Source organism: Amblyomma mixtum, chromosome 4 (assembly GCF_055824585.1).
Source record: "Amblyomma mixtum isolate Tamu chromosome 4, ASM5582458v1, whole genome shotgun sequence".
Taxonomy (NCBI): Eukaryota; Metazoa; Arthropoda; class Arachnida; order Ixodida; family Ixodidae; genus Amblyomma; species Amblyomma mixtum.
The window spans coordinates 27,771,535-27,914,051 of NC_143015.1; the positions used below are offsets into that span (position 1 = coordinate 27,771,535).

Genomic DNA, 142,517 nt, shown 5'->3' on the forward strand with positions numbered 1-142,517 from the left:
AAACAGGTTGTCGATTGTTCCCCTGACACCCTAATACCCCTTTTCGATACATTTCCTAAGCGCGAAACACGCGCTCTGGACGTGTTTGGGTCGGCGTTGGTAAAGACTTTTTTCTCACAGTCCATCCTTTGACAAAAAAATTATTCAGGTTACATTCCAACAGAAAACGACCGAGGCAGTGTTGATTCCCGGCTCTACACCGACGTCAGTCAACGCCATCATGCCTCGTTCAGGTTGGCCTGGCCCACTTTACTCCATAGAGTCGACGCACAAGGTGCAAAGTTAGAGAGGCGAAATAAGACGCAGTAAGCCCACTGAGTGCACAAAGTTTTCCTGTTCAGTGCTGAACGTTAATAATTATCTTCTTTAATGTACGCCTCGATGTCCAGTACTAGGTAAGCACTGTACAACCGCTCTTGTGCGCTGCTATTTTGTAGTGCGCGAGAAAGATTGCGTGCAGTTTCCCCAGCAGATTGACACGCCCGTAAGGGGGCCAGTCTTTTTTTTTGTCGAGAAGTCTGCCATGAGGCATGAGCTGAGAAAGGTGGAGTGGAATGTGATTGTCAGCTCGGGTCGCGCTCTCGTGTACGTGTCGTAGTCGACGTTGTGCGCTGCCAGCCCGTGCTTGACCGCCGGGGCACTCTGCTTGGTCTCGCAGACCTGCAAAATATGGGATCTTAGGGTCAAAATATTCTTTACAAAGAGCATCTGACGAGAAGTGCGCACTAGGCTGTGCAAGACACAACGTCTAAGGAACAGCGATTCACGCTCAAGAGGTGGCCTCTTAAAAATCTAGACGTAAACTTCAGGTCAGCTCAACGTGCAAGGATGAAACACTGTGACAGCAGTTTAAATATCATTCCCTATCTTGATGTAGTCGGAGCATTTTATAAAAAGCCACGGATAAGAGAAAATAAGCAGTGTCCGAGAAAGCCTTATAGGCGTAAGTGGAAGTGCAGTGTAGTGGCATAATCTCAAGCAGCGAAACAGTGTCCACCCCCCCCCCCCCAAAAAAAAAAAAAAAATCGATCTTTCGATTCGCTTAATAAATATGAGGCTACACATTCTGTTTCAATGGTCCTCGCAGACAGTAACATCCAAATAGTCCAAATCAGAAGGCAAATTGAACGACTTAAGTTTTTATATCCCATTTACGCAAAGCACCGAAATCTTAACGCAAACACTTATGCCGTTTCCATCGAGTTCATCCAGGCATCGCCACGTCCGCAATTTTCTCCCATATGCCGCGTACACAAATTTCTTCAAGTCTTCAATTTTTCCGCGAACTATAACAGAGTGGAATGATATGCTTCTCGCAGGTTCTCTTCGGAAAGTTTTCTGCATGATGTAGCCATTGTGTTGCAATCTTGATGCACGCTTGAGGTTTCTTTGTGATATCATTGTGATTCTTTTTGCGCAGGCGCAGTGCCGTATTAAACTTTTTTTACTCTGCTTATCGTTTTTGCGGGTATGCCTTTCTGACTAACGTATAAATCTAATCACAATTTCGTTCTGGTCATGTGTGTCACTTCTTTTTTTTCGTGCTCTTGATAAGCCGTTGTGCATGCCATTTTTTTTAACCAAACACGTTTCAAGTATCCTTCTGAAAGCACCGCTGTGAAAAAATTTGTATCCATATGCTCCCGCCTGCTTGGTCTCCAGAGACTGCACTACCTCCCAAATGAATAAATAAAAAACGAAGTGGGATATATATATATATATATATATATATATATATATATATATATATATATATATATATATATATATATACATATATATATAGCAAACAAGGGAAGGGGAATGAGGGGCTCGTTATAAATATGACAGAAACAAACAGCCACAGAAACCAAGGGGCACAGGGGATTTTTTTAAAATTTATTTATTTAACTTGTGTTGATCAATTTAGAATATTACTGACTATGTTATCGCTCAATGCTAATTGATTAGAAAAGCAGAAGAAAAAACAACCACATGCCGCCGGTGGGATCCGAACCCACGACCTCCGAATTACGCGTCCGGTGCTCTACCTCTGAGCTACGGCGACGGCTGTCAAATCTTCTGCTTTCGGGGGTATTTATGTTTACAAGTAACCTAACCTTGAGAGTGTTCATCAGCGCCACCCACGTTCATAAGCGGCGGACGTGGAACGTCCTGAGTTACCGCAGGTGTGACGTAGAACGTCATCGAACGAAGAGGGTGGAAGCTGCGTGAGAACCCTCTTATGCTTCCTATGGCATCAAGGCTGCCAGAACCGAGGCCCTCGCTAAGCAATTAAGCAAACAAGGGAAGGGGAATGAGGGGCTCGTTATAAATAAATAAATAAATAAATATATATATATATATATATATATATATATATATATATATATATATATATATATACATATATATGAATATGTACAGCCTTTGTCAAAAGTTTGGAGCCCAGGGGGTTTGCTTCTGAGCCACACTGTGTGGTCCGTAATGCATCTCCAGCGCTCCAAATTTTCTGAAGGTAAGATGATTTCTGGTCCGGCCTCCTCCAATGGGTGGGGCTGCCACGAGTGCTTCAGGAGTCCTACTACAAGGCTTAGAAGCAAACCACCTGGGCTCTAAACTTCTGACAAAGACTGTACATGTATATATAGGTATGTATGTATATATGTATACATATATGTGTCGCTGTCGTTCCGAGGTGTTTTCAGATAACGAAGGGGATATCTCGCTCTTCACGTATAATATACATTTTTGTGCCAGTTTTGGTTCGTTTATATATAGATATATATATATATATATATATATATATATATATATATATATATACATATACACGAAGCAAAACTGGTACAAAAATGTATATTATACGTGAGGAGCGAGATATCCCCTTCCTTATCTAAAAAGACCTCGGAACGACAGCCAGGTGCTCACAAATGTTTTTGGAACACAAAAATTGCAACAGAATTTAATTTCTGAGCAGTTTTGCCGTGCATCCGCAAACTCACATATTATCCCCGTACTTTCCGCTGCGAACAATACGGTTTTTGCACTCCTTATTGCCTACCTGTGCTTCTACGTAGCGAGAAAATTGAGAATTTTTCAGATTTCGGCGTTCTGAAAACTTTTGTGGGCACCTGCACCAACCTATGTTTTGCTTCGAACAGAACGCGTGGGTACCTGTTAGCCGGTGTGCATTGACATTTTTTTTCTTCAAAATAATGTTCTGTGGGAAGGCGAAACACCTTTCTTTTTGCTCTTTCTTTCGTAGTCCTTTACGTGCAGATATTTCCATTTGGTGCAGTAAACAGCTCTATGCGAAAGAGAATAATTTTTTCTGGTGTTTTGATGCTGCAAATGCTGATGATGTAAAGACATCGCCCAATCTGGCCAAAATACACGGTGCCACAAGAAAACGGGATCTGATATACCCCGCCTACATAGCAAGGAATCGCTCAGGAAACATGTCGTACCTAGCACCCATTCTTCTTTCCTGCTTGGATCTGCGTAACTGGCGTACACATGCCGTACCTGCCTGCGACATGGTCATCTTTCAGCAAAATGATCATGTGTGCTGGTTCGTTGGGCGGAGACCCGTTAAACCCCTACTGAAGTTCTCTTCGGGCCATTGAACGGAATTCAAATTAAAAGCATACAGACGAAAACACCCTATCATCGGAAAGAAGAAAGACAATTAAAAATTATTCATCTGCAATAATGCTGTCGCGAAAAATCCAAGACGCCAGCAATAAAAGAAGCCTTTCATCACGCTACAGCGAGCGTGTTTCGATCTTGGATTCTGAGCCTTGTTTTTCATCGCCTACCCGGTACAAGGGGAGAAAAACACTCCGCCCACGGGCATATCACGTTGTGGTGCATTGATTCCGCGTACAGGCAGCCAATGCGCTGACGGCGTTTTATTTGCGCCATCCCTCGCTGTGCACTTAGCGGGTCCATTTGGAGGCGTAATTGTGTATGGGCCACAGCTACCCTAGTCCGGCGCCAATTTATTCATTCCGACGAAAAATGCAAATTAGAAATCCAGAAACGGTACTCCTACAGTGGAGGAATATTTCATGCCACCTAGGAAAGGACTGGTATTTCTTTTCCTTTCTTTAATGTCAACACCTGGGCATGCGGCAAAGTACTCGACGAAGCATGCTGTTTATTAAGTAGCATCAAATGATCGATATATTTTAGCAGTTTTCGACCGAAGTTGCAGAAAGTGCAGGTCAGAGAGATCCCACAAAATCTCACTCAGTTCGTTCGGCGGCGCTCAACACGGAACTTCGCTGTGAGTGACCGTCCAGCTTAACGCAAAACAAGGAGTTATCAAAGAAGGTTATTACTATCTCAATTAAGAACTGCGAGTCAAGAAAGGTAGGCTAAATATTTTTTTTTTCTCACCAGAACGTTTCCTTGCGCAGAACGCCACGATTTATGGTACTGCATAAGCGAGTTATTCGGCATATCATTTCCCTCCAGAATATATACGTTCCTCAAATTCGCTACCATCTGGAAGCTCACAGAAAATATATTCTCTTCCACTGAATGCTGTTGAGTCGGCCGGGAGTGTGCAAAGAAGGCACTTTTGAAATGATCGCTTGGAAGAGCACGTTTTGGCACCTTTGGTTGACTGCTAATATCCTTGTCATATCCTGTTTATTCTGCTCTACATTCGCTCAACAATATCCAATAATGGTGAATTCCATGGCGGCGTCAAACTTATCCTGGTCCCGGCCAATCTTGTTATACTCTGTCGAACACGTTGAATCGCTTCAGACGAAAATGAATGAGTTGCCAGTTCCCCTTAAGTTCCTAGCTTTGAAAAACCACCAAATAGAGTGTGAGCGTTACTTGTCCTACGGTGACACGTGCGAGGATTCAAAAATAAAGGAGCTTCCTTTATTAGCCCCGCAGGTACTTTTATTTGTACCGTACTTTGCCAAAATGCGCAAAGAGCACCAACAATGGATTATTAAATTATCTGAACGACCAGACATCAACTTGTTTATTTCTTCAGAGTCGCAGCATGAAGAAACTCTGCGTCTGTTTTCAACTCGTCTATGCCAGGTTTTCAGCGTTGGTCCGGAGAACATTAGCGCGCCCCAAGACCAGTTTCGGAGGTGCGCGTCCCGTGATGTAGTTCCTGCATTAACGCTTCTCCCCCGTGATCGGGCCTCAGAAAAGAAATTGCCGAAAGGGCACACATATCGAGCATGTATTTCTGTCGTTGAAACGCTGTCACTTGAACACAAAGAGCTAGCCAAAAACGTTGACGCGATGGCGCTGATAGATGCTTACAGAACTTTGAACAATACAATAGAGATCGTCAAACCGGAGCCCTTGGGAGCAGTGCACGCGAAGACTTTAGATTTTGTAGTTCTTCCTGTGAAAAGTATTTCCCTACGTTACGGCTTCACTTTTCAATACACGTACTATTCTCCCTCACATTTCTGTTTTTTCACCCGCCGCTACACCGCCGTAAAAATAACCTTTATTGACTCCTGGCAATCGCTGCTCTGGCTCCTGCTGTCTCTCGTGGCTTGCGCAACTGTGGTGGTTTTCTTTCTGCGCACTCGGTGGCACCTGATGCCAAACCGAGCGGTTTATCCACACCCACTAGAACTTATTTTTTTCTTTCTGTGCACGTTTCTGGGGAGGAGCCCGAGAATCGCTGTAACTAATGCTACTGCCTACCGCAGTGTCGCCGTAGCGTTCTGGACCCTCGGTATGATGTTTCTTTCCAATTACGTACAGACAAGCATCACCGCCATTCGCACTGTACCAGCCACATCCCACCCCATTAGGACTTTTCCGGCACTGGAGCCCTATATGAAGAGCTGTTCTCTGGAGCCTTGTGTGATCGATCCTTCGTCAGTTTCTATGCTATCCATAGAGGCAGATGGAGAGCTCCTAAGTTACCTCAGGTCAATTCTAGGCACTTTCAGACGTTGCAATGGAACAGTTGCTACTTCCGACGAGGCGCAGTACTGCTACGAACAAGCAAAACGAGGGACACATGTCGTATTTTCTACTGCGTGCACCGATGAAGAGGTCTCACTTGCCGCCGAATGGGACCTCGTTGCAAGCGACAACCTCTGCAGCATTGCTCAAGTGGCCCCCATTCATATTTTGCATCCGCTGAGGTACGTACTGGTTTTTTGCCTCATGTGGCAATGTGTGACTGTGCTCCTACCCCCTTCTCTTGTGGCTCTCCTGGCCAGTGCAGGGCAGCCACCCGGAACAGCCTTCAGGCTGACATTCCTGCTTTCCCTCTTCCTCTCTATCTCTGTGTGCGCTCAGTGAGGATGTCATCCATCTCACAGATTGGCCATGCATGCCCGAATGCTTACACACTCACAGTCGTGAACAAATCGAGCACTTGTTTTGGAAAAACAGGATGGGACATTTAAGGTGCACCCGAAGGGTATGTTGCAATAGCGTCAATGGGATGATGCAATTATGCGCGGAATTGCTCGTTATCTACTCTAAAATTATTGATCGCTGGAAACCCTCACGCCACTCCTGGCACAGTGGTGCAACGGGTAAGCGATGCACCACTGCCCCCGCAACTTGGGTGTTTCAAACAAAGCCACCCGTGAGGCTGGAGAAACCCCAGTTGCTCTTCGCGAGCAGCTTCTGGTGACCGCTCGTAATTTAACTGCCCCGTGCTATAGCGGTAAGTTTGCCTAAATTCCAGTAGGAAGCTTGGAAAAAAAAAACAGCGTAAAACTACCGGTAGTTTTGCTATGTAGACGCCAAAGTACCGGTAGGATGGCTACGGTCTCGTCGCAAGGTCACATGACCCAGGTGACCCACTTTCGTTGCTTATGTGGACATTTTACAATTACACTGCCCCGCCGCCACTGACTAAGACGATGCCGGGTTTTAGGCTCAGCGGGAGCCTTACCGCTGCTGGGTAAGAAAACTAGAGCTGTTGGGACTGTACAGATATATGGCCCACATTAACCTTGTCTTTCTTCACGCATTCCACATTTTGTAGTCGTAAGTGTCTGCGTGGCGAACCGGGGCTGTCAAGCGCAGTTCCAGGTGTATATAAAAATAATAGGCATTGAAACTTTTACGGAGTGTCTTTGTAGAATCTAGCAGTCATTATTCTATTTCAATTTTTTTATCCATTGCGTTTTTCTAAGTTGCGTTAACACGTTTTGGCGGGCTAGTTATTCAAGAGCGTTTTTCTATTTTCTTTCGTGTGTGTAAGTGCTCCCTTCTCTAATGCCGTTCGGCATTGAGGCATTCTAAATAAATAAACCAATGTATAGCACTTCTCTGCACACTTTTTAAAGTTGAATGTTTATTGCTTGCAATACATGAAACTTACATGTGTACAATGATTGATCATAAGAAAAGAGGTCCCAGAGAAATAAACTGTAATGGGACCTCCTTTAACAAACTGGGTAAACTAATGAATAGCTACATTGAGTTTAGGTATATTAGGTAAATATTATGACATATTGGACACATTACGCTTAAAGAGGGATAATAAACTTAACATACGGTGAGGAAGTACGTGTGACATGTTTCATCGCATGAACGGAGTCATTACTGCACTCAGTAGTGAATAAAATGTCCCCTGTATAAGAGAGCATTTTTAAATAACACAATAAAAAGCCATGGAAAGCTTGTGGCACTAGAAAGTTTTCAAGCTTAAAGCCTGACCAAACACCTTTGGACTGAGGGAATTTTCACAGAGAAGCGTGACGCCCTGCAGTCTTTTGCTGAACCCCAGTTACGTCAGATTCTCAGAACTTCGTACGAACACCGTTGTGTAACGATATTCATCAGCATTCCTTTTCTGTACATCAGAAATTGTGCGATGGCAGCCTTTTCCAAAAACATATACCGTAGTTTTCTGCTGGACACTTTGAGGCCACCTGTCTCTTTTTTTTAACTCCTCATCGTAATAACAAGGGTATTTTGTACCCTTGGTCCCGGAAACGAACGCGCTCGTAAAAGCTACTTCGGAATTCTTTAGTTCGTGTTCATTAAAGTTTCCAGCGTTCAATCCCGTGAGTACGAGGCGAAAATTTCCCAGAATAATGTTACAGCAGTCGACCTACTCATGGGTCTTGTTGCAGCCGGTGAATAACCTGCCTGTTGCGCATGTCACCCTTCATAGGTCTTAAATTATTTGAGCCCAAACTCACGGCCATATTTAAGACAGCGAAGAATCTTCACCTCAGACCCTCGGTGCACGCGTTTTCCTCCAGGCCAATTGCCTATTCTCTGTCGTTTTAAAGCGCAGCTCTTATGCGCTCGTTTCTGCGTTTCACGGCGTCGCCATCGTCCGTTGTATCCAGCAGACACCCTTTAAGCTGCGAAATCAATGGAGCGGGAGCTTGGAAAGGCGATTGGATTGTAAAACATTTACTGCGCACAGAGCAGGTTGCGGAGACACGTGCTAGATGGCCGCTAGCCCATGGCTAGCGGCGACCTCGTTGGTTCGCTCGATTGCCCGCACTTGGATCTTGGGGTCCGCGCTGACCAAAGGCCTCCCACCGCTCGGGAGAAGGGAGCTGTATCAACTCCGCCGGAGGTGGATCTTTTGCGCAATTCCACAGAATGTGGTCGTATGTGGCCCTTTCACCACATTTATGGCATATTGGGTCGTACTGGCCATTGTACATGAGGGCAAGCAGTGCCAGATTGAGAAGGGAGCGTGTTTGCAGACGGCGCCAGGTAACTTCCTGCGCTTTTGTTAACGATTTGTGGGGAGGAGGATATGCGCGCCTCTCCAGCCTAAAGGGATGGGTGATTCCATGAAATGAGATTAACCCGTCCCTCGTGAAATTCGGGTCAGAGGGCGCGCTCACTGTCCGGTCGACGAAACCTCGGGCTTGAGCGTCCGCCGCCTCCTTTCCCGGATTAGACGAGTGGGCCGGGACCTAGATCAATTCAACTTCTCTAATCGGAAGGGCGGTGTTTTGAAGGATGCGGAGTGAGGAAGATGTGATACGGCCCCTCACAAAATTGCGAATGGCTGTTTTGGAGTCGCTGAATATAATATCAGCAGGCGTGTTCGCTATAGCTAAGGCTATTGCCGCTCCCTCCGCCGTCTCGGAGGAAGTGGTTTCTATTGACGCGGCAGCCAACGGGGCGCCGTACCCGTTCACCGCGACCACTGCAAACGCTTTTCTCGCGGTTTGTTGGTATTCCGCTGCGTCTACGTACGCGCCCGGCAACCGGCGTAGCTGTGAGTAGCAACCGTGGCGTCACAAAGTCGCAGTAGAAAGAGCGTGCTTGCGTCGGCGGTGGCAGTTACACCACCGCTCCTTCGCCAGACGTCTCGTTGCAGTCGAGTGAGTGACACGCATGGCTCCGAAGCGGCCCAGTGGTTCCGCGCTAAGGTGTTCGGGGATTCAGCAGTGGGTGGACCACAAGTCTTTCGCCAAGCACACTTTATAATTTCCAAAGTATCATCGGTATTTTTATGAGGAAAGGAAATGCGCAGTATCTGCCTCCCAGAGCTGCGAAACCAATAGAGCGGAGCTTGGAAAGCAGAGGGTAAAATTTGTATATTAGTTTTTGAGGAAAGGAAATGCGCATGATTTGTCTCACACATCTTGGTGGACACTTGAACCAGAGGGTGGTGGTGGTGAAACTTTATTTCCTGCGGATGTAGAGGAGCGACTCGAAGTCGCCCCCCCCCCCCCCCCCCCCGCTTAAACGGCGGCCGCTATCCTTTGGGCAGCGGGAGCGTCTTCAGCCAGCTGGAGGAGCTGGATCTGTGTCTGCGGGTCGGGGCTGAGCAATAGAGCCTCCCAATGAGCAGAGTCGGTAATGAACTGACTCGCGAGTAGGGACTGAGGGTGGTTCCAGATCATATGATTTAGATTTAGTCCTTCCGAATAGAACCTACACAATTGGGGATTTGGATAGGTGTTAGATTGAAGTTTACGCCAGGCTTTGGCCTGTTGCTTGGAGATCGTTTTATCTGCTGGGGAGAATCTGAGTCTTGCAAGCTATAGTGCTGCATGATTTCTCTGTAAGAAAACAACCTGTCCTTGCCGGAGTATAGGGCGGGTGGGCTGCACGACCCAGCTCGGCGGGAAAGTTCTCGAGCTAGGTTATGAGCAGCCTCATTGCCAGCAAGGGAGGCATGAGCAGGCGTCCAGATTAGGCGAATGCGCCGCGTAGGCTGATAATTTAGATAATCCGTGCTGCTTGTGGGGAGATTCTTCCACGATACGTAACTACACGTTTTGGAAAAATGAACCAAAGGGAAGGCGCATAGCTGCCCTGTTGGAACAGTCGACACCTCAATCTTGCTTTAAGCTACGTGGCGGTACTGATAGATGTGCGCTGCATGCTGTGCGCTGTCACCTGCCAGGGTGGCAGAGTGGGTGGGAACTTTAATGTAGATATAGAGACAAGAGGGAATTTCTTACCACTTATGCGGGAGAACATCCCGTTCCTCTCGCTCGTAATGGCTCTCACAGCTGTGACAACCTCGCGAAATACTTGCGCAGACCTCGTCTTTGAGAACCAGGCATTGGTGCAGCAAGTCCAGCATATATCCATCTATTCCATCTATATATGCTATTCGATATAGCATATCCATCATATGTCCATCTATTCCATATATCCATCTATATCCATCTACGTCCACAAAGCTTCATTCATGAGAATCAAGAGTTGTTAGTGGAGTGTTTCTTGAAGAAAGAATATGTGGGAAAATAGAAAGTTGTCTGTAAGTGTAAAGACATGTCTTGGGCGAATTCTTTGCGATCGAAAAGCGGAAATAGCTGTTGAGCTGCGCACCAATTTCGCATTAGGAAGTAACCTAATCGTCGGCAATTTTTAATTCCGCTGACCCCTAAAGATTGGCTGGTGCTCTTTAATCTTCCAGAAATTTGTATTGTGGCATTAGGTCACTATATTCGCAGAGCACAGAACGTCAGGAACCATGTCGGAAGATTACACATGCCGACTAATACGCTCTAACATGAGGGTTATTATCAGCTTCCTCCGACCGAAAACATACTATGTATATGGACCTTTTTTCAGGGTAATATTCTGAGGCCGATGTTTCATCACGTGTTAGGTGTCTCAAGTTGAGCGATCCGTTCATGGAATCGCATCATGATTTCTCGTCCTAATTTATGATAAATGAAATTTTGATGGCATGTAGGTTGAGATTTTCAATCTTAGCCCAGAATTTTCGTGGTCTCATGTGTTTGTGTTCAATGGACGATGAAGAAAGTGCACAACATTCGATATTTCACTGCTTCAATTTTGCCGGCACGCTCTTTTCCCCACAGAACGTAGGCAATGGTATAGACGTCCTAACCTCTAATTTAATTTTCAAGCTTGGCTCTTTTCACTTCTTGTAGCGGTGACTGTTGCACAGGGAGAGAAGTTCGGAAAAGCTAGTTGTATCCTCAGTGAAATATTGAATATTGTGGACGCATTGCCACGGAGTGTGGCAAAGCGAACGGCTGAACGTCAGCTGCTCAACCCTTGACATCAGCGGCGTCGCCGCGAGGACACGCGCGCTCCATAACAACGGAAAGACGAAGAATGCATTGTGTCAACGGCCCCCGTCCAAAATAAGCATCGTCCCGATGCTTTTAAAGATGAGCCTTAAAACAAACTGGCAGGGAAGCGAGTAGTTCTGAGCACAAAAAAGAAAAGCCGAACTCTACCGGTCGTGTAAGGTTTGAGGCAGACCACGTGAAGCACCTCCGGGAGCGCGGATCGTCGGGACTTTTGAAAGCCATTAGGGACGACCTCATCGTTTGGGTGCCCATTGGTCTTATCACTCGGTAAAATCCAAAATATCGGCAGAATAGCTTTCCGTTGAGCCCTCCCCGGCGAATGAGAAACTGGACCAACACAGAGTCTCCAGCTGTGTACCGAGCATCACGACGTCGGACGTTATAGCGTAGAGCTCGCCGGCATTGTTTATGCTGAATCCGCACTCTGGCCAGCTGAGGGGCCTCTTCGGCGAGCTGAAGAGAGGTGGGAACATCAGCATGCGAGGCTGCCGATAGTGCTACGAGTAACCGGCCACTGTGCCCACAGGCTGGTCTGCAGCTTGGATCGCAGCATCACTTCTTGCTGCGGATGACTCTTCGGCAGGTTGCATAGTTTTGGTCAGCGGTTCCAGACTTGCAAGGCGACGGCTCCGGTGTGGCTCCAGTTACGGCTGCGCCGTTTTGTAGTTGGGATCGTTACCCGTCTCCTCCACCACGATGTCACGGCTATGATCTCACAGCCGAGGCGTTCTAGCCGGTTCAACAGGCCAGCGGCGAACGGTTGAAACGGCGAGCGGGAAGCAGCGTCCAACGGCGCACAACTCTCCAACTTCCTCTTTTTTTCTTTCTCTGCCTTGCCTTTTCTACCGCTTCTTCAAGCTCGTAACAATAATGTTAATTTCGTATAGAAATATTTTTCTTTCCAGAATTATTCCTGTACAGTTACCTGTTTTCAAGCTCTTGAGCAGACTCTCGTCAAAGAGGAGATTTTATTAGATATCCAAGGATTCTTAGACTTGCCTCCGCATAAACTTTCGCTGTGTATTGTCTTTGCGAAACGTGTTTTAATATCTGTGTTTCCTCGCAGATACCAACACCGTCGGCTTCTTCTGATCATCGCAGAACATGGTCTTGGTGGACGCTTCCGACATGGTGTCCTTCATCGGAGGTACAATCAAGAAGGGGGAGAGGAGCAGTTTCATCTCTACTACGCTGTGTACCTCGTTGGCTGCGCGGCATCATGTGCGGCACTGGTTGCAGAGCTCCTCATATACACGGACACTGCGTTGTTCGCGCTCCGTTTTCTCCGTGGTCTGGCACATCGCGGAGAGGTGCAGCCTTATACACAGTAGAATCGCTGCAGTAAGTCGACCTTCGAGGCGAGGTGCTCATTGCAAACTCCAGGATAATAACGTGGATTCAAAACGCTGATTCGCATAGGAAGAGCAGTTCACCGAAACCGAGATTGAGGCTTTCTTTGCAGCTGCGAATCGTTTGAGAGCTTTATTATCACAATTCACTGCGTGTCTTCTCACTTTCCAAAATAACCGTGCGAAGATCGAACTGGTAGTTGCTTAAATGATTGAAAAGCATTTGAAGAGAATTAGGTGTGGATGTGTCACCAGACCAGATCACACAGGCAATGACACTGCTTTGTGGAGAATGTAATTTTATATCGGCTTTATATCGTTTTATGATGATGCTTCATTACTTTTCATATCCTGCTTCAACTCTTTCAACGGGAAGATTGTTTCCAAAAGAGCTGCTGGCATCCCTATAGGCCAAACATGAATACCTTTTGCGCCTTCGAGCTGCTATTTCTGTAGTAGTAGTAGTAAAAGACTTTTATTCGACCACAATTTATAGGCCGACTGCTGAGCAGCCGGGCAATAGAAGAGGCAATGGGCCAGGTCCGCATAGATACAGGGGCAGTTGGGACAGGAAGGGTCCGATCGATAGCGATAGAGAAAGAGGCGGGACGGAGTGATAACTGCATTCATTTGGATGTGCCGAAGAAGGCGAGTCTCCGGCATCGTGAGTGATGGATGAGGGGGAGGGCAAAGGCGTTTGTCGAGGCGGAGCTCAAGGTAGACCTCTTTTATGGTGCGGCGAAGGGTGAGTCTCCCACCGTCCTCCGAGGGCTTGGGCCAGAGAACAACGGTGCAATCTGTTTACCCCTCCGTTCTCCGAGACCCTGCTGCTTGTGCTCTTCTCCTTCAAATGCTTCATCTCATAAGTAGTACAATTCCAAATTATTCACGCTAATTTCTCTCTTTCCTCTCATTTCTCTTCCCCATGCTTTGCGCAGAGGAGCGCCCCGTGCTCCTTTATGAGCATAGGCGGCATTGTCGTGGCGTGATTCTGACTGTGACTGCGTTCTTGACTGTGTGACTGTGCCTCTGTCTTGACTGTGTGACTGTGACTGTGTCCTTGACTGTGTGACTGTGACTTCAGTTTTTTTTTCTGTATTGGTTATGTTTTTATTTTCCTGATTTTTATTTTGTGGCCGACGCTCAGTGTTTTCTTAGACTGTTACGGTGACCATGACTTTGCAGTGACTTGGGTTTTCTCTTTTTTTATTACTATTATTTATTCCGCGGATTGCACGCTGTGCTTTGGCTATCTGACTGCGACTAACGTTTATTGGGACGAGCCTTTTGTTTTCTTTTCTTTTGAGTTTTTTTTTCGTATCTGTTTTTCGCTTAAAATTTTTTTTCTTCTTTGGAAGATTTAGTTATTTTTCATTTATTTTGAATTGGCGTTAACCCTGGCAAAGCATTGCTGGTCCAGGCATCCTCTGTCTCTTTTATGTTTTTTTACCTTTTTTTTAGAGGACCAATAAAAGGGTAAAAGGGCCAGCTCATTGCCGTCAATCCATGAATGCCCAGAGACCCAGCGGAGGAAAACGGTGGAAGGCTGCAGTGCGGAAACCGCTCGTTCTACCTCCTGTTGGATAGAACGGGTCAGGGTGCGTTTCTGTATGTGGTGTATAGCGGCTTGTGAGTCTGTATGCACTGTGCACTCTTGGAGAGAGGGAAGGTGGGCAAATAACTGGAGGGCATGCGCAATGGCGAGGACATCGAGGAACAATGCGTCTGTGGCGTGTAGATACGGCCCGCTGGTGTGGGTTTCGGAGGCAGGGAGGTGTGGATGGTACAGGGCGTAGCCGCAGGAACCTCGAGGAGCCACGAAGGAGGCATCCGTGTTGGCTACACCCTGGATATCAAAGAGAGGGGAATGGTGCTTCGCGGCCGCATGACGACGGCCGGCGTGCAGGACGGGGGACATGTTGGTCGGGAGGGGAAGGATACGAAGATTGGGAGCGGGGGTGGGAATAGGAGAAGTAAACGGGGAGATTGGAACGGCGAGATACCCGCTTGAGTCAATAACCACTCACCCTCACGGGTAAGGGAAAGCAGGGCAAGCTGCGTGTTGCATGCAAGTTCAGGCTTATAGTTAATTTGCGCTCAATGTCCTCTATTAATCATTCCGAGTAAGCGAACGCTGTGCTCGGCATAACTTTTAAGCCTTTTATTATTTCACATTATTCTCGCGGTTTATATCGCGCGGACGTGTCTGGCTGCAATCTTGGAGGAAGGTTCAAGGATAGAGCGTGCGCCGAGGTCCATAGCTATGATGTATTGCGGTTTATATTGTTACGCATCGTTTAAGATGTCACGAGTGCTACTGGACCCCTGAATAGGAAGAACATCAAGACGTTGGCGGTGACCGCGGGCAATCCAAAAAGCGACCGCATTTGCTAGATATTCAGCGTTTTCTTCTCGCGAACTCCGCGAATTCGATATCCCAGCATACTAACGACGACAACCAAACCGCGTAATTACCGCACGTGCAAAACTAAACATCGTACCAAAATTTAATCCCGAATGCATGACGGAGCGTAGTAGTTGGCTGCACCGAACTGAATTACTGAGCTGCCCTATCACTCGTAATAGGGCTTGAGGCGGGTCACGTGGAATACTCGTTGTTAAAGGTCTGATCACTCGGCATGGCTCGAAGTTGCGGTGGAGGGGTTTTTCGCTTAGCCCTCGTCGCTGTATCAGAAGCCACACACGCACACGGTTTCCAGGTGCACAATGAGTATCACGCTGTCCAAGGTTCGGCATCACGGCGTTGCTGCACCTGAATCTGCGCCTTGATCAGATGACGAGCTTCATCGGCGCGTGCCAGGAAGATGCGGCCCCGTGTGTGGGCTGGAGGCGGTCAGATATGGCAATATGGCGTCGAGGATCGTCGTCACTTCTCGGCTCTGAACGAAAAAGAGTGGGGACATGTATGGCCGCATTATGTGAAGGTCACGTAGAGGAGCACATCGTCCCACGCTTCGTGTTCTATATCGATCCACATGGAAGGCATGTCGGCAACGTTACTTTCACTCTTTCCGCCAAACCATTCGTGTGGGGATGGTACGATGTCGTTCTTCGGTGGTCTGCGTCGCTGTGACGAATGATCGGTTACACACCCTCAGCCATGTACAGGGTCTGTTCTGAAAGTAGTAGGACTGGTTTTTAACTGGGCGAACGGGCGGACGAGAGGTGGTCTGCGCGTGCAGGGTCGTTGAAGGGGGGTATTTTGGGAATGCTGGGGAGAATCGGCAGTAGGCTCTCGGCCACTGTAGAGAGGAGGTCGCTTGTACTGTGAACCCCTGTCGAAACATTTCGTCACGCAGAATCGTCGAGCGTTTACTGGATCAGCGATACGCGATCAAATTTTGAGTAAATCTTGGTAAAACGGGCAAAGGGATTCACAACATGATTAAGGAGGCCTACGGTGACGCTTCTATAGGTAGATCACGTGTTTTTTGAGCGGCACAAGCTTTTCCAAGAAGGTAAGGAAAGAGTGGAGGAAGACGACCGCTTCAGACGCCCTTCGACCAGCAAGACCAACGAAAATGTGTAGCGAGGGAAGCATTTACTTAACATTGATCGTAGAATGAATATCAGAATGATTGCTAATGACTTGAGCTTTCCTCAAACCAAAGTTTTTGAGATCGTGACAGAAAACTTATCCATGAGGAAAGCGTGCGCGAAGTTGGTGCCGGGAGTGTTGTCAGAGGAGGAAATGGCCAACCGGTAGGATCTTCTTCATCATGTCAAGTCAAGTCATCTTTATTTTCAACATCACAAGGATGCTAGGGGCGCAGCCAAAAAGCCTATTAAAGGCTTGACGAGGGGCTGCGCCCCGTACAAAAACTTGGTAACTTCGGCGTAAGAGTGGACTATGCAATGAAAAATATTTTTAACACAAACAACAGGGCGAAATGGCACTTTCACATAATGTTTAACTAAAGACTATAGAATGAGGACCGCGATTTTTTGCCCAGCAGAAGGCGGCAACACTGCCTCAGGCCCCCTACAGCCTCCACTTGGTCCCGCCAGACTTTTTTCTATTCCCGAGAATAAAATCGACGCTCGAGGGGAAACATCACAGATCGGTAGAGGTGGTTCAACCGGCCGTGACGAGGGAGCTAAACAGCATTCCGGTCCAGGCGTTCCAGGAGGCGTACGAAAACTGCAAAACTCATTGGTAGCAGCGTGTAGGTGCGCAAGGGTGCTGCTACCTTGAAAAATTGTAATCGTTTGTACTATTCTCTTGAATAAATTTTGTTTAAAAAAATGAGTCCTACTACTTTCAGAACAGACCATGCATGCAGTGCCACTGTCGGGGATTAGGATTTGAGGGTCGATGTGGCACAGCAGGTTTTCATGCACGAACTGTGTGAATTCTAGGTTTCAACCTCTTGGGAGAGCTTACCTTTTTAGCGTAGCGCGCCTTGTATTCCGTGGGGATAATGATGCATTAATTCGCAAAATTGGAATTCGCGTTCTAAATGCTTAGTGATGAGAGAGCAGGCTAGAAATGTCTCGGGAAAAGGAGGTGCCTGTCGTTGAAACATTTTATGACGTCTCGAAAATTTTTGTCGGCGCGCGTTGTTGTTTTCCAGGCAGATGGTTCTGAGAGCATTCAAGAGAGCGTCGTCATTATTAGAGTCGTCGCTTGGAAAATCTAGCGGCGCGAGGGGGAAAAAACGGCATCAGAGTGCTGGCATCTGTTCTTGTATGGTACGGTCATGCCGTATTCCTTTAGCCGTAGCCTAGCGGACAGGTTTTTGAGGTTGGCGAGCCAGCGAAAGGCGTGACAATCTGTGACGTCTCTCAAAGGATCCGTATGATGATACGGCTGTTATTTCGATGTTTCCTAGAGGATGCCAAGAGATTCGTCTTTTGATCCGGCTCTCGACATACTCCGGTTTACTTAATCGAGGATCCGTTCTTGACTTGCCTTGATTGCAGCCAGAATAGCCCTTTAGCCTACGTCGCTTCCGTTAGTATGGAGCTCCGTGACGGCATTTTGGTCGAAGTGAGCCAGAATTGGAGCTGCCTGTAGGAGGCGATGAAAATCTGAAAATGTGTTGCGCTGCGGTGCCTCTCAAGTGAAAGGCGTGTCTCTCTATGCCAGGCGTGCCAAAGACTCGTGATTATAGCGAAATCTTCCATAATGCAGGGGTAATAAGCGCCCATTGCAAGGAAACTGCGGACAGCTTTCTGGTCCTGCACCGGCTGGAAGGTGACGATATCTCTTGTTTTCTCGGTATCAGGCCGACATCTGGCGTGGTTCACAATGTGCTGCAAGAAGTTGCGTTCCGTGCAAGTGAAGCGGGATTTCTCATTTTTAGAACGATAGCAGAGGAATTTTTCTCCTTGCTGGACCGATTGGAGTCGTCGAAGGTGATCCTCGAAGTCGCGGCGAAGATGAAAACATCGGCAAAGTTGACGAAGAACGTCTGCCACTTTAGGTCGATAAGTACGGTGTCCACGAGTCGTTGTAAAGTCTCCTTTTCAGGGCACACTCCAAACGGAATGAGCTTGAATACATGAAGCCCATCCAGAGTAATAACCACTCTTTTTTCGCGCTCTCAATCGACTTGCCAATATCCCAAGTAGGTGAATCCAAAAAAACCTATTTGGGGTAGCAGAGGGGATTTAGAGCATCACCGATCAGCGGATCGGAAGAAAAGGTCATTTTTAGTGGTGATCGTTTTCTTCTGGTGACAGGTACGTGGCGTCAGGGTATCATGTTCATGAAGAGCGTTGGGTCGCGGCTATAGGCGGTCACCTCGCAACGGCGTCGGAGGGTCCTGTCCACTTTTACGATAAGCAACCTCCCCCTTAGAGTTAGCCGTTTTCAATATTCCTTACGGGGCTTGGCCAGCTTCTCAGCGGAGTATTGCCGTAAGATGACAGAGAAGAAAAACGACGTTCCTGCGTACGGCACCCCATGTTTCGGACATCTCCTGTAAGTCGAGAGTCAAGACTGTGCCGGTCCTTCTTGACTGAGGTTACACCTATACATCAAACCAGACGACGGCTACAAGGTCTTTCGTCAGAGTTCGGGGTTCTCCAGTTTAATCCGAGCGTGAGGACACAAGAATTTTCCCCTAACCTTGACCAGATGTCACGCGTGGTTCTTGTCATCTGAACAGGAAAAACCGCACGGCGTTGACAGCAGACACCGGTAAGCCCCAAATCCACCCCGGGTAAGTTCGTCAAGCCCCCTGAGGAATAGTTAAAACCGCAGCGTTTGAGTGGGACGTTGCTCGACGACACAGTGCACGAGACCTTTCTACGCCACTACGAGGCGACCACATAACGCCGCGATCAACCGCTGTTTATGAACATGGTGCTCCGACTCCCGTAAATGCGATCTGAAGAACACAATCACTTAAAAAAGACGTTTGCACAATCCCGCTTAGCGACGACGCTGTAAATCACATCTATTAGTCACCTACCTCCAATAAGGCATTCCGCCCCATCTCCCTCACGTCTTGCATTGGCAAAGTCTATGAACGGGTCGTTCACACCTGGCTCAAAAACTATATTGAGGCTAAGAACCTCTTTTTCCCATACATGCTTGGTTTCCAGCCAGGACTTTTCGCCCAAGACGCCTTTCGCCTGCTCCAAAACGGTGCACTCACGGGCATCCCATCTGGAGGCGAACACTTTATCCTCACCCTGTACATCAAGGCAGCATTAGACAGCATCGTCCATATAGACATACTGAAAAATCTCAGTCACATCAACTGTGGCACCCGCTTCTATCGGTATATCACTACCTTCCTCTCCAACCACACCGTCAGAATCGTCATGGGAACCACGAGATACCAGCCCTTCGACACCCCCTTTAAGGCTATCCCATTGTCCTCTTCCTCTCTTTTTTAATATCACTATGGCCCCTTTGAGTTGACCAACTATTTGCTCAAGAAGACGTGGCTACACCATGTATGCTGACAATATTACCTTATGGTTAATTCGGGGCTCCCTCGCTGCCAAGGAAGAGGATCTTCAAGAAGCCATCCTAACCATCGAGGATTTCATCACTAGCGGCGGCATGCATGTGCCCTGAAAAAACCTGCCGTCACTCGAATACAAGGACTTCGCTACAAGCATCCGAATCCATCACCGTCTCATTGCGGAACACCTGATTATTCGAGTCCACGTCCCCTAGGCTCAACACGACGACAAACCCAACTACACCCTTCATACCCTCCGCCCTTCGGTTCTCAACATTGCCCGCATGACGCGCCACATAGCGGGGCACAGAAAAGGCATGCGCGAAGAGGACACTCTCCGGCTCGTCAAGGCCGCAGCTATCAGCTACTTCCACCTCACCAAGACCAACCAATACAAGGCTGAAGTCCTAATTCGCACACTTTTCAAAACCGCTCTCGGACTCGCGGTGATTGTGGGCATCCGCAAAACCTTCGATAAAATCCAAGATGCGGTCTTCTTCTCCCAACGCACGCGCTCACTTCCTACCTCTGCGGGACGGGTCAACCTCCAAAACATCGGGGATCCCCAAGCAACCTAAACACTCGCCCTAACAGGAATATTAGCCCCCCCCCCCCCCCCCCCATCATCCGCACGCACGTTTTATCCCCAAACACAAGCACTCTGAACTCCAAAAGGCCAGGAGACAAGTCCGACTGCGGCATCTGCGAAGGCAATACGGCCATGATTCTAGCGTTGTCTACGTTGACATCGCTTTTTATGCCCACCCACAGATATACGCCTGTGTTGTCGTAGACAGTACCAACATTCCACTTCTGGTAGCCTCAGTCCGAGCCCCAGACGCAACCGCCGCTGAAGCGATTGCCATCGCCCTCGCCATAAAAATCTGTGACACCCACTTCAACAGCGCTCACATATTCACAGACTCGCCAGCCGCCAGTCGAGCGTATACAAGCGGCCGCGTCCCAAGAAGGGCGCTATACATCTGGGACACTCTCCATCAAGACCACGTCATCATCTGGGTGCCCGGCCACGAGGGCTTTCATGGCAACCTCAGGGCGGACATCTTAGCTCTAGAATATACTCACCAAATGAGGTCAGACCCTCCGGCCTTGTACCCCTCAACTCCCACTTCTCCAACAGGCTCGAAATGCAATGCCTCATAGACACCTGTACTTTCTGCCGAATCCCTCCCTCTCCTCTGTACACTTTTTCCTCCTACGGCGTCTTCAAACAAACACGTGTTTTGAGACTACAGTATTTACATCGCCTACGCCCAAAACTTTACGAAGACAAATGCTCTGGGTGCGGAGACAACCCAACACCAACACATATCGCATGGACGTGTCCCTGGAAACTCCACCATCTAATGCCGCGTAATGCGGCTCTGGAGCAGTTGAAGGTGGAGCTGACCAGCCCATGCCTCGACGACAAGGCAAAGCTCCTTCTCATCGCCAGGAGCTCGGCACAAGCCTCCAGATACTTGGACTCACGGCCCACCCACATGCGCTCCAGCCACCATCTTCAAAAAATGTTTGCGCACTCACTCATCTGCTAGACACTTCAGTTTTTAAATTCCCAAAAAAGTTGAGCATGAGTTCCTAACAAAGCCCGTACCCAATAAAAACAGGTGGACGTCAGTGGTAGAATCACACCACCACCCCTACACTTCGTGACTTATGACATGAATATGCCACCCTTGCAGCGCTTTAAAAATAGCGGAATAATCCGTGTTCCGCCTTAGTAAACATGCGGCAGCTATTCTTGTGCACTCGGGCCGTATTCCTTGCTCGCCATACAAGCGGAGCTTTGGGAGTGGCACGGCTTGACGCGTTCAAACAGATGCTTGGGCAAGTTGGTAACTCATTTTCATCGGAACAGCGCGCACTAAGACACGGACAAGAAGGGAGACACGACACACACGAGCGCTGACTTTCAACTGGTGTTTATTGTTCAATGAACGCCTGAAGGAGCACAACAATAACGTGCATAACACAGTAAAAGGGCATCTCGGGATTCATTGTAGAGACTGTGAAAACAAAACTTGCCACCCTGACTTCACTAGCACACGAATTTTAAGTAAACACAGTGACCAATTAACACGCGAAATAATCGAAGCAGCGCACATCGCCTGGTCTAAAGACGCATGCGTCAGTAGCCCCTCTTTATCGATCAGTTCAAAAGAATTGGCATTTTTAGTGAAGGGAAAATGATAATGTTGTTATCGTTCTTGTTCAGTGTGACATGCATGATTTGACTATGAATCTATGAATGGATGGTTGTTTTCCTTGTGTTGTTGGAACTGTGTATATATGCCTCGTTCCAAACAATAAACACCAGTTGAAAGTCAGCGCTCGTGTGTGTCGTGTCTCCCTTCTTGTCCGTGTCTTAGTGCGCGCTGTTCCGATGAAAATTGACGCGTTCGCATCGTTGCGCACTTAAACTTTAACTTGAAAACTTTATTTGCAACGGCTCGATGGGGTCATGAGGCGAAAAAGCTGCCATTGGCATCTTGAGATTGCCTGATGCCCGTACAAGGCAGCAGCATATAGGCAACAGAAAATTCTTAACACACGTGAACGGTTTCACATTCACACAAATTGACTGATCGAAAGATATTGTCAATACAATTCAGCAAGAAACCATACAGTATGAAAAACTGAAGTGCAATCAAACTACAGTGAATACCATTCGGTGCACAAAAACTGGGATGAGAAAAAAAGTTTCACGCGTCTGTTGTCTGTGACATGTGCTTAAGTCATAATTTTCAGACAGAAATTTGTTAAGCAAGCATGGCAAGTTGTGTGTGAGTGACTGCAGCATATAATTTGTATGTCTGCGTGGTATCAGCCATGTCTCAGATCCACGGGTGTAACAATTACTTTTAGAAGTACAGAAAGGTGGGCAAGTTGGTTATTACTATCCATGGTAAAACAGCGCGGAAAAAACACGAGGACGGAACAAACACGACAACACGAGCGCTGACTTTCAACTGACGATTTATTACGCACAAGTGTACATATATAGCATTCCCGCCAAACACTAAACAGAACAAAAAAACACTGCATCATCACTGAAAATATTAAATCTACATATCTACAAATGCATGCTCCAAAAAGGTGATTTCGCGGTTAGCCAGTGATAATGAGGGCTTACTAATGCATGCTGTACCCCCTTTGTCAATGTGATATGCCTCTACTATTTCCCTTACTATCTGATCCTTATGTTTGAAGATGACGGATGTCTGATGAAGCAATGGGGCACACGTGTGCTTCATCATTGCTTCATTGCTTCATCATTGCTTCATCAGACATCCGTCATCTTCAAACATAAGGATCAGATAGTAAGGGAAATAGTAGAGGCATATCACATTGACAAAGGGGGTACAGCATGCATTAGTAAGCCCTCATTATCACTGGCTAACCGCGAAATCACCTTTTTGGAGCAGGCATTTGTAGATATGTAGATTTAATATTTTCAGTGATGATGCAGTGTTTTTTTTTTCTGTTTAGTGTTTGGCGGGAATGCTATATATGTACACATGTGCGTAATAAATCGTCAGTTGAAAGTCAGCGCTCGTGTTGTCGTGGTTGTTCCGTCCTCGTGTTTTTTCCGCGCTGTTTTAGCATGGATAACAATTACTTTTCTGTTTCTGCAACTCCGCAAGGAATTTTATTAGGCTCTTCAACTTTTCTTTACAAAATAAGTATGCGTACAGTAGGCGAAACTCAAATTTTTTCAACGCTTGTCACGTTATATCGTGTAACTGGTGGTGTAGTTGAATGTAAATAGGAAACATTTGAAACGCAATGACATGCTTTCTTTTGAAGAAAGAGCAGTGTTTGAATATTTGTTTGCGTGGTTGTGGCCCAAACCAGTGCGCAGTAAATTATGTGAGAGGAAAACAATGCATGATAAATTTGAAGATTTGCTCAATGGGGAAGAAAATGGCCACCGTGCTACTGCGCCGACTGATGTAGAGAATCTCTCTGAAAATGACTGAATGTGATGAGTCCATGACATGTCAGCAGCGAAGGTCACGCCAAGAATTTTGTTCTTAACAATTTCTAAGGGTGTATCTCCGAGAACCAACCTTTCTTCTGTCTGTGGCTGCTTGCCTGTAGCCATGAACATCTTGGCCTTATATTTATTGCTATTTATTTTTAAACAACTCCCATTTGACCGACCCCCAATCATTTGCACGCTCTTTTTTGGCTTCTCCTGCTACTTCGTCTACATTTCTACCAGTGAAAAAGGTGCTCGTGTCGTCTGCGTAAAGCACGTATATTGCATTGTTTTCCCTTTGCACGATATGGCTGACAGAGATGTTGAAAAGAAAGGGCCCTAGAATACTCCTTTGTGGCACGCCGGAAGTCAGCAGTCTGTGGTACGAGTTACTTTCAGCGATAGAAACTCGCTGCTGACTATTCAAAAGAAAAGATTTAAGTAAGGCGGAACCAACTCCTCGGACAGCATAATTGAGCAGTTTGTTTAGTAATATTTCCTGGTTTAGGCGATCAAATGCTTTGCTGTAGCGAATGAGAATTGCGAGTGTAAGCTTGCCTTAATCAATATTCGAAATTATTAATTCCTTCATAGTTAATAATGCTGTTTGCTTTGACCTGCCATTGCAAAAGCCATGCTGAGCACCTGAGAGCACGTTATGTCTAAAGAAAAAAGCTGTTCATTCGCAAAAGAACACTCTTCTCTAAACCCTTATAAAATACAGGAGGCACTGAGACTGGTAAATAGTTATTAACATCATTTTTTTGCCGCGCTTAAAAAGAACTGCAACTTTTGCGATTTTCATCCCGTCCGGCAAGCAACCAGATTCAAGAGCCAGTTTGAATATGTATGGTAGATACGGCGCAATCATATCGATAGCCTATTTGACCGCCTTTGTTTTGAAAGCCGTCGATATCGCTGACATTGCTGTTTTTCAAACTTATAAACTTGCGATACATTCCTGTTTTGTCAGTTGGGTCAAGAAATAGCGTTTCGTTACACTGGTATTGAAGCGAAGCGCTAGTCGAGTTGTCGACTGCTGGCTTTGCTACATTGACGAAGTGTTCTCGGAAAGACTCGGCTAGGGCAATTCTGGATAGTTTTTACCCCCTATAGCCAATTCAGAAGGGATTCCTCGGGTCGTTTGTCTATTAAGGGCTTCGTTGAATATTTTCTAAACTTTGTCCGGACGCTGTTTTCTTGCAGCATTGAAAAGGTTGCTGCTCTTCGCAATGCCACATTTAGTTTGTTCCGATACTACTGAAATATTTCAAGTTTAGCTGGGTCATTTGTCTTGAGGAAGGCTAGAAAAAGAAGATTTTTTTCAAGCTATCATTTGATCCATGCCGCCCCTAGAAACGGGGCCAGAGAGAACTCCAAACGAAAGCGCGTCCAATAGAAACGATCCTCCACGGTCGAGTGTCCGAGGGTGTCGTAGAGGTTTGTCTGGATTGCAGGCCCCTGCGCCTCTCACACACAGCTTGCAAAGGCTGTCCTATTGCTGCTTCTCAGTTCACTATCCACGGTCGCGAGGTTCCTGTCTTCGTAGGCCCTTTATGTCTGTATACATTTATGCATTGGAGGCATGTATGGACCGTTCGCGGCCCAGCTTACGAAAATGACGGCCACTTTGAGCGGTACAAAAAAAAACGCAGCGCTGTAGTCCACCATGTTTTGTCGTCAGGATGATGCACCGCATGACGGAGGATTAGCGGATACTTGTCTTGCGACCTTCATATTTCTTCCGTAGTGTTCCAGAGGTGTGGCCTTGGGAAAGGATTTCTTCCTGAGCATCGAACTTTCAATGATACTCAGTCGAGTACCATAACCTTTTAGACGGACAAAAGACATTTCCCGAACCACGACTCCGGAATGTCACGCAGTCCGCAATGCACTTGAGCAAAAGTGACTGTCTGCCTTGTACTACCTTGTCTGTCGTTCCATCTTGTGGCAATATATGCAGAGACAAGATGCTTGTGTTCTGTATCAGCGACTGCTGGGAGAAAATGAAAACATAAGCATGCGAAAACCCGGCGTAAATAAAGTAATTGTCATGCAGTTATATTCCGCGACGCCTTTAGGTGAACATGCAGTCGAGACAGTACAGATAAGAAACCTGGTGATTTATTTATTTATTTATTTATTTATCATCATACCCACAGCCCATTGGCTGGCATTACAGTGGGGGGGGGGTAGAAGCAAAAGTACACAAATGCCACCGCGTGCAGGTGGTTACAAAAAAATATAACAATGAGATAGAAAGAACACGGAATTATTATACACAAAAAAATGTCACAGCATGGAAGAAAATGAATCATTTGATAATATGGACACTACTTCCTCAGGCAGCTTGTTCCATTCCGAAACCGTTCTGGGGAAAAAAGACATTTTAAAAAGGTCAGTCCGGCACCTGTATTCTTTAACTTTAAGTGAATGATCTCTACGTAAAGACACGTAATCAGGGTTGGCTATATATTTGGTTCTGTCTATTCCAGTTCTAGAATGAAATATATTATGAAATAATTTTAAACGCAATACTTTCCTACGTTTTTGAAGTGAGTCCCAACCCAAAGATTTTTTCGCGCTCGTTACACTAAAATATCGCCCATAGTTATTGAAAACAAAACGAACGGCCAAATTCTGAACTCTTTCTAGCTTTTGAACGTCAAGCAAGGTTTTCGGATCCCAGACTGTGCAAGCATACTCAAGTATGCTTCTAACGTTTGTATTATACAGCAGTTCTTTAGTCTTTAAAGGGAAAAGTTTAGCGTTACGTCGCAGGAAACCTAAAACACGACAGGCTTTGGCAGTAACGAAATGCACGTGACGATGCCAAGACATTGAACTTGTTAAATATACACCAAGATATTTAAATTCCAACACTGAAAGCAGTCTGCTATTATTTATGTTATAAGTGAAAATATGGGGAACCTTCTTTTTAGTGAAACACATATGTACAGATTTTTGTAAGTTAATATGCATTCCCCAGTTCTCACACCACTGGGCCACTTTACACAAATCCTGTTGTAATGCATCGCAGTCACTTTGATCGTTAATAATTCTATACAATACACAATCGTCCGCAAAAAGACGCATGTATGAAGAAATACCTGAAAAGATGACATTCATGTAAATTATGAACAGTAATGGGCCCAAGACGGATCCCTGAGGCACCCCTGATGTTACAGCCACCTCATGCGATTGTTTCCCGTTGACAACAACACATTGACGCCTAACGCTCAAATATTCCTTTATCCACCTAATAACATTCTCATTTATGTTGTACCAGTATAATTTTTGTATTAATAATGCATGTGATACAACGTCAAAGGCCTTCTTAAAATCTAGAAAAATACAGTCAACAGAATATCCCTTATCTAAAGCACTTGCCAGGTCATGTACAAATTCGGTAAGCTGGGTGACACACGAGTAACCACTGCGAAAGCCATGTTGATTAGTATTTAATAATGAATGTATACTAAGATGATTCATAATACTAGTATAAAACACATGCTCTAAAACTTTGCATAATACACTGGTCAAGGACACTGGTCGATAATTTGAAACAACATTCCTAGGTCCCGATTTATGTATAGGTACAACATTAGCAAGCCTCCATTCATCAGGCAAGGAGCCTTCCTGTAATGACTTTGTGAAAAGAATTTGAAGGTACCTTGACAACGCAAAAGCGCAAGAAGAGAGCAGGATCGTGGGTAAGCCGTCCGGACCGGTGGCACTGTTATCTTTTAAGCGTTCTAAGAGCGACACAATTCCTCGCTGATCAAATTCAATGTTCTCCATGAGTTCCGTACAGTTCAAGGCAAGGCGAAAATCGGCAGGGCTATTGCTGTCCTCAGCAGAAAAAACTGAGCTGAAAAACGTGTTAAATAAATAAATAAATAAATAAATAAATAAATAAATTGAGTTAATGTGCTTGGGCAGGGCTTGTAACGCGAAGGCAAGAAGGCCTTCTGAATTGATTCCAAGAGAAGGCAAGGGCATTAGGGCATGGCAGAACGTTATTTGTGCTGATGAGATTAAGACGTTTGCGAGGTTACGGTCGCCGCAGCTGGGAAAGGACAGGGTTAATTGGAGATACATGGGAGAGGCCTTAGCTCTGCAGTGGGCATGCTGAGGCTGATGATGATAATGAATCATGAAAGAGTTCTCACGTGTGCGAAGTGGTGAGTGCATGCGATAGCGGTAGCTGCCGAGGCACGCTTTCTCCCGTCCACAAAAGCGCCTACTTCAAGAACCACGTGAACATGCCAACTTTTGTCTCGTTTTGCAAATGGCACATTCTGAGCGGTCAGATACACAATTGCATAACAGCTATTTTGCTAAGTGGGTCTTGTGAGGACTTACACATACTGGCCTGCGTCCGGCCCTAAATGCCTCGTGGCGGGTCAACTCAAGTGAACGATATTGGAATCACAAATCTAGTCACACCAATGAAAATGGGCCATGGATTTGACAGAATGAAACATACCCAGACATTTTAATTTTGTCTTTATGGATGGTTTGCCTTTACTCGAATGGTTCTATTTGTCGAAAAATGAATGCCAGGATACACAGGTTCCGAACGTCGCACGCGTCATACACGTACATAGTGAAATCTAAACACAAGCTGAAAAGAAAGAAAAGTCCCCTGAACAAAACCACATCGTGAAAACAGAGAGTGACAAGACCAATCAAAAAGATCCTCGAGCGATGATCCTCGCACTACATATGTGCTCACAACAATCAGAACCGGAGAAAAAAATTAAACGTAAATTACACAACTACATCTGGCGCTAAACTTACCAGGCTCAAGCAGAACTGAACATAATTTTTTACATGTGCCAGTCGTGTCACGGCTGAGTCCAGCATTTCAAGCAAAGGGATCTTGCTGCTATGAATCCATCAAAAGCAGAGATAAGCACAGCTCAGCGCAAAGTCCTCTCTAACTGTGAACTCGCATGCTATATCAATGATGTCATGAGATAAAATCAGGCGTTCCTTCTTCAGGGAGCCAATGTACAATTATCGAGGTATCTACTGATACTTCTGCTACTACTATCTACTGATACGGATACAGCGCGTAGTAGCTCGTTCAGATGGACGCAGTTACAGCAGCCTCCACTTGGGACGCATGCCACTTAGAACTTCGCAAATTCAACGGCCACAGTTCATCGGTGATCGTAAAATGAAAATTGCAGTTTTGTCAGCAGGTTGGAGACCAGGCGGTAGGTGACTATGGCATGGGTTCCAGGAATAGCAGAGGAGAGCTATCAGCAGAGTTTTCAGATAGAAATAATTTACGGATCATGAATACCTTCTTCTGCTAACGAGAAAACAGGAAGTGGACGTGGAACTGCCTGAATGGTGAGACTAAAAATGAAATAGACTATACTGTGCGCTCACAATGGCATTGTAGAGGATGTGGGGGTCCTCGGAAAGGTCCGTTGTAGCGGCTACAAAATGGTAAGGTATCATATTAGCTTAGATTTGAAGAAGGAACGGAGGAAAGTATTAAATGTGCACTGAAGAGGAATCTGAACTCGCCTTTTTGCCGCGGGAACTCAATCTACACGATCCGAGTATTCTTAGAAACGTCGACTTATTGCCTTGTGTGGCCGATTTTTCTAATTAAATCGAATTAACGTTCGGCTACCGCCATTATTTTTGAATTCTCCCTCGTACGGTGGGCGGAGTCGACCAACGCGTGGAGTGCTTTTCAGTCAGCTCCGTGGAGGCTTTGCTTTCGATTTATGTTTTTTTTAGGTTTCCGTGAATAAATAGTTTCATTCGCAGATAATATAGCCGCAAAATAAGCCCGCAGAAATAAACATGCGCGCGGACTATTTGCTTCTGCGGATTACTCCGCCGATGGCAGAGCGGCAAGCCGCCACGGGACTGGGTGAAAGGCCCTCCGCGCGTTGGTCGACTCCGCCCACCGTACGAGGGAGAATTAAAAAAAAAAGGCGGGAGCCGGATATTAATTCGTATTAATTAGAGAAATCGGCCACACAGGTCAATAAATCGACGTTTCTAAGAATGCTCAGAACGTGTAGATTGATTTCCCGCGACAAAAAGACGAGTTCAGATCCCTCTTCAGTGAACCTTTAAAGTGGAAGGCTATTAACGAGTTAGCGTTAAGAGGGAAAGTAGAGGAATTCAGGATTTCGCTGCAGAATAGATTTTCCGCATTAACTGAAGAAGACGACTGCTATGTTGAAACAATTAACGATAATCTCACAGCTATCCTTACGGAGTGCGCCGCAGAAGTTGGTGGTATGATGGTTCGACAGGATACCGGTAAGCAATCTCAGAAGACTAAAGATCAGATTAATAAACGCCAAATCATGAGGGCGTTTAACTCCACAGGGAGAATAGAACAAGCGGAGGTGTCAAACATAATAAATAAGCTCAAGGTAGCCAACATAAGGAAGTTTACAATGGAGAAAATCGAGCATGCTCTCAAGAACAGAGGTAGCCGAAAAGCAGTGACGAGAAAGCTGGGCATAGGCAAAACCCTGATGTATGCGCTAAGAGACAAAGCGGGCAATGTCATTAGTAATACGGATAAGATATTTAAAGAAGCCGAAAATTTCTGCACAAATATATACAGCAGCGAATGTAATCAGAACGTTACTGAGAGATGCAGTCGAGCACGGCAATGGGACATCGAGCCAGTAACAAAGGAGGAAGTAAAGAAAGCCTTAGGAGGAATGCAAAGGGGCAGAGCACCTAGTGAGGATAAGGTAACAGCAGATTTGTTGAAGGAAGAAGGAGAGATTGTCCTAGAAAAACTAGCCACCCTGTATACACAATGCCTTGTGACCTCGAGTGTACCAGGAGCTTGGAAGAATGCTAAAATTATCTTAATTCATAAGAAACAAGACGTGAAGGAATTGAACAATTCCACGCCGATCATCTTATTGTCCGTTGCCTACAAGGTGTTTACTAAGGTAATCGCTAAAAGAGTAAAGTCAACCTTGGACTTCAATGAAACAAATGATCAGGCAGGCTTTCGTAAAGAATACTCGGCAATAGATCATTTTCACGCTGGCATTAAGGTTTTGCAGGAATGCGCAGAATATAAGCAACCCAAATATATAGCCTTCATTCATTACGAGAAAGCATTTGACTCGGTGGAAACTTCAGCTCTCATGCAGGCATTGCGCAATCAGGGTGTAGAAGGGTGTCATCTGAAAATTTTGGATGATACTTAAAACAATTGCACAGCTACCATAGTCCTCCATAAAGTCAGCAATATAATTGCAATAAAGAAAGATGGAAAGCAGCGAGACACAATCTCGCCAATGCAATTCATCGCCTGCTTACAGGAGGTATTCCGAGGCCAGAAATGGAAACAGTTGGGGATAAGAGTTAATGGAGAAGACCTAAGTAATTTGCGATTCGCTGATTCGCGGTAGTAAGCTTCGATATCAGGTTGGAAAACGCTTGTGCCTGGTCGGGTCCCCAGATGAAGGTGGTGCCTTTCTTCAGAAGGTTGGTTAGGGGGCGGGCGATGTCGGCGAAGCCTTGAACGAATCGACGAAAGTAGGAGCAGAGCCCCATGAAGCTTCGGACGTCGTTAGAAGAACGTGGCTGGGGAAAGTCTTTGACGGTTCGGATCTTCTCAGGGTCAGGGTGGACCCCCGTATTGTCGACGACATGACCCAAGATGGTGAGATGGCGGCGCGCGAAACGGCACTTAGACGAGTTGAGCTGCAGGCCGGCATGACGAAAGCGGGAAAGGATCTGGGAAAGGTCAGTGAGTGGAAAACGTGGGCGAAAAGACAATGACGTCATCGAGGTAGCACAGGCAGGTGGACCACTTAAAGCCGTGCAAAAGGGTATCCATCATGCGCTCGAATGTGGCTGGCGCATTACATAATCCGAAAGGCATAACTTTGAATTGGTAAAGCCCATCAGGTGTCACAAAAGCGGTCTTTTCACGGTCCTGGTCGTCTACAGCAATTTGCCAGTAGCCGGAGCGAAGATCTATGGATAAGAAAAATTTGGCACCATGAAGGCAGTCAAGGGCGTCATCGATACACTGCAGGGGGTACACGTCCTTTTTAGTGATCTTATTCAAGTGCTGATAATCAATGCCAAAACGCCAGGAGCCATCCTTTTTCTTCACAAGTACGACAGGTGAGGCCCAGGGACTGTGTGAGGGTTCGATAATGTTTTTCGCGAACATTTTAGTAACTTCCGCATTGATAACTTTCCGCTCGGGGCTAGCTGTGATCTGTGCTCTGTGCTCCGGTCGTCCTTGTGCCGACATAGACTTTGGGCCACGTAACATCTTTGGTGGACGTGCCAGGTAGACGATCTCCACGCCACGCAGCTCCGAAGCGGTCGTTAGGCCGGGGCTACTACCATCATGGCTCCACCCGGCGAGTCACGAACCACTCCCTTCGTGGTCATGGCTCCTCCCCGTGACCCCGGTACCTTTTTTGGGAACGACGGCACCGATGTCGACGACTGGCTCAGCCTATATGAACGAGTGAGCACCTATAACCGGTGGGATCCCACCGTGATGCTGGCGAATGCCATTTTCTATCTTAGTGGCACGGCCCGGGTCTGGTACGAAACCCACGAAAAAGAACTGACGAGCTGCGACACCTTTAAAGAAAAGCTCCGTACTTTGTTTGACAGACCCGATGACCGGAAGCTCTCCGCGAAGAAGCAGCTCGCGTCGCGCGCCCAGTCGTCAACCGAAAGCTATGTGGCATATATCCAAGATGTATTGGGGCTTTGCCACAAGGTCGACGCCGCCATGACCGAGTCCGACAAAGTGAGCCATATTCTGAAAGGGATTGCGGATGATGCTTTTAACTTACTGGTTTGCAAAGACTGCACAACCGTGGACGCAATCATAAAAGAATGCCGTCATTTCGAACAGGTTAAAAGCCGCCGAATTCCACAGCAGTTCTCTCGGCTCCCTAATACTGCCGCTACTTCTTCCTGCGAGGAACAACGATTACTACCCCGCACCTCCACCAAAGATGTCACGTGACCCAAAGTCTATGTCGGCACAAGGACGACCGGAGCACAGGGCACAGATCACAGCTAGCACCGAGCGGCAAGCGCGCACACACCGGGCACTTCCTCTACGTCGTCTTCACGGAGATTATCCGTTGCATGGCCCCCCGGTCGAAAAGTATGCATGGCGTAACCTCGGCTAGGAGATACAAAGCGCGGGGACGATGGCGACGGGGAACGTGATAGGCGGCTCGGCGATGAGTATTCTTCCCGACGCAAGAACTCCTCGATTTCGGCTGGTCGCTGGCCGGGTCGGGGTCGTGGGGCATCGTAAGAGAACCCTCGGATGCCCAGTCTTCTGTATGGGCAGTGCCGGAGGATATGACCGGCTTCGCCACAGTGGAAGCATAGTGGGCGGCGCTGGTCGGGAGTTCTCCACTCGTCGCATTTCCTCGGCTGTGTGCGACGCTCGTAGGACGGGCGGATTGGGGCGAGAGGGCGGCGGTCCAACGCAGCTGGTTGAGGGCGATAGGGGCTTGGGTCCCGTCGTCGAAGTGCAGGACGGCGCACAGCTGCGGCGTAAGTCATTGCTGGGGGCTGCAGAGGCTGCGTGGGTGTCGGCGTCACACCCAAGGCCTGTTGAACCTCGTCCCGGACGACGTCAGTGAGCGATGAAAGCTGCGGCTGCGTTCCTGTTGGCAGCAACCGTCGCAGCTCCTCTCGCACAACTTGACGGATAACCTCCCGCAGGTTATCGTTGTTAGCGGTGTCCAGGCAGTTTGCTGAAAAAACGCGCTGCTGGCGGTCGTACTGGCGGCCTCGGGCATCAAGTGTTTTTTCAATCGTGGATGCCTCTTCTACGAATTCCGCGACGGTTTTTGGGGGGTTACAGATGAGGCCGGCAAAGAGTTGTTCTTTAACTCCTCGCATAAGCAGCTTGACCTTTTCTTCCGCACTTCATTGTTTGTAGCGCAGGCAACGCCACTTTTACTTCAGTCGCCCAAGTGCCCTGCTTGCATGAAGGAAGAACGAGTGGTGTGGATGAACTTGGTGCCGTGAACAGTTCTGGCCTGCTAGCTCAGTCGGTTAGAGCGTCGTGCTAATAACGCGAAGGTCGTAGGTTCGATCCCTGCGCAGACCACTTTTTTGTTTTCGTGCTCTCAGCGCACTTCATTGTTTGTAGCGCAGGCAACGCCACTTTTACTTCAGTCGCCCAAGTGCCCTGCTTGCATGAAGGAAGAACGCGTGGTGTGGATGAACTTGGTGCCATGAACAGTTCTGGCCCGCTAGCTCAGTCGGTTAGAGCGTCGTGCTAATAACGCGAAGGGCGTAGGTTCGATCCCTGCGCAGGCCACTTTTTTTGTTTTCCTGCTCTAAGCGCACTTTATTGTTTGTAGCGCAGGCAACGCCACTTTTACTTCAGTCGCCCAAGTGCCCTGCTTGCATGAAGGAAGGACGAGTGGTGTGGATGAACTTGGTGCCGTGAACAGTTCTGGCCTGCTCTCAGGATTCGACTTCCGGCCACCGAGCATGACGGACGTGCGCATCATGGGCTCCCAAGGAGCTGTTTCAGCGGCTCAGCCGAGCCGTGGTATCAGGAGTACGGAAAAGCCGAATGAGGATTACCAGCTGGTTCTGCCGCATCTGCCCACAGGTTCGACTGTTTTGAACACTGTTCTTTTTTTGCATGGCGACATCGATTTATTTATTTATTTACTTATTTATTTACCACCACAGTATACATGGTGACAGGGTGCCCATAGTAAAAGCGGCCTCTTGGACCGCTTGACTTGGCCATGGACACCCAGCTGCGAACTTTGGCAGCAAAACCGTAGCACACTTTCAAAACTAAGTACAATATTGCAAACAAAAAATCGCGACAGGTACTTCCTGCAAGAAAAACAAAATGACAAACAAAGCAATGAAGAGTGCAATACAGTCAATTCGGTTCACAGATTCAATGCAGTATCTGTAAATGAAGAATATTCTAAAAGCTTTCTGTGTGAGGTGGTTTTAGGTCAATGTCATTGACACAAAGAGCATTTAGTAGACGCGGTAATATGTTTTCAAGTGTTTGACAGCCATATGTTGTTCTGTATGTTTTATGTGCCACTGATCGACTTTTCTTGTGTTGTGTACTTTATAGCTTACTTCAATGTTGGAGAGTTCATGAAGGAAGGACGTGTGATTAATAATTTCGCGCTTCAGTGCGTGGCTGAGGCGAAATGTGTACAATTTAGTTACCGGGAGTATTTTGTATTTATAAAAAGTTCTTGTTTATGGAATGTTCTAGGAACATTTTCAACTATTCTGATAAAATTTTTCTTTAATACGAGTAGCTTATTGATGTTTTCTTGCGAAGTTTTTCCCCACACTAAATTGCAGTAATTGAGGCGAGAACTAAAGAATGAATGATATATGGCCAGCAATGCTCTTGTTGGCAGTAGTTGGCGATATCTGCAAATTAAACCAATAATTTGCGACAGTTTGCTGGCAATAAAATAGGCATGGTCATCCCGAGTCATTTTTTCATTAAATACAACGCCCAGTGTTTTAAATGTAGGTACTATATCTACATGAGCATATTGAAGCAAATGTCTTTTACAAGTGTAACTTTCTTATTTTTTGCTCTAAAAATAACTGCTTTTGTTTTCGCGACATTTACCTGTAAACCATTTTTTTGTCCATTCATATAAATTTGAGAGGGTAGAATTCAATGTATCTATTAAAGTATCTACTTGAGTTCCTGAAAAAAATATACTGGTATCGTCAGCATATATTATGTATTTTGCAGGGGCGATTTGCACAATATCAATAATAAAAATATTAAAAGAAAAGGACCCAGTATGCTTCCCTGGGGAACACCGCGGTCAAGTGATTCTATTTCCGATATATGGCCATTATTATTGACAGCTTGTCTGCGATTACTCAAGTAAGACTGTACAAAAGATCCTGCGTGACCTCGGAAACCGTAGCGGTCAAGTTTGCGAATTAGTAATGCATGATTCAACAAATCAAACGCTTTTGTAAAGTCTATAAAAATGCCGATGACTATTTTATTTTGATCAAGGTGTTTTAATATGTACTCTTTTTGAGCTAGTAATGCGTACTCTGTAGAACGGTGCTTACGAAATCCATACTGTGAGTCAGTTATTATATTTGTTTCTCTTCGAACTTTGCGAAACGTTTGTGAATTAGCTTTTCAAGTGGTGTAGAAAATACTGGTAGCACAGAGATGGGTTTATAATTGCCGAAGTCATTTTTGTCGCCTTTTTTGTGTATGACAGACACACGTGCAATCTGCATTTTAGATGGAAAGATAGCATTAGAAATGCACAAATTAAAAAGATGTGTGAGGCATGGAAGCAGGACTTCAAGGGCAAACTTGATGGGTTTTAGTTACATCCCGTCACTGTCTATACTTGTGGTATTGTTCAGCTCCTGGAAAACATGCAGTACCTCACGTTCTTCAATAGCGTCGAGAAATGTTGTTTCACTGCTCAAAGGGATGTTGCGAAGGTCGTTATGCACGTATGGCAGGATTGAAAGATTAACGAAATGCTGGTTGAATTTGTTTACTAACTGTTCTCCCGATATCTCAACCCCATTTTGCTCGATAACATTAATATCATTGCGAGTATTACTAAAAGCGAAAAGATTGCTTAATTTTTTCCATATTATCTCCGTCTTACCTCCTGCAGAACCTGGTTAGCGTAGTAAGCGTTTTTTGCTCGCTCAAGTTTTTTTCAGGCGGTTTCGGTATATTTTGAAAGTCTGCAGTCCATTGATCTCTTTTGATTTGATGAATTTGTGATAGAGTTTGTGCTTCTTATTAATTTTATTTTTCAGGTCAGGTGTGATCCATGGTTTACGGGTGTGATGACTGCGCTTTGTTGTTCTTACAGGAAAGCTTTCTTGGTAAACTCTTGACGATGTCTAAAAAATGTTCGTACGCTTTGTTCGGGTCAGTCTCGTGAAGCACACTAGTCCAATCGACATTTGTCGACGTGCCTCTGAATTTAAGGAGGTTGTCGCTGTTTGTAACCTGAAAACACTGCTTTGAATTCTTGAACTTATTTTTTCTGTGTTTTATACAGAGGAATATGGGCAAGTGGTCACTGAGATCAGAAAAAATAATCCCAGCTTTGAGATTGTCTCAAAATTTGTGATGAACACATCTAGTAATGACGAGCAGGTAGGTGTAATTCGCGTTGGTGAATTAATTACATTGCAAAATCCGTTTACTTTTAATAAAAGGTCTAGATTTTTAGTGTGACTATCTGGCGCTAATAAGTTAATATTTATATCACCACCAAACAGCAGCCTTAAACAGTTATCATTAGCATAAGAAAGAAATGATTCAAGAAAACTAAAGAAATTCGAAGTACAACCTTCAGGGGGCCGATAACAAACAACAAAAATCACATTTTCGACACGAGTGGCCAAAATTTCATAATCACATGTAGAAATAGTGAACATGGGTAGTAACTCGGGTTGCCATGCATTCTCAAACAAAACACACACACCGCCACCGCGGTAAAAGACACGGTTTAAAAAGAAAGTCCGGTAGCTGTCTAACCGAGGGACGTCTATTTCACTCGTACACCAGGTTTCAGAAATCATATTGACATCAAAGGATCATTGCAACATTGAAGGAAAGCTGATAGCTGCGATTCCTTGTTTCTTATTGACCGAGCGTTAATATGGAGACATTTTAAGTGCTTTGAAAACGTTGAGCCGATATGGCCTCTAAACGCACCCGGAAGAATGTACGGGGTGGTAGAATGACGTACAGTACCAGCCATGCGATGCGAATACAACCTTAGGTTAGCCGATCGAGTTCAGACGCTTTAGTGATGTGAATGGCTGACATGCCATCAGACTTCCTTAGCAATAGCTTGCCATTTGTGTGCCACACATACTTGTGATCGTGTACTTTTGCCCAATCCTTGACAGTTTTCAAGAGTTCCCGATTTCTTCTAGTCAGGTTTTCGAGCACATGCACTCCGTCGCCAGCAGCGATCAGTTTCTTTCGATTCATCCACCACATGTCCCTGACGCCTTGCCTAGCGAACCGGCAGATAACGCCCGGAATTTTATCGCGCCTTGCTGGCAAGCGATGGAGTGCATCTACATCTTGGTTACTAAGCAGTGGCACTTCAAGTTTTTCGGCGATAGCGTTCAGTTTGCCCAAAAGATCTTCGCTGTCCATTTCCTGAATTCCATGAAATTCTAAGTTTGCTCGCCGATGTCGCCATTCCAGTTCATCAATCTGGCTTTCAAGTGATTCCACACTTTTCTCTTTCGCCTCAAGTCTGTCCACTCTAATCCTGATTTCTTTTATTTCTCGTTCATTTTGTTCAGTGCGCCGAAGCAAGTCAGACATCTGATCAGACATGAACTGCACGGCATCCTCAATGCCATCGACTGTTTCTTTTAATGGCATTAAGATATCAAATTTTTGATTGATTGCGTTGAGAATGAGCAATATACCCTGTTGTTCTTCTACGCTGTTGATTTCGGCTTTCTCAGTTCGTTGTGGGCGACCTTTCAATCCTCTGCATTGCTGACACCTCCAAGCTTTGCGATATACATCGCCTTTTGATTTCAGAGTAGCCTCAGACACTCCGGCGCATTTACCCATGTGACACACAGTGCTACAAACTGTGCAAAGCACGCCATCACCAGACTCTGACGCACTATCTTTACATTCAGGGCACAAAGAAGTTCCAGACATTGCGATAGTTTTGGCAGCAGCAGCAGCAGCAGCTGCAGCAATTAAACAAAATCAGATTTGGTTCACAAAGGCGACCAACCTGCAATAGTACAGACGACGGTTTAGCAGTGTGTTTCCGCGGCCACCGCTGCTACCAAAGTGCTGCTGTTGATCCCTTGAGGTGATCTTATATCCAGTGCTGGCGACGGCGTTGGCGCCACTCCGGCGGTGGGCGTGTTCCAGAGCAGATGACGGGGCGGCTTTCACAGTGTGAAGGGGGCGTGCGCAGAGACTTCTTCCCACGTGCGGCCGTTGCTTGCGTGCAGCAGGAGCTCTGCAATAGTACAGACGACGGTTTAGCAGTGTGTTTCCGCGGCCACCGCTGCTGCCAAACGCTGCTGTTGATCCCTTGAGGTGATCTTATATCCAGTGCTGGCGACGGCGTTGGCGCCACTGCTGCGGTTGGCGTATTCCACAGCAGATGACGGGGCGGCTTTCACAGTATGAAGGGGGCGTGCGCAGAGACTTCTTCCCACGTGCGGCCGTTGCTTCGTGCAGCAGGAGCTCTGCAATAGTACAGACGACGGTTTAGCAGTGTGTTTCCGCGGCCACCGCTGCTGCCAAAGTGCTGGGCAGTATGCCAGGCAGTACCGCGTAGAACATTTTCGTGACGCTCTTGCGCGATTGTCACTGCTGCCGGATGTGGTCGCCCTAGAGGCTTATCGCATGAATCACCTCTGGGCAGTAACATTCAAGGATGAAGAAGGCAAGCAGAAGATACTGCAGGCCGACGCGTTCAACGTCAAGGAGCACCGTTGTGTGGTAGTTGACCCCAGCAACCAGGGCGTCTGGCTGAAGCTGTTTTGGCTGCTGCACGGTGTGCACGACGATTACGTGCGGACCGCGTTGGCGCCATTTGGAAAAGTGACTAATGTAGCCAGAGACAAGTGGAAGGTGCAAGGCTGCGTCGACAAGTCTTCCACAACGCGGGCAGTCACGCTAAAACTCAAGGTGGGCGTCACTATGGAGGATTTGCCACATCAGCTGCGTATCGCTGAGAACGTCGCACTTGTGCAAGTCCCTGGCAGAGCGCCTTTGTGTCTTCGGTGCCATGGAACCGGTCACATACGCCGAGAGTGCCCTGTGCCGCGTTGCGGTCTGTGTCGTCGATACGGCCACTATGAGAGCCAGTGCGTGCGAACGTACGCGAGCGTTACAGGCCCGGCCCGGAAGGATGACGCGGCAGAACACCTGATGGATGCGTTAGACGCCGCAGAAGCCACCCTAGAAGGCAGTGAAGAAAACACTGAAAAAGATACGCCCCGTGAGAACGACAAGGCGGGGGAAAAGCTTAACGGAAAAACCTGCGGGCAGAGCACTGCGCCTGAAGCCTCTGAATCGACATCTGCGGAGGAGACTGAAATCGATTTGACGGCAAGCGAACCTTCCAACTCGAAGGAGGCCGCTGTACGCGAAAACGAAGACGCCGAGATGGCCCTTACTTCAAGCATGCCTGCTAAGCGGAAACATGAGGATACCGTCGAAAAGACCAACGAAGATGGGACGGGAAACGAAGAACCTCCCGCAAAGAGCCTTCCAGTTCGTCGGTTCTCCTTGAAATCGAAGCCTAATGTGCCTCGAGACCGCAGGACTAGGTCAGCAACGCCTCCGACTTAGCGGGGGCGCCGCTTCGAACGCAGCAGTGGCGTCCCGGTCAACGATCGGGACCAGTGAGTGTGCTTTTGCGACGGACTGACACCATGACTTATTGTAATAGACACGTGAGTACCATGTTGGGCGAGTTCTACATGCTTTAGATGGCGGTCAATCCCGAAAGTAGACTACGCGTGGCGACGCTGAATGTGCGAGGCCTTTCAGCGCGCAGAAGGCAACAACAGCTGAGTCGTCTTTTGTTAGAAAACGATGTCGATCTGTTGGCTGTCCAAGAAACAAAAATCGAAAGTGAAGAACAAGCTGAGCGCATGGTCGAACTTTTCCGCAATAGGTATAATGTGTGCGTTTGTCACGCTGTGCAGAGGTAGGGGGGTTGTATCATTTTAATCCGCAGTGCTGTTGCGGTTAAATACGCGATGACGTGTGAAACGGGACGACTTGTTGACTGGGATTTTGTTTTTTTCTGGAATGCCATGGAAAGCTGTATGTGTCCACGCACCGAACAGATGTAATGAACGCGAATCTTTCTTTAAATTCGTTGAATCGTGCGTGGCTTGCGAAAGGCGTGTTTTATTGCTTGGAGACTTTAATTGTGTCTGCAGAGCGGAGGACAGAACAGCGAATCGAGTCGTTAAAGACATAAGTGCTGAATTGCTCTTACAAATGGTTAATGAAAATGAGCTAGAAGAGATTGGCATTGTGCTGACACCTGGGGACGAAGCAAATTACACGCACTTTCAAGGTCGTTGTCACTCAAGACTTGATCGGATATACGTTCCGATTGTGTTGGCGCCAATTTGTTGTAGTTACCAGACGCAACACGTCAGCTTTACTGACCACTCTTTGGTTATAGTCACCATTGGCAGGAATGAAAAATCCGCAAAATTCAACTGGGGCTTATGGAAATTGAATGACAAATTGCTTCAAGATGTGTTGCTGAAACCAAGGAACACCTCACTAACGTGTTTCTGAACACATCTGAAAATTTTATACAGGAGTGGGAACAATTTAAGTGCGACCTTAAAGTTACTGCCATAGGTAGAGCGTCCGACTAAAGAAAGACAAGAAAAAGAGCTTCAGAGCGAGCTATATTGCATGCTTAGTGCAGAAAGCATTAAGCCGGGAATGTTTACAAACGAAATAAAAGAAACAAAAAGTAAACTGGAAGTGATAGATGAGGAAAGGTACCGCGGCGCGATAATAAGGGCGCGTGCCGAGACGCTATGGCAAGGGGAAACGCCCACGAAACGAGCGTTGAGCGATGAAAAGAGGTACGCGGTGAAAAAAGAGATAAACAAGATTTGTTATCGCAATGAAGTAACCACTGAAAGGGCATTAGTAGAGCTTGCATTCCTGGAGTATTACAGATCCTTGCTTAGACAGAAATTAAATGATATTGACAGTTTCACAACCGACTTTCTATCACTCATGCCTGTCGTGGATGACGACGCAAAACAGGTGCTTGAGAGACCCGTAACTTCGGCAGAAATTGAAATAGCCATAGCTGAATTAAGTCCCAGTAAGTCGCCTGGGCCGGATGGTCTTGGGGCCGCCATATACAAGTTCTTTAAGACCGAAATGGCTGTTTGTCTTGAGCGCGTGATAGCTGAATGCTATGAGCACAACGGCACCCCTACATCTTTCAGGCTGTCTCCTATAATACTAATTCCAAAAACAGAGGACCCGGTTAGGTTACTCTGCGTCGGAAACTATCGTCCTATAAGCTTAACCAATGTTGACTACAAAATTTACATGAAGCTCCTAGCAAGAAGACTACAAAACGTCATTACATCATTAGTAGGTCCACACCAGACGTGTGGCATAAAAGGCAGGACAATTTTTACGAATATTCACACAGCAAGGAGTGTCCTGGAATGTTGTGATGCAATGCAAGACCGCGTGGCTACGTTGCAATTAGGCTTTCGATAGGGTTGGGCATGACATCCTGTTTACACTTTTAGAGCACGTAAACGTCGGATCTGTCATCACTGACGGTGTGAAAATGGTTTATAAAGAGTGCGCTCCAAAATTTGTTATAAACAGGGGTTTGAGTGAAAGCATACCAGTGCTGTCTTCTGCCCTGCCCGACAGGGCTGTCCACTCTCGCCCCTCTTATTTGCACTTTATCTGGAGCCATTTTGCTTAAGGCTCCTTACGAGGCCAAATATCCGAGGGTACACGTTTTTGGATGCCGAAGTTAAGGCCTTAGTCTATGCAAACGACATCGCTGTGTTTTGTGCCCACGAAGCCAGTGTGCGTGCAGTTGCCGAAGAAGCTGTGTTGTTTTGCAGGGTAACTGGAGGCGCAATAAGTTAGTCAAAATGTTTAGGTTTATGGCATGGAGACTGGCAACACACGCCAGAACACTTCTGTAACATGCAATGCACGAAAACCCCGGGAAAGTACTTGGGTGTGCCGCTGAATCACTACCGGAATACTAAAGAGTATTGGGACGAGGAAACACAGCGTGCTAAGTCCCAGACCAGCAAATGGGGAGGACACAATTTTTCTGTTTTTTCGCGAGCCACAGTGTGTAATGTATTCCTGGTGGCTAAAATATTTTATGTTCTGCAAGCGCTGTCGATGCCAAGAGTGTCTGTGCAGAAAGTGCAGAGAGTATTTGCGACGTTCATATGGGCGTCTACATGGGAGCGTACAAGCCGATGCAACCTGTTTCGTGCCGTGAGGAACGGGGGTCTTGGGCTATTGCATTTATTTTTGAAGCAAATTGTCACCAGATTTTTCTTCGTGCAAAGTGACGTTTTTCTTAGAACTGTAATCCAAGTGCGATTATGTCATTCGCTGCCTGAGTATATAGTGTCTACAGTTTCAAGACCAAGCGCAGTAAAGGCGCATTTTTGCGTGAAGTTGTTGCGTCTTTTCGTATCCTCCAGGCGAGGTTTTCGAATGAGTATTTGGCTGCAGTTACACGGAAGAGGTTGTATAAGGATCTCGTCCAAATGTATTTGTCGGTACCTGTGTATCGTGCTGTGTATAATTTGGGTCCTGAGCGCGATGTTTTAAATAGAGTGAAAAGAATGCCTCTCCGAGCTGCGGCTAAGACGTTTTTTTTAAGCTTCATACCGGCACGCTACCAGTGAAGCCATGGCTGCAAAGCAAAAGGCTATTTGTGCCTTGGAATGTTAACTGCCTTATCTGTAAAAAACCGGAAACCGTAGAACACATATTCCTTGATTGCCATGACGCAGTGTTCTTGTGGGACATCCTTCAGCGAACTTTGAAAAAGGAACTACCGATAACAACATTCGGGATTCGCTTCTTGTCGTGCGCCGAACCTGGGGGCATGCCTTTGGACATGCTAATGCTGATATGTATGCACAGCATTTGGAAAACACGAATGGATGTAAGGCATGAACACATTGTAGGCCCTGCTCGCCTGTACTTTCTAGAAGCTGTGAAATATTTACGTGATGTCTTCCGAGCACAGAATGCTCCCCCTGAATATTTCCCTGTCTTGGAGCAGCTGGCGTCATTGAGACTCTTTTAACCATCGTGCACTAGACAAATTAACTAGTGCTTTTAGCAACGCGAAGTTCTTTTATTGTGTGCTGTTTGTTTTTGGCAAGCCGGTAATAAAGAAAAAAAAAGGCCTGCCAGCTCAGTCGGTTGGAGCGTCGTGCTAATAACGCGAAGGTCGTAGGTTCGATCCCTGCGCAGGCCACTTTTTTGTTTTCCTGCTCTCAGCGCACTTTATTGTTTGTAGCGCAGGCAACGCCACTTTTACTTCAGTCGCCCAAGTGCCCTGCTTGCATGAAGGAAGGACGAGTGGTGTGGATGAACTTGGTGCCGTGAACAGTTCTGGCCTGCTAGCTCGAATGCTGATTATAAGATTTTGATGAAAGTACTAGCTAAAAGACTACAAACCGTGATAAAGGATATTGTGGGAGACCACCAAACATGTGGAATTAAAACAGATCTATTTTTACCAACATTCACGTCGCCCGTAGTATTCTAGAATGTTGCGATGCTGCAGGAGATGGAGTAGCAATGCTCCAGATTGATTTTGAGAAGGCATTCGATAAAGTGCCCCATAATGTTCTCTGTATACTAGACCATGCTAATGTCGGGAATGTTATTAAAGAGGGTGTGGCCATGGCTTACGATGCCTGCACAACCAGGCTGATAGTAAACAAGTCCGTGGGGGAGAGAACTGAAGTACAGCGCTCAGTACGCCAGGGCTGCCCGCTCTCTCCCCTCCTATTTTGTTTGTTTTTAGAATCGTTTTGTTTCAGCATCATAAATCACGAGCAAATACGAGGTTTCAAACTACAGCAAGCAGTAGTGAAAGTGCTTGCTTATGCAGGTGATGTCGCGGTTTTTGTACTGATTACAACATCACACAAGTTGCAAAAACTGCAAGAGATTTTTGTGCTGCAAGCGGGAGCTCAGTTAACTGGGCAAAGTGCTTGGATTTCTGGCATGGCGACTGGTCTGTGACCCCCGGTACTTTCGCCAGTATTAGCTTTGTGACGACCCCCGTGAGTTACCTCGGAGCTCCACTTGGATTCTATCGAGACAGTGACCCATACTGGAGAAGTCAACCGACTGAACTTCAGGAGAAAGTTGGGAAATGGAAAGGGTGGAACTGGTCAATATTTTCTACAGCAACTACTTGCAACTTATTCTTAATCAGCAAAATTTGATACGTACCACAAGTACTACACTGCTAGAGAGTCAATGCTCAGAAGTTGCACCGTGTGTTCGCGGTTTATGTGTGGGGGTCCTGTTAGGAGAGGACAAGTAGGACAAACCTTTTTTGGCGAGTCAGTTCAGGAGGCCTTGGACTTGCTCACATTTTTCTGCGCCAAATCGTCCGTCGTTTTGTGTTTCTCAGAGAAACATAGGACCAGTTTCTCCGTACCGTCTGTCAGTTGCGCTTGGGACGAGCTCTACCGAATCTCGTTGTCTCGACTGACTACATACCAGGAGGCATTTATGGCTTCCTAAAGCAAGTGGTTTTGGCGTGCAGATTTTTGACTGTCCGCTTTTCGTTAGAATATTTGTGTGGTGTCAGTCGGAAAAAGCTGTACAAAGATTTGCGTGATGTTGTGCTTCCTGAGCCATTGTATAGGACGATTTTTTCTTTCCAAAAAGGGAAAAATGTTTTGAAAAGAGTGAAGAGGATGCCTGTGCCGGCTGGGGCTAAGATGTTCTTTTTTAAGCTCCACACCAGTACGCTAACGGTCAAGAAGTGGATGGACCAGAAAGGTCTTTTTGTGCCTTAGGGGGTGCACTGAATCATACGCCGGAAGGACGAAACCATCGAGCATGTGTTTCTGGAGTGCTGGGACGCCATTTTTCTTTGGGATGTTCTCCAGCGGACACTCAAAAAAGAACTCCCCCTGAACCCACACGGCATCCGGTTCCTCCCTGTAGAGAGTGATGATGGCACACCTTTCGATCTTATCATGTTATTTGCCTTGCATAGCATATGGAAGAGCAGAATGTCTGTTGAGAATGGTGACATTGATGCTCGTTCAGCACGACAGTTCTTTAGGGAAAGTATTCGAAGCAATGTCAATGAGCAAAAAGTGCAGAAATGTGTACCTGAATGGCTGGAACGCGTGGAAGTGCTGATAAATCTCAGAGGCTTTTAATCGCACAAATTCAGCCGAAGGAGGGCTGAAGAATATTATGATTGTGATATGAGAGCTTGTCCTTCCTTTCTGTGATATTGTTTGGTGTTTAGATTAGCAATTCAGGCAATAAAGAAAAAAAAAGGCCTGCTAGCTCAGTTGGTTAGAGCGTCGTGCTAATAACGCGAAGGTCGTAGGTTCAATCCCTGCGCAGAGCACGTTGTATTTTTTTTCTCCTGCTCTCAACGCAGTTTAACGTCCATGGTGCAGGCACTGGCACTTTTACCTGAGTGGTCCACGAAGCCGTAGTGTGTGCATAGCAGAAACACGAATGGCATGGGTTACCACGATTCTTGGAATAGTTCTGGCCTGCTAGCTCAGTTGGATTCCATTTCCGGACGCCGAGGCGAACGGACGTGTGTGTCATGGGCTCCGTAGGAGCGGCTGCAGCGGTCCAGCAGGGCCGCGGTAACAGGATTTCTGGCTCTGATGACCGGGATTATCAAGTGCTTTTGCCTCAACTGCCTACAGGCCGAGTTGTTTTAAACACTCTTTTTTTGCATGCCGATGTGCGTGAAAGGCCATATCGTGTGGAAGACTTCCGTGACACACTGCCTAGCCTAGGCCTGCTGTCTGACGTTATCGCCCTGGGGGCGTATCAGATGAGTCATGTATGGGCTGTAACCTTCAAAAACGGAGACGGCGTGCAAAAGCTTTTGGCTTTGAAGGAATCGCTTGTGAAGGAAAGGCGGTGCGCTGTGATAGATCCTAACAACCAAGCCTTGCGTATCAAGCTTCACTGGATGCTTCACAACGTACTGGACGATGACATACGTGCGGCGCTCTTGCCGTACGGAAGAGTGACGGACGTCTCCCGGGAACGGTGGCGTGCTCAAGGTGTGCAAGACAAGGCGTCCTCGACGCGCTTGGTGGCCTTAAATTTGAAGACGGGCGTGACGGTGGACGACTTGCCACATCAGATCCGTGTTGCAGGTGAACTGGCACTTGTGGTGGTGCCCGGCAGGGCCCCGATATGCTTGCGCTGTCGCAATACTGGCCACATTCGACGTGACTGCCAGATGCCACGCTGCGCACAATGACAACGATACGGCCACGGAGAAGAGCAGTGCGAGAAGACGTATGCCTCTGTCAGGCAGAAAGCTACGAGGGAATTAGACGTCAACGACCTGTTGATGGATGAAGCCGAAGTTGAGGAATCTTTGAAATGAGCAGAGGAGAAGAGTGGCGAGGATGCGAAGTCTCCAGAACAGAAGTCCGGAGATGACCACAAGGTCAAGGCTAGTGATTCTGCGTCTCCCACTACTTCTAAACCGGAGCACGCTACGTCGAACGCGTCTACGGGTGCAAGCTCTCTAAGCTCGCACGGCGGAACAATTCCAGCAGACGATGCTGAGGCAATGGACGCGAGCGAGAAAGGCACAAGTGTGGTGGTGAAGAGAACTCATGATCAGTTAGCTACCCAGGATGGACAACCAAACGAGCCGAATAACGATGAACCCCCGCCAAAGACGCCGGGGTTGCGACGGGCGACGCTACGCCCGAAACCGAACATCCCGCCGGATAGAAGTTCGGCGGTGACGCCCACTTAGCGGACAAGCTTGGTGCCGTCGAAGGTGCCGGACTTCTGATTCGAAATGGAAGAAACAACGGAAACTTCGAGCAACACATTTGAGGTACGGTTGAAGATTTCACTGGACTTGGTTATGCTGTGTCATTTTGTAATTTTCACCTTAGAATTGATAGAACAATGTCAATCATGTTTGTAATGACACCATTCGTAGCTTTCTGCTTGATTTACTTGATTCAAAATGACGAATAACTTAAATTCTTCCCTACGCATAGCGACAATGTCAGAGGCTTGGCTGCAAGACGACGGCAATACCAGCTTAGCCGCATTTGCATGGAAACCGGTCTAGATCTAATTGCAGTCCAAGAAGCAAAGGTGGAAGAACAAGAGCAGACTGATCGTATGGTGTCACCTTTCAAAACGTGTTATAATGTCTGTGTATGTCATGCCGTAGGAAGATCTGCCGGCTGTGCTGTATTGATACGCAAAAGTGTGGGGATTATTGAGGAAATGATTACTGTGTCTGAAAATGGTCGCCTCATCGTCTTGGACGTTTCGTTGACGGGGGAAATGTGGCGTCTGGTTTGTGTCTATGCCCCCAACAATGTCAATGAGAGGTGTATTTTCTTTGAACAACTTAGTCAGTATCTGCCTTGTGAAAGAAAGGTTATTCTGCTGGGAGACTTTAATTGTGTTTGCTTTTCGGAGGATAGATCGAAAGTGGTCATGGACGTACATGATCGAAGCGCCGACTTACTTAGGTCCTTGGTGGATGACTATAACTCGGAGGATGTAGGTCACACTATAACAAGCGGCGGGCGGCCACAATTCACTCACGCCCAGCAAGGTAATCAAGCAAGGCTTGACAGAGTTTACGTGTCCCTAGCTCTAATCCCCCACTGCAATAGCTACAATGTTATACCTGTTTCATTCTCTTATCACAGCCTCGTAAGTTTCATCAATGGCAATAAGCAAAAGCAGCCACGATTTTACTGGCACCTGTGGAAGTTGAACGCTAAATTGCTCAATGATAAACCCTTTGTTAAAGGAGTTGAAGGAAAACTAGAGCGGCTAGAGAATTATGAGCCCGAAAATTACTCGGCTGCCTAGGAACAATTTAAAAATGAAGTAAAAATGGCAGCGATTGAAAGAGCAAGCATCAAGCGTCGAAATGACATGAATAAAGAGAAAGCTCTGCAGCGTCAGCTAGAATACTTGTTTCAGCCACCGTTTTCAAAATGGAATAAATACTTCGAATGTCTCCGTAATTATACGAATATTTTGAGACGCTCCAAAAAGAAATTTTTTAATATTGATTTGCAAAACATAATTAAAAATAACCCCCAGAAATTCTGGAAGATTCTGTTGCCAAACCATAACTCGCCGCAGGGTATTATCTTGCGTGAGCAAGATGGCTCGCACGTCTCTGCAGATCGCTGTGCAGATGTTATGAACAATTACTTCTCTTCCGTTTTCACTCATGAACCCGTCCTCCATGTACCCAACCATTACAGCTCTCATTTCAGCCAGATGCCCCCAATCTCCATTTCTGCCGAAGGCATAGGTAAACTTATCGACAGTTTGAAGTCGTCTAGCGCCCCTGGACCTGACGAGATACCTACCAAAATACTAAAAGGCACTAGAGAAATTTCATGTCAGATATTACAAATAATCTTTAGCCAATCAATTTCAAGTAGTTCGATTCCAAATGACTGGAAGTTAAGGTTTTCAAGTCAGGTGATCGCTCTGATCAATCAAACTATCGCCCTATTTCATTAACATGTATTGCTTGCAAAATGCTAGAACATATCATATACTCACAGGTTGCTCTTCATCTAGACAAAAATTCCTTCTTCTTTGCCAACCAGCATGGATTCCGTTCTGGTTTCTCGTGTGATACCCAGCTTTACGAATTTACTACGGACCTTAACCTCAATTTTGATTCTTCATTTCAAACTGATATTATCTGTCTGGATTTCTCTAAGGTCTTTGACCGTGTCCCACATCAACGTCTGATGTTTAAACTCTCATCCCTCTCACTTGACCCCTTGGTACTATCATGGATTTCCTCCTTCCTTTCAGACCGCACTCAGTTCACTGTTATTGGCGACCATCGCTCAAAAAACTCCAATGTCATTTCAGGCGTACCCCAAGGCTCTGTCCTCGGTCCACTTTTGTTTTTAGTCTTTATAATCGACCTCCCTACAGGCATTTCATCCACAATCCGCCTTTTCGCTGACGATTGTGTACTTTATCGTCGCATCACTAATACATCTGACCAGTTGCTCCTGCAGAAATACCTCAACACAGTAGAAACCTGGTACGCCACCTGGCTGATGAAACTGAATGTGTCCAAGTGTAAGAGCATGCAAGTCTCCCGAAAACGCTCCAATCTTGATTATTCATACTCATTGAACTCCATGATCATTTCACGTGTAGAATCATACCGATATCTGGGAGTTATCACAGACAAACTGAACTGATCGGAGCATATCACGAAAATTGTGGCGGACACATCTAAAACTTTTGGCTTCATCAGGCGTTCTCTCTCTTTATCCCCCAGTAACATTCGTAAGCTCGCATATGAAGTATACATTAGACCTAAACTTGAATATGCCTGCGCAATATGGAGCCCTCATCAACAATACTTAATTGACTTACTAGAAAGCATCCAGAATCGTGCAGCTCGCTTCATCTGCTCAAAATATGATACACGGATCAGCGTTAGTGCCATCAAATCATCCATTGATCTCGACTCGTTAACTCATCGAAGGAAGACATTACGGCTGAGTTTATTTCATAATCTATATTACAACCGCTCTGACCTGCGAACCTCCCTTCTGGTACCACCTGTACGAACGTCCCGTCGGCTCTTCAATTCCCTGAGCGTGCAGCGTATTACTGGTTCCACAAATGCTTTTAATAAATCATTCTTGCCCTTGGCTATTGATGAATGGAATTCTCTTCCCGAAAATATTGTCCATGAGCGTGACAACTCAAAATTCAGGCAGTTAACATCCGCCCATTTTTCTAAATAAACTGATGTGCAGCAATAGGATTTCATTTTTCTTTTGCTTTACTTTTCTCTAATACACTGCATTTTTTTGTTCAGTACCCGATTGCTTTTCCTTTTTGTGTGTGAATATACTGTTTTGTTGTTTGTTAAATGTATGCGCACCATGACTGCCTGTGTAATTTCCTTTTCCTTTTTGTGTGTGAATATACTGTTTTGTTGTTTGTTAAAGTATGCGGACCATAACTGCCTGTGTAATTTTCGTCCGTTTGTTTTCCCTATATTTCAAAATGCACGGATCATAGAAATGCACGTACATCACCATGCCTCGTTGTGTTTTTTTGTCTGTATAAATATGACCATGGCCATACTTTCTTGTCCCCCCCCCCTTATGTAATGCCCAAACCAGGGCCCTTAAGGGATAATAAATGATGATGATGATGATGAAACGCTGTGAGTTTGGAGCCTGAAAAAGTGGCAGACGAAATAAGAATAACCAAAAGTGAACTTGAGGTGATAGACAATGAAAGATATAAGGCAGCTATGATTCGTGCACGAGGCGAACGATTATAGCTTGGGGAAGCACCGAATAAACGCACTCTTACTGACGAGAAGAGGTATGCATCAAAAAATGAAATCAAACAGATCCGCTATAAGAACGAGGTGACGAGTGAGCATAAAAAGATAGAGCAGGCATTCGTGGAATATTATCGCGAGTTGTTTAGCAACGTTAATCGTGTCAGCGACACTTTCATCACAGAATTCATGACTGGTATGCCAAAGATAGCAGATGACGTCAGAGACAGTCTTGAGGAAGAGAGAAGTGTCCGCGAAATCGAGGCCGCTATCGGCGAACTGCCGGCAGGAAAGTCCCCTGGACCAGATGGCTTAGGAGCCACATTTTACAAAGCGTTCGCCCATCAACTAGCATATATGTTGCATCGCGTTATCAATCAGGCGTATAAAACAAGGCGGGTGCACCGTCCTTCAGAGCTGCTCATATCGTCTTGATTCCTAAGACGGATGATCGTGACATGCTGCTGTCAGTAGGTTCATACAGGCCTATCAGCCTTACGAACACCGATTACAAAGTGTTTATGAAAGTGCTCGCGAAGCTGGTGCAAGGTGTGATCAAGCAATTAGTTACGCCACATCAAACATGCGGCATCAAAGGTCGAACAATCTGCACGAACACTCACGTAGCCACAAATGTGTTAGAATGCTGCGACGACATGGACGGCCAAGTTGCCATGTTGCAACTCGATTTGGCGAAAGCTTTCGACAGGGTGTCACACGAAGTCCTCTTCTGCATATTGAAGAATGCAAATGTAGGCAGCACAATTTTAGACGGTGTAATGATGGCCTATCGCGATAGTTGTACCAAGCGCATAATAAATAAGTCACTAACGGAAAGGGTTCCAGTGCAATCTTCAGTAAGACAAGGATGTCCACTGTCTCCTCTTCTGTTTGCTATATATGTCGAACCCTTTTGTTTAGCAGTGATTCATCAAACAGCAATACGAGGTTTCAGAATGCATTCTACTGAGGTAAAACTGTTGGCGCACGCTGACGACATAGCCGTATTTTGTCAAGATCGCGAGAGTGTGTTGGAAGTGGTCAACCTCGCTAAGGCTTTCTGTAAGCTGACGGGCTCAGAGATAAACTGTGAAAAAAGTGTTGGTATATGGCATGGTAACTGGGACATCAAGCCAGAAAGGTTTGCTTGTACGACATGGACAGGCACACCTACGACGTATCTTGGTGTGCCGTTCGAGCACTATCAGGAACCCGCAAGGTACTGGAGTGATGCAACGGAGAGAATGAAGGAGAGGACGGGAAACTGGCAGGGTCGCGGCCTTTCAATGTTTGCACGTGCCTCTGCTTGCAATTTGTTCTTGATAGCCAAAGTTTGGTATGAAGGTTTGAAGGTTTGAAGGTTTATTTCCGCAACTGGGTGTTGCGAGGACAGCCAGGGAAAAAGCTGTATAGACAGCTTGAGAGGTCCTGGCTTCCTCTTACAGTGCAGCATTGACGGTGGCGGAGTACGACATCAAACAAAATGTAAGTAAAGTATGTTCGGTACAGAGAATGAGACATGTACGTTCAATACGCAGTACATTGTGCTTATAAAAGAAAGAAGAAGTACATTAGATCAGAGAGACTACAAAAGCAAACACAGGGAGGAGAAAGTAAATGACAGCAAAATTGACAGGTGCACTCAAAGTGGTAATAGGAAGAAAAAAAAAACTACATGAACATTTGGGGCAATTCTTTCAGAGAAATATTGGATAGATCAACATTCTTGTGGCAGTACAACTGGTTCAGAAGTGTCGGTAAGGTATGCTGCAACATTTGTTTGCCATAGTTTGTGCGGCATTTCTTAACATTCCAAGTTTCTGCTGCGCGGGTATCATACACAGTTCTGCTTTGCTCTAGCCCAGCCAGTGTAAGTAAGGAGTCATCATTTTTCATTATGGCGAGTTTATATTTATAGCACAGCCTATAGTTATACATGGACTTCATTGGTATGACGTTGTGTCGATGGAAAAGGCTCGCAGTGTGGAAGAAATATGGCACTTTACATGCAATGCGTATAATTCGTTTTTGTAACACTGTGAGTTTGTTAATATTTTCAGCTGTTGTTGTTGCCCACACCATACATCCGTAGTTGGCTATAGAAGAGAACAAAGAGTGGTAAAGTAACATGTTGACTGAAATAGGAAAATTAAAGCAATTGCGGCGCATGATACCAACTGTTCCGGAAAGTTTCTGAACTACGTAATTAATATGGTCATTCCATGACGTATCTGCTGCAAAGTAAACGCCCAGAGTTTTAACAGACTGCACAAACTCTATTCTGGTATTGTTTAATTCAATTAGAGGTAGTTCAAAGTGTTTGTGACGTGGGTGAAACATGACTGCTGCCGTTTTACTAACGTTAATTCTTAAGTGATTATCAACCGTCCAAGTATTTATTGCTTTTAAGGTTTTATTAGCTCGATTTGCAAGATCAGCAGTTGAAGTACCCGAAAAAAACAGACTAGTGTCATCTGCGTAAATTATATACTTAGCAGTGCTATCAATGCGGACAATATCATTGACGTAAAGAACAAAAAGAAACGGACCCAAAATGCTTCCTTGCGGAACGCCAGAAGCTACCGCTTTCAAATGGGAGCATTCACCAGCAATACTGACAAACTAAGACCTATGTCGCAAGTATGAGGAAATCAGAATATGGGCTATGCCTCTAATATCGTAGTGATCTAATTTTTTAAGTAGCACAGAGTGATTAACAAGGTCAAACGCCTTTGAAAAATCTAAAAATAATCCAAGTACCATGTTTTTTGACTCAAAATGTTTTAGTATGAATTCTTTCTGATCAAGGAGAGCTAACTCAGTCGATCTGTTTTTACGAAAGCCATATTGAGCGTTAGTGATAATGTTATATCTTTCAGTGAAGCAGGATAGTCGTTTAAGAATAACTTTCTCGAGGCCTTTAGAAAATACAGGTAAGATTGATATCGGGCGATAGTTTGCCATTTCATTTTTGTTTCCTTTTTTATGCACTACTGTCACTTTTGCCCTTTGCATAAGACGCGGAAAAACTCCGGAAACCAAGGAGAGGTTAAAGATATGGGCGAGGCAAGGTGCAAGAATGTCGATGGTAAATTTTATGGGCTGTATCTGGAAACCTGACGCGTCTGTAGCTTTACTATTATTAAGCGATAAAAATTCTGTAGTTACTTCATTTACTGTAACAGGTGTTAGAAATATTGTTTTACCATTTCGGGCACTCATATAGGACAGATTTACGTCGCCGCTTGATGTGTCAGCAAAGGAAAGAAAGTAGTCATTAAAGGCATCTGCTAGATCAGCACCTTTTAGTTGAATCCCTTCATGAATAATTTTTGTGGTCGGTTCAGAAGAATTAGCGAGGATAGATTTTAAAACCTTCCAAACTTTTTCAGATTGTCCAGCAGTTGAATTAAAGCGGTTATAAAGATATTGCTTTTTAGCGACGCGAAGTTGCTTTGTGACGAAGTTCCTAAACTTTTTGAACGTTTTCAGCTCTTCAGGGCACCTACTTTGCAAAAACAGTCTATAAAGTTTATCTCGTTTTTTTATCAACTGCAACATGTCCTTGTCGACCCATGGTTTCTTACTTTTCTTTGATTGGGAGAAATTCTTCAGTGGAAAGGAAGCATTATAAATGTCAGTAAATGTCTCTAAAAATTTTTCGTAAGCATCATCAGGGTCGCTTTCCTCAAGAACATGTTCCCAGTTAGCAATAGATAAGCGTTCCTTAAACTGGCATAACGTGTGATCATTTATAACTCGATAAAAGGATGTTTGGTCTGGTTGTCGTTGAGAATTCAGAGTGAGATTGACAGATATGAATATTGGCATGTGATCACTTAGAGCATAAGCGATGGTGCCAGATTTCAAGCTTTCTGTTTTGAAGTTTGTTATGAACAGATCTAAAAGTGTTTCTGATTCTGTCGTAATCCGTGTAGGTGACATGATGACGTTTTCACAGGAGTGAACGTTAAGTAAAGTATTGAACTCGGTTGTTGTGTTATTGTTGGCCAGCATGTCAATGTTAAAATCGCCACCTAAAATTAACTGATATTGGTTGATGTTAACAAATTCTAGGAATGAATCAAGAAATAAAAAGAGCTCAGCAGAACTGCTACCCGGTGGACGATAGCAGACACAAAATATCCTTGTGCCAGACTTGACTGCCAGGACTTCGTAATGGGGTGTAATACAACAAAATTCAGGCAGCATTTCTGATTCCATAAGATTTGAAACTAACATTGAAACACCACCTCCCCTTCTTATGGATCGGTTCAAATAGAAACACTTGTACGTCGGAATAACTAGACGTCACCTTCACAAGTAAACCACGTTTCTGAAAACATAACAACATTGAAACGAGCTTCCACTTCGCTGAAAAAACAGTCAAGTTCTTCTTGCTTATTTCGACCAGATCTGAGATTAACATGAATACAAGAGCAACAATGAGGATTATCAGGCTTAATGGAACTACTGAGGTCAGAAAGATCAACAAGATTAGTATAAAGAGACATTGAAAAAAGAGTGCCGCGTGTTACCGCAAATTACTGGCTTTATAGCTGGTCCAAATCTGCTGCACAATTGATGATAATCGCGGGATCATGTTGTTTCCTTCTAACGAACACTTTCCCATTCCGGTGCCAAGCGTACTGGTAATCATTTTCACCTGCCCAAGCCTTTGCATAGCGCAAGAGCTCACGGCTTTGACGCGTCATGTTTTCGCTGACTGAAACATCTGACTGAACATCTCTTAAAACTGACCGCTTCTGAAACCACATGTCACGAGTTGAGAGCTTTGAGAACCGTACAATGATCCCGGGCACCTTTCCTGGCTTTGAAGGAAGTCTGTGCACAACATCGACATCATTCAAAGTGAGCTCTGGCAAATTCACAGATTTTGCTACGTCATTTACCTTTTCCATCAAATTCTCATAATTTGTCACCGGTATGCCGTGCACCTCTAGGTTCAGCTTTCTGTTTCGCCACTCATGGTCGTTTACAGTCATTTTCAACGACTCAACATCATCAGCGTCGACTCTGGTTTCAAGTGCACTAACACGTTTCTTTAAGGTACTGATCTCTTTCTCGTGTTTTACCTGTTGCCCAAGTATATCATCGTATTTTTTTGACATTAGTTCAATAGACTTCTTTACTTCATCGACTTGGTCAGGGAGGCCAGCAAGAGCATCAAGTTTTTGACATATGCCGGCTAAACAGCTAGCAAGGTCAGGTTGCGTGCTGGGTGTGTCAGAGCTTCCTGCGTTTGTTTTACGACAGTCTGGACATCTCCACGCTTTGCGACCTTTCTCGCCTTTTCCCTTATATGTTGACGCAGAAACACCAGAGCAATTGCCGAAATGGTAGGTGTACTCACATTCGGCGCACTTGATGGAGAGTCCGTCACTTGGCAGACATTTGTCGCAGGAAGGACATGTCTCCGGCATGTTAGCCTTGGTATAGCTTGTGCAACATACAGGTTTAAAATCGAGAAATCTTTCTCCTAACACTAAAACCGAGAGCACGGTAGGAAACAAGGCGGCAGCGAGCAACACGGCAGCAGCAGCGTGTTGCAAGTGCTGTGTATGTCCCGTGCAAATGTGCAGAAAATGCATCGGGTTTTTGCTGTGTTCATATGGGGCTCAACTTCGGAGAGGGTGTGTCGTACCAACCTTTTCCGCTCAGTCCGCGGTGGAGGCCTGGGTCTTTCTCATTTGTTTATTAGGCAGATTGTGCCACGTTTCTTTTTTCTGCGCGATCAAAGCCACAGTTCTTTGCGCACAGTCATACAAGTTCGACTTGCGAAAGCGCTTCCTGAATTTATTGTGACTACAAGTGATATAAGATGTCGCCGTGTGACTGGTTACTTCCATGAAATTGTTGTTTCCCTCTGCATGTTGCATTCAAGGTTTTCAATGGACTATCTCTGCTCTGTTACAAAAAACCAACTGTATGCAGACTTAATTGAAAATCTACTGCCGACACCGATGTACAGGTCTGTTTACTGTGCGGGCCCAGGAAAGGACGTTTTAAAACGGGTAAAAAAAATGCCGGTAAGACCTTCAGTCAAATCATTTTTCTTTAAGCTGCACACGAACACACTACCCGTAAAAGCATGGCTAGATCAGAAAGGGGTACTTGTACCCTGGATAATTAACTACTTACTCTGCAAAAAGCCAGAAACTATTGAACACGTATTTATTGACTGCTGGGACCCTATATTCCATTGGGACATACTGTAGCGAACTTTAAGGAAACAGCTGCCTATAACGCCATACGGGATCCAGTTTCTCCCAGTCAAGTGTAATGAAGGCATTCCCTTTGATATGTTTATGCATTGGGCCCTCACAGTCTCTGGCAAATCAGAATGGCAGTCCGCCATGCAGATGTTAATGTTCGGTCTGTACGCGAAAATTTTATTCAGCATATGGTATACATGAGAGAAGTCTATCAGTGTTATCCGAGCCCCCTGAGTGGATCAATGTATTTGATGGAATGGTGTGTCTGAAGAAATTTTGACTGTATTCCGCCAACCGAAGTCACACTGGTGTGTTTTGTCTGTATATTGAGTGTCATGATACCGGTAATAAAGAAAAAAAAAGCCTGCTAGCTCAGTTGGTTAGAGCGTCGTGCTAATAACGCGAACGTCGTAGGTTCAATCGCTGCGCAGGCCACGTTGTATTTTTTTTCTCCTGCTTTTAACACAGTTTAACGTCGATGGTGCAGGCACTGCCCCTTTTACCTGAGTGGTCCACGCAGCCGTACTGTGTGCATAGCAGAAACACGAATGGCATGAGTTACCTTGATTCCTGGAATAGTTCTGGCCTGCTAGCTCAGTTGGTTAGAGCGTCGTGCTAATAACGCGAAGGTCGTAGGTTCAATCCCTGCGCAGGCCACGATGCATTTTTTTTCTCCTGCTCTCAATGCAGTTTAACGTCGATGGTGCAGGCACTGCTCCTTTTACCTGAGTGGTCCACGCAGCCGTAGTGTGTCCATAGCAGAAACTCGAATGGCATGGGTTACCTTGATCCCTGGAATAGTTCTGGCCTGCTAGCTATGTTTGTTAAAGCGTCGTGCTAATAACGCGAAGGTCCTAGGTTCAATCCCTGCGCAGGCCACGTTGCATTTTTTTCTCCTGCTTTTAACACAGTTTAACGTCGATGGTGCAGGCACTGCCCCTTTTACCTGAGTGGTCCACGCAGCCGTACTGTGTGCATAGCAGAAACACGAATGGCATGAGTTACCTTGATTCCTGGAATAGTTCTGGCCTGCTAGCTCAGTTGGTTAGAGCGTCGTGATAATAACGCGAAGCTCGTAGGTTCAATCCCTGCGCAGGCCACGATGCATTTTTTTTCTCCTGCTCTCAATGCAGTTTAACGTCGATGGTGCAGGCACTGCTCCTTTTACCTGAGTGGTCCACGCAGCCGTAGTGTGTCCATAGCAGAAACTCGAATGGCATGGGTTACCTTGATTCCTGGAATAGTTCTGGCCTGCTAGCTATGTTTGTTAAAGCGTCGTGCTAATAACGCGAAGGTCGTAGGTTCAATCCCTGCGCAGTCCACGTTGTATTTTTTTCTCCTGCTCTCAACGCAGTTTAACGTCGATGGTGCAGGTACCTCCCTTTTACCTCAGTGGTCCACGCAGCCGTAGTGTGTGCATAGCAGAAACACGAATGGCATGGGTTACCTTCATTCCTAGAATAGTTTGTGGGGATACACATGAATCCCCTGCCCCATTGTAACGGCCGCGCGTAATTATCACGCGATGCTATGCGCGCGCCGTTCGGGAGGTTTTGCGAGTGAGGGCACTCTCGCTACTCCCGCTTCCTTTCGCTCCCCGCCGCGACGCCGCCGCGGAGACTTTCCCTCTTTCCCCTCTTACAACGGAGAGACCTCCTCTCCACAGCCCGGGAGGAGACGCGTTTCTCCCGAGGCTCGCTTGTCTTCTGGCGGGAGCTGTGCACACGCACGGATGAGAGACCTGCCACGGAGACCGCTGCCCTTATCGCCCGGCCACCGCGTGTGACTTGACCGCCGCGGGCCGTGAGCGAGGAACCACGCGAGGTGAGCGGAACCTTCTTCCCCCACATTTTTGCGTGCGTTCTTTCCTTTGTGTTTTTCACCCCCGTACGCGAGCGGAACACTCTCCCTCGTTACGGCGGTTATATTGTTGCTGCTGCACTGTATTGCTCGGGAGCAATAAACGCTCCTCCGAGTAGCATACTCGTGTTTGTCCCCTCTGGCCCGAACCCGCCGTGGTTGCGACACACCGCACCGCGGGTTGGGGGTCACAGCTCTGACTGCTAGGGCTGTCACGCTGGTGCTAGAGAGCGACAACTGCTTCTAGCCCTTTGAGCGTTATCACAAGAATAAACCCCCATATTTTTGCGCCCAACATGGGGCCAGAGGGGTGACAAACCGAGTGTCTGTGTGAGCGACTGCCGACACACAGACTAGCCATGGCGGCGAGCGGGATTGACATCCAGTCCCTGCTGTGGTTCTCCAATACGGCTTCTCAGCAGCAACATCTTGGCACGGCGCTAACAACTACTGCAGGTGTGTTCCCAGAGGCTGACGCTAGCCCCTGTGATCTTATATCGTTTGAGCCGAGCGGTGATTCACACGACACACCGGCTCAGACGAGCGGCGACGCTAGGCACTTCTCTCCAAGCGTTATGCCGCCAGGTAGGGAGAGCATGGCGCGACATGTGCAATCTTGCTCATCCCAGGGGGCCCCTCAGCCAGAACTACCTGGCCAGGCCCAAGAGGCTGTGTTTCGCATCGCCTTGCGCCTCATAGAGAGCCTCACGGGTATCGTGCAGAACAACCTGCAAACACCCGCTCCAGCGGCGAGTCCGAGGTTAAGGGTGGACCTTCCCAGCTACGGCGGCTATCGCGATTTTGTCAGTGCCAACGAGTACCTTGAGCGCATGCTGACCTACCAGCAGGCGACAGGGCTTTCCGATGGCGAGATTCTGGCGCGTGTCGTGCCAATCTCACTGACTGATCAGGCTGCCTTACTGGCGATCGGTTTGGCACAATGGAGGAGTTCCGAGCGAGGTTTCGCGAGGAGTTCTTGCCCGCAGATTACGACCGTCGTCTGCGGCGCGAGTTGGAGCTGCAGCATCCGGAATTAAGTCTATCGTTTTGCAGACCCCCTCAGCTTCGAACGGCGAGAAGGTAGAGCGTGTCACGCGACAAGCGCACCCTACCTTCGCAGCCTACCTACGAGGCGTACCGTTCAGGGACTTGGACGAACTCGCCTCGGCAGCCAAGCGCATACAGGCGGACATACTCGCATCCCGCGCGTATCGGCCACCCCCGCCAGCGTCGCAGGCACTTGAGCCGCGATGCGCCTGGAACGGAGACACTTTTCGAAACCGTTCCCAGGGAGCCGAGATGGTTGCATTAAGTGACGGGCAAATGAGAAACGGTTGGGAACTATCAGACCGAGCTCTCGACCCGTACACGTATGCTATGCGGTCAGCACACGCTGCGCGTGGCCAAGGTATGCAGAATCGGGGCCGACATACCGACCCGAGGACGCTAGACCAAAGGGCATCTGCAACGGTTCACCCGGCAGGGAGGAACGGTCAACCGGCGCGAGGCGACAACTTCCCCGCCCGGCAATGGCCGAATACCCTCTGCTACCGGTGCAACCAACGAGGGCACTACGCCCGGGAGTGCAGACCCCCCGTGAACCGAGAGCACGTGCTTTCGGCAAACGAACGCAGCCGCCGGTGAGCAACGCTTCGCAACCGGCGGCGGCATCAACAGCGGTGCTCAGTGAGTCACACGAACTCCTAGCTCCGTTGGCTTGTCGTTTGGAACCACCCAGCGACACGCCAGTACCGCTTATTGAGCTTACAGTGGCACAACGTAAGTTCATGGCATTGCAAGACACAGGAGCGAGCGCATCCCTGTTTGGCTACGAGGTGTGTGAGCATCTCCGTCGGAACGGACTCCGACTGCGAGCGAGCAACCTCACGTTCCGATTAGCCAGCGGCACTGCACACGCGAGCGGTGCCGCGCGGCTTGTGCGGTGGGAGAAACGAGTGAGGCGCCAGCGCTTCGCTCACCTCCCCGACCTATCGTTTCCAATTATTCTTGGTAGAGACTTCCTCGCCAAGACGGGCATTGTTATTGACGTCTGCAACGGAGGATATTGTGAGCGAGCATGTGGCACCCTGAACCCTTTCGTTCAACCCCAAAAAGCGTCGAAAGCACATTCGCTTTCCGATGCTTCGCGCGCAGCCGTACGCAACGATCGCCCGAAAAAGAGCCTCGAAACGCCTTCGGCCCGGCTGAACCACCAGCCTGTCGACCGGAAGGGAACCTCCCTCCTCCCGCGCGACCCCCTGTCCCCCCTGCGGTTGCACTTCGCGCCGCGGCGGCATGCAGGCCTCCCCACCCGCTGCTGGACAACTCAGACAGCTTGTGGGGGAGGAAAAAGCGCGTTTGTCTCTGCTCCTAAACGAGTACGACGCAGTATTCACAGAGCGGCCTGGCTGCACTACGCTGGTTAGGCACAAAATTGAGACAGGCGACGCTGTTCCATGGAAGTGCAATCCTCGGCCAGTCAGCTTGGCTAAGAGGAAAGCGCTCGATAACGCACTGGACGAGCTTCTCGATACAGGCGTTGTGGAACGATCAAACAGCCCCTGGAGGTTTCCAGTGGTGCTGGTGCCCAAAAAGGATGGAACAACCCGCCTTTGTGTGGATTATCGACGCCTGAATGAGGTGACACGGAAGGACGCATACCCACTTCCGAGCATTCCCTCGATAGTGTCCAATGTTTGTGGAGCGAAGTACTTCACTACGCTCGATGCTAGCAGAGGATACTTTCAGGTGGAGATGACCCCCAGTGATCGAGAGAAAACTGCCTTCACTTGTCACAGGGGACTTTTCCAGTTTACCCGAATGCCGTTTGGCCTGGTCGGAGCGCCCGCGACTTACCAGCGTCTGATGGACCGTGTCCTAGGCCATGCAAGGTGGCACCACGCTCTTGCTTACCTGGATGACATTGTCGTGTATTCGGAAACCTTTGATGAGCACTTACGCCATCTCAGGGATGTACTGGAAAGGCTGAGGTCTGCGGGAATCACTCTGAACCCGAACAAGACCCGGATAGCGGCGACCCGAATAACACTGTTGGGGTTTACGCTAGACAAAGGACGCCTTCTGCCGTGCGAAGACAAGCTGCGGGCTATTTTGCAGTTCCCGTCGCCGGCAGATATAGGCGGACTAAGACGCTTTCTGGGGCTGGTGAACTTTTATCGACAGTTTATCCCAGATTGCGCAGCTCTGCAAGCCCCCTTAACAACACTGTTAAGGAAAGGTGTGAAGTGGCATTGGGGTCCCGAGCAAGAGGCGGCACTACGCCATCTCACTTGCGCGCTCGCGGAAACCACAGAGCTAAGGCTGCCTGACCTGAACAGGGAATTTGTGATCCACACGGACGCTTGTGACCTGGGCTTAGGAGCGGTCCTGCTTCAAGAGCACGGAGGTAGCCTGAGACCGGTGGCGTTCGCCAGCCGCTCATTAACTCCCGCAGACAGAAACTATTCCGTGACAGAAAAATAATGTCTCGCGATTATCTTCGCTCTGCGGAAGTTCGCCTACTATGTCGATGGAGTCGCTTTCGTGATTGAGACTGATCACATGGCACTCACTTCGCTGAGACGCCTAGGCGAGCCGTCCGGACGCCTAGCGCGATGGGCGCTACTCCTCCAGCGTTACGACTTTACCGTGCGCTACAGGGGGGGCAAGAACAACGTGGTGGCGGACGCACTTTCGCGCGCGCCCGTTGACAGCTTGGGAAGTAACAACACTGCCAACTCCGCCGCGCCCGACAGCCAGAGCAGCGCGACTGCCGCGCAGCTCACACAACGCGCCGAGGAAAGGGGCACCCCGCCTTCCCAGGGCGAAAGCGTAAACCACTTTGAAGGCATCAGTTCAGTGGTGAGCGTATTCAGCAGAAAGGAGCTGTTGGAGGCACAGCGGGAGGATCCATTTTGTCGAAAAGTGTTCGACGGGCTCAGGGAGCTGGGCGGCGCGGCCGCGGCGCACATGGAGGCAACTGGTATTGTTGTCCGTGCGGGGCGCTCGAACACAGCTGGTAATGCTGTGAGCGCGATGGATTCCTATCTGCTCGACTCCGATGGCATCCTGCTGAGATATATCCCCTCCGAGAAGGATACACACGAGTCCTTCAAGGTGGTGATCCCACGCACGTTGAGAGGAGCACTTTTACGCTACTTTCATGACGCGTGCATCGCTGGGAACGCGAGTGGCCCTAAGACTTACCTCAAGTTGTGCCGCCTCGCTACCTGGCCTGGCATGAAGCGGGATGCGATACGCTACGCCCGCTCGTGCGACGTGTGCCAAAGGGTCAAGCCACGTGGTGGACGCCCACCTGGGCTCATGCAGCTGATCAATAGCCAGGGTCCTTGACAAATTGCGGCTTGTGACGTCATGGGACCTTACCCCAGGACTCCGAGTGGAAACCAATATCTGCTCGTTGTCACAGACCATTTCAGCAAATGGGTGGAACTGTTCCCACTTCGAAAGCTGACGGCACGCGTAATCATGGGGAAGCTGATCGAGGTGTTCACACGATTCGGCTACCCCGGGCAGTTGATAACGGACAATGCATCGTACTTCACTGCCAAACTTTTCGTGGACTCCTGTGCGGTCCTTGGCATTAAGCACAGGAGAACAACCACGTACCACGCCCAGGCGAATCCCACGGAACGCGTGAACCGCAACATCAAGCACATGCTCGTTGCATTTGCGGGGACGCACATCGACTGGGACACCTGTCTCCCCGATATTGGGTTTGCTCTCAGGTCGACCGTGAACCGCTCGACTGGGTACACACCTGCCGCTCTCAACCTTGGCAGGGAGCTGCCGAACCCGTTAGAACTTACTCTGCAGGTTCGCAGCAACACCCCGATTGCTTGGTCGGCACGCGCCGACTATGCGACCGGGCTGCGCGCGAGGATGACGGAGGCTTTGGACAAAGCAGGCTGGAATCTGAGCACTGCTCGGGCCCAGCAGAAAGCGCAGTATGACCGCTCTCATCGGGAAATTCACTACAAACCGGGTGACCTGGTGTTGAGGCGCAGTCACGTTCTGAGCGATGCCAGTCTTCTGCTTCTCTGGCGCCGAAATGGACGGGACCATATAGTTCGGGAGAAACTTTCCTCTCTCGTCTACAGGCTGGCGGACTTGACGCTAAGACCGACCGGCGGGCCAGTGCATGTCTGTGATCTCAAACCCTACTTTGACAGAGGGAACGAGTGGCCTGTGGAGAACACCCTCCCCCGCCAGCAGGCAGCCGCAACGAGACGCAAGGCTCGACAACAGAGCCCTGCGCCTCGTTACAACTTGCGCCCACGGCAGAACCAACTCTGACCAACGCGCAGGGAGTAATTTCTCCTGCTTAATATGGACGGAACACCCCTTCCATATTTCGCACCACGGCTTCTGGAGCAAGCACACGCTTTCTCGTCGGAAACGACCGAGCGGGGTTAGACTAGCTTAAAAAAGAAGTGTAAATCTGGAAAGTAACTAGAAAGAAAAGACAGCCTTGCAGCCGCAGGCCAGCCTTCACAGCGTGCCCGGAGGAGAGCCAGCAGACGCCGCAACGACCGTTGCTGCTTCGAACACCGAGAGCCAGGCCGTTTGGAGGGCGGCCGCATTCCAAAACCAAGATCCCGCTGCCACCATAGAGCAACCATGCCGAAAAAAAACAGCTTCCGGTCGGCCGCGGGACGAGCGAGCGAGAATTCGGAGAAACCGGGGCCTGTGTCTACCACGGCGAAAACTGCAGCAGAGAGGCCGCCTTGGAGTCCCCCTGTCCCCGCGGCAGCGGCTTCGCCAGCAAGAGAAGCTTGGTGCCCCGCTGGGCCCGCCTCGCAAGTCCTCTCCGGCAGAGGGAAAATGGGTCGGCGCGCCTTTGTCACCCCCCAACGAGAGGAAAAGAGGGCGAGCCAAGAGCAAGCGGTTCATCCAGCTGAGTGGGGGCCTGCCGTACGCTACGACACGATGCGTAATTGCCCTGAGCCTGCCTGCCGCCCGCGCGTCCCGGCAAAGCTGCCCTGGCCGACTCACGGGACCTGCAGTCATCGACCCCCTTCAACCCTGGGCTCCACGGTCGTCCGTGGCGGTCATCCACACTGCCTTCCTGCCCTGGCGTCCACTGCCTTCGACGACGGCACTGCTGGCTGTGAGCTGAATCTTTTCTTAATTGGTTTTAAAGTTAAACGGTGTTTCGCAGGCCCCACTCGGTATACCCTTTTGTGTGAACGCGGTCACTTTTCGGCCGTAGGGCAGTTTTAAGGAGGGGGGGATGTGGGGATACACATGAATCCCCTGCCCCATTGTAACGGCCGCGCGTAATTATCCCGCGATGCTATGCGCGCGCCGTTCGGGAGGTTTTGCGCGGGAGGGCACTCTCGCCACCCCCGCTTCCTTTCGCTCCCCGCCGCGACGCCGCCGCGGAGACTTTCCCTCTTTCCCCTCTTACAACGGAGAGACCTCCTCTCCACAGCCCGGGAGGAGACGCGTTTCTCCCAAGGCTCGCTTGTCTTCTGGCGGGAGCCGTGCACACGCACGGATCAGAGATCTGCCACGGAGACCGCTGCCCTTATCGCCCGGCCACCGCGTGTGACTTGACCGCCGCGGGCCGTGAGCGAGGAACCACGCGAGGTGAGCGGAACCTTCTTCCCCCACATTTTTGCGTGCGTTCTTTCCTTTGTGTTTTTCACCCCCGTACGCGAGCGGAACCCTCTCCCTCGTTACGGCGGTTGTATTGTTGCTGCTGCACTGTATTGCTCGGGAGCAATAAACGCTCCTCCGAGTAGCATACTCGTGTTTGTCCCCTCTGGCCCGAACCCGCCGTGGTTGCGACACACCGCACCGCGGGTTGGGGGTCACAGCTCTGACTGCTAGGGCTGTCACGCTGGTGCTAGAGAGCGACAACTGCTTCTAGCCCTTTGAGCGTTATCACAAGAATAAAGCCCCATAAGTTCTGGCCTGCTAGCTCAGCTGATTAGAGCATCGTGCTAATAACGCGAAGGTCATAGGTTCGATCCCTGCGCAGGCCACGTTGCATTTTTTTCTCCTGCTCTCAACGCAGTTTAACGTCGATGGTGCAGGCACTGCCCCTTTTACCTGAGTGGTCCACTTTCCTTCATTCCTGGAATAGTTCTGGCCTGCTAGCTCAGTTTGTTAGAGCGTTGTGCTAATAACGCGAAGGTCGTAGGTTCAATCCCTGCGCAGGCCACATTGCATTTTTAGTTCTGGCCTGCTAGCTCAGTTGGTTAGAGCGTTGTGCTAATAACGCGAAAGTCGTAGGTTCAATCCCTGCGCAGGCCACATTGCATTTTTTTTCTCCTGCTCTCAACGTAGTTTAACGTCGATGGTGCAGGTACTGCTTCTTTTACCTCAGTGGTCCACGCAGCCGTAGTCTGTGCATAGCAGAAACACGAATGGCATGGGTTACCTTCATTCCTGGAATAGTTCTGGCCTGCTAGCTCAGTTTGTTAGAGCGTTGTGCTAATAACGCGAAGGTCGTAGGTTCAATCCCTGCGCAGGCCACGTTGTATTTTTCTTCTCCTGCTCTCAACGCAGTTTAACGTCGATGGCGCAGGCACTGCCACTTTTACCTGAGTGGTGAACGAAGCCGTAGTGTGTGCATAGGAGAAACACGAATGGCATGGGTTACCTTGATTCCTGGAATAGTTCTGGCCTGCTAGCTCAGTTGGTTAGAGCGTCGTGCTAATAACGCGAAGGTCGTAGGTTCAATTCCTGCGCAGGCCACGTTGTATTTTTCTTCTCCTGCTCTCAACGCAGTTTAACGTCGATGGCGCAGGCACTGCCACTTTTACCTGAGTGGTGAGCGAAGCCGTAGTGTGTGCATAGGAGAAACACGAATGGCATGGGTTACCTTGATTCCTGGAATAGTTCTGGCCTGCTAGCTCAGGGAGGAGGCGGCGAAAGGAGCCGTGGAAGTTGGCAAGGCTGCCGGGACGACCGACGCATCAGGGCCTCCCAGCGGAGACATTATTGGACCCGGCAACCAAAGGAAGCCACTCGAAGAGGAAGAATTACCTTCGAGTCAGGCGAGCACGTCGGCAGACGGGGAGAACGTCTTTGCAACTAAGGACGCCGAGCCAATGATCAGCGAGGAACAGCAGGACCAGAGCTGCGCCCGTTCAGCGAGCGGCACCGCCCCAGCCAAGCGCCCTCATGGCCTGACCGACAACGAAGGGGACAAGGCGGCAGCTCTCAGTGGTGAGGAGCCGCCAGCAAAAACTGCTCAATCCCGACGGTCATCTTTCAGACCGAAACCCAACGTTTTGGCGGACAAGCGTGCCGGCGATAAGGCAGCCCCGCGGCAAGGTCAGGGGCCTGCACCGGATGGCTCCGGTGGCAACGACGGCGTCTAGCCATGTGCTAGACGTGTTGGGTAAGCACCATGCTCTTGGCCTCTTCACTATTTGCGACAATGGCTTCTGTAACCCCGTTGAAAGTAGCCACACTCAATGTTAGGGGCTTGGCAGGAAAGAAAAAGCAAAGCCAAGTTTACCGGCTTTTAACAGAGCACGATATTGACTTACTGGCCGTGCAGGAGACAAAAGCAGAAGGGGAAGAAGAGACCGGGAGCATGGTGCGACGTTTCACGTCTAGATTCTACGCTGTAGTGAGTCATGCGATAGGTACATCTGCTGGCAGCGTCCTTTTTGTAAAGAAGTTGCCGGGTCTTGTCGTGCAAGCTCATTTCTCGTGTCCGTCAGGTCGCTGTGTCGCTATCGATTTTACATTGAAGAACATTGAGTGGCGAATTGTCTGTGTGTACGCACCAAATGTTACGGACGAAAGGGCTGCGTTTTTTCAAAGTGTTGAACAGCGTCTTTGTTCCGAGAAACAGCTTATCATCATGGGCGACTTCAACTGCGTCCTAAGTGGCTGCGATAAGACCAGTGCAAGGGTGTTCAGTGACGCAAGTACGAAGATACTGTCGCAAATCATAGATAAATGGAACCTTGAGGATGTGGCAGAGTGTTTGCAAGGCGCGTGCGGCGTGAAGTACGCACACTTTCAGAGGACAAGCCATGCTCGGCTGGACCGCATTTATGTATCGCTGGATGTGATTCCAAAATGTAACAGTTACCATGTAGTGCCGGTGGCTTTTTCGGACCACTGTTTAGTAGTATGTGGGATAGGATTGAAAAAACGGGGCAGTGCTTTTAGTTGGGATATGTGGAAAATAAATAACAAGCTAATTAAGGACGATGAATTTAGCTGTGCAGTAATTGAAGAAATAAGCAAAATAGAGCCTAGTAGTGAACTGAGAATATGGCAACAGTGGGAACTTTGCAAAGAACAGGTTAAAATTAAAGCAGTCGAACGATCTAGTGCCATTGCGTACGAAGAGAATCTAAACGAACGCAATCTAAGATGTATGCTTGCAAAACTGCTAGAAAAGGAAAGTGAAGCGCCTGGTAAATGGATCGATGACATTAGGAAAATAAAGCAGAAAATTCAACTAATAGAAGAGGACCGTTATCGTGGAGCGTTGGTGCGGGCCAGAGCGGAAGATATAGCAGCAGGGGAGACGCCGTCCAAACGAGCGTTGGGAATTGAAAAGGCTCATGCTCGGCGAAATCACATCGATAGCATAGAATGGGGTGGCATCTTATCAGACGAAAACGAACATATAACGCGTGCGTTTTTTGAGTACTATGAGGCGCTCTTCGCATTACAGGATGCAGACATAAATACGTTTAAGAACAGGTTTCTTGGGGCACTGCCGCGACTCAGCGACGAGCAGAAAGACGTTTTAGAGCAGGCAATAAACGAATCAGAAGTAGAAATGGCAATAGACAATTTAAATTCTGGGAGATCACCAGGACCAGACGGGTTAAGCGCGGCGTTTTACAAATCATTTAAGAGCAGAATCGCGCCAGTGTTGAAGACGGTCTTTAATGAAGCTTACGACATACGTGAATTGCCTCCGTTTTATGGTAAATCACATACTGTCCTAATTCCTAAAACGGATGAAGCTGACAAGTTACGACACGTAACAGGGTACAGGCCAATTGCTCTCACAAATGTCGATTATAAAATTTATATGAAGGTGTTTGCGCAAAGGTTACAGAGTGTAATCCAGGAAATTGTTGGCCCCCACCAAACGTGCGGGATAAAAGGCCGGTCTATTCTTTCTAACATACACAAAGCAAGATGTGTGCTCGAGTGCTGTGATTTTACAAATAGTCGCGTTGCCATCTTGCAGCTTGATCTCGAAAAGGCGTTCGACTGTGTCGCGCATAAAATTTTGCTGTGCATACTTGATTATGTGAATGTTGGGTATGTTATCCGGGAGGGAGTCGCCTTGGCGTATCGGAACTGTACGACGAGATTGATTGTTAACCAGAGTCTGGGGGCCCCCATTCGTGTGCAGCGTTCGGTACGTCAAGGCTGCCCCCTCAGCCCTCTTCTGTTTGCTATCTACATCGAGACTTTGTGTTTAGACATCATTGAAAACGAAAGAATCACTGGTTTTCGGCTGCAAGCTGCGGAGGTGAAGCTGCTGGCATATGCGGATGATTTAGTGGTTTTTTCCGTTAATCGAGAAGGTGTAACAGAGGCCGTTGAATGTGTCGCTGAATTCTGCAAAACCTCAGGCAGCAGAGTGAACTGGTCTAAGTCAGTGGGGCTCTGGCACGGAGCATGGTAAACGACGATGGACCACTTTGCAAACGTACCCTGGGTGAAGACACCAACGAAGTACCTTGGAGTACCGCTAGAAAGCTATCGCGATAGCGAAACATATTGGAGAGTGCAGACCCAGGATGCGCGTGAGAAGGCGGAAAGATGGAAAGGAACAGGCTTATCAATTTTCGCTAGAGCCACCGTGTGCAACCTTTTCTTTATCAGTAAGGTGTGGTATGCGATGCAAGTGTTGCATTGTGGAAGAATGAGCATACAAAAGCTACATCGAATTTTTGCTGTTTTTGTGTGGGCTGCACAATGGGAAAGGTGCAGCCGGACGAATTTGTTTAGAAAAGTGAAGGATGGTGGAGTGGGTCTGGGACACCTTTTCTTGAGGCAGATTGTTAACAGATTTATGTTTCTGCGTGATGTCAGTGATCCGTTTTTGGGCACCGTGTGCCAAGTAACGCTGGGGCGCGCGCTGCCTGACTTTGTTGTTGCAACCGAAACCCTATCGGGCGGAATTTTTGGGTACTTCAGAGAAGTTGTCGCAAGTGTCCGATTTCTCTCAACGAGGTTTTCCAACGAATATTTATCTACAGTGAAGAAGCAAAAATTGTATAAGGATTTATGTGAAGTTGTCTTGCCGGAACCCATGTATAGGGCCTTGTACAGTGGAGGCCCTGGAAGGAATGTGTTAAAGAGGGTAAAGGGAATGCACGTTGACCCAGGGGTTAAAACTTTTTTTTTCAAGTTGCACACAGGAACGTTATCAGTCAAAATGTTTTTACAGGATAAGGGCTTATTTCTTCCGTGGGGTCATCACTGCCTTATCTGCAAGCAACCAGAAACGATAGATCACGTTTTTCTGCATTGTTGGGAAGGGGTTTACTTTTGGGACGTACTTCAAAGGACTATAAAGAAACAATTTCCACTTCACCCCCATGGAATACGGTATCTGCCCAATGAAAACGAGGACGGAGTACCTTTCGATCTGATAGTGTTTCTGGGCCTCCACAGTATTTGGCGCGCGAGAATGGCAGGATATTACTGTGATCCCGACGCGAGGCCAGCACGAATTTATTTTCGTGAAACTGTGCACCGGTTTGTTGAGAGTGTCAAATCTGTTGGCGAGGCTCCCGAGTGGCTGTCAAGGGTGGAGCCTTTGATGGCCCTAAAGGAATTTTAATGTGAAGAAGCCAGCCCCTGGCAGGCTGACTATATCAACACCAAGTGTTCATTGTGTCCCGCCATTTTGTTGTGTAATGTCAAAGCCAGGCAATAAAGAAAAAAAAATGGCCTGCTAGCTCAGTTTGTTAGAGCGTTGTGCTAATAACGCGAAGGTCGTAGGTTCAATCCCTGCGGAGGCCACGTTGTATTTTTTTCTCCTGCTCTCAACGCAGTTTAACGTCGATGGCGCAGGCACTGCCACTTTTACCTGAGTGGTTTACGAAGCCGTAGTGTGTGCATAGGAGAAACACGAATGGCATGGGTTACCTTGATTCCTGGAATAGTTCTGGCCTGCTAGCTCAGTTTGATTCTGCTTCCGGCCACGCTCGTGAACGGACGCATTATGCAGGGCTCCGATGGAGCGGCTTCAGCGGCCGTGTCAGGCCGCGGTGACAGGGCCAGTCAACAGGAAAATACTTACCAGGTTGTTTTGCCAGCACTGCCTACAGGTCGGTTCGTTTTGAATACGGTTTTTTTGCACGCCGATATCAGGGCCCGCCCGTACCGGGTGGAAGATTTCCGCGACGCTTTAGCAGAGCAGTCGCTGCTCCCCGATGTTATCGCAATGGGGGCGTATCGGATGAGCCACGTCTGGGCCGTCACTTTCAAGGATGCTGAAGCGGTGACCAAGATTATTAGTGTCGGTGAGCTGGTAGTGAAAAAAGGCCGCTGCTTGGTGATTGACCCGGCCAACCAAGACGTGCGACTGAAACTTCACTGGCTGCTACACAACGTGCCCGACGAGGATGTTCGGGCTGCCATTGCGCCGTACGGAAAAGTGACGGAAGTTGCCCGCGAGCGCTGGCGCGTGAGTGGTATGTCAGAAAAAGGCTCGACTACTAGACTCGTCACGTTGAAGTTGAGAGCTGGCGTGAAGCTGGACGACCTGCCGCACCAGCTGAACGTTAGCGGTGAGCTGGCGCTCGTTGTTGTACCGGGCAGATCACCGTTGTGCCTACGCTGTCGGAGTACGGGACACATCCGTAAGGAATGCCGAGTCCCGCGTTGCGGAGCCTGTCGACGGTTCGGCCACGAAGACGGACAGTGTGCCCGCACTTACGCGAGCATTACCGGCCTCGGTGCAGGAATAGACTGGTCTGAGTTGCTGATGGACGAGGCTGATGCGGAAGATGCAGCCCGTGCAGACGGGCAACCAGCAGCGAGGGAAGGGCCGTCGCTTACGGTTTTGACGAAGCAGAAGGCGACGTCAAGTGAGGTACCGGCGAGTGTAGTACAAGTTCAGAGTGCCTTTCAACAGGATGGCGATGGCGCGTCGAAGGGCGCGACAGAAGCCGCGGCGGAAGCTTCGGACAGCGCTGAACCTGCCAGCACCGAAGGCATGGACTTCAGTGAGGAGGCTGGCACCCTAACGGCTGGAAAACGCTCCCGCGAGGAAAGCGCCGGCGAAAAGACGCATCTTGATGGTGGAAGCGACGAACCGCCGTCGAAGACCCCGGGAATCCGGCGTCCGATGTTCAAGCCGCGGCCGAACGTCATGGCCGAGACAAGGCAGGCGGGGAAACCGCCTCCGTAGTTCTGCAATGTGCATTTATGGTGTTTTTTCTTGCTTTTCTTTTTTTACTTGTTTTTTTTGTGAGGAGTGGTACCTATCAGACTGTGTGCGCGGATCTGGAACTGCTGGCGAAGGAATTACCCATGGGTTCCCGATGCCTGCACGCGTATATCTGGAAAGGCGACACCGTACATGCACAGTGAGTTTAAGAACACTGCTCGGCTGACTATGAGGGGTACTGTGGGACTCAAGTCTCCTTTTCATAGGGCATGGCGATGAAACTAGAAACAGCTTTACATGTAGCAACTTTGAATGTTAGAGGCCTTGGTGCACGACGGCGTCAGTGCCAGCTTAACCGCCTGCTTGCTGAAAACGCGCTTGACATAGTTGCAGTCCAAGAGACTAAGATCGAAAGTGAGGAATCCACTGATCGCATGGTGTCCACCTTTCGTGCAGCCTTTAACGTTTGTGTTTGCCATTCCGTTGGCACCTCGGGTGGGTGCGTATTATTTGTCCGAAATAATTTAGGCATCACTGTTGAGTCGGTTTTTTCTTGCCCTAGTGGACGGCTTATTGTTGTAGATTTTTCTTTTTCCAATTTATGTTGGCGCATTATATGTGTGTATGCTCCGAATGTTGAATCTGAGCGTTTTGATCTCTTTACCCGTTTGGAGCCCTACCTTGTTTGCGACCGAGTGTTGTTGCTGTTGGGAGATTTTAATTGTGTGTGTGCCGCTAATGATCGAGTGAAGGGTACACCTGTGCATGATAAGAGTGCTCAGTTGCTTCAATCTCTGGCTTATGATAATAGCTTAGAGGATATTGGCAGTATATTTACCGAAGGGAATCGACCTAAGTTCACTCATTTTCAACGTAATAGTCATGCCAGGTTGGACAGAATTTATGCATCCATAGATCTCGTGTCTCTTTGCACGAGTTGCAAAGTTATACCTGTAGCTTTTAGTGATCATTGCCTAGTGATCGCAAGTTTCGGCATAAAGCAAAGAAAGACAAGATTTAACTGGAATCTCTGGAAATTTAATGTAAAGCTCTTAGAGGACGAGGAATTCGTAACTGATATTGCGGATGGAATGCAGAAGCTGCTTGAGGAGCGACCCAGCGTTGTTGCGGTTCAATGGGAAGATTTCAAGGAGTGGATAAAAAGAAGGGCCATTGAAAAAAGTTGCTTGAAGCGATACGAAGAAAAACAGGAAGAAAAAGCAGCTCGCGAACAACTGCAATTTTTATTAGGCATGGAAAGCTCCGAGCCTGGGAAGTATTCCAAGGACCTAAGGGAGGTGAAAAGCCTGCTCGAACGCTTAGACACTGAAAGGTATAAATCTGCCGTTATACGCGCAAGGACACAGAAACTGTGGGCTGGTGAAACGCCGACGAAGCGAGCTTTGTGTGACGAAAAGCGTTATGCTTGCCAAAACGAAATCAGGCAGATAAGGAACGGAGATGAAGTCACGAGTGACGCTTTTACAATCAAGCAGCTATTTGAAGAGCAGTACATTGAGCTTCTTGGACATACGCGTGACATGAATGAGGCCTTCCTGGTTGACTTTTTGCCTCTCCTGCCGAGACTTCAGGACGAAGTAAAGGAGCGTCTTGAGCAGCCCATAACTGCAAAAGAAATAGAGATTGCAATCGAAGACCTGCAAGCGGGAAAACCTCAAGGACCTGATGGAATAGGGGCCGAATTTTACAAAGCATTTAAGTCCACAGTTCGCTCAGTTACTGCTAAGAGTTCTAGATGAAGCTTATGAAAGAAAACAAGTGCCACTCTCATTCACCACGTCGTACATAGTATTGATTCCGAAATCAGATATCCCAGAAAAGAGGTTGTTGGTGGGGAACTATCGCCCGATAAGCCTCACCAACGTGGACTATAAATTGTACATGAAGGTTTTAGCAAAAAGATTGCAGAGCATAATTACGAAATTGGTTGGGCCGCACCAGACTTGCGAAATCAAAGGTAGGAGTATCGCCACAAATGTGCACGTCGCACGGACCGTGCTGGAATGTTGCGATGTGCTCGGGGACCGCATCGCTATGATGCAACTAGATCTGGCAAAAGCCTTCGATCGCGTTTCCCATGATGTCATTTGCAGCATTTTGGAGCACGCTAATGTAGGCCGTATTATTGCAGAAGGTGTCAAGATGGCATATGCAAACTGCACCAGACGCATTATTGTTAATGGTGACCTCACAGACAGGATAGCAGTTCATTCGTCGGTAAGGCAGGGATGCCCGCTATCGCCTCTGCTGTTTGCGGCCTACTTGGAGCCATTGTGCTTAGCTATCATCAGAAGTGAGAGCATCACGGGCTTTCGATTGCAGTCGACTCACGTCAAAATCCTTGCTTATGCGGACGATATTGCGGTATTCTGTTCAGACAGAGGCAGCATTACCGAGGTGATCAGCACGGTGGATAAATTTTGCAAACAAACGGGGTGTCTCATAAACTGGGACAAAAGTTCTGGCTTTTGGCATGGCGACTGGGAAGCGATGCCTGAACACTTTTCCAGGATGCGATGGTCGTCTTTGCCGACGCAATATCTCAGCGTCCCCCCTAGTGCATTATCGCGATGCAAGTGAACACTGGAATGAGGATATGTCAAGGGCGAGGGAGAAAGCAGATGCCTGGAAAGGGAGGCAGTTATCAATGTTTGCGCGAGCCTCCGTCTGCAATCTTTTCCTTGTATCCAAAATATGGTATTTGATGAATGTGCTGTGCGCATCTCGGGCCAGTATTCAAAAGATGCATCGAGTATTTGCTGTTTTCATTTGGTCGTCAAACTGGGAGAGAACCAGTCGTACCAATCTGTTTCTTTCAGTGAAAAAAGGAGGCCTCGGCCTTGTGCATTTATTTCTGCGTCAAGTTGTTTCGCGTTTTTTCTTTCTTCGAAATCAAAGGGATAATTTTCTTATGGCTGTTATCCAAGTGCGGTTGCAGAGACTTCTTCCTGAATTTGTCGTCTCATCTTGTGCGAATATGTGTGGCACTGTCAATGGTTACATGCGAGAGGTTGTACTCTCTTTTAGGCTGCTCCATGTGCGATTTTCCCTTGAGTACTTATCTAAAGTGTCAAAGCAAAAGCTGTATAAGGATCTGGTGGACACCATGTTACCGACCCCAATCTACCGGTTACCTTATCGTGGAGGCCCAGGGCACGATGTATTAAAGAGAGTTAAAAATATGCCTGTGAACCCATCTACGAAATCTTTTTTCTTTAAATTGCACTCGAATACACTTCCTGTTAAAACGTGGCTGCACGAAAAGGGGATTTTTGTCCCATGGACCACAAACTGTCTATTATGCAAAAAACCCGAGACAGTAGAACATGTATTTCTTGACTGTTGGGACCCTATTTTCTATTGGGATGTGCTCCAACGAACAGTCAAAAAAGGTTTTCCCCTGGACCCCTACGGCATCAGATTCTTGCCAATTCAGAATGAAGCAGGAGTACCGTATGATTTAATCATGCTTCAGGGCCTCCACAGCCTCTGGAGGACACGGATGCAAGTGCGACACGCGGATGTTAACGTTCGCTCGGTGCGCGAAAACTTTATTGAAAGTGTTGCGAGCTTGAGAGAAATGTACCGAGCACAAGCTGACCCACCTGAATGGATTACTGTATTTGATGAACTGGTCGCATTGAGAAGATTTTAAGCCCTGATACGCCAGCCAAGTTAGACTGATGTTTTTATCATTTGTACCTTTTTTGTTTTGATGTCACAGACGGCAATAAAGAAAAAAAAAGCCTGCTAGCTCAGTTTGTTACAGCGTTGTGCTAATAACGCGAAGGTCGTAGGGTTCAATCCCTGCGCAGGCCACGTTGTATTTTTCTTCTCCTGCTCTCAACGCAGTTTAACGTCGATGGCGCAGGCACTGCCACTTTTACCTGAGTGGTCCACGCAGCCGTAGTGTGTGCATAGCAGAAACTCGAATGGCATGGGTTACCTTGATTCCTGGAATAGTTCTGGCCTGCTAGCTCAGTCATTCTACTTCCGGCCACCGGCGTGTACGGACGAGGAATCATGAGCTCCGGCGGAGCGGCGATAGCGGCCCAGGCTGGCCGCGGTAATAGGCTTGAAGGAAACGATGATAAGGAATATCAGATCATTTTGCCGAACCTGCCCACCGGACGTGTTGTTTTGAACAGTGTTTTTTTGCACGGAGATGTACGTGTGCGACGCTTTAGGGTTGAAGATTTCCGGGACGTCTTGGGGAAGACTGGTACGCTCCCAGACGTGGTGGCTCTGGGGGGTATCAAATCAACCACGTGTGGGCCGTGACTTTGAGCAGCGTCGAAGCATCCAAGCGGCTGCTTGCCGTCAAAGATCTTCTGGTGAAAGGGCGCCGGTGCATCATCATTGACCCTGAGGATCAACAGGTGAAGCTCCGGCTTCATTGGATGTTGCATGGAGTTGCCGATGAAGACATCCGAACTGCGCTGGCGGCTTTCGGTCAGGTGACCGAAGTTACCCGTGAGAGGTGGCGCGTCCAAGGCGTTTACGAAAAGGGTTCAACTACGAGGACCGTGCTCCTAAAGTTGAAGCCCGGGATGAAGATAGAGGACCTGCCCCACCAGATATGAGTTGCAGGAGAGTTGGCCCTCGTGGTTGCGCCTGGTCGGTCAATGCAGTGCCTGCGCTGCCACGGGACCGGTAATGTACGCCGGGAATGTAAGATTCCGCGCTGCTCGATATGTAAGCGGTTCGGCCAAGTTGAGTCTGACTGCGTACGAACCTACGCGGTGGCTACAGGACCTTCAACGAGGGAGGCCTCGGCGGAGCACCAAATGGATGTCGCTCAGACTGAAGAAGCAGCGAGTGGCGTTGGTGAAGCGAGAAAGCCAGCTGTAACTACGGGCAAGTGCTTCCGGGGGGTGGGAACGAGGCACCCTGTCTGTCAGGCAAGGGAGCCACAATACCTGGCAACGAAGATTCTGGGGAAGGTATGGAGAGCGAGGCTGAGCGCTTTCCAAACGCTGAGGTAACGGAATCAACGAGTAAGCTGGAACCTCTTGAGAAGAGTGGCGGCCGAGCGACCAGCGTCCCCGGACCGGCGAAGCGGGCCCACGACGAGAGCGGCAGCGAAAAGAAAAAGGCGGAGGCAGCTAGCATCGAGGAGCCGCCAGCGAAAGCGCCACTAGGGAGGAGACCGACTTTCAAACCCAAACCGAATGTCCCGACGGACAAGAGAGCCGTCGAAAAACCGCCCCCAACGCAAGGTCCGCTAGTCCAAGGGCATGGCTCTGGCACCAACGAAGGCGTCTAGCTTTATGCTAGACGTGAAAGGGAAGCACCATGCTCTCGGCCTTTTTTCTCTGTAACAAAATGGCTTCTGCACAGTCGCTAAAAATTGCCACATTTAATGTACGGGGTTTAGCCACGAAAAGGAAGCAGAACAAAGTGTTGCGCCTCTTAAATGACTACGACATCGATATTCTAGGTGTTCAAGAGACGAAGGTCGAGGGCGAAAGAGAGACCGAGAGCATGGTGCAGCGTTTCACGTCCCGGTTTTATGCAGTTGTGAGACACGCGGTTGGCACTTCGGGAGGGTGTGTCTTGTTCGTCAAAAAGCTGCCAGGTCTTGTTGTACAAGGGCACGCTTCTTTTCTGTCGGGTAGGGGAGTGGTCCTCGATTTTAGTCTCTGGTCTATCCAATGGCGTGTTGTCTGTGTATATGCATCTACTTTTGTCGATGAAAGGGCAGCTCTGTTTGATTTATTGCAGCAGTACGTAAACACGGACAAGCAACTTGTGTTTATGGCTGATTTCAATTGTGTTCTGAGCTCCGTTGATAAAACTAGCCCGCGTGCTTTTAGAGATAAGAGCACAGAAATTTTGTCTCGCACGATTGACGAGTTTGCCTTGGAAGACGTGGCGGAATGTCTTATGGGCAATGGGCAACTACAGTACATGCATTTTCAGCGGTCTAGTCACGCCCGCCTTGACAGGATTTACATATCTGCAGAACTGGTCCCAAAGTGCCAGTGTTATGAAGTTCTGGCCGTAACATATTCGGATCACTGCGTGGACATAGTTGCAGTCTCTTGGACTGCAACTATGTCAAGCGCGTTTTCAGCAAGCAGGCGGTTAAGCTGGCACTGACGCCGTCGTGCACCAAGGCCTCTCACATTCAAAGTTGCTACATGTAAAGCTGTTTCTAGTTTCATCGCCATTCCCTATGAAAAGGAGACTTGAGTCCCACAGTACCCCTCATAGTCAGCCGAGCAGTGTTCTTAAACTCACTGTGCATGTACGGTGTCGCCTTTCCAGATATCCGCGTGCAGGCATCGGGAACCCATGGGTAATTCCTTCGCCAGCAGTTCCAGATCCGCGCACACAGTCTGATGGGTACCACTCCTCACAAAAAAAAACAAGTAAAAAAATAAAAGCAAGAAAAAACACCATAAATGCACATTGCAGAACTACGGAGGCGGTTTCCCCGCCTGCCTTGTCTAAGCCATGACGTTCGGCCGCGGCTTGAACATCGGACGCCGGATTCCCGGGGTCTTCGACGGCGGTTCGTCGCTTCCACCATCAAGATGCGTCTTTTCGCCGGCGCTTTCCTCGCGGGAGCGTTTTCCAGCCGTTAGGGTGCCAGCCTCCTCACTGAAGTCCATGCCTTCGGTGCTGGCAGGTTCAGCGCTGTCCGAAGCTTCCGCCGCGGCTTCTGTCGCGCCCTTCGACGCGCCATCGCCATCCTGTTGAAAGGCACTCTGAACTTGTACTACACTCGCCGGTGCCTCACTTGACGTCGCCTTCTGCTTCGTCAAAACGGTAAGCGACGGCCCTTCCCTCGCTGCTGGTTGCCCGTCTGCACGGGCTGCATCTTCCGCATCAGCCTCGTCCATCAGCAACTCAGACCAGTCTATTCCTGCACCGGGGCCGGTAATGCTCGCGTAAGTGCGGGCACACTGTCCGTCTTCGTGGCCGAACCGTCGACAGGCTCCGCAACGCGGGACTCGGCATTCCTTACGGATGTGTCCCGTACTCCGACAGCGTAGGCACAACGGTGATCTGCCCGGTACAACAACGAGCGCCAGCTCACCGCTAACGTTCAGCTGGTGCGGCAGGTCGTCCAGCTTCACGCCAGCTCTCAACTTCAACGTGACGAGTCTAGTAGTCGAGCCTTTTTCTGACATACCACTCACGCGCCAGCGCTCGCGGGCAACTTCCGTCACTTTTCCGTACGGCGCAATGGCAGCCCGAACATCCTCGTCGGGCACGTTGTGTAGCAGCCAGTGAAGTTTCAGTCGCACGTCTTGGTTGGCCGGGTCAATCACCAAGCAGCGGCCTTTTTTCACTACCAGCTCACCGACACTAATAATCTTGGTCACCGCTTCAGCATCCTTGAAAGTGACGGCCCAGACGTGGCTCATCCGATACGCCCCCATTGCGATAACATCGGGGAGCAGCGACTGCTCTGCTAAAGCGTCGCGGAAATCTTCCACCCGGTACGGGCGGGCCCTGATATCGGCGTGCAAAAAAACCGTATTCAAAACGAACCGACCTGTAGGCAGTGCTGGCAAAACAACCTGGTAAGTATTTTCCTGTTGACTGGCCCTGTCACCGCGGCCTGACACGGACGCTGAAGCCGCTCCATCGGAGCCCTGCATCCTGCGTCCGTTCACGAGCGTGGCCGGAAGCAGAATCAAACTGAGCTAGCAGGCCAGAACTATTCTAGGAATCAAGGTAACCCATGCCGTGTTTCTCCTATGCACACACTACGGCTTCGTTCACCACTCAGGTAAAAGTGGCAGTGCCTGCGCCATCGACGTTAAACTGCGTTCAGAGCAGGAGAAGAAAAATACAACGTGGCCTGCGCAGGGATTGAACCTACGACCTTCGCGTTATTAGCACAACGCTCTAACAAATTGAGCTAGCAGGCCAGAACTATTCCAGGAATCAAGGTAACCCATGCCATTCGTGTTTCTGCTATGCACACACTACGGCTTCGTTCACCACTCAGGTAAAAGTGGCAGTGCCTGCGCCATCGACGTTAAACTGCGTTGAGAGCAGGAGAAGAAAAATACAACGTGGCCTGCGCAGGGATTGAACCTACGACCTTCGCGTTATTAGCACAACGCTGTAACAAATTGAGCTAGCAGGCCAGAACTATTCCAGGAATCAAGGTAACCCATGCCATTCGTGTTTCTGCTATGCACACACTACGGCTTCGTTCACCACTCAGGTAAAAGTGGCAGTGCCTGCGCCATCGACGTTAAACTGCGTTGAGAGCTGGAGAAGAAAAATACAACGTGGCCTGCGCAGGGATTGAACCTACAACCTTCGCGTTATTAGCACAACGCTCTAACAAATTGAGCTAGCAGGCCAGAACTATTCCAGGAATCAAGGTAACCCATGCCATTCGTGTTTCTCCTATGCACACACTACGGCTTCGTAAACCACTCAGGTAAAAGTGGCAGTGCCTGCGCCATCGACGTTAAACTGCGTTGAGAGCAGGAGAAGAAAAATACAACGTGGCCTGCGCAGGGATTGAACCTACGACCTTCGCGTTATTAGCACAACGCTGTAACAAATTGAGCTAGCAGGCCAGAACTATTCCAGGAATCAAGGTAACCCATGCCATTCGTGTTTCTGCTATGCACACACTACGGCTTCGTTCACCACTCAGGTAAAAGTGGCAGTGCCTGCGCCATCGACGTTAAACTGCGTTGAGAGCTGGAGAAGAAAAATACAACGTGGCCTGCGCAGGGATTGAACCTACAACCTTCGCGTTATTAGCACAACGCTCTAACAAATTGAGCTAGCAGGCCAGAACTATTCCAGGAATCAAGGTAACCCATGCCATTCGTGTTTCTCCTATGCACACACTACGGCTTCGTAAACCACTCAGGTAAAAGTGGCAGTGCCTGCGCCATCGACGTTAAACTGCGTTGAGAGCAGGAGAAGAAAAATACAACGTGGCCTGCGCAGGGATTGAACCTACGACCTTCGCGTTATTAGCACGACGCTCTAACCAACTGAGCTAGCAGGCCTTTTTTTTTCTTTATTACCGACTTCGCCGGGCAAACAAAACAAAAATACAATGACATGACAATAAAAGCACAGGTCAGTTTCTACCTAGTGCATGATGATAAAATGGGTTAAATGATTTTAGTTGGTCGAGGACAGGCATCCACTCAGGCTGAGGAGCTTGCTGTCCGAAAACTTCCTGAGTATACATGATGCTCTCAATGAAATACTGATGAGCCGGATTCACAACAACATGTTCATGCCTGACATCCATTCGCGTACGCCATAGGCTGTGCATGCAGAGCAACATTAGCAGGTCGCAAGGCACTTCACCTGGCTCTGCACATGGTAGGAAGCGTATTCCAAAAGGAGTCAGAGTGAAATCTTTTTTCACTGTGCGCTTCAACACATCCCAAAGAAAAACAGCGTCATGACAATGGAGAAAGATATGTTCTACAGTTTCCACTTTCTTGCAAATAAGACACTGTACTGACCAAGGTACAAAAAGGCCTTTGCTTTGCAACCATGGCTTCACTGGGAGGGTTCCAGTATGCAATTGAAAAAAGAAAGAACGCACTGAAGGCTTTACCGGCATTCTTTTGACTCTTTTTAGCACATCCCTTTCGGGACCCAGAGGATAAGCACTGCGATAAACAGGCACTGGCAGAAACACATCAAGCAGGTCCTTGTACATCTTTTTCCTTGTTACAATGGTTAGATACTCATCGGAAAATTTTGACCGAAGAATACGGACTGCTGCAAAAACTTCTTGCAAAAAAGCACTTAACCCACTCAGACCTGCAGACATGGATGACACAACATAATCAGGCAGTGATTCTGACAATCGCACTTGTATAACAGTTCGCAGAAAATCATTATCTTGACGCAAGAAAAAGAATCTAGTGACTATCTGTCTCAGAAATAAATTTGATAACCCTAGCCCCCCGTTCCCCACCTTGTGGAACAGATTGCATCGGCTGGTACGTTCCCATGTTGACGCCCAAATAAATGTTGCAAACACCCTGTGCAACCTTTGCACTGAAGTCCTTGGCAAAGTTAACGCTTGCAGAACGTAAAAAATCCTCGCTACTAAAAACATGTTGCACACCGTAGCTCTTGCGAACATGGAAAAGTTGTGACCGCCCCATTTGCTTGTCTGAGCTTTGACTCGTTCGGTTTCATGGGCCCAATATTCTTTGCTTTCTCTGTAGTTGGTTAGCGGCACGCCGAGGTACTTTCCTGGCGTGTCTACCCCCTTCATTCGACAGAATACTTCTGGCGTGGCCTGCCACTTTCCATGCCAAAAACCAAAACATTTCTGCCAGCTTATCGCACAGCCACTTGCATCACAAAAATTTACGGCTTCTCTCACCACTTCTTGCACGCTTTCCTGGTCTCTGCAAAACACTGCTATATCATCTGCATATGCCAATACCTTCACTTCATTATGACAAAAGGCGTAACCTCGAATGTTTTGCGTAGTTAACAGCTTTAAACAAAAGGGCTCCAGGTAAAGTGCAAAAAGCAGTGGAGAAAGAGGGCAACCCTGCCTCACTGACGACAAGACAGGAATACTATTACTCAGGCGGTTATTAATTATGAACCTTGATGTACAGCCATCATAAACAATTTTCACGCCATCAGTGATGATACATCCTACATTCACATGTTCCAAAAGCACGAACAAAATTTCATGCACAACTTTATCAAACGCCTTATGCAGGTCCAGTTGCATCATGGCGACACGACCCTCCGTTGCATCACAGCATTCAAGGACACTTCTAGCTACGTGTATGTTAGTAAAAATGGATCTGTCTTTTATGCCGCAGGTCTGGTGTGGGCCAACAAGGGTTTTAATTACTGTTTGGAGTCGTCCGGCTAGCACTTTCATATAAATTTTGTAGTCTACGTTAGTTAAGCTTATTGGGCGGTAACACTCAACTGACTGCAACCTACTCGGGTCGTCCGATTTTGGGATCAACACCACGTGGGAAGTTCGAAAACACGGCGGAGTTAACTTTCTTTCGTAACACTCGCTTATTACGCGCTGTAATGCTATTGCCATTTCTGTTTTCAAAGCCTTGTAAAGTGCGGCACCGAGGCCGTCCGGCCCAGGCGACTTGTTTAAGCTCAGCTGCTGTATTGCAGCTTCGATTTCTGCTGCCGTTATGGGCTCCTCAAGTACCTGCGCCAGGTCCTCCTCGACTCTTGGCATTAGCGACAGGAATGCAGTTTTGTAATGTTCAACATCAGGCGTTTTAAGGCTGAACAAGTTTTGGTAATATTCCAGAAACGCCCTTTCAATCACGTCAGATTCGGAAGTTACGTCATTGCGATAACAAATTTCCTTTATCTCTTTCGAAACTGCATACTGTTTTTCGTCGCTGAGCGCCCTTTTTGTGGGCGTCTCCCCAAGCCAAAATCTTTCGCTGCGCGCCCTTATCACAGCACCTCGATATTTCGTTTCATCTATTAGTTCAAGCTTAGTTTTGGTCTCTTTTATTTCTTGTCTGTACAATCCCGGCTTGACGCCTTCCATGCTGAGCATGAAATCAAGCTCGGTACGAAGTTCCTTTTCTTGCTGTTTTTCTTTACGCTTTAAAACACATGCTCTTTCTATAGCGGCCACTTTCACGTCGCATTTAAATTGTTCCCATGTTTGTATAAAGTCTGTCTCTTTTTCTAACAAGCTTTTGACTGAGTCTTTTAATTTCCTGCTAAACTCCTCATCCTCCAACAATGAGTCATTAAATTTCCATAATTCCCAACTAAACTTGACAGTCCTTTTTCTCTCCCCAAGTGTGATCACAACTAAAGAATGATCACTGAAGCTGACGTGCACAGTCTGGTACTGGGAACACAAGGGCACAACCTCAGAAGGAACATAAATTCTGTCCAGCCTTGCGTGACGAACGCCTTGGAAATGCGTGTACTGTGCTTGTTCTGAACCTTGCATTATAATGCCAATGTCTTCCAATTCTGCTTCATTAATCATCTCAGACAGCAGCTCGGCACTCGTGTCCTGCAGGGTTTTGTTGCTTGTTCTATCTTCAGGTCTACACACGCAGTTGAAATCTCCAAGCAATAGTACACGCTTTTCTGTCAGCAGGAAAGGTTGAACACGGCGAAAAAAGGCATCTCGTTCGGGAATTCTATTAGGTGCATATACACACACAGCTCTCCACTCTACACCAGAAAAGTAAAAATCGCATGCTACAATCCGGCCACTTTCACAGGAAAATACAGTTTCCACGGCGACTTTGCCGTTTCGAGTTAAAATCAGACACCCTCCCGACTTTCCTTCTGCATGGCACACGCAAACACTGAACTGTGCACGGTAAATTTCTGCCATCGCATCTGTCAACTCTTCGCTTTCAATTTTTGTCTCTTGAACAGCCAACAGATCGATTTCGTTTTCGAACATGAGACGTTTAAGCTGATTTTGCCTTCTTCGCGCAGAAAGACCTCTCACGTTCAGTGTGGCAATACGCAAGCTAGATGTTAGTGTAGGCGCCATCTAAATGGTTGGGATTCGCCGCTCTCAAAGTGACATCGGTTTGCAGCTCACCTCATCGAAAATACTTCCAGCTTGCAAAGTACGGCGGTGTTAGCACTGAACCCGATCGAAGACCGGGTTACCAACACGAAGACCCTGCAAGGTACCTCCGCTAAGGCGGAGGGACACCCGACGAAGTCCTACGATCAGGAGGGATGTTCGGCTTGGGCTTGTAGGCCGCACGTCGAACAGGAGGCGCTTTGGGAAGAGGCTCCTCATGGTCCGTCCCGTCGTAGCTCGTCGCCTTATCATCAGCTTCGTCGTGCGTCCTCTTCGCTGGCAAAGTTGACGCCGAGGGCATCTCCGTGTCAATGTCCTTCTCGTCGGTCGATTACAAAACCGTCTCAGGTGCACCTACCGGAGCATCATCTGCTTTTCCCGCCTCCGCCTCAGTTCTGGTGGCAGGCACAGATGGTTCTGCTGAGTTGGCAGCCTCATGTTCCGTGGGAAGCACTGCTTTTTCTGAGGCTATGCTTTTCGGTACTGCTTCTTCCCGACTCTCACGGGTCGCCTCTACCGCGTCGACTTCGTCCATAATATGCTCCTCTGTAGTATCCCTACGACCAGGACCAGCCACGGTAGCATATGTTCGCACGCACTGGGCGTCGTCGTGGCCGAAGCGACGACAGAGCCCGCAACGTGGCACACGGCACTCCCGACGTATGTGTCCGGTGCCGCGGCACCGGAGGCAGAGCGGAGCTCTGCCAGGAACGTGGACGAGTGCGACGTCCTCTCCAACACGCAACTGGTGCGGTAAGTCCTCGATGGTGACACCCACCTTCAGCTTCAATGTCACTGAGCGCGTAGTAGACGACTTGTCGACGCAGCCTTTGACTCTCCACTTGTCCCGAGTTATGTCGGTCACTTTTCCAAAAGCAGCCAGAGCTGCCTTCACGTCGTCGTCTTGCACGCCGTGTAGCAGCCAGAACAGCTTCAGCCTGACGCCCTGGTTGCGTGGGTCAATGACCACACAGCGGTGGTCCTTGACGTTGAACGCCTCCGCCTGTAGCATTTTGTTTTTTCCTTCTTCATTGCAGAATGTCACGGCCCAAACATGATCCATCTGATATACCCCAAGGGCAACCACTTCCGGCAGCAATGACAGACGCTCAAGAGCGTCACGAAAGTTTTCAACACGGTATGGCCTGGCTTGGACGTCGCCATGCAAAAAAACAGTATGCAAAACGCTCGAACCTGTTGGCAAATGCGGCAAAATCAGCTGGTAGTCCTCGTTCGGTTTGATCATACTCCTGAGACCGCGGCCCGGCTGGGCCGCTGAATCCGCTCCTTGGGAGCCCATGATACACACGTCCGTCACGCTCGGTGGCCGGAAGTCGAATACTGAGCTAGCAGGCCAGAACTATTCCAGGAATCAAGGTAACCCATGCCATTCGTGTTTCTCCTATGCACACACTACGGCTTCGTTCACCACTCAGGTAAAAGTGGCAGTGCCTGCGCCATCGACGTTAAACTGCGTTGAGAGCAGGAGAAGAAAAATACAACGTGGCCTGCGCAGGGATTGAACCTACGACCTTCGCGTTATTAGCACAACGCTCTAACAAATTGAGCTAGCAGGCCAGAACTATTCCAGGAATCAAGGTAACCCATGCCATTCGTGTTTCTCCTATGCACACACTACGGCTTCCTAAACCACTCAGGTAAAAGTGGCAGTGCCTGCGCCATCGACGTTAAACTGCGTTGAGAGCAGGAGAAGAAAAATACAACGTGGCCTGCGCAGGGATTGAACCTACGACCTTCGCGTTATTAGCACAACGCTCTAACAAACTGAGCTAGCAGGCCAGAACTATTCCAGGAATGAAGGTAACCCATGCCATTCGTGTTTCTGCTATGCACAGACTACGGCTGCGTGGACCACTGAGGTAAAAGAAGCAGTACCTGCACCATCGACGTTAAGCTGCGTTGAGAGCAGGAGAAAAAAAAGGCAATGTGGCCTGCGCAGGGATTGAACCTACGACCTTCGCGTTATTAGCACGACGCTCTAACCAACTGAGCTAGCAGGCCAGAACTATTCCAGGAATGAAGGTAACCCATGCCATTCGTGTTTCTCTTTTTTTTTCTTTATTGCCGGAAAACAATACATGCGCAGGCGTAAAAAGTCGCTAGCCAGACTTTGGCTAAGGCGACGGATTAAAACATTTTCATTTCGATCAATTTGTCCATAACTGCCACCCAGTCCGGTGGTTGAGGTTGACTGCGGAGAACATCTCTCAGAGAGACTACACTTTCTATGAAGTTTTCCCTGACAGGTCGCACATTTGCGTCTGCGTGCCTAGCCGCCATCCTAGTTTTCCAGATGCTGTGGAGGCCCAGTAGCATAAACATATCGTATGGCACTTCGTCATTTTCTATAGGTAGGAACCGGATGCCATATGGAGTAACAGGTAGCTCTTTTTTTAATGTTCTTTGCAAGATATCCCAGTGGAAAACCGGGTCCCAGCAGTCGATAAAGACATGTTCGATGGTCTCGGGTTTTTTGCAGTGTGCAGTCGACGTTCCATGGTACGAAAATGCCCTTATCGTTTAGCCATGTTTTCACCGGAAGGGTACCAGTGTGTAGTTTAAAGAAAAAGGATTTGACGTTCGGTCTTACCGGCATCTTCTTAACTCGATTTAGCACATCTTTGCCTGGGCCTCCGCAGTAAAAGGATCGGTATAAGGGTACAGGTATAAAGATATCTAGCAAATCCTTGTACAATTTTTTCCTGGGTACAGAAGTCAGATACTCTGTCGAAAAATGAGAACTCAAAATGTGAAAGGCAGCCACAACTTCACGTAAAAAACCAGTTACAGCACGATTCGTGGCTGGGAAACTGGACACAACAAATTCCGGTAACACATTTCCTAAGCGCACCTGCAACATTGTGCGCAACAAAGGATCGGTTTGATCACGTAGAAACAAAAATCTTGAGACAACTTGTTTCAGAAACAAGTTGGAAAGTCCAAGGCCACCTCTTTTGACCGGTAGGAACAAATTAGCTCGACTAGTTCGCTCCCAATTCGAGCTCCAAATAAAAACAGCAAACACTCTATGCAGCTTCTGCACGTTTGCTCTGGTGATGAGCAAAAACTGCAAAAATACCAAATTCTGGCTATCAAAAATACATTGCACACACTTGCACGCGCGAAAACAGACAGGTCATGTCCTTTCCATCCATCCGCTTTTTTCCTTGCACTCTGCGTTACCTCACCCCACAACTCTGTACTGTTCTTATAGTGCTCTAAGGGTACCCCCAAATACTTCGCAGGGGAGGTCGTCCATTGCATGTTGGCAAACACTGGTGGTGTGCTCTCCCAATCACCGTGCCAAAACCCAATGCACTTATCCCAGTTAACTTCGCACCCGGTCTTTTTTCAATAGGCCCCCGCAACTTTCACAACTTCTTTAACGCTTTCTTGGTCCGCGCAAAAAACAGCGATATCATCAGCGTAAGCAAGCACTTCTACTTGCACCGACTGAAGAGTGAATCCGCAGATCCCATCATTGTGTAACAGCGATAACAGAAAAGGCTCAAGATAGATCGCAAAGAGCAGGGGCGAGAGCGGGCAGCCCTGCCTGACCGAGGAACAGACAGGCACAGGTTCAGTAAGCTGTTTGTTCACTATGATACGCGTAACACAGTTTTCGTACGCCATCTGTACACCTTGTAATATTACAGAGCCGACGTTGGTATATTCTAGAACGGCGAAAAGAATTTCGTGTGACATGCGATCGAAGGCTTTCGCCAGGTCAAGCTGCATCATGGCAACTCGTCCCACGAACGCATCGCAACATTCAAGAACAGTTCTAGCAATGTGCACATTCGTTCCTATGGTGCGACCTTTAATACCGCACGTTTGGTGCGGCCCTACAAGGTCCTTTATAACCTTTTGCAGTCTATTGGCAAGAATCTTCATAAACACTTTATAGTCGACGTTGGTCAGGCTTATCGGCCGATAAGCCCCAACGGACAGCAGTTTAGCCTGGTCTTCACTCTTGGGCACTAAAACCACGTGTGCTGTTTTAAATGACGGCGGCATTTTCTTTGTTTCATAAATTTCGGTGAAGACGCAGTGCAGAGCATGGGTGAGTTCGGCTTTGAAACTCTTATAAAAATCACTGCCTAAGCCGTCAGGACCAGGAGATTTTCCGGCACTCAGCTCTTCGATTGCTCTTCCCACTTCGCTTACGCTGATTGGTACCTCCAGCCCTTGTTTTATTTCATCTCCAAGCTTTGGCATACGAGACAAGAACGTCTCTGTAAAGCCCTCTTCTTCAAGCTGACGGCGCCCAAACAATTCCCTATACTGCTCAACAAAAGCTAACTGAATCACCTTGCTATCATTCGTTACCTCGTTTCTATACCTGATTTGTTTAATTTCATTTTGAGTCGCGTACTTCTTTTCATCACTAAGCGAGCGTTTAGTGGGCACTTGGTCAAGCCATAGACGTTCAGCACGCGCCCTTATCACGGCAGCTGTATACTTGTTTTTTTTTCGATAATCTCAAGTTTACTTTTTGTTTCTCTTATCTCTTTCTTATATCTTCCCGGCTGGGAACTTTCCAGGCTTACGAGCAAGTCAAGTTGGCAATGTAGTTCTTTTTCTTCAGCACGTTTATCATGGCAAATAACGCTTGCTCTTTCAATCGCGTTCATTTTCACTTGCTGTTTGAAGTCTTCCCATCTAATTACCCAGTTCCCAGGCTCTGCTGATAGCAATGCTTTAATACATTCATTAACCTTACTACCAAAACGTTCATCCTCGACTAGCTGTGCGTTAAACTTCCAAAGGTCCCACGAGAAACTAGATTTCTTTTCTTTTTTCCCCAGGGTAAACGTAACTAAGCTGTGGTCGGTAAAAGACATGTTTTTCACCTCGTAGCTGTTGCACAAAGGAACAAGATCAAGGGAAACATACGCTCTGTCCAATCTTGCGTGACTTTCACCCTAAAAGTGAGTAAAATGCGATGCTACCGAAAGAACTTCGGCAACATCATCTAAACCATTTTCGTGTACAAGCGCATTCAACGATTCCGCACTTTTGTCGCGGACAAGTCTTTTTGTAGTTCTGTCCTCTGCTTTACATACGCAGTTAAAGTCACCCAAAAGCACAATTAAACGCTCACAGCATACGTATTGTTCAAGACGCTCAAAAAATTCCTCTCGCTCGTTCTCTTTGTTAGGGGCATACACACATATGATCCTCCATAGTAAATTGGAATAAAGAAAATCAACTACGAGCAAACGGCCAGTTTGACACACAGTTAAATTCTGTTCGACAATCCCCATGGAATTCCTAATAAAGACAGCACAACCCCCCGATGTGCCAGACGAATGGCACACACAAATATTGTAACGTGTCGTAAAAGGCTGCACCATACGGTCCGTCTGTTCCTGTCCTTCGACTTTGGTCTCCTGGACGGCTATTATGTCTAGGTCATTATCGAGGAACAACCGGCTTAGTTGGTACTGACGTTTTTTAGAAGCCAGTCCCCTAACATTAATTGTTGCAATGCGCAACGCTCTAACAGGTGTCGAAGCCATCTAGTTTAAGTACAGGAGCCGTATGGTGCGTACCTCAGGACACAAGGCGACGGTGGAGGGCGACTTGCCTAGTCCATGGAGCTCGATGGGTACAGTGCCGGTATTCCAACGTCTCTTGCACCTCTGCCTCATGCGTACGGACTGGAAACCCAGCCCATGGTATCCGTCACCGAAAAAGGCCATCTCGCGTCCACAGAAGCCACACACAACGCACTCACTCAACTAAGGCGGCGGCTTAGCCGCCGCTCGTTGATCGGCCGGTATATTCGGCCGCGGTTTCAGCGTCGCTCGCCTCACACCAACAGTCTTCGGCGGTGGCTCGTCGCCCTCGCTCGCTTTAGGCTCTCCATTCGCACTGTGCTCGTGCGGTCGCATTCCTCCCTGGTTGCTGGTTGACGCATCCGTCACTTCCATGCTGTCAGCATGTTGGCGAACGCCGGGAGCTGACGCCCCACTCCCCGAGAAGACTTCGTTCTTTGACGCCTTAACTTCTGCAGGCGGCGCTTCCTGTTGCTGCAGTTTACTGCTGAGCGTCTCCGCGGTTGCGGATGTTCCAGGAGTCGACAAAGCCGGGGATTTCTCCTTCTCCGCTCCGTCACCTGCCTCTGCTGCAGCGTCTTCCGCGTCAGCCTCGTACATGACAAGCTCGGACGAGACGTCATTGTTGACTGGGACGGCAGCGCTCGCGTACGTACGTACACAGCTGCTATCCTCATGTCCGTAACGGCGACAGGCGCCGCACCTTGAGACTTTGCACTCACGGCGAATGTGTCCAGTACCGTGGCAGCGCAGACATAGCGGAGCTCTGCCCGGTACAACCACGAGAGCCAGCTCACCGCCAACCCTGACTTCGTGAGGGAGGTCTTCCAATTTCACGCCAGGATTCATTTTCAATGAAACCAGGCGCGTCGTTGACCCCTTGCTGGCGACACCCTGGACGCGCCACCGTTCCTTGGTGACTTCGCTCACCTTGCCGTACGGGGCGAAGGCTACCCTCACGTCTTCGTCGGGCACGTTGTGCAGCAACCAGTGCAGCTTGACGCGGACGTCTTGGTTTGCCGGGTCGATGACTAGACAGCGGCGGTCCTTCACTTTCACTTCCCGGGCAGAAAGAATTTTCTTCACCGCATCAGCACTGGTGAAGGTAATAGCCCACACATGGCTCATGCGATACGCCCCCAAGGCGATAACCTCGGGGAGCAGCATCAGCTGAGCCAGCGCATCCCTGAAATCTTCGACCCAATAAGGGCGGGCCCGCACGTCAGCGTGCAAAAAAACTGTGTTTAACACAACATTTCCTGTAGGAAGGGTAGGCAGAATCACCTGATATTCATCTTCCGAGGCAAAAATCCTGTTTCCGCGGCCAGACATGGCCGCTGTAGCCGCTCCAACGGAGCCCGTCATCGCACGTCCGTCACGCTCGGTGGCCAGAAGCCGAATCCTTTTCGTGTTTCTCCTATGCACACACTACGGCTTCGTTCACCACTCAGGTAAAAGTGGCAGTGCCTGCGCCATCGACGTTAAACTGCGTTGAGAGCAGGAGAAGAAAAATACAACGTGGCCTGCGCAGGGATTGAACCTACGACCTTCGCGTTATTAGCACAACGCTCTAACAAACTGAGCTAGCAGGCCATTTTTTTTTCTTTATTGCCTGGCTTTGACATTACACAATAAAATGGCGGGACACAATGAACACTTGGTGTTGATATAGTCAGCCTGCCAGGGGCTGGCTTCGTCACATTAAAATTCCTTTAGGGCCATCAAAGGCTCCACCCTTGACAGCCACTCGGGAGCCTCGCCAACAGATTTGACACTCTCAACAAACCGGTGCACAGTTTCACGAAAATAAATTCGTGCTGGCCTCGCGTCGGGATCACAGTAATATCCTGCCATTCTCGCGCGCCAAATACTGTGGAGGCCCAGTAACATTATCAGATCGAAAGGTACTCCGTCCTCGTTTTCAATGGGCAGATACCGTATTCCATGGGGGTGAAGTGGAAATTGTTTCTTTATAGTCCTTTGAAGTACGTCCCAAAAGTAAACCCCTTCCCAACAATGCAGAAAAACGTGATCTATCGTTTCTGGTTGCTTGCAGATAAGGCAGTGATGACCCCACGGAAGAAATAAGCCCTTATCCTGTAAAAACATTTTGACTGATAACGTTCCTGTGTGCAACTTGAAAAAAAAAGTTTTAACCCCTGGGTCAACGTGCATTCCCTTTACTCTCTTTAACACATTCCTTCCAGGGCCTCCACTGTACAAGGCCCTATACATGGGTTTCGGCAAGACAACTTCACATAAATCCTTATACAATTTTTGCTTGTTCACTGTAGATTAATATTCGTTGGAAAACCTCGTTGAGAGAAATCGGACACTTGCGACAACTTCTCTGAAGTACCCAAAAATTCCGCCCGATAGGGTTTCGGTTGCAACACCAAAGTCAGGCAGCGCGCGCCCCAGCGTTACTTGGCACACGGTGCACAAAAACGCATCACTGACATCACGCAGAAACATAAATCTGTTAACAATCTGCCTCAAGAAAAGGTGTCCCAGACCCACTCCACCATCCTTCACTTTTCTAAACAAATTCGTCCGGCTGCACCTTTCCCATTGTGCAGCCCACACAAAAACAGCAAAAATTCGATGTAGCTTTTGTATGCTCATTCTTCCACAATGCAACACTTGCATCGCATACCACACCTTACTGATAAAGAAAAGGTTGCACACGGTGGCTCTAGCGAAAATTGATAAGCCTGTTCCTTTCCATCTTTCCGCCTTCTCACGCGCATCCTGGGTCTGCACTCTCCAATATGTTTCGCTATCGCGATAGCTTTCTAGCGGTACTCCAAGGTACTTCGTTGGTGTCTTCACCCAGGGTACGTTTGCAAAGTGGTCTATCGTCGTTTACCATGCTCCGTGCCAGAGCCCCACTGACTTAGACCAGTTCACTCTGCTGCCTGAGGTTTTGCAGAATTCAGCGACACATTCAACGGCCTCTGTTACACCTTCTCGATTAACGGAAAAAACCGCTAAATCATCCGCATATGCCAGCAGCTTCACCTCCGCAGCTTGCAGCCGAAAACCAGTGATTCTTTCGTTTTCAATGATGTCTAAACACAAAGTCTCGATGTAGATAGCAAACAGAAGAGGGCTGAGGGGGCAGCCTTGACGTACCGAACGCTGCACACGAATGGGGGCCCCCAGACACTGGTTAACAATCAATCTCGTCGTACAGTTCCGATACGCCAAGGCGACTCCCTCCCGGATAACATACCCAACATTCACACAATCAAGTATGCACAGCAAAATTTTATGCGCGACACAGTCGAACGCCTTTTCGAGATCAAGCTGCAAGATGGCAACGCGACTATTTGTAAAATCACAGCACTCGAGCACACATCTTGCTTTGTGTATGTTGGAAAGAATAGACCGGCCTTTTATCCCGCACGTTTGGTGGGGGCCAACAATTTCCTGGATTACACTCTGTAACCTTTGCGCAAACACCTTCATATAAATTTTATAATCGACATTTGTGAGAGCAATTGGCCTGTACCCTGTTACGTGTCGTAACTTGTCAGCTTCATCCGTTTTCGGAATTAGGACAGTATGTGATTTAGCATAAAACGGTGGCAATTCACGTACGTCGTAAGCTTCATTAAAGACCGTCTTCAACACTGGCGCGATTCTGCTCTTAAATGATTTGTAAAACGCCGCGCTTAACCCGTCTGGTCCTGGTGATCTCCCAGAATTTAAATTGTCTATTGCCATTTCTACCTCTGATTCGTTTATTGCCTGCTCTAAAACGTCTTTCTGCTCGTCGCTGAGTCGCGGCAGTGCCCCAAGAAACCTGTTCTTAAACGTATTTATGTCTGCATCCTGTAATGCGAAGAGCGCCTCATAGTACTCAAAAAACGCACGCTGTATATGTTCGTTTTCGTCTGATAAGATGCCACCCCATTCTATGCTATCAATGTGATTTCGCCGAGCATGAGCCTTTTCAATTCCCAACGCTCGTTTGGACGGCGTCTCCCCTGCTGCTATATCTTCCGCTCTGGCCCGCACCAACGCTCCACGATAACGGTCCTCTTCTATTAGTTGAATTTTCTGCTTTATTTTCCTAATGTCATCGATCCATTTACCAGGCGCTTCACTTTCCTTTTCTAGCAGTTTTGCAAGCATACATCTTAGATTGCGTTCGTTTAGATTCTCTTCGTACGCAATGGCACTAGATCGTTCGACTGCTTTAATTTTAACCTGTTCTTTGCAAAGTTCCCACTGTTGCCATATTCTCAGTTCACTACTAGGCTCTATTTTGCTTATTTCTTCAATTACTGCACAGCTAAATTCATCGTCCTTAATTAGCTTGTTATTTATTTTCCACATATCCCAACTAAAAGCACTGCCCCGTTTTTTCAATCCTATCCCACATACTACTAAACAGTGGTCCGAAAAAGCCACCGGCACTACATGGTAACTGTTACATTTTGGAATCACATCCAGCGATACATAAATGCGGTCCAGCCGAGCATGGCTTGTCCTCTGAAAGTGTGTGTACTTCACGCCGCATGCGCCTTGCAAACACTCTGCCACATCCTCAAGGTTCCATTTATCTATGATTTGCGACAGTATCTTCGTACTTGCGTACCTGAACACCCTTGCACTGGTCTTATCGCAGCCACTTAGGACGCAGTTGAAGTCGCCCATGATGATAAGCTGTTTCTCGGAACAAAGACGCTGTTCAACACTTTGAAAAAACGCAGCCCTTTCGTCCGTAACATTTGGTGCGTACACACAGACAATTCGCCACTCAATGTTCTTATATGTAAAATCGATAGCGACACAGCGACCTGACGGACACGAGAAATGAGCTTGCACGACAAGACCCGGCAACTTCTTTACAAAAAGGACGCTGCCAGCAGATGTACCTATGTACCTCGGCGTCCTTAGTTGCCAAGACGTTCTCCCCGTCTGCCGACGTGCTCGCCTGACTCGAAGGTAATTCTTCCTCTTCGAGTGGCTTCCTTTGGTTGCCGGGTCCAATAATGTCTCCGCTGGGAGGCCCTGATGCGTCGGTCGTCCCGGCATCCTTGCCAACTTCCACGGCTCCTTTCGCCGCCTCCTCCCTGAGCTAGCAGGCCAGAACTATTCCAGGAATCAAGGTAACCCATGCCATTCGTGTTTCTCCTATGCACACACTACGGCTTCGCTCACCACTCAGGTAAAAGTGGCAGTGCCTGCGCCATCGACGTTAAACTGCGTTGAGAGCAGGAGAAGAAAAATACAACGTGGCCTGCGCAGGAATTGAACCTACGACCTTCGCGTTATTAGCACGACGCTCTAACCAACTGAGCTAGCAGGCCAGAACTATTCCAGGAATCAAGGTAACCCATGCCATTCGTGTTTCTCCTATGCACACACTACGGCTTCGTTCACCACTCAGGTAAAAGTGGCAGTGCCTGCGCCATCGACGTTAAACTGCGTTGAGAGCAGGAGAAGAAAAATACAACGTGGCCTGCGCAGGGATTGAACCTACGACCTTCGCGTTATTAGCACAACGCTCTAACAAACTGAGCTAGCAGGCCAGAACTATTCCAGGAATGAAGGTAACCCATGCCATTCGTGTTTCTGCTATGCACAGACTACGGCTGCGTGGACCACTGAGGTAAAAGAAGCAGTACCTGCACCATCGACGTTAAACTACGTTGAGAGCAGGAGAAAAAAAATGCAATGTGGCCTGCGCAGGGATTGAACCTACGACCTTCGCGTTATTAGCACAACGCTCTAACCAACTGAGCTAGCAGGCCAGAACTAAAAATGCAATGTGGCCTGCGCAGGGATTGAACCTACGACCTTCGCGTTATTAGCACAACGCTCTAACAAACTGAGCTAGCAGGCCAGAACTATTCCAGGAATGAAGGAAAGTGGACCACTGAGGTAAAAGGGGCAGTGCCTGCACCATCGACGTTAAACTGCGTTGAGAGCAGGAGAAAAAAATGCAACGTGGCCTGCGCAGGGATTGAACCTATGACCTTCGCGTTATTAGCACGATGCTCTAATCAGCTGAGCTAGCAGGCCAGAACTTATGGGGCTTTATTCTTTTGATAACGCTCAAAGGGCTAGAAGCAGTTGTCGCTCTCTAGCACCAGCGTGACAGCCCTAGCAGTCAGAGCTGTGACCCCCAACCCGCGGTGCGGTGTGTCGCAACCACGGCGGGTTCGGGCCAGAGGGGACAAACACGAGTATGCTACTCGGAGGAGCGTTTATTGCTCCCGAGCAATACAGTGCAGCAGCAACAATACAACCGCCGTAACGAGGGAGAGGGTTCCGCTCGCGTACGGGGGTGAAAAACACAAAGGAAAGAACGCACGCAAAAATGTGGGGGAAGAAGGTTCCGCTCACCTCGCGTGGTTCCTCGCTCACGGCCCGCGGCGGTCAAGTCACACGCGGTGGCCGGGCGATAAGGGCAGCGGTCTCCGTGGCAGATCTCTGATCCGTGCGTGTGCACGGCTCCCGCCAGAAGACAAGCGAGCCTTGGGAGAAACGCGTCTCCTCCCGGGCTGTGGAGAGGAGGTCTCTCCGTTGTAAGAGGGGAAAGAGGGAAAGTCTCTGCGGCGGCGTCGCGGCGGGGAGCGAAAGGAAGCGGGGGTGGCGAGAGTGCCCTCCCGCGCAAAACCTCCCGAACGGCGCGCGCATAGCATCGCGGGATAATTACGCGCGGCCGTTACAATGGGGCAGGGGATTCATGTGTATCCCCACATCCCCCCCTCCTTAAAACTGCCCTACGGCCGAAAGTGACCGCGTTCACACAAAAGGGTATACCGAGTGGGGCCTGCGAAACACCGTTTAACTTTAAAACCAATTAAGAAAAGATTCAGCTCACAGCCAGCAGTGCCGTCGTCGAAGGCAGTGGACGCCAGGGCAGGAAGGCAGTGTGGATGACCGCCACGGACGACCGTGGAGCCCAGGGTTGAAGGGGGTCGATGACTGCAGGTCCCGTGAGTCGGCCAGGGCAGCTTTGCCGGGACGCGCGGGCGGCAGGCAGGCTCAGGGCAATTACGCACCGTGTCGTAGCGTACGGCAGGCCCCCACTCAGCTGGATGAACCGCTTGCTCTTGGCTCGCCCTCTTTTCCTCTCGTTGGGGGGTGACAAAGGCGCGCCGACCCATTTTCCCTCTGCCGGAGAGGACTTGCGAGGCGGGCCCAGCGGGGCACCAAGCTTCTCTTGCTGGCGAAGCCGCTGCCGCGGGGACAGGGGGACTCCAAGGCGGCCTCTCTGCTGCAGTTTTCGCCGTGGTAGACACAGGCCCCGGTTTCTCCGAATTCTCGCTCACTCGTCCCGCGGCCGACCGGAAGCTGTTTTTTTTCGGCATGGTTGCTCTATGGTGGCAGCGGGATCTTGGTTTTGGAATGCGGCCGCCCTCCAAACGGCCTGGCTCTCGGTGTTCGCTGTAAAGGCTGGCCTGCGGCTGCAAGGCTGTCTTTTCTTTCTAGTTACTTTCCAGATTTACACTTTTTTTTTGAGCTAGTCTAACCCCGCTCGGTCGTTTCCGACGAGAAAGCGTGTGCTTGCTCCAGAAGCCGTGGTGCGAAATATGGAAGGGGTGTTCCGTCCATATTAAGCAGGAGAAATTACTCCCTGCGCGTTGGTCAGAGTTGGTTCTGCCGTGGGCGCAAGTTGTAACGAGGCGCAGGGCTCTGTTGTCGAGCCTTGCGTCTCGTTGCGGCTGCCTGCTGGCGGGGGAGGGTGTTCTCCACAGGCCACTCGTTCCCTCTGTCAAAGTAGGGTTTGAGATCACAGACATGCACTAGCCCGCCGGTCGGTCTTAGCGTCAAGTCCGCCAGCCTGTAGACGAGAGAGGAAAGTTTCTCCCGAACTACATATGGTCCCGTCCATTTCGGCGCCAGAGAAGCAGAAGACTGGCATCGCTCAGAACGTGACTGCGCCTCAACACCAGGTCACCCGGTTTGTAGTGAATTTCCCGATGAGAGCGGTCATACTGCGCTTTCTGCTGGGCCCGAGCAGTGCTCAGATTCCAGCCTGCTTTGTCCAAAGCCTCCGTCATGCTCGCGCGCAGCCCGGTCGCATAGTCGGCGCGTGCCGACCAAGCAATCGGGGTGTTGCTGCGAACCTGCAGAGTAAGTTCTAACGGGTTCGGCAGCTCCCTGCCAAGGTTGAGAGCGGCAGGTGTGTACCCAGTCGAGCGGTTCACGGTCGACCTGAGAGCAAACCCAATATCGGGGAGACAGGTGTCCCAGTCGATGTGCGTCTCCGCAAATGCAACGAGCATGTGCTTGATGTTGCGGTTCACGCGTTCCGTGGGATTCGCCTGGGCGTGGTACGTGGTTGTTCTCCTGTGCTTAATGCCAAGGACCGCACAGGAGTCCACGAAAAGTTTGGCAGTGAAGTACGATGCATTGTCCGTTATCAACTGCCCGGGGTAGCCGAATCGTGTGAACACCTCGATCAGCTTCCCCATGATTACGCGTGCCGTCAGCTTTCGAAGTGGGAACAGTTCCACCCATTTGCTGAAATGGTCTGTGACAACGAGCAGATATTGTTTTCCACTCGGAGTCCTGGGGTAAGGTCCCATGACGTCACAAGCCGCAATTTGTCAAGGACCCTGGCTATTGATCAGCTGCATGAGCCCAGGTGGGCGTCCACCACGTGGCTTGACCCTTTGGCACACGTCGCACGAGCGGGCGTAGCGTATCGCATCCCGCTTCATGCCAGGCCAGGTAGCGAGGCGGCACAACTTGAGGTAAGTCTTAGGGCCACTCGCATTCCCAGCGATGCACGCGTCATGAAAGTAGCGTAAAAGTGCTCCTCTCAACGTGCGTGGGATCACCACCTTGAAGGACTCGTGTGTATCCTTCTCGGAGGGGATATATCTCAGCAGGATGCCATCGGAGTCGAGCAGATAGGAATCCATCGCGCTCACAGCATTACCAGCTGTGTTCGAGCGCCCCGCACGGACAACAATACCAGTTGCCTCCATGTGCGCCGCGGCCGCGCCGCCCAGCTCCCTGAGCCCGTCGAACACTTTTCGACAAAATGGATCCTCCCGCTGTGCCTCCAACAGCTCCTTTCTGCTGAATACGCTCACCACTGAACTGATGCCTTCAAAGTGGTTGACGCTTTCGCCCTGGGAAGGCGGGGTGCCCCTTTCCTCGGCGCGTTGTGTGAGCTGCGCGGCAGTCGCGCTGCTCTGGCTGTCGGGCGCGGCGGAGTTGGCATTGTTGTTACTTCCCAAGGTGTCAACGGGCGCGCGCGAAAGTGCGTCCGCCACCACGTTGTTCTTGCCCCCCCTGTAGCGCACGGTAAAGTCGTAACGCTGGAGGAGTAGCGCCCATCGCGCTAGGCGTCCGGACGGCTCGCCTAGGCGTCTCAGCGAAGTGAGTGCCATGTGATCAGTCTCAATCACGAAAGCGACTCCATCGACATAGTAGGCGAACTTCCGCAGAGCGAAGATAATCGCGAGACATTATTTTTCTGTCACGGAATAGTTTCTGTCTGCGGGAGTTAATGAGCGGCTGGCGAACGCCACCGGTCTCAGGCTACCTCCGTGCTCTTGAAGCAGGACTGCTCCTAAGCCCAGGTCACAAGCGTCCGTGTGGATCACAAATTCCCTGTTCAGGTCAGGCAGCCTTAGCTCTGTGGTTTCCGCGAGCGCGCAAGTGAGATGGCGTAGTGCCGCCTCTTGCTCGGGACCCCAATGCCACTTCACACCTTTCTTTAACAGTGTTGTTAAGGGGGCTTGCAGAGCTGCGCAATCTGGGATAAACTGTCGATAAAAGTTCACCAGCCCCAGAAAGCGTCTTAGTCCGCCTATATCTGCCGGCGACGGGAACTGCAAAATAGCCCGCAGCTTGTCTTCGCACGGCAGAAGGCGTCCTTTGTCTAGCGTAAACCCCAACAGTGTTATTCGGGTCGCCGCTATCCGGGTCTTGTTCGGGTTCAGAGTGATTCCCGCAGACCTCAGCCTTTCCAGTACATCCCTGAGATGGCGTAAGTGCTCATCAAAGGTTTCCGAATACCCGACAATGTCATCCAGGTAAGCAAGAGCGTGGTGCCACCTTGCATGGCCTAGGACACGGTCCATCAGACGCTGGTAAGTCGCGGGCGCTCCGACCAGGCCAAACGGCATTCGGGTAAACTGGAAAAGTCCCCTGTGACAAGTGAAGGCAGTTTTCTCTCGATCACTGGGGGTCATCTCCACCTGAAAGTATCCTCTGCTAGCATCGAGCGTAGTGAAGTACTTCGCTCCACAAACATTGGACACTATCGAGGGAATGCTCGGAAGTGGGTATGCGTCCTTCCGTGTCACCTCTGTCAGGCGTCGATAATCCACACAAAGGCGGGTTGTTCCATCCTTTTTGGGCACCAGCTCCACTGGAAACCTCCAGGGGCTGTTTGATCGTTCCACAACGCCTGTATCGAGAAGCTCGTCCAGTGCGTTATCGAGCGCTTTCCTCTTAGCCAAGCTGACTGGCCGAGGATTGCACTTCCATGGAACAGCGTCGCCTGTCTCAATTTTGTGCCTAACCAGCGTAGTGCAGCCAGGCCGCTCCGTGAATACTGCGTCGTACTCGTTTAGGAGCAGAGACAAACGCGCTTTTTCCTCCCCCACAAGCTGTCTGAGTTGTCCAGCAGCGGGTGGGGAGGCCTGCATGCCGCCGCGGCGCGAAGTGCAACCGCAGGGGGGACAGGGGGTCGCGCGGGAGGAGGGAGGTTCCCTTCCGGTCGACAGGCTGGTGGTTCAGCCGGGCCGAAGGCGTTTCGAGGCTCTTTTTCGGGCGATCGTTGCGTACGGCTGCGCGCGAAGCATCGGAAAGCGAATGTGCTTTCGACGCTTTTTGGGGTTGAACGAAAGGGTTCAGGGTGCCACATGCTCGCTCACTATATCCTCCGTTGCAGACGTCAATAACAATGCCCGTCTTGGCGAGGAAGTCTCTACCAAGAATAATTGGAAACGATAGGTCGGGGAGGTGAGCGAAGCGCTGGCGCCTCACTCGTTTCTCCCACCGCACAAGCCGCGCGGCACCGCTCGCGTGTGCAGTGCCGCTGGCTAATCGGAACGTGAGGTTGCTCGCTCGCAGTCGGAGTCCGTTCCGACGGAGATGCTCACACACCTCGTAGCCAAACAGGGATGCGCTCGCTCCTGTGTCTTGCAATGCCATGAACTTACGTTGTGCCACTGTAAGCTCAATAAGCGGTACTGGCGTGTCGCTGGGTGGTTCCAAACGACAAGCCAACGGAGCTAGGAGTTCGTGTGACTCACTGAGCACCGCTGTTGATGCCGCCGCCGGTTGCGAAGCGTTGCTCACCGGCGGCTGCGTTCGTTTCCCGAAAGCACGTGCTCTCGGTTCACGGGGGGTCTGCACTCCCGGGCGTAGTGCCCTCGTTGGTTGCACCGGTAGCAGAGGGTATTCGGCCATTGCCGGGCGGGGAAGTTGTCGCCTCGCGCCGGTTGACCGTTCCTCCCTGCCGGGTGAACCGTTGCAGATGCCCTTTGGTCTAGCGTCCTCGGGTCGGTATGTCGGCCCCGATTCTGCATACCTTGGCCACGCGCAGCGTGTGCTGACCGCATAGCATACGTGTACGGGTCGAGAGCTCGGTCTTATAGTTCCCAACCGTTTCTCATTTGCCCGTCACTTAATGCAACCATCTCGGCTCCCTGGGAACGGTTTCGAAAAGTGTCTCCGTTCCAGGCGCATCGCGGCTCAAGTGCCTGCGACGCTGGCGGGGGTGGCCGATACGCGCGGGATGCGAGTATGTCCGCCTGTATGCGCTTGGCTGCCGAGGCGAGTTCGTCCAAGTCCCTGAACGGTACGCCTCGTAGGTAGGCTGCGAAGGTAGGGTGCGCTTGTCGCGTGACACGCTCTACCTTCTCGCCGTTCGAAGCTGAGGGGGTCTGCAAAACGATAGACTTAATTCGTCCATCGCCCTCACGTACTCAAGCAAGGATTCGTCCGGATGCTGAGTACGCAGCTCCAACTCGCGCCGCAGACGACGGTCGTAATCTGCGGGCAAGAACTCCTCGCGAAACCTCGCTCGGAACTCCTCCATTGTGCCAAACCGATCGCCAGTAAGGCAGCCTGATCAGTCAGTGAGATTGGCACGACACGCGCCAGAATCTCGCCATCGGAAAGCCCTGTCGCCTGCTGGTAGGTCAGCATGCGCTCAAGGTACTCGTTGGCACTGACAAAATCGCGATAGCCGCCGTAGCTGGGAAGGTCCACCCTTAACCTCGGACTCGCCGCTGGAGCGGGTGTTTGCAGGTTGTTCTGCACGATACCCGTGAGGCTCTCTATGAGGCGCAAGGCGATGCGAAACACAGCCTCTTGGGCCTGGCCAGGTAGTTCTGGCTGAGGGGCCCCCTGGGATGAGCAAGATTGCACATGTCGCGCCATGCTCTCCCTACCTGGCGGCATAACGCTTGGCGAGAAGTGCCTAGCGTCGCCGCTCGTCTGAGCCGGTGTGTCGTGTGAATCACCGCTCGGCTCAAACGATATAAGATCACAGGGGCTAGCGTCAGCCTCTGGGAACACACCTGCAGTAGTTGTTAGCGCCGTGCCAAGATGTTGCTGCTGAGAAGCCGTATTGGAGAACCACAGCAGGGACTGGATGTCAATCCCGCTCGCCGCCATGGCTAGTCTGTGTGTCGGCAGTCGCTCACACAGACACTCGGTTTGTCACCCCTCTGGCCCCATGTTGGGCGCAAAAATATGGGGGTTTATTTTTGTGATAACGCTCAAAGGGCTAGAAGCAGTTGTCGCTCTCTAGCACCAGCGTGACAGCCCTAGCAGTCAGAGCTGTGACCCCCAACCCGCGGTGCGGTGTGTCGCAACCACGGCGGGTTCGGGCCAGAGGGGACAAACACGAGTATGCTACTCGGAGGAGCGTTTATTGCTCCCGAGCAATACAGTGCAGCAGCAACAATATAACCGCCGTAACGAGGGAGAGGGTTCCGCTCGCGTACGGGGGTGAAAAACACAAAGGAAAGAACGCACGCAAAAATGTGGGGGAAGAAGGTTCCGCTCACCTCGCGTGGTTCCTCGCTCACGGCCCGCGGCGGTCAAGTCACACGCGGTGGCCGGGCGATAAGGGCAGCGGTCTCCGTGGCAGGTCTCTCATCCGTGCGTGTGCACGGCTCCCGCCAGAAGACAAGCGAGCCTCGGGAGAAACGCGTCTCCTCCCGGGCTGTGGAGAGGAGGTCTCTCCGTTGTAAGAGGGGAAAGAGGGAAAGTCTCCGCGGCGGCGCCGCGGCGGGGAGCGAAAGGAAGCGGGAGTAGCGAGAGTGCCCTCACTCGCAAAACCTCCCGAACGGCGCGCGCATAGCATCGCGTGATAATTACGCGCGGCCGTTACAATGGGGCAGGGGATTCATGTGTATCCCCACAAACTATTCTAGGAATGAAGGTAACCCATGCCATTCGTGTTTCTGCTATGCACACACTACGGCTGCGTGGACCACTGAGGTAAAAGGAAGTACCTGCACCATCGACGTTAAACTGCGTTGAGAGCAGGAGAAAAAAAATACAACGTGGACTGCGCAGGGATTGAACCTACGACCTTCGCGTTATTAGCACGACGCTTTAACAAACATAGCTAGCAGGCCAGAACTATTCCAGGAATCAAGGTAACCCATGTCATTCGAGTTTCTGCTATGGACACACTACGGCTGCGTGGACCACTCAGGTAAAAGGAAAGTGCCTGCACCATCGACGTTAAACTGCATTGAGAGCAGGAGAAAAAAAATGCATCGTGGCCTGCGCAGGGATTGAACCTACGACCTTCGCGTTATTAGCACGACGCTCTAACCAACTGAGCTAGCAGGCCAGAACTATTCCAGGAATCAAGGTAACTCATGCCATTCGTGTTTCTGCTATGCACACAGTACGGCTGCGTGGACCACTCAGGTAAAAGGGGCAGTGCCTGCACCATCGACGTTAAACTGTGTTAAAAGCAGGAGAAAAAAATGCAACGTGGCCTGCGCAGGGATTGAACCTACGACCTTCGCGTTATTAGCACGACGCTTTAACAAACATAGCTAGCAGGCCAGAACTATTCCAGTAATCAAGGTAACCCATGCCATTCGAGTTTCTGCTATGGACACACTACGGCTGCGTGGACCACTCAGGTAAAAGGAGCAGTGCCTGCACCATCGACGTTAAACTGCATTGAGAGCAGGAGAAAAAAAATGCATCGTGGCCTGCGCAGGGATTGAACCTACGACCTTCGCGTTATTAGCACGACGCTCTAACCAACTGAGCTAGCAGGCCAGAACTATTCCAGGAATCAAGGTAACTCATGCCATTCGTGTTTCTGCTATGCACACAGTACGGCTGCGTGGACCACTCAGGTAAAAGGGGCAGTGCCTGCACCATCGACGTTAAACTGTGTTAAAAGCAGGAGAAAAAAAATGCAACGTGGCCTGCGCAGGGATTGAACCTACGACCTTCGCGTTATTAGCACGACGCTCTAACAAACTGACCTAGCAGGCCAGAACTATTCCAGGTATCAAGGTAACCCATGCCATTCGTGTTTCTGCTATGCACACACTACGGCTGCGTGGACCACTCAGGTAAAAGGTGCAGTGCCAGCACCATCGGCGTTAAACTGCGTTGAGAGCAGGAGAAAAAAAATACAACGTGGCCTGCGCAGCGATTGAACCTACGACGTTCGCGTTATTAGCACGACGCTCTAACCAACTGAGCTAGCAGGCTTTTTTTTTCTTTATTACCGGTATCATGACACTCAATATACAGACAAAACACACCAGTGTGACTTCGGTTGGCGGAATACAGTCAAAATTTCTTCAGACACTCCATTCCATCAAATACATTGATCCACTCAGGGGGCTCGGGTAACACTGATAGACTTCTCTCATGTATACCATATGCTGAATAAAATTTTCGCGTACAGACCGAACATTAACATCTGCATGGCGGACTGCCATTCTGATTTGCCAGAGACTGTGAGGGCCCAATGCATAAACATATCAAAGGGAATGCCTTCATCACACTTGACTGGGAGAAACTGGATCCCGTATGGCGTTATAGGCAGCTGTTTCCTTAAAGTTCGCTACAGTATGTCCCAATGGAATATAGGGTCCCAGCAGTCAATAAATACGTGTTCAATAGTTTCTGGCTTTTTGCAGAGTAAGTAGTTAATTATCCAGGGTACAAGTACCCCTTTCTGATCTAGCCATGCTTTTACGGGTAGTGTGTTCGTGTGCAGCTTAAAGAAAAATGATTTGACTGAAGGTCTTACCGGCATTTTTTTTACCCGTTTTAAAACGTCCTTTCCTGGGCCCGCACAGTAAACAGACCTGTACATCGGTGTCGGCAGTAGATTTTCAATTAAGTCTGCATACAGTTGGTTTTTTGTAACAGAGCAGAGATAGTCCATTGAAAACCTTGAATGCAACATGCAGAGGGAAACAACAATTTCATGGAAGTAACCAGTCACACGGCGACATCTTATATCACTTGTAGTCACAATAAATTCAGGAAGCGCTTTCGCAAGTCGAACTTGTATGACTGTGCGCAAAGAACTGTGGCTTTGATCGCGCAGAAAAAAGAAACGTGGCACAATCTGCCTAATAAACAAATGAGAAAGACCCAGGCCTCCACCGCGGACTGAGCGGAAAAGGTTGGTACGACACACCCTCTCCGAAGTTGAGCCCCATATGAACACAGCAAAAACCCGATGCATTTTCTGCACATTTGCACGGGACATACACGGCACTTGCAACACATACCAAACTTTGGCTATCAAGAACAAATTGCAAGCAGAGGCACGTGCAAACATTGAAAGGCCGCGACCCTGCCAGTTTCCCGTCCTCTCCTTCATTCTCTCCGTTGCATCACTCCAGTACCTTGCGGGTTCCTGATAGTGCTCGAACGGCACACCAAGATACGTCGTAGGTGTGCCTGTCCATGTCGTACAAGCAAACCTTTCTGGCTTGATGTCCCAGTTACCATGCCATATACCAACACTTTTTTCACAGTTTATCTCTGAGCCCGTCAGCTTACAGAAAGCCTTAGCGAGGTTGACCACTTCCAACACACTCTCGCGATCTTGACAAAATACGGCTATGTCGTCAGCGTGCGCCAACAGTTTTACCTCAGTAGAATGCATTCTGAAACCTCGTATTGCTGTTTGATGAATCACTGCTAAACAAAAGGGTTCGACATATATAGCAAACAGAAGAGGAGACAGTGGACATCCTTGTCTTACTGAAGATTGCACTGGAACCCTTTCCGTTAGTGACTTATTTATTATGCGCTTGGTACAACAATCGCGATAGGCCATCATTACACCGTCTAAAATTGTGCTGCCTACATTTGCATTCTTCAATATGCAGAAGAGGACTTCGTGTGACACCCTGTCGAAAGCTTTCGCCAAATCGAGTTGCAACATGGCAACTTGGCCGTCCATGTCGTCGCAGCATTCTAACACATTTGTGGCTACGTGAGTGTTCGTGCAGATTGTTCGACCTTTGATGCCGCATGTTTGATGTGGCGTAACTAATTGCTTGATCACACCTTGCACCAGCTTCGCGAGCACTTTCATAAACACTTTGTAATCGGTGTTCGTAAGGCTGATAGGCCTGTATGAACCTACTGACAGCAGCATGTCACGATCATCCGTCTTAGGAATCAAGACGATATGAGCAGCTCTGAAGGACGGTGCACCCGCCTTGTTTTATACGCCTGATTGATAACGCGATGCAACATATATGCTAGTTGATGGGCGAACGCTTTGTAAAATGTGGCTCCTAAGCCATCTGGTCCAGGGGACTTTCCTGCCGGCAGTTCGCCGATAGCGGCCTCGATTTCGCGGACACTTCTCTCTTCCTCAAGACTGTCTCTGACGTCATCTGCTATCTTTGGCATACCAGTCATGAATTCTGTGATGAAAGTGTCGCTGACACGATTAACGTTGCTAAACAACTCGCGATAATATTCCACGAATGCCTGCTCTATCTTTTTATGCTCACTCGTCACCTCGTTCTTATAGCGGATCTGTTTGATTTCATTTTTTGATGCATACCTCTTCTCGTCAGTAAGAGTGCGTTTATTCGGTGCTTCCCCAAGCTATAATCGTTCGCCTCGTGCACGAATCATAGGTGCCTTATATCTTTCATTGTCTATCACCTCAAGTTCACTTTTGGTTATTCTTATTTCGTCTGCCACTTTTTCAGGCTCCAAACTCACAGCGTTTCATCATCATCATCATCATTTATTATCCCTTAAGGGCCCTGGTTTGGGCATTACATAAGGGGGGGGGGACAAGAAATTATGGCCATGGTCATATTTATACAGACAAAAAAACACAACGAGGCATGGTGATGTACGTGCATTTCTATGATCCGTGCATTTTGAAATATAGGGAAAACAAACGGACGAAAATTACACAGGCAGTTATGGTCCGCATACTTTAACAAACAACAAAACAGTATATTCACACACAAAAAGGAAAAGGAAATTACACAGGCAGTCATGGTGCGCATACATTTAACAAACAACAAAACAGTATATTCACACACAAAAAGGAAAAGCAATCGGGTACTGAACAAAAAAATGCAGTGTATTAGAGAAAAGTAACGCAAAAGAAAAATGAAATCCTATTGCTGCACATCAGTTTATTTAGAAAAATGGGCGGATGTTAACTGCCTGAATTTTGAGTTGTCACGCTCATGGACAATATTTTCGGGAAGAGAATTCCATTCATCAATAGCCAAGGGCAAGAATGATTTATTAAAAGCATTTGTGGAACCAGTAATACGCTGCACGCTCAGGGAATTGAAGAGCCGACGGGACGTTCGTACAGGTGGTACCAGAAGGGAGGTTCGCAGGTCAGAGCGGTTGTAATATAGATTATGAAATAAACTCAGCCGTAATGTCTTCCTTCGATGAGTTAACGAGTCGAGATCAATGGATGATTTGATGGCACTAACGCTGATCCGTGTATCATATTTTGAGCAGATGAAGCGAGCTGCACGATTCTGGATGCTTTCTAGTAAGTCAATTAAGTATTGTTGATGAGGGCTCCATATTGCGCAGGCATATTCAAGTTTAGGTCTAATGTATACTTCATATGCGAGCTTACGAATGTTACTGGGGGATAAAGAGAGAGAACGCCTGATGAAGCCAAGAGTTTTAGATGTGTCCGCCACAATTTTCGTGATATGCTCCGACCAGTTCAGTTTGTCTGTGATAACTCCCAGATATCGGTATGATTCTACACGTGAAATGATCATGGAGTTCAATGAGTATGAATAATCAAGATTGGAGCGTTTTCGGGAGACTTGCATGCTCTTACACTTGGACACATTCAGTTTCATCAGCCAGGTGGCGTACCAGGTTTCTACTGTGTTGAGGTATTTCTGCAGGAGCAACTGGTCAGATGTATTAGTGATGCGACGATAAAGTACACAATCGTCAGCGAAAAGGCGGATTGTGGATGAAATGCCTGTAGGGAGGTCGATTATAAAGACTAAAAACAAAAGTGGACCGAGGACAGAGCCTTGTGGTACGCCTGAAATGACATTGGAGTTTTTTGAGCGATGGTCGCCAATAACAGTGAACTGAGTGCGGTCTGAAAGGAAGGAGGAAATCCATGATAGTACCAAGGGGTCAAGTGAGAGGGATGAGAGTTTAAACATCAGACGTTGATGTGGGACACGGTCAAAGACCTTAGAGAAATCCAGATAGATAATATCAGTTTGAAATGAAGAATCAAAATTGAGGTTAAGGTCCGTAGTAAATTCGTAAAGCTGGGTATCACACGAGAAACCAGAACGGAATCCATGCTGGTTGGCAAAGAAGAAGGAATTTTTGTCTAGATGAAGAGCAACCTGTGAGTATATGATATGTTCTAGCATTTTGCAAGCAATACATGTTAATGAAATAGGGCGATAGTTTGATTGATCAGAGCGATCACCTGACTTGAAAACCTTAACTTCCAGTCATTTGGAATCGAACTACTTGAAATTGATTGGCTAAAGATTATTTGTAATATCTGACATGAAATTTCTCTAGTGCCTTTTAGTATTTTGGTAGGTATCTCGTCAGGTCCAGGGGCGCTAGACGACTTCAAACTGTCGATAAGTTTACCTATGCCTTCGGCAGAAATGGAGATTGGGGGCATCTGGCTGAAATGAGAGCTGTAATGGTTGGGTACATGGAGGACGGGTTCATGAGTGAAAACGGAAGAGAAGTAATTGTTCATAACATCTGCACAGCGATCTGCAGAGACGTGCGAGCCATCTTGCTCACGCAAGATAATACCCTGCGGCGAGTTATGGTTTGGCAACAGAATCTTCCAGAATTTCTGGGGGTTATTTTTAATTATGTTTTGCAAATCAATATTAAAAAATTTCTTTTCGGAGCGTCTCAAAATATTCGTATAATTACGGAGACATTCGAAGTAGTTATTCCATTTTGAAAACGGTGGCTGAAACAAGTATTCTAGCTGACGCTGCAGAGCTTTCTCTTTATTCATGTCATTTCGACGCTTGATGCTTGCTCTTTCAATCGCTGCCATTTTTACTTCATTTTTAAATTGTTCCTAGGCAGCCGAGTAATTTTCGGGCTCATAATTCTCTAGCCGCTCTAGTTTTCCTTCAACTCCTTTAACAAAGGGTTTATCATTGAGCAATTTAGCGTTCAACTTCCACAGGTACCAGTTAAATCGTGGCTGCTTTTGCTTATTGCCATTGATGAAACTTACGAGGCTGTGATAAGAGAATGAAACAGGTATAACATTGTAGCTATTGCAGTGGGGGATTAGAGCTAGGGACACGTAAACTCTGTCAAGCCTTGCTTGATTACCTTGCTGGGCGTGAGTGAATTGTGGCCGCCCGCCGCTTGTTATAGTGTGACCTACATCCTCCGAGTTATAGTCATCCACCAAGGACCTAAGTAAGTCGGCGCTTCGATCATGTACGTCCATGACCACTTTCGATCTATCCTCCGAAAAGCAAACACAATTAAAGTCTCCCAGCAGAATAACCTTTCTTTCACAAGGCAGATACTGACTAAGTTGTTCAAAGAAAATACACCTCTCATTGACATTGTTGGGGGCATAGACACAAACCAGACGCCACTTTTCCCCCGTCAACGAAACGTCCAAGACGATGAGGCGACCATTTTCAGACACAGTAATCATTTCCTCAATAATCCCCACACTTTTGCGTATCAATACAGCACAGCCGGCAGATCTTCCTACGGCATGACATACACAGACATTATAACACGTTTTGAAAGGTGACACCATACGATCAGTCTGCTCTTGTTCTTCCACCTTTGCTTCTTGGACTGCAATTAGATCTAGCTCGGTTTCCATGCAAATGCGGCTAACTGGTATTGCCGTCGTCTTGCAGCCAAGCCTCTGACATTAATTTTCGCTATGCGTAGGGAAGAATTTAAGTTATTCGTCATTTTGAATCAAGTAAATCAAGCAGAAAGCTACGAATGGTGTCATTACAAACATGATTGACATTGTTCTATCAATTCTAAGGTGAAAATTACAAAATGACACAGCATAACCAAGTCCAGTGAAATCTTCAACCGTACCTCAAATGTGTTGCTCGAAGTTTCCGTTGTTTCTTCCATTTCGAATCAGAAGTCCGGCACCTTCGACGGCACCAAGCTTGTCCGCTAAGTGGGCGTCACCGCCGAACTTCTATCCGGCGGGATGTTCGGTTTCGGGCGTAGCGTCGCCCGTCGCACCCCCGGCGTCTTCGGCGGGGGTTCATCGTTATTCGGCTCGTTTGGTTGTCCATCCTGGGTAGCTAACTCATCATGAGTTCTCTTCACCACCACACTTGTGCCTTTCTCGCTCGCGTCCATTGCCTCAGCATCGTCTGCTGGAATTGTTCCGCCGTGCGAGCTTAGAGAGCTTGCACCCGTAGACGCGTTCGACGTTTAGTGCTCCGGTTTAGAAGTAGTGGGAGACGCAGAATCACTAGCCTTGACCTTGTGGTCATCTCCGGACTTCTGTTCTGGAGACTTCGCATCCTCGCCACTCTTCTCCTCTGCTCATTTCAAAGATTCCTCAACTTCGGCTTCATCCATCAACAGGTCGTTGACGTCTAATTCCCTCGTAGCTTTCTGCCTGACAGAGGCATACGTCTTCTCGCACTGCTCTTCTCCGTGGCCGTATCGTTGTCATTGTGCGCAGCGTGGCATCTGGCAGTCACGTCGAATGTGGCCGGTATTGCGACAGCGCAAGCATATCGGGGCCCTGACGGGCACCACCACAAGTGCCAGTTCACCTGCAACACGGATCTGATGTGGCAAGTCGTCCACCGTCACGCCCGTCTTCAAATTTAAGGCCACCAAGCGCGTCGAGGACGCCTTGTCTTGCACACCTTGAGCACGCCACCGTTCCCGGGAGACGTCCGTCACTCTTCCGTACGGCAAGAGCGCCGCACGTATGTCATCGTCCAGTACGTTGTGAAGCATCCAGTGAAGCTTGATACGCAAGGCTTGGTTGTTAGGATCTATCACAGCGCACCGCCTTTCCTTCACAAGCGATTCCTTCAAAGCCAAAAGCTTTTGCACGCCGTCTCCGTTTTTGAAGGTTACAGCCCATACATGACTCATCTGATACGCCCCCAGGGCGATAACGTCAGACAGCAGGCCTAGGCTAGGCAGTGTGTCACGGAAGTCTTCCACACGATATGGCCTTTCACGCACATCGGCATGCAAAAAAAGAGTGTTTAAAACAACTCGGCCTGTAGGCAGTTGAGGCAAAAGCACTTGATAATCCCGGTCATCAGAGCCAGAAATCCTGTTACCGCGGCCCTGCTGGACCGCTGCAGCCGCTCCTACGGAGCCCATGACACACACGTCCGTTCGCCTCGGCGTCCGGAAATGGAATCCAACTGAGCTAGCAGGCCAGAACTATTCCAAGAATCGTGGTAACCCATGCCATTCGTGTTTCTGCTATGCACACACTACGGCTTCGTGGACCACTCAGGTAAAAGTGCCAGTGCCTGCACCATGGACGTTAAACTGCGTTGAGAGCAGGAGAAAAAAAAAAATACAACGTGCTCTGCGCAGGGATTGAACCTACGACCTTCGCGTTATTAGCACGACGCTTTAACCAACTGAGCTAGCAGGCCTTTTTTTTCTTTATTGCCTGAATTGCTAATCTAAACACCAAACAATATCACAGAAAGGAAGGACAAGCTCTCATATCACAATCATAATATTCTTCAGCCCTCCTTCGGCTGAATTTGTGCGATTAAAAGCCTCTGAGATTTATCAGCACTTCCACGCGTTCCAGCCATTCAGGTACACATTTCTGCACTTTTTGCTCATTGACATTGCTTCGAATACTTTCCCTAAAGAACTGTCGTGCTGAACGAGCATCAATGTCACCATTCTCAACAGACATTCTGCTCTTCCATATGCTATGCAAGGCAAATAACATGATAAGATCGAAAGGTGTGCCATCATCACTCTCTACAGGGAGGAACCGGATGCCGTGTGGGTTCAGGGGGAGTTCTTTTTTGAGTGTCCGCTGGAGAACATCCCAAAGAAAAATGGCGTCCCAGCACTCCAGAAACACATGCTCGATGGTTTCGTCCTTCCGGCGTATGATTCAGTGCACCCCCTAAGGCACAAAAAGACCTTTCTGGTCCATCCACTTCTTGACCGTTAGCGTACTGGTGTGGAGCTTAAAAAAGAACATCTTAGCCCCAGCCGGCACAGGCATCCTCTTCTCTCTTTTCAAAACATTTTTCCCTTTTTGGAAAGAAAAAATCGTCCTATACAATGGCTCAGGAAGCACAACATCACGCAAATCTTTGTACAGCTTTTTCCGACTGACACCACACCACACACTGTCAAATCGTGTTCCATTTCCATGTTGCCACATTTTGAAACTTGTAATTATTGTGTGTTGTATCACTTTATTTGTATTCTACTGAGTGCCTCCTGCTAACTATTGTATAACGTTTTTCTTCTGTCTTTTTTTGTTCTTTTGTGTTTTTTTTCTTTGCGCTGTTCTCTAACTTCTATGTACTGCCCCACTCACACAATGCTCCAATGTAAAGGAGCCTGTGAGTAACTTGAATAAATATTCTAACGAAAAGCGGACAGTCAAAAATCTGCACGCCAAAACCACTTGCTTTAGGAAGCCATAAATGCCTCCTGGTATGTAGTCAGTCGAGACAACGAGATTCGGTAGAGCTCGTCCCAAGCGCAACTGACAGACGGTACGGAGAAACTGGTCCTATGTTTCTCTGAGAAACACAAAACGATGGACGATTTGGCGCAGAAAAATGTGAGCAAGTCCAAGGCCTCCTGAACTGACTCGCCAAAAAAGGTTTGTCCTACTTGTCCTCTCCTAACAGGACCCCCACACATAAACCGCGAACACACGGTGCAACTTCTGAGCATTGACTCTCGAGCAGTGTAGTACTTGTGGTACGTATCAAATTTTGCTGATTAAGAATAAGTTGCAAGTAGTTGCTGTAGAAAATATTGACCAGTCCCACCCTTTCCATTTCCCAACTTTCTCCTGAAGTTCAGTCGGTTGACTTCTTCAGTATGGGTCACTGTCTCGATAGAATCCAAGTGGAGCTCCGAGGTAACTCACGGGGGTCGTCACAAAGCTAATACTGGCGAAAGTACCGGGGGTCACAGACCAGTCGCCATGCCAGAAACCCAAGCACTTTGCCCAGTTAACTGAGCTCCCGCTTGCAGCACAAAAATCTCTTGCAGTTTTTGCAACTTGTGTGATGTTGTAATCAGTACAAAAACCGCGACATCACCTGCATAAGCAAGCACTTTCACTACTGCTTGCTGTAGTTTGAAACCTCGTATTTGCTCGTGATTTATGATGCTGAAACAAAACGATTCTAAAAACAAACAAAATAGGAGGGGAGAGAGCGGGCAGCCCTGGCGTACTGAGCGCTGTACTTCAGTTCTCTCCCCCACGGACTTGTTTACTATCAGCCTGGTTGTGCAGGCATCGTAAGCCATGGCCACACCCTCTTTAATAACATTCCCGACATTAGCATGGTCTAGTATACAGAGAACATTATGGGGCACTTTATCGAATGCCTTCTCAAAATCAATCTGGAGCATTGCTACTCCATCTCCTGCAGCATCGCAACATTCTAGAATACTACGGGCGACGTGAATGTTGGTAAAAAAAGATCTGTTTTAATTCCACATGTTTGGTGGTCTCCCACAATATCCTTTATCACGGTTTGTAGTCTTTTAGCTAGTACTTTCATCAAAATCTTATAATCAGCATTCGAGCTAGCAGGCCAGAACTGTTCACGGCACCAAGTTCATCCACACCACTCGTCCTTCCTTCATGCAAGCAGGGCACTTGGGCGACTGAAGTAAAAGTGGCGTTGCCTGCGCTACAAACAATAAAGTGTGCTGAGAGCAGGAAAACAAAAAAGTGGCCTGCGCAGGGATCGAACCTACGACCTTCGCGTTATTAGCACGACGCTCCAACCGACTGAGCTGGCAGGCCTTTTTTTTCTTTATTACCGGCTTGGCAAAAACAAACAGCACACAATAAAAGAACTTCGCGTTGCTAAAAGCACTAGTTAATTTGTCTAGTGCACGATGGTTAAAAGAGTCTCAATGACGCCAGCTGCTCCAAGACAGGGAAATATTCAGGGGGAGCATTCTGTGCTCGGAAGACATCACGTAAATATTTCACAGCTTCTAGAAAGTACAGGCGAGCAGGGCCTACAATAATGTGTTCATGCCTTACATCCATTCGTGTTTTCCAAATGCTGTGCATACATATCAGCATTAGCATGTCCAAAGGCATGCCCCCAGGTTCGGCGCACGACAAGAAGCGAATCCCGAATGTTGTTATCGGTAGTTCCTTTTTCAAAGTTCGCTGAAGGATGTCCCACAAGAACACTGCGTCATGGCAATCAAGGAATATGTGTTCTACGGTTTCCGGTTTTTTACAGATAAGGCAGTTAACATTCCAAGGCACAAATAGCCTTTTGCTTTGCAGCCATGGCTTCACTGGTAGCGTGCCGGTATGAAGCTTAAAAAAAAACGTCTTAGCCGCAGCTCGGAGAGGCATTCTTTTCACTCTATTTAAAACATCGCGCTCAGGACCCAAATTATACACAGCACGATACACAGGTACCGACAAATACATTTGGACGAGATCCTTATACAACCTCTTCCGTGTAACTGCAGCCAAATACTCATTCGAAAACCTCGCCTGGAGGATACGAAAAGACGCAACAACTTCACGCAAAAATGCGCCTTTACTGCGCTTGGTCTTGAAACTGTAGACACTATATACTCAGGCAGCGAATGACATAATCGCACTTGGATTACAGTTCTAAGAAAAACGTCACTTTGCACGAAGAAAAATCTGGTGACAATTTGCTTCAAAAATAAATGCAATAGCCCAAGACCCCCGTTCCTCACGGCACGAAACAGGTTGCATCGGCTTGTACGCTCCCATGTAGACGCCCATATGAACGTCGCAAATACTCTCTGCACTTTCTGCACAGACACTCTTGGCATCGACAGCGCTTGCAGAACATAAAATATTTTAGCCACCAGGAATACATTACACACTGTGGCTCGCGAAAAAACAGAAAAATTGTGTCCTCCCCATTTGCTGGTCTGGGACTTAGCACGCTGTGTTTCCTCGTCCCAATACTCTTTAGTATTCCGGTAGTGATTCAGCGGCACACCCAAGTACTTTCCCGGGGTTTTCGTGCATTGCATGTTACAGAAGTGTTCTGGCGTGTGTTGCCAGTCTCCATGCCATAAACCTAAACATTTTGACTAACTTATTGCGCCTCCAGTTACCCTGCAAAACAACACAGCTTCTTCGGCAACTGCACGCACACTGGCTTCGTGGGCACAAAACACAGCGATGTCGTTTGCATAGACTAAGGCCTTAACTTCGGCATCCAAAAACGTGTACCCTCGGATATTTGGCCTCGTAAGGAGCCTTAAGCAAAATGGCTCCAGATAAAGTGCAAATAAGAGGGGCGAGAGTGGACAGCCCTGTCGGGCAGGGCAGAAGACAGCACTGGTATGCTTTCACTCAAACCCCTGTTTATAACAAATTTTGGAGCGCACTCTTTATAAACCATTTTCACACCGTCAGTGATGACAGATCCGACGTTTACGTGCTCTAAAAGTGTAAACAGGATGTCATGCCCAACCCTATCGAAAGCCTAATTGCAACGTAGCCACGCGGTCTTGCATTGCATCACAACATTCCAGGACACTCCTTGCTGTGTGAATATTCGTAAAAATTGTCCTGCCTTTTATGCCACACGTCTGGTGTGGACCTACTAATGATGTAATGACGTTTTGTAGTCTTCTTGCTAGGAGCTTCATGTAAATTTTGTAGTCAACATTGGTTAAGCTTATAGGACGATAGTTTCCGACGCAAAGTAACCTAACCGGGTCCTCTGTTTTTGGAATTAGTATTATAGGAGACAGCCTGAAAGATGTAGGGGTGCCGTTGTGCTCATAGCATTCAGCTATCACGCGCTCAAGACAAACAGCCATTTCGGTCTTAAAGAACTTGTATATGGCGGCCCCAAGACCATCCGGCCCAGGCGACTTACTGGGACTTAATTCAGCTATGGCTATTTCAATTTCTGCCGAAGTTATGGGTCTCTCAAGCACCTGTTTTGCGTCGTCATCCACGACAGGCATGAGTGATAGAAAGTCGGTTGTGAAACTGTCAATATCATTTAATTTCTGTCTAAGCAAGGATCTGTAATACTCCAGGAATGCAAGCTCTACTAATGCCCTTTCAGTGGTTACTTCATTGCGATAACAAATCTTGTTTATCTCTTTTTTCACCGCGTACCTCTTTTCATCGCTCAACGCTCGTTTCGTGGGCGTTTCCCCTTGCCATAGCGTCTCGGCACGCGCCCTTATTATCGCGCCGCGGTACCTTTCCTCATCTATCACTTCCAGTTTACTTTTTGTTTCTTTTATTTCGTTTGTAAACAGTCCCGGCTTAATGCTTTCTGCACTAAGCATGCAATATAGCTCGCTCTGAAGCTCTTTTTCTTGTCTTTCTTTAGTCGGACGCTCTACCTATGGCAGTAACTTTAAGGTCGCACTTAAATTGTTCCCACTCCTGTATAAAATTTTCAGATGTGTTCAGAAACACGTTAGTGAGGTGTTCCTTGGTTTCAGCAACACATCTTGAAGCAATTTGTCATTCAATTTCCATAAGCCCCAGTTGAATTTTGCGGATTTTTCATTCCTGCCAATGGTGACCATAACCAAAGAGTGGTCAGTAAAGCTGACGTGTTGCGTCTGGTAACTACAACAAATTGGCGCCAACACAATCGGAACGTATATCCGATCAAGTCTTGAGTGACAACGACCTTGAAAGTGCGTGTAATTTGCTTCGTCCCCAGGTGTCAGCACAATGCCAATCTCTTCTAGCTCATTTTCATTAACCATTTGTAAGAGCAATTCAGCGCTTATGTCTTTAACGACTCGATTCGCTGTTCTGTCCTCCGCTCTGCAGACACAATTAAAGTCTCCAAGCAATAAAACACGCCTTTCGCAAGCCACGCACGATTCAACGAATTTAAAGAAAGATTCGCGTTCATTGCATCTGTTCGGTGCGTGGACACATACAGCTTTCCATGGCATTCCAGAAAAAAACAAAATCCCAGTCAACAAGTCGTCCCGTTTCACACGTCATCGCGTATTTAACCGCAACAGCACTGCGGATTAAAATGATACAACCCCCCTACCTCTGCACAGCGTGACAAACGCACACATTATACCTATTGCGGAAAAGTTCGACCATGCGCTCAGCTTGTTCTTCACTTTCGATTTTTGTTTCTTGGACAGCCAACAGATCGACATCGTTTTCTAACAAAAAACGACTCAGCTGTTGTTGCCTTCTGCGCGCTGAAAGGCCTCGCACATTCAGCGTCGCCACGCGTAGTCTACTTTCGGGATTGACCGCCATCTAAAGCATGTAGAACTCGCCCAACATGGTACTCACGTGTCTATTACAATAAGTCATGGTGTCAGTCCGTCGCAAAAGCACACTCACTGGTCCCGATCGTTGACCGGACGCCACTGCTGCGTTCGAAGCGGCGCCCCCGCTAAGTCGGAGGCGTTGCTGACCTAGTCCTGCGGTCTCGAGGCACATTAGGCTTCGGTTTCAAGGAGAACCGACGAACTGGAAGGCTCTTTGCGGGAGGTTCTTCGTTTCCCGTCCCATCTTCGTTGGTCTTTTCGACGGTATCCTCATGTTTCCGCTTAGCAGGCATGCTTGAAGTAAGGGCCATCTCGGCGTCTTCGTTTTCGCGTACAGCGGCCTCCTTCGAGTTGGAAGGTTCGCTTGCCGTCAAATCGATTTCAGTCTCCTCCGCAGATGTCGATTCAGAGGCTTCAGGCGCAGTGCTCTGCCCGCAGGTTTTTCCGTTAAGCTTTTCCCCCGCCTTGTCGTTCTCACGGGGCGTATCTTTTTCAGTGTTTTCTTCACTGCCTTCTAGGGTGGCTTCTGCGGCGTCTAACGCATCCATCAGGTGTTCTGCCGCCTCATCCTTCCGGGCCGGGCCTGTAACGCTCGCGTACGTTCGCACGCACTGGCTCTCATAGTGGCCGTATCGACGACACAGACCGCAACGCGGCACAGGGCACTCTCGGCGTATGTGACCGGTTCCATGGCACCGAAGACACAAAGGCGCTCTGCCAGGGACTTGCACAAGTGCGACGTTCTCAGCGATACGCAGCTGATGTGGCAAATCCTCCATAGTGACGCCCACCTTGAGTTTTAGCGTGACTGTCCGCGTTGTGGAAGACTTGTCGACGCAGCCTTGCACCTTCCACTTGTCTCTGGCTACATTAGTCACTTTTCCAAATGGCGCCAACGCGGTCCGCACGTAATCGTCGTGCACACCGTGCAGCAGCCAAAACAGCTTCAGCCAGACGCCCTGGTTGCTGGGGTCAACTACCACACAACGGTGCTCCTTGACGTTGAACGCGTCGGCCTGCAGTATCTTCTGCTTGCCTTCTTCATCCTTGAATGTTACTGCCCAGAGGTGATTCATGCGATAAGCCTCTAGGGCGACCATATCCGGCAGCAGTGACAATCGCGCAAGAGCGTCACGAAAATGTTCTACGCGGTACTGCCTGGCATACTGCCCAGCACTTTGGCAGCAGCGGTGGCCGCGGAAACACACTGCTAAACCGTCGTCTGTACTATTGCAGAGCTCCTGCTGCACGAAGCAACGGCCGCACGTGGGAAGAAGTCTCTGCGCACGCCCCCTTCATACTGTGAAAGCCGCCCCGTCATCTGCTGTGGAATACGCCAACCGCAGCAGTGGCGCCAACGCCGTCGCCAGCACTGGATATAAGATCACCTCAAGGGATCAACAGCAGCGTTTGGCAGCAGCGGTGGCCGCGGAAACACACTGCTAAACCGTCGTCTGTACTATTGCAGAGCTCCTGCTGCACGCAAGCAACGGCCGCACGTGGGAAGAAGTCTCTGCGCACGCCCCCTTCACACTGTGAAAGCCGCCCCGTCATCTGCTCTGGAACACGCCCACCGCCGGAGTGGCGCCAACGCCGTCGCCAGCACTGGATATAAGATCACCTCAAGGGATCAACAGCAGCACTTTGGTAGCAGCGGTGGCCGCGGAAACACACTGCTAAACCGTCGTCTGTACTATTGCAGGTTGGTCGCCTTTGTGAACCAAATCTGATTTTGTTTAATTGCTGCAGCTGCTGCTGCTGCTGCTGCCAAAACTATCGCAATGTCTGGAACTTCTTTGTGCCCTGAATGTAAAGATAGTGCGTCAGAGTCTGGTGATGGCGTGCTTTGCACAGTTTGTAGCACTGTGTGTCACATGGGTAAATGCGCCGGAGTGTCTGAGGCTACTCTGAAATCAAAAGGCGATGTATATCGCAAAGCTTGGAGGTGTCAGCAATGCAGAGGATTGAAAGGTCACCCACAACGAACTGAGAAAGCCGAAATCAACAGCGTAGAAGAACAACAGGGTATATTGCTCATTCTCAACGCAATCAATCAAAAATTTGATATCTTAATGCCATTAAAAGAAACAGTCGATGGCATTGAGGATGCCGTGCAGTTCATGTCTGATCAGATGTCTGACTTGCTTCGGCGCACTGAACAAAATGAACGAGAAATAAAAGAAATCAGGATTAGAGTGGACAGACTTGAGGCGAAAGAGAAAAGTGTGGAATCACTTGAAAGCCAGATTGATGAACTGGAATGGCGACATCGGCGAGCAAACTTAGAATTTCATGGAATTCAGGAAATGGACAGCGAAGATCTTTTGGGCAAACTGAACGCTATCGCCGAAAAACTTGAAGTGCCACTGCTTAGTAACCAAGATGTAGATGCACTCCATCGCTTGCCAGCAAGGCGCGATAAAATTCCGGGCGTTATCTGCCGGTTCGCTAGGCAAGGCGTCAGGGACATGTGGTGGATGAATCGAAAGAAACTGATCGCTGCTGGCGACGGAGTGCATGTGCTCGAAAACCTGACTAGAAGAAATCGGGAACTCTTGAAAACTGTCAAGGATTGGGCAAAAGTACACGATCACAAGTATGTGTGGCACACAAATGGCAAGCTATTGCTAAGGAAGTCTGATGGCATGTCAGCCATTCACATCACTAAAGCGTCTGAACTCGATCGGCTAACCTAAGGTTGTATTCGCATCGCATGGCTGGTACTGTACGTCATTCTACCACCCCGTACATTCTTCCGGGTGCGTTTAGAGGCCATATCGGCTCAACGTTTTCAAAGCACTTAAAATGTCTCCATATTAACGCTCGGTCAATAAGAAACAAGGAATCGCAGCTATCAGCTTTCCTTCAATGTTGCAATGATCCTTTCGATGTCAATATGATTTCTGAAACCTGGTGTACGAGTGAAATAGACGTCCCTCGGTTAGACAGCTACCGGACTTTCTTTTTAAACCGTGTCTTTTACCGCGGTGGCGGTGTGTGTGTTTTATTTGAGAATGCATGGCAACCCGAGTTACTACCCATGTTCACTATTTCTACATGTGATTATGAAATTTTGGCCACTCGTGTCGAAAATGTGATTTTTGTTGTTTGTTATCGGCCCCTGAAGGTTGTACTTCGAATTTCTTTAGTTTTCTTGAATCATTTCTTTCTTATGCTAATGGTAACTGTTTAAGGCTGCTGTTTGGTGGTGATATAAATATTAACTTATTAGCGCCAGATAGTCACACTAAAAATCTAGACCTTTTGTTAAAAGTAAACGGATTTTGCAATGTAATTAATTCACCAACGCGAATTACACCTACCTGCTCGTCATTACTAGATGTGTTCATCACAAATTTTGAGACAATCTCAAAGCCGGGATTATTATTTCTGATCTCAGTGACCACTTGCCCATATTCCTCTGTATAAAACACAGAAAAAATAAGTTCAAGAATTCAAAGCAGTGTTTTCAGGTTACAAACAGCGACAACCTCCTTAAATTCAGAGGCACGTCGACAAATGTCGATTGGACTAGTGTGCTTCACGAGACTGACCCGAACAAAGCGTACGAACATTTTTTAGACATCGTCAAGAGTTTACCAAGAAAGCTTTCCTGTAAGAACAACAAAGCGCAGTCATCACACCCGTAAACCATGGATCACACCTGACCTGAAAAATAAAATTAATAAGAAGCACAAACTCTATCACAAATTCATCAAATCAAAAGAGATCAATGGACTGCAGACTTTCAAAATATACCGAAACCGCCTGAAAAAAACTTGAGCGAGCAAAAAACGCTTACTACGCTAACCAGTTTGGTTCTGCAGGAGGTAAGACGGAGATAATATGGAAAAAATTAAGCAATCTTTTCGCTTTTAGTAATACTCGCATTGATATTAATGTTATCAAGCAAAATGGGGTTGAGATATCGGGAGAACAGTTAGTAAACAAATTCAACCAGCATTTCGTTAATCTTTCAATCCTGCCATATGTGCATAACGACCTTCGCAACATCCCTTTGAGCAGTGAAACAACATTTCTCGACGCTATTGAAGAACGTGAGGTACTGCATGTTTTCCAGGAGCTGAACAATACCACAAGTATAGACAGTGACGGGATGCAACTAAAACCCATCAAGTTTGCCCTTGAAGTCCTGCTTCCATGCCTCACACATATTTTTAATTTGTGCATTTCTAATGCTATCTTTCCATCTAAAATGCAGATTGCACGTGTGTCTGTCATACACAAAAAAGGCGACAAAAATGACTTCGGCAATTATAAACCCATTTCTGTGCTACCAGTATTTTCTAAACCACTTGAAAAGCTAATTCACAAACGTTTCGCAAAGTTCGAAGAGAAACAAATATAATAACTGACTCACAGTATGGATTTCGTAAGCACCGTTCTACAGAGTACGCATTACTAGCTCAAAAAGAGTACATATTAAAACACGTTGATCAAAATAAAATAGTCATCGGCATTTTTATAGACTTTACAAAAGCGTTTGATTTGTTGAATCATGCATTACTAATCCGCAAACTTGACCGCTACGGTTTCCGAGGTCACGCAGGATCTTTTGTACAGTCTTACTTGAGTAATCGCAGACAAGCTGTCAATAATAATGGCCATATATCGGAAATAGAATCACTTGACCGCGGTGTTCCCCAGGGAAGCATACTGGGTCCTTTTCTTTTAATATTTTTATTATTGATATTGTGCAAATCGCCCCTGCAAAATACATAATATATGCTGACGATACCAGTATATTTTTTTCAGGAACTCAAGTAGATACTTTAATAGATACAGTGAATTCTACCCTCTCAAATTTATATGAATGGACAAAAAAATGGTTTACAGGTAAATGTCGCGAAAACAAAAGCAGTTATTTTTAGAGCAAAAAATAAGAAAGTTACACTTGTAAAAGACATTTGCTTCAATATGCTCATGTAGATATAGTACCTACATTTAAAACACTGGGCGTTGTATTTAATGAAAAAATGACTCGGGATGACCATGCCTATTTTATTGCCAGCAAACTGTCGCAAATTATTGGTTTAATTTGCAGATATCGCCAACTACTGCCAACAAGAGCATTGCTGGCCATATATCATTCATTCTTTAGTTCTCGCCTCAATTACTGCAATTTAGTGTGGGGAAAAACTTCGCAAGAAAACATCAATAAGCTACTCGTATTACAGAAAAATTTTATCAGAATAATTGAAAATGTTCCTAGAACATTCCATAAACAAGAACTTTTTATAAATACAAAATAATCCCGGTAACTAAATTGTACACATTTCGCCTCAGCCACGCACTGAAGCGCGAAATTATTAATCACACGTCCTTCCTTCATGAACTCTCCAACATTGAAGTAAGCTATAAAGTACACAACACAAGAAAAGTCGATCAGTGGCACATAAAACATACAGAACAACATATGGCTGTCAAACACTTGAAAACATATTACCGCGTCTACTAAATGCTCTTTGTGTCAATGACATTGACCTAAAACCACCTCACACAGAAAGCTTTTAGAATATTCTTCATTTACAGATACTGCATTGAATCTGTGAACCGAATTGACTGTATTGCACTCTTCATTGCTTTGTTTGTCATTTTGTTTTTCTTGCAGGAAGTACCTGTCGCGATTTTTTGTTTGCAATATTGTACTTAGTTTTGAAAGTGTGCCACGGTTTTGCTGCCAAAGTTCGCAGCTGGGTGTCCATGGCCAAGTCAAGCGGTCCAAGAGGCCGCTTTTACTATGGGCACCCTGTCACCATGTATACTGTGGTGGTAAATAAATAAGTAAATAAATAAATAAATCGATGTCGCCATGCAAAAAAAGAACAGTATTCAAAACAGTCGAACCTGTGGGCAGATGCGGCAGAACCAGCTGGTAATCCTCATTCGGCTTTTCCGTACTCCTGATACCACGGCTCGGCTGAGCCGCTGAAACAGCTCCTTGGGAGCCCATGATGCGCACGTCCGTCATGCTCGGTGGCCGGAAGTCGAATCCTGAGAGCAGGCCAGAACTGTTCACGGCACCAAGTTCATCCACACCACTCGTCCTTCCTTCATGCAAGCAGGGCACTTGGGCGACTGAAGTAAAAGTGGCGTTGCCTGCGCTACAAACAATAAAGTGCGCTTAGAGCAGGAAAACAAAAAAAGTGGCCTGCGCAGGGATCGAACCTACGCCCTTCGCGTTATTAGCACGACGCTCTAACCGACTGAGCTAGCGGGCCAGAACTGTTCATGGCACCAAGTTCATCCACACCACGCGTTCTTCCTTCATGCAAGCAGGGCACTTGGGCGACTGAAGTAAAAGTGGCGTTGCCTGCGCTACAAACAATGAAGTGCGCTGAGAGCACGAAAACAAAAAAGTGGTCTGCGCAGGGATCGAACCTACGACCTTCGCGTTATTAGCAGGACGCTCTAACCGACTGAGCTAGCAGGCCAGAACTGTTCACGGCACCAAGTTCATCCACACCACTCGTTCTTCCTTCATGCAAGCAGGGCACTTGGGCGACTGAAGTAAAAGTGGCGTTGCCTGCGCTACAAACAATGAAGTCCGCTGAGAGCAGGAAAACAAAAAAGTGGCCTGCGCAGGGATCGAACCTACGACCTTCGCGTTATTAGCACGACGCTCTAACCGACTGAGTTAGCTGGCCAGAACTGTTCACGGCACCAAGTTCATCCACACCACTCGTTCTTCCTTCATGCAAGCAGGGCACTTGGGCGACTGAAGTAAAAGTGGCGCTGCCTGCGCTACAAACAATAACGTGCGCTGAGAGCAGGAAAACAAAAAAGTGGCCTGCGCAGGGATCGAACCTACGACCTTCCCGTTATTAGCACGAGGCTCTAACCGACTGAGCTAGCAGGCCAGAACTGTTCACGGCACCAAGTTCATCCACACCACTCGTTCTTACTTCATGGAAGGAGGGCACTTGGGTGACTGAAGTAAAAGTGGCGTTGCCTGCGCTGCAAAGTGCGCTGAGAGCAGGAAAACAAAAAAGTGGCCTGCGCAGGGATCGAACCTACGACCTTCGCGTTATTAGCACGACGCTCTAACCGACTGAGCTAGCAGGCCAGAACTGTTCACGGCACCTAGTTCATCCACACCACTCGTCCTTCCTTCATGCAAGCAGGGCACTTGGGCGACTGAAGTAAAAGTGGCGTTGCCTGCGCTACAAACAATAAAGTGCGCTAAGAGCAGGAAAACAAAAAAGTGGCCTGCGCAGGGATCGAACCTACGACCTTCGCGTTATTAGCACGACGCTCTGATCAACTGAGCTAGCAGGCCTTGTTTTTCTTTATTACCGGCTTGGCAAAAACAAACAGAGCACAATAAAAGAACTTCGCTTTGCTAACAGCACTAGATATTTTGTCTAGTGGACGATGGTTAAAAGAGTCGCAATGAAGCCAGCTGCTCCAAGACAGGCAAGAACTCAGCAGGGCGTACAATAATGTGTTCATGTCTTACATCCATTCGTGTTTTCCAAATGCCGTGCATACATATCAGCATTAGCATGTCCCAAGGCACGCCCCCAGGTTCGGCGCACGGCAAGAAGCGAATCCTGAAAGCTGTTATCGGTCGTTCCTTTTTCAAAGTTAGCTGAAGGATGTCCCATAAGAATACTGCATCATGAAAATCAAGAAATATGTGTTCTATGGTATGGTTATGTAATACCTCCGATACAAGGGGGCCTTTAAGGTAAATAAACTGAAACTGAACTGAATGGTTTCCGGTTTTTTACAGATAAGGCAGTTAACATTACAAGGCACAAATAGCCTTTTGCTTTGCAGCCATGGTTTCATTGGTAGCGTCCCGGTATGAAGCTAAAAAAAAAACGTCTTGGCCGCAGCTCGGAGAGGGAGTCTTTTGATCCTTTTTTAAAACATCGCGCTCAGGACCCCAATTATACACAGCACGATACACAGGTACCGAAAAAGACACTTGGATGAGATCCTTATACAACTTCTTCCGTGTAACTGCAGCCAAATACTCACTCGAAAACCTCACCTGGAGGATACGAAAAGACGCGACTTCACGCAAAAAGGCGCTTAACGCGCTTGGTCTTGTAACTGTAGACACTATATACTCAGGCAGCGAATGGCTTAATCGCACTTGAATTACAGTTCTAAAAAAATGTCACTTCGTTCGCGCTTAAAGAAAAATCTGGTCACAATTTGCTTGAAGAATAAATGCCCAAGACCTCCGTTCCTGATGGCATGAAACAGGTTGCAGCGGCTTGTACGCTCCATGTAGACGCCCATATAAACGTCGCAAACACTCTGTGCACTTTCTGCACAGACACTCGTGGCATCGACAGCGCTTGCAGAACAAAAAATATTTTAGCCACCAGGAATACATTACACACTGTGGCTCGCGAAAAAATAGAAAAATTGTGTCCTTCCCATTTGCTGGTTTGGGACTTGACTCTCTGTGTTTCCTCGTCCCAATAATCTTTGGTATTCCGGTAGTGATTCAGCGGCACACCCAAGTACTTGCCCGGGGTTTTCGTGCATTGCATGTTGCAGACATGTTCTGGCGTGTGTTCCCAGTCTCCATGCCAGAAGCCTAAACATTTTGTCCAACTTATTGCGCCTCCAGTTACGCTGCAAAACAACAGAGCTTCTTCGGCAACTGCACGCACACTGGCTTGGTGGGCACAAAACACAGCGATGTCGTTTGCATAGACTAAGGCCTTAACTTCGGCATCCAAAAACGTGTACCCTCGGATATTTGGCCTCGTAAGGAGCCTTAAGCCGAATGGCTCCAGATAAAGTGAAATTACGAGGGGCGAGAGTGGACAGCCCTGTCGGGCAGAAGACAGCATTGGTATGCTTTCACTAAAACACCTCTTTATAACCAATTATGGAGCGCACTCTTTATAAACCATTTTCACGAGGACAGTGATGACAGATCCGACGTTTACGTGCTCTAAAAGTATAAACATGATGCCATGCCCAACCCTATCGAAAGGCTTGTGCAGATCTAATTGCAACATAGCCACGCGGTCTTGCATTGCGTCGCAGCATTCCAGGACACTCCTTGCTGAGTGAATATTCGTGAAAATTGTCCTGCCTTTTATGCCACATGTCTGGTGTGGACCTGCTAATGATGTAATGACGTTTTGTAGTCGTCTTGCTAGGGCCTTCATGAAAATTTTATAGTCAACATTTGTTAGGCTTATAGGGCGGTAGTTTTCGACGCAAAGTAACCTAACGGGGTCCTATGTTTTTGGATTTAGTATTATATGAGACAGCCTGAAAGATGGAGAGGTCCTGTTGTGCTCATAGCATTCAGCTATCACGCGCTAAAGACAAGCAGCCATTTCGGTTTTAAAGAACTTGCATATGGCGGCCTCAAGACCATCCGGCTAAGGCGACTTACTGGGACTTAACTCTTCTATGGCTATTTCAATTTCTGTCGCAGTTATGGGTCTCTTAAGCACCTGCTTTACGTCGTCAGCCACGAGAGGCATGAGTGGTAGAAAGTCGGTTGTGAAACTGTCAATGTCATTTAATATCTGGCTAAGCAAGGATCTGTAATACTCCTGAAATGCAAGCTCCACCAATGCCCTTTCAGTGGTTATTTCATTGCGATAACAAATCTTGTTCATGTCTTTTTTACCGCGTGCCTCTTTTCATCGCTCAGCGCTCGTTTTGTGGGTGTTTCCCCTTGCCATAGCGTCTCGGCACGCGCCCTTATTATCGCGCCGCGGTATCTGTCCTCATCTATCACTGCCAGTTTACTTTTTGTTTCATTTATTTCATTTGTAAACAATCAAGGCTTAATGCTTTCTGCACTAAGCATGCAATCTAGCTCGCTCTGAAGCTCTTTTTCTTGTCTTTCTTTAGTCGGACGCTCTACCTATGGCAGTAACTTTAAGGTCGCACTTAAATTGTTCCCACTCCTGTATAAAATTTTCAGACGTGCTCAGCAACACGTTAGTGAGGTGTTCCTTGGTTTTAGCAACACATCTTGAAGCAATTTGTCATTGAATTTCCATAAGCCCCAGATGAATTTTCCGGCTTTTTCATTCCCGCCAACGGTGACCGTAACCAAAGAGTGGTCAGTAAAGCTGACGTTTTGCGTCTGGTAAGTGCAACATATTGGCGCCAACTCAGCCGGAACGTATATGCGATCAAGTTTTTAGTGGCAACCACCTTGAAAGTGCGTGTAATTTGCTTAGTCCACAGGAGTCAGTACAATGCCAGTGTCTTCTAGCTCATTTTCATTAGCGATTTGCAAGAGAAATTCAGCACTTATGTCCCTTACGACTCGATTCGCTGTTATGTCCTACGGTGTGCAGACACAATTAAAGTCTCCAAGCAATAAAACACGCCTTTCGCAAGCCACGCACGATTCAACGAGTTTAAAGAAAGATTCGCGTTCATTACATCTGTTCGGTGCGTAGACACATACAGCTCTCCATGGCATTCCAGAAAAAAACTAAATCCCAGACAAGTCGTCCCGTTTCACACGTCATCACGGATTCAACAACAGTAATAGCATTGCGGATTAAAATGATACAACCCCCCGACTTGTACAGAGCATGACAAACGCGTACATTATACCTATTGTGGAAAACTTCGACCATGCGTTTCGTTTGTTCTTCACTTTCGAATTTTGTTTCTTGGACAGCCAACAGATCGATATCATTTTATAATAAAAAACGACTCAGCTGTTGTTGCCTTCTGCGCGCTGAAAGGCCTGGCACATTCAGCGTCGCCACACGAAGTCTACTTTCGGGATTGACCGCCATCTAAAGCATGTAGAAGTCGCCCAACATGGTACTCACGTGTCTATTGCAATAAGTCATGGTGTCAGTCCCTCGCCAAAGCAGGAAGGTGATTAGACGCTCACTGGTCCCGATCGCTGACCGGGACGCCACTGCTGCGTTCGAAGCGGTGCCCCCGCTAAGTCGGAGGCGTTGCTGACGTAGTCCTCGGGTCTGGAGGCACATTAGGCTTCGGTTTCAAGAAGGACCGACGAACTGGAAGGGTCTTTGCAGGAGGTTCTTCGCTTCCCGTCCCATCTTCGTTGGTCTTTTCGACGGTATCCTCATTTGCCCGCTTCGCAGGCATGCTGTCAGCCAAGGCCATCTCGGCGTCTTCGTTTTCGCGTACAGCGGTCTCCTTCTAGTTTGAAGGTTCTCTTGCCGTCAACTCGTTTTCAGTCTTCTCCGCAGATGCCGATGCAGAGGCTTCAGGCGCAGTTCTCTGTCCGCAGGTTTTTCCGTTAAGCTTTTCCCCCGCCTTGTCGTTCTCACGGGGCGTATCTTTTGCAGTGTTTTCTTCACTGCCTTCTAGGGTGGCTTCTGCGGCGTCTAACGCATCCATCAGGTGTTCTGCCGCCTCATCCTTCTGGGCCGGGCCTGTAACGCTCGCGTACGTTCGCACGCACTGGCTCTCATCGTGGCCGTATCGACGACCCAGACCGCAACGCGGCACACGGCACTCTCGGCGTATGTGACCGGTTCCATGGCACCGAAGACACAAATGCGCTCTGCCAGGGACTTGCACAAGTGCGTCCTCAGCGATACGCAGCTGATGTGGCAAATCCTCGATAGTGACGCCCACCTTGAGTTTTAGCGTGACCGTCCGCGTTGTGGAAGACTTGTCGACGCAGCCCTGCACCTTCCACTTGTCTCTGGCTACATCAATCACTTTTCCAAATGGCGCCAACGCGGTCCGCACGTCATCGTCGTGCACACCGTGCAGCAGCCAAAACAGCTTCAGCCGGACGCCCTGGTTGCTGGAGTCAATTACCACTCAACGGTGCTCGTTGACGTTGAACGCGCCGGCCGGCAGTGTCTTCTGCTTGCCTTCTTCACCCTTGAATGTTACTGCCCAAACGTGATTCATTCGATACGCCCCTAGGGCGACCACTTCCGGCAGCAGTGACAATCGCGCATAGCGTCACGAAAATGTCATCGATGTCGCGATGTAAAAAAAAACAGTATTCAAAACAGTCGAACCTGTGGGCAGATGCGGCAGAACCAGCTGGTAATCCTCATTCGGCTTTTCCGTACTCCTGATACCACGGCTCGGCTGAGCCGCTGAAACAGCTCCCTGGGAGCCCATGATGCGCACGTCCGTCACGCTCGGTGGCCGGATGTCCGAGCTAGCAAGCCAGGACTATTCCAGGAATCATTGTAACCCATGCCATTCGTCCATCTTCTATGCACAGAGTACGGCTGCGTGGACAACTCAAGTAAAACTGGCAGTGCCTGCACCATGGACGTTAAACTGCGTTGAGAGCAGTAGAAAAAAAAATAGAACGTGGCCTGCGCAGGGATTGAACCTACGACTTTCGCGTTATTAGCAGGGCGCTCTAACCAACTGAGCTCGCAGGCCCTTTTTTTTCCTTATTGCCGTTAAACAATACATGCACAAGAATAAAAATCGCTAGCCAAACTTTGGGTGAGGTGACAGATTAGAACATTTTCATGTCGATCAATTTGTCCGTAACTGCCACCCAGTGCGCTTGCTGAAGTTTACTGCGGAGAATATGTCTCAGAAAAGCTACACTTTCTATAAAGTTTTCCCTGACTGGTCGCACATTTGCGTCTGCGTGCCTAGGCGCCATCCTCGTTTTCCAGATTCTGTGGAAACTCAGTAGCATAAACATTTCTTATGGCACTTCGTCGTTTTCTATAGGTAGAAACCGGCTGCCATAAGGAGTAGCAGGTAGTTATTTTTTAAGGTTCTTTGCAGGATATCCCAGTGGAAAACCGAATCCCAGCAGTCGATAAACACATGATTGATGGTCTCGGATTTTTTGCACAGCGTGAAATGGAAAGGTTCGTTGGGAACTATGAAAGGGTGCAGGCAACTTTGCAGGAACTGGTGCCAGCTGAAAGCTCTCTTAGTGGCACCGACAAGAAAGCCTTAAAAGGATATGAGAAAGTATTAAAGAAATTCGAAACTTTATTGGGGCAACGACCTTTCTATAGCCCTGTTTGGCCCCTGCGAGCAATTACCGAGGATGCTTCAACCGTCAACGCCCAGTTTACCGCGCTGCACGAGCAAAAGAGGCAGCAGAATCTCTTTGGGACCGCTTGTCAGGGCTGCGGTCTGACGTCTCATTTGACGTCCTGTGGCAGGGGACGAACTCAAGAGCAACAGAGATAGGTCTAAAGGAACCTCGAGCGCACAGAGTTCCGCAGCCGCCAAGAAGGCTTCAATTCACATACAAGCCCGAGGAGCTTGCAGCGCTTGACCCCAAGTCATTATAGAGGAAAGAGTTTTTTGCTCTTATCGACAATATTACCACTGAGATCCGACGGCTATTTGAACAGTCTGGCATGCAGCAGCTGATTAGCCTGGAGCGCATTTTGACTCACGCTGCTGAACGTCGAAACTTCGCGTCAAACGACCTAAATGTGCATTTAGGAGCACATGTTGCAGATTTTGACATCAGCATTCTTTCAGCGCAACTCGTGCTTCTCCCAACGCTCCTGCGTGACGAGGGTCCGACCACAAGTGAACGCATTTTACAAATTCTGCAGGGGAAGTCTGCAGACATGCGTAATATGATGGACCAGGTTGTCCGGTATCTGCAACTTGCGTTTTCTGTGCCTGCGTCAGCTGCTTCAGGAGAGCGATCTTTCAGTGCTCCAAGGAGAGTAAAAACATTTCTGCGCAATCGAATGACGCAGAGGAGGCTGACACACCTTCTCCTCCTCCACGTGCACAAGAATAGAGTTTTTGACCTGCATTTGGATACCGTTGTGAAAGAGTTCGTATCTAGAACGGCAGAACGAACAGCAACCTTCGGCCTCCTTTGACAACCTCTCCTGCCCAACGTCCTCTTGTCATGTTAGCCTTGAAGCTAGTCAGTCTGCGATACTATAGCTTTGTACCTAGTGCCTAGTTTCATGTCTACTTGAATGAATATATCAGTTCACATTTGCTTCAGTGCGAGCGCGAATTCAGAAATATTAAAAATGTTTTTTTTTTCGCAGCTTTCGAATCCATTTACTCACTTGCGTGGTCTGCGCAGGTTTCTGTAATTATGAAACTTCCAACCAATTTTAAAGTGTATATACCAATGTTGAATAAGCGAGGATGCAATTATGAAAAATTGAAACGGCTACATTGAATCAAAACATTAATAATTAATAAGAATAAGAAGTTTGCAGGTGTCAAGCGGATGCAGCTAGCACAGGACCGGGTTAATTCGAGGAATATGGGAGCGGCCTTTGCCTTGCAGTGTGTCTAGCACGGCTGGTGATGATGAAGCAAAGACAATACTTGCCCCCTCACTCCCAAAAACGTTCCGGAGTCCCTGGTTCTGACTCTGCACATTTCGCATTTCCTCAAGGTACTCTCTGGTCCACCTACGCCAGAAACCTTCTGTTCTCTGGTCTGCTGGAATCGGGTCCACAATCTCTGAAAGGATATGTTGACCTAGTCATCTTCGTTTTTTCCCACGCTTGGCAGCGACGTGAGGCGTTTTCCTGTCAAGAAGAACGAAGGGCAAAGAGGTTCCGGTTCTTCGGGCCCGTCGTATACGTGAGTTAACGGTCTGGAGTCCAAGACAGCTTCAATTTCGCCCGAGGTCGTTGCTAGCTTGTCGAAGGACAGAAAATTGGCAGCGATAACTCTCTTGAGCGCAAGTTTGGTTTATCCGACGAGTCGCTCATAAAACCACCCCACCATGGGGCGCGTTCTACTATGAACTTCCATTCGATTCGTGTCTTTGCAGAGTAGTCGAGCACCTCCGGTTTCCGGATAGAGTTCCAGAGGTATAAAAGATCTCCGTTGGCTTTCTTGAAGGAAAGCGCGTTGTCACTGCAGATGACTCTGGGTACACCTCTTCTTGAGATGAAACGCCTGAAAGTCATCAAGAACGACTCCGCTGTCATGTCCCTCGCAAGCTCTCTAAGTGAACTGCTCTTGTTACGGCGCAGGTAAACAGCGTGATATAGGACTTGTACAGCGAGTTATCTCTTTTCATCAGAAGTGGTCCTGCAAGGTCCACCACTGTGACCACAAAGGGTTGAGCCTGGGTTACTCGATCACGTGGAAGCGGTGCAGTCACTTCCGACGCTGGACGTGCATTGCAGCGTTGACAGGTGCATCCTTTGATGATTCTTTTTACAGCTGGCGGGCTCGTACAACACGGTACTTTGCTCGCAACTGTACCAAGTATCCCGTGCTCCCCCGTGTAGTACTTGATGATGGGCTGGACGCACGAGCAATTCTGCTAGATGATGTCGCCTCGACAGTACAATAGACGATATGCGAAACGCGCAGCGCCATCTCTCGACGCTCCGAGAACTTAGTCCTCCATGTTTTGTTCGGTACAGAAAACGAAACCGCTGCCCAGCTTTGGGTTAAAGCGGCTGCACTTCGTTTGAAAAGTAAAATGCCGATGCAGTGTTGCGCTACCCTCTCCACTGTGAAAAGACTCTACGATGCGTGCTAGAACTAGGTGCGTTCCAGTTTTTCGCTTTTCTATTTTTTTACTCTGTCCCAACGTTTTAGTAACACAAAACGCCATGCGAGGTATCATGTGTCAGCACGCGGATCAGTGCTCAGCTTTCGCTTTCTGCGCTGATTTTTGACAAAGCTTTCGAGGTGATTTGCGTTTAAATTAAGATACGGACCACAGCCTTTGTTGTCTCTGATCAAAATTAGAAGCCGATTTCGTGCATTTATCAACTCTCCGGTCCGGCGTGAATATATATAGACGCATACTTGAACAACGTAATAGCGAAGGTAATTTTATGCGAAGCATATTGCTAGAGCTACCACTCACGCCGTCGCCGTGGGACCCCTAGCCGTGAAACCACGTGACACCGTGACGTCACACCACGTGACATCGGATGAGAGAGCCGGCCTCCACCTCGCGCCGTCGTTGTGGGACCCCTAACCGTCACACCATGTGACACCGTGACGTCACACCACGTGACACCGCGACGTCACACCACGTGACACCGTGACGTCACACCACGGGACATCGGATGAGAGAGCCGGCCTCCACCTCGCGCCGTCGCCGTGGGATGCTTCGCATTCCCAAGGCTTAGCCAAGCTGAGCCTCAGCAATTTTTTTTGAGCGGGCCACTCGCTCCAGTCGTGGCGAAATAAGTTCCCTCAAATAACCATATGCCGATTACTGCTTAGTTTGTTACGTGTTCTGTTAAGTTTTTACCGCGTTCAGTTAGTTTTAGAATGACGAGAAAACTCTCTGGACCATACGCATATGTTATGCGCGTTTAGGAGTCTTTGAAGCAATACACCCTACGTATAAAAACTGAGGTGGGAATGCTTTATTTCTTGAGGATTCCTATACCTTCGATATCTGCGGCGACGAAAATCTAAAAAAAGAAGCGAATAATATAACTACATTATTATGAACGAGGGACGAATTTCTAAGCTAGAAAGTACGTGCAACAGTGTTCTGAAAACGCTCCAGGCCATCAGATTTTATTATCGTTGCGGCAAGCTCCAAGAGCTTGCTTCGCAACAAAGCCATTTGTCCAAGTTTGGGAGTAAACTAAATAAGTTTCGGAAGCAACCGAATATGCTAATTTCGCCGCTGCACACACAGCTTGACCAGTGTATCGAGTCCGTGCATGCACCTGCATCTGTAGCATCTTTCTCTAATCAAGCCGCCGCGGTGGCTCAGTGCTTATCTGAAAAAAAGAGCTGCGTCCTTGATTACAATATTTTGAATTATATGTGCATGCCTACTTTCCTCTTGTTAGTGTCGACTGACTGACTACGTCTTGAGCAGGACGCGGTTTCAACGAATTGTGGCGAAAATCAACCGACGCCTGGCTCTGAAACGGTAACGCTGAAAACCGCGGATGCGCATTGCACCTTACAGTAAAGGAATCGAATTACGCAGCTGGTCGAGGGTCTTGTGTGATTATACTGCAATGCACGAAGCTCCTGGCGTCGGCGTGAACGAACGTTCGCACTGTCACAGAAGTTCGTCAACACACGTGCGCGCTCACCGCAAAATAACCGCTCGCTACGCTACCAGATGAATTCGCGCCCACCTGGGAATAAAATAGCCATGATTATGCGTGATGCTTGAACTGGTGCTTTAATGCGAGCATTAAAACGACACCAGAACATGGTCACGGTTCGACTTTCCGACCCACTTTCGAGTGCCGATTATTGCGATCATCAGCGCCAGACTTCAAGCGTAGCTGAGGATGCGGTAGGAGTAAGCTGGCGCTTATTGAAAGCACCTACACTTGGTGAAAGATCAGCTGTGAAAACAACGCAGCAGCTGAAGCTTGCCTGTAGAAATTCCACTCGCAAGAAGAAAGTATGCATAGCAAACGATGCACCAGCTCGACGAGCTCGACCGAACCAAGATGGAAACCGGAAGTTGTGGGCGTGGTGTTGCCAGACCACCAAGCAATGTTGCATATCGTCTATTGGTGGCGTTATATATATATATATATATATATATATATATATATATATATATATATATATATATATATATATATATATATATACGTTTATATATATATATATATATATATATATACGTTTATATATATATATATATATATATATATATATATAAACGTAATTCGGTTGACACACGGTAGAAAAACAACTTTATTCTAACGTTTCGACCAGGGTCTGGCCTTCGTCAGAGTGATGGGGTACAGGCAAAAGACACAGTTTATAAGGGAATGTACGCGGGGAGGGAACATATATAAATAAATATATATATATATTGTAACGGCATACGACCTTCGCAACCAAGAGCGCGCTGCGGTATACAAATAAAGAAGAGGCGCGGGGCGAGCTCGAGGGGAGAGCGCGCGGCGCTAGCGCGTGAGGTAGAGAACAAAGGTGAATCGCCGCGGCCGGTTATGTCTGAGTCTCCTGTGTCTGAGTCTCTGTGCCTTTCTCTGCGCGGGCCCGCCGTCCCGTAACATTTGGTGGCAGCGGTGGGGTCATGCCGCTCACCCGCTCCCAGAATCAAGTCCCCGACGTGCCAGTCGACAGGACTCCGCCACTAGCCGACGGCGCCGACGACGCCGCGGCCGGCATCGCTACACCTGGGCGCTCGAAGGGGCTCGGTTCTCCGCAGCGGCTGGACGCCGGTATTGAGCGCCTCCTCGATATTTTTACTCAGCGGATGGACGCATGGGAGGCCCGTCTGACTGCCCAGGCTGGGGAGATGGAGGCGATCCGGCGCGACTTCCGTCGCCGCCTGCCCGTCGAGCCGAACACGGGTCCGGTGCCTCTGGACGTCCCCGCCACCGCTGTACCCAGCTCTGCCGTCGCTGTACCTGCGGTCGTAGCCGCCAACAGCGTGCTCGGCGCGGGCGCATCATTGGACGTCGTGGAGTTGCCCACGTTCGACGGCACCATTTCGTGGGATGCTTACCGCATCCAGCTGGACAGTATTGCGGCGGCGAGAGGCTGGGACGAGCAGATGAAGGCACGGATGCTCGTCGCCAAACTGAGAGGCCGCGCGACTGAGCTGCTGCAGAACGTGCCGCCTGACCAGCTGGGCTCTTATACTGTCCTGGCGGGCCTCCTCGCCGACCACTACAGTGCCTCAGGTCACCCCCGTGTGCAGTACCACCGCCTGCGAGTCCGCCGTCAAGAGCCCGGGGAGACATACCAGGACCTCGCCGCCGCCATTGAACGCCTGGCTCTGCAGTCGTTGCCGGGGGCGCCTCAGAACGCCGTGGCCCTGGTCGGCACCGAGGCATTCGTCGACGCCATCCGACTCCCTGAGGTGCAGCGCTTGGTCCGCTCTGGGCGTCCTGAGTCCGTCCGCGCCGCCATGGCGCTCGCCGTCGAGGCGGAATCGACTTTGCTGGCCACGCGGGGGTCGCCACCGTCTTCCGAGCACAGCGTCCCGGTGCAGGCTCCTCGGTTCTCAGTCCCCACAGCGGCCTCTACCCGACGCAGGCGTAGTGACACCCGCACGACCTGCTTCCGCTGCGGCCTGAGGGGACACTACGCGAGGGACTGTGCTGGCCCTCCGACGTCGGAAAACGATTCGGTGGAACGGTGCCCCCGGATAAAGTCCGTCCCCGCACTCCTTAGTTCGCCGCGTCCCCTTCTTTCGTCGGCTTCGATGACAACGGAAGCTCCCTACGTGCTCGTTGACGTCGCCCTGCTTGATCGGCACGTAGCGGCCTTGGTCGACACTGGAGCGGCTGTTAATGTGCTCGACAAATCGCTTATTGTCAACGCGCCCCACCTGCTTCTTCCAGCCGCCAAAACCCGGCTCGTAGCTTTTAACGGCGCCCCGGTGGAGCAAGTCGGACGTGTTACCGTCAACGTGACAGCACTCGGAAAGACCATCTCCACCGAGTTTGTTGTCGCGGACAGCCCTATTTGGCCAATGGTCCTCGGGTGCGGGTGGTGCCAGCAAGCCGTTGTCATTCTCAATTTTACCACCACAGAACCACGTGCGAGCCAAACTCTGTGTGGGCCGGGTTGGCTTAGCTGGATTTCCAGCGTCGGTGTCACCCTGTGGCAGTCCCTGGTGTCGGCGACCAAGCGTGCTTCAGGATCTGTGCGCTACCTCGGAACGAAGTGGCCACGTCGAGTCAAGCCAGTCGACGTCACTACCGTGACTGTGGCGACCGCCGTGACTCTGCCACCGGGTGCGGCAACTTGGGTGCATGCCAAGTCTGACAATCCGATCACAGCGGATGTGATTTCGAACCTACCCGGTGTTCGGCTCCGGCCCGAGAGATGACCTTCCCTCGAAGCCTTCTGTCGGTGCTCAATGGAGAGGCCCACGTGTTAATGCTTAATATCAGCCGCGCACCGCTCGTGCTGACTCCCGGCACGCAATTGGGTGCAGCGTCAGTCTTGGACTCAGCATCACCGGTTGCGTCTTTGCAGCATGAAAAACCATCTCACCACACTCCAGCGCCGGCGGTTCTATCATGCTATCATGGGACGCATTTAACTTTGGGCCCACCCTGACCTGCGCGGAGCTCGCCTCTCTGAAGGCCTTGCTGCTCGAGCATCGCAGTTGCCTTGCTCTAAGCGCCAGTGAACTCGGGTGCACTTCCTGGGCCCAACACCGGATAAACACCGAAAACCGTGGGCCTATTCATCACCAACCTCGCCGTGTCGCGCCAGCTGAACGGAGAGTCATCCAGCAGCACGTATGCGACATGCTTGACCAAGGAATCATCGCCCCTTCTTGTAGCCCTTGGTCCTCCCCTGTCGTCCTTGTGCGCAAGAAGGATGGAACACTCCGCTTCTGCGTAGATTACCGCAAGTTGAACGCTATCACTCGTCTCGACGTGTACCCGCTGCCCCGCCTCGACGATGCACTTGACCGCCTGAAGGGGGCCCGTTATTTTTCCACCCTAGATCTGCTCTCGGGCTACTGGCAGGTGCCTGTTCACCCCGATGATGTGGAAAAGACAGCATTCGTGACTCCCGACGGCCTCTACCAATTCAACCGTATGCCGTTCGGTCTCTCAAATGCTCCAGCCACCTTTCAGCGCCTCATGGACCGCGTCTTAGGCCATATGAAGTGGACTATGGCGCTGGTCTACCTGGATGACGTCATTGTCTATGCGGCCACATTTGATGAACACCAAAGGCGACTCAAACTCGTCCTCGAAGCCCTTACTTCTGCTGGGCTTCGCTTCAACCAAAGAAATGTTTCTTCGGTTTCGCAGAGGTCACGTACTTGGGTCACGTTGTGAGCCGGCATGGCATCCGTCCCGACCCGGAGAAGCTAAAAGCGCTTACGGCTTACGAAGCTCCCACCACTGCCAAGGAGCTCAAAAGTTTCCTCGGATTTGCTTCATACTTCCGTCGTTTTATACCCAACTTGGCCAAGCGAAGCGCTCCGTTGACCGCTCTACTGAAGAAGAATGCAGCGTGGAGTTGGACACCGGCCCAACAGCTCGCGTTCCTTGACGTCAAGCACGCGCTCCTCGAGCCTCCTACGTTGGCCCATTACAACGAATCGGCCCCCATCGTCCTCCGCACGGATGCCAGCCAAGATGGGCTCGGCGCTGTCCTTCTGCAGGAAGACGAGTCTGGTGACCATAAAGTCCTAGCTTATGCCAGCCGCCAGCTTTCCGACGTTGAGCGCCGCCGCCGCCACTCTTCAGAACTCGAGTGCCTCGCCGTTGTCTGGGCCGTCGAGAAGTTCCGTCCCTACTTGTACGGCCGTCACTTTACCATCGTCACGGACAATAGCGCTCTGACTTGGCTGCAGTCTGCCAAACACTTAAATGCCAAGATTGCACGCTGGTCCCTGCAACTCAAGAGTATGATTTCACCATAGTGCATCGGCGCGGCTCTGCACATCAGGATGCCGATTTCCTTTCTCGCCACCCTTGTTCCGTGACAGCTTTGACAGACCTCAGGACTGCGCAAGCGCAAGATCCCGACGTTGCTGCCATAATCCACTCCCTTGGCACCGCCGTCGGCGCAGGTCTCCGCAAACTGCGCCGGGTCTATCAAATGAAGGATAACCTCTTGTGTAATGTGAAGTGGTTCCGTGGTCGACCACCCGTGTGGTTGCCAGTTGTGCCGGCAACACTGCGGTCGCAAATCTTGCGCGGCCTACACGACGCTCCCACGGCTGGTCACCTTGGTCGCAGCAAAACCTACGCACGAGTGTCGGAGCGCTTTTGGTGGCCTAATATGTCCAGAGACGTCAAGGAACACGTGGCGTCCTGCCAGACGTGCCAGTTCAGGAAGTCATCCACACGAGTAACCAAGCCACCCCCGCAGGCGTTTTCGCCGCCGAGTTCACCTTTCGAACTGGTTGGACTGGATCATTTGGGCCCGTTCCCGAAGACACGCGCCGGCAACCGGTATATTCTGGTTGCGGTCGACTACTTCTCCAAGTGGGTCGAAGCACTGCCCGTTCCCGACACGTCGTCCGCTCATGCCGTCTTGTTTGTGGAACAACATCTTGTTCTTCGGCATTGTGTGCCACAACGCCTCATCACGGACCGCGGGAGCTGCTTTATGTCCCAAGAATTTGAGCGTGCCCTCCGCTCCTTCGGCATTGCGCATTCCACTACATCCGTCAATCATCCCCAGTGCAATGGCCTCGTGGAGCGTGTCAACCGCACCCTTACAGATATACTCGCCTCCTACGTCGCTCCGTCCCACACAAACTGGGATCGTTTTGTTTCTACTGCAGCTTTTGCACTCAACACTGCGGCTCAAGAAACAACGCATGTCACGCCGTTCTCAATCGTCTATGGCAGAACGCCCTCCATCCCTCTCGACGCGCAGTTGGGCCTTCGCCATCCTACTGCGTCACCGACTGACTGCGCCCAACGACTTCGTTCCACCCGCCTCGACGCTCAGCGCAACCTTCTCACGGCCCATTCGCGTGCGCAAGTGGCCAATGCTGCAGCACCACCACCTCCCTCCTTTCGGTCCGGTGACTTGGTCCTCGTTCGCCGCACCATCCGCGCGACTGGCCGTGCCGCGAAGCTCTTGCCCCGATACCGCGGCCCTTACCGTGTAGTTGCACGGCTCGGCCCCGTTACGTACCGTCTAGAAGACCTCCCCGAGCTTCGACCACGCGGTGTACACCACATTTTTCCGGAACATGTCTCCAACATGAAAAGCTATGTCTCCGGCACCCATCGTGATCCCGACTTGGCTCCCACGTCCTCCCTAGTGCCGCCCTCCCGTACCCGCACCAGGCCTCCCTTCCTGAATGCCGCCCCTTAAGTGGAGCGCTGCTCCGTGAACGCAATCCCAAGTCCCGTGGTGCGAGAAGCCCTCGCAGTTTTCGTACGGCGAGGAGTCGCCTACAAGCAGCCCGGGGATCTACCGGGATCGTCTCGTGTCAGACGACACTGTCATCACAACGTGACGATGCCTCCTGCGCACCAAGCTGCGCCGGTGCGAAGAACCTCAGCCCGGGCTCATCGGGACGAGTTCGATGCCGCCTGCAAAGCGAAGCACGCGCTAGGGGACACCAGCGGTGTCTTCCCCCTCTTATCTTGGAGACTGGAAGAGACTCTTATCTTCCACCTCTTCCCCCCCCCCCCCCCCCCGGTGGAAAGATGTAACGGCATACGACGTTCGCAACCAAGAGCGCGCTGCGGTATACAAATAAAGAAGAGGCGCGGGGCGAGCGCGAGGGGAGAGCGCGCGGCGCTAGCGCGTGAGGTAGAGAACAAAGGTGAATCGCCGCGGCCGGTTATGTCTGAGTCTCCTGTGTCTGAGTCTCTGTGCCTTTCTCTGCGCGGGCCCGCCGGCCCGTAACAATATATATATATATATATATATATATATATATATTGATGCGGGTAGACGACGACGACAAAGAGCGATGGCACGAGTGGGAAGAGTAGAAGACGACAACGAAGTTCGGACTGTGTTCTCGGTGCCGCTCGCAGCTGTTCTTGTCTATTTGTAAATATCTGTAAATATATTCTTTTCCGCAACATATTTGGTGGAGGTGCGGATTTCCCCTACGTCTACCGACGACGGAGCTCCGCAGCGGCCGCCAGTTGCCTTCACTCATCATGACCCAAGATGCCGCCCAGCAAACCTCAGCCCCGGCAATGACATCACTCGTTCTTTCTCCCCCTCGTGACCCTGGGACATTTTCTGGTACCGACAACACTGACGTCGACGACTGGATCAACATGTACGAGCGAGTGAGTACCTACAACCGCTGGGATCCGACCCTTATGCTCGCAAATGTAATATTCTATCTAAAAGACACCGCCCGGGTCTGGTATGAGACGCACGAAGACCATCTGACCAGCTGGGACGTGTGCAAAGAGAAACTCCGCGAATTGTTTGGGCGGCCGCTCGGCCGAACGCTTGCCGCTAAGAAGACACCTCGCCTCCCGAGCTCAAACATCTACGGAGTCCTATGTGTCGTACATTCAAGATGTGCTGGCCCTCTGTCACAAAGTTGACGCCAACATGTCCGAGTCTGACAAAGTCGGCCACGTGTTGAAGGGAATCACCGACGATGCCTTCAACTTGCTCGTATAAAAGAACTGCACTACAGTCGACGGAATTATTAAGGAATGTCGACGCTTCGAGGAAGCCAAAAGCAGGCGTATTAGCCA

General features: G+C 48.7%; 4 protein-coding genes, 13 non-coding genes and 5 pseudogenes across 17 annotated transcripts; 9 read left to right on the forward strand and 13 right to left on the reverse strand.

Moving 5' to 3' along the window:
* Positions 1-33,834: 33,834 nt before the first annotated feature.
* On the forward strand, positions 33,835-33,908 carry TRNAI-AAU (transfer RNA isoleucine (anticodon AAU)). The gene has a single exon. It is a non-coding gene; the product is annotated as a tRNA-Ile (tRNA).
* A 139-nt stretch (positions 33,909-34,047) lies between these two features.
* TRNAI-AAU (transfer RNA isoleucine (anticodon AAU)) lies at positions 34,048-34,121 on the forward strand. The gene has a single exon. It is a non-coding gene; the product is annotated as a tRNA-Ile (tRNA).
* Positions 34,122-34,315: 194 nt separating this feature from the next.
* On the forward strand, positions 34,316-40,160 carry LOC149345998 (uncharacterized). The gene is made up of 2 exons (XM_089541233.1): positions 34,316-34,466; positions 39,121-40,160. Exons 1-2 carry the CDS (start codon positions 34,316-34,318, stop codon positions 40,158-40,160), a joined length of 1,191 nt encoding a protein of 396 aa, XP_089397359.1.
* A 12,015-nt stretch (positions 40,161-52,175) lies between these two features.
* LOC149345999 (uncharacterized) lies at positions 52,176-57,447 on the forward strand (annotated as a pseudogene).
* Positions 57,448-57,750: 303 nt separating this feature from the next.
* On the forward strand, positions 57,751-57,824 carry TRNAI-AAU (transfer RNA isoleucine (anticodon AAU)). Its single transcript has one exon. It is a non-coding gene; the product is annotated as a tRNA-Ile (tRNA).
* Positions 57,825-66,678: 8,854 nt separating this feature from the next.
* Positions 66,679-66,752, forward strand: TRNAI-AAU (transfer RNA isoleucine (anticodon AAU)). The gene has a single exon. It is a non-coding gene; the product is annotated as a tRNA-Ile (tRNA).
* An 8,248-nt stretch (positions 66,753-75,000) lies between these two features.
* On the forward strand, positions 75,001-76,066 carry LOC149346002 (uncharacterized). Its single transcript, XM_089585327.1, has one exon. The coding sequence runs from the start codon at positions 75,008-75,010 to the stop codon at positions 76,064-76,066; it is 1,059 nt and encodes a 352-aa protein (XP_089441453.1). The 5' UTR covers positions 75,001-75,007.
* A 368-nt stretch (positions 76,067-76,434) lies between these two features.
* LOC149346003 (uncharacterized) lies at positions 76,435-77,677 on the forward strand (annotated as a pseudogene).
* A 3,656-nt stretch (positions 77,678-81,333) lies between these two features.
* TRNAI-AAU (transfer RNA isoleucine (anticodon AAU)) lies at positions 81,334-81,407 on the reverse strand. The gene has a single exon. It is a non-coding gene; the product is annotated as a tRNA-Ile (tRNA).
* Positions 81,408-86,888: 5,481 nt separating this feature from the next.
* TRNAI-AAU (transfer RNA isoleucine (anticodon AAU)) lies at positions 86,889-86,962 on the reverse strand. The gene has a single exon. It is a non-coding gene; the product is annotated as a tRNA-Ile (tRNA).
* Positions 86,963-87,038: 76 nt separating this feature from the next.
* Positions 87,039-88,225, reverse strand: LOC149346006 (uncharacterized; annotated as a pseudogene).
* Positions 88,226-95,769: 7,544 nt separating this feature from the next.
* TRNAI-AAU (transfer RNA isoleucine (anticodon AAU)) lies at positions 95,770-95,843 on the reverse strand. Its single transcript has one exon. It is a non-coding gene; the product is annotated as a tRNA-Ile (tRNA).
* A 370-nt stretch (positions 95,844-96,213) lies between these two features.
* Positions 96,214-96,287, reverse strand: TRNAI-AAU (transfer RNA isoleucine (anticodon AAU)). The gene has a single exon. It is a non-coding gene; the product is annotated as a tRNA-Ile (tRNA).
* A 7,962-nt stretch (positions 96,288-104,249) lies between these two features.
* Positions 104,250-104,323, reverse strand: TRNAI-AAU (transfer RNA isoleucine (anticodon AAU)). The gene has a single exon. It is a non-coding gene; the product is annotated as a tRNA-Ile (tRNA).
* A 369-nt stretch (positions 104,324-104,692) lies between these two features.
* On the reverse strand, positions 104,693-104,766 carry TRNAI-AAU (transfer RNA isoleucine (anticodon AAU)). Its single transcript has one exon. It is a non-coding gene; the product is annotated as a tRNA-Ile (tRNA).
* A 525-nt stretch (positions 104,767-105,291) lies between these two features.
* On the reverse strand, positions 105,292-106,339 carry LOC149346011 (uncharacterized; annotated as a pseudogene).
* A 12,262-nt stretch (positions 106,340-118,601) lies between these two features.
* LOC149346012 (uncharacterized) lies at positions 118,602-124,450 on the reverse strand. Its single transcript, XM_089541234.1, has 2 exons — positions 124,300-124,450; positions 118,602-119,641 (listed from the first exon to the last, which is right to left on the reverse strand). Exons 1-2 carry the CDS (start codon positions 124,448-124,450, stop codon positions 118,602-118,604), a joined length of 1,191 nt encoding a protein of 396 aa, XP_089397360.1.
* Positions 124,451-124,644: 194 nt separating this feature from the next.
* TRNAI-AAU (transfer RNA isoleucine (anticodon AAU)) lies at positions 124,645-124,718 on the reverse strand. Its single transcript has one exon. It is a non-coding gene; the product is annotated as a tRNA-Ile (tRNA).
* Positions 124,719-125,489: 771 nt separating this feature from the next.
* On the reverse strand, positions 125,490-125,563 carry TRNAI-AAU (transfer RNA isoleucine (anticodon AAU)). The gene has a single exon. It is a non-coding gene; the product is annotated as a tRNA-Ile (tRNA).
* A 139-nt stretch (positions 125,564-125,702) lies between these two features.
* On the reverse strand, positions 125,703-125,776 carry TRNAI-AAU (transfer RNA isoleucine (anticodon AAU)). The gene has a single exon. It is a non-coding gene; the product is annotated as a tRNA-Ile (tRNA).
* A 3,623-nt stretch (positions 125,777-129,399) lies between these two features.
* LOC149346016 (uncharacterized) lies at positions 129,400-130,566 on the reverse strand (annotated as a pseudogene).
* A 1,223-nt stretch (positions 130,567-131,789) lies between these two features.
* On the forward strand, positions 131,790-132,272 carry LOC149346017 (uncharacterized). Its single transcript, XM_089585328.1, has one exon. The coding sequence runs from the start codon at positions 131,790-131,792 to the stop codon at positions 132,270-132,272; it is 483 nt and encodes a 160-aa protein (XP_089441454.1).
* The last annotated feature ends 10,245 nt before the right edge of the window (positions 132,273-142,517 follow it).

Coding starts and splice junctions, on each gene's coding strand:
- LOC149345998 (XM_089541233.1), top strand. CDS start 34,316: ATGGGCTCCCAAGGAGCTGTTTCAGCGGCTCAGCCGAGCCGTGGTATC. Junction 34,467..39,120: donor TTTTTTGCATGGCGACATCG/ATTTATTTATTT, acceptor GTGCTGGGCAGT/ATGCCAGGCAGTACCGCGTA.
- LOC149346002 (XM_089585327.1), top strand. CDS start 75,008: ATGTCAAGGGCGAGGGAGAAAGCAGATGCCTGGAAAGGGAGGCAGTTA.
- LOC149346017 (XM_089585328.1), top strand. CDS start 131,790: ATGCAGCAGCTGATTAGCCTGGAGCGCATTTTGACTCACGCTGCTGAA.
- LOC149346012 (XM_089541234.1), bottom strand. CDS start 124,450: ATGGGCTCCCAAGGAGCTGTTTCAGCGGCTCAGCCGAGCCGTGGTATC. Junction 119,642..124,299: donor TTTTTTGCATGGCGACATCG/ATTTATTTATTT, acceptor GTGCTGGGCAGT/ATGCCAGGCAGTACCGCGTA.